Below are 144,179 nucleotides of genomic sequence, written 5' to 3' on the forward strand. Positions count from 1 at the left end.
AAATTGGATTGAGTGTAATGTGAAAGGGAAGAGGCATTCATTTAACAACCATTTATTGAGTATCTACTAAGTACAAAACATTACTAAATGTTCAAGATGCAAAGCTGAATGGTCATATTTCCTTACCTGGAAAAATTTATAGTCTGGGAATAAGGAATGTTATGTTTAGCCCTCTGAGCTCAACTTTGAAATAAAATGTTTTTAAATGGGATAATCTAGTTTTCATGTATCAAATGTAGTTCATTTCCATAATGTCCATCCACAATTTCAATAAGGCAAAGTACTTTCTCATGGTTCTATGGATTAACTGGGCTCAGCTGGGTGGTTCTTTCTTGGGCTCTTTCATGCATAGTTAGAGGCCACCTGGGAATGCAGTGATCTGAAGGGTCCATTGGGCTGGACATCTAAGATGACTCACTCAAATGTGACAGCTGGTAGGTCAGCTAGAGCTTGTGAACTAGAGTACCAGCACATGGCTTACCATGTGACTTTGGCTTGGGCTTCTCATATATAGCATAGCAGCTCTGAGGGGAAGCATGTCAAAAGTAAAAATAGTGCAGGCCCTAGCCGGGTAGCTCAGTTGGTTAGAGCATTGTCCCAATACACCAAGGTTGTGGGTTGATCCCCTGTCAGGGCACATAGAAGAATAATCCAATGAAGATTTTAGTCAAGATGGTGGTGTAGGTAAACATAGTACATGCTGCCTCCCACAACCACATCAAAATTACAAATAAAATACAGAACAACCATCATTCAGAACCACCTGAAATCTAGCTGAATGGAAGTCCTACAACTGGGAATTAAAGCAGCAGCACATTGAGACTATTGGGAGGGGTGAAGATATGGGGCAGAATCAAGGAACCAACTGGTTTCACACCAATATGAGGTGGTTTAAAAATCAGGAGGAATATCTTGGCTATGAAGGTTTTTTTAAGGAGTGAGGGGTCCCAGCCTCATATCAGCCCCTCCGGCCCAGCATTCCAGTGCAGGAAGAGAAGTCCCCATAATTTCAGGCTGTAAAAACCAGATTGTTTTGTGGCTTTGGGAAGGGTACAAGCAGTGGTTGACTCTGCACCTCCCAGGATGCTCCAGAGCCAGTGCATCCAGTGGTTAACTTAAACCACACTGGATTACAACCCTACCACCTTCACTAGTGACACAAGGGGCGGACTTGGTGAGCACCAAAGCCCCACTGAAGCAAGTCCTGCTCCGTAGAGCTGGCTCCTGCAAGGAGCTCTTCTCTTGTAGTCATAGCCAGTCTTCCCAACCAATTGGCCTGGGATCAATCTGTCCCAGGGACACCGACATCAACCAAAGCTCAACCACAATAGGACAGTGTACACATCTCACTCAGGGCACATCTGGAGTGGCCAGCTCAGGTGACTGGGGAGGCTGAGCCTTTGGGTCCTACGGGACATCGACTACACAAGGCCACATTCTACCAAGTCTGGGAAACATAGATCTACCTAATACATAGAAACAAACACAGGAAACAGCCAAAATGTGGAAACAAAGAAACATGTCACAAATGAAATAACAAATCTCCAGAAAAAGTACAAATTGAAATGGAAGCAAGAAAACTACCAGTTACAAAGTTCAAAACAATTGTTATAAGAGTGCTCAAGGAACTTACTCAAACTTCAAGGAACTTAGTAATAATATCAACAACATAAAAAAGGACCAGTCATAAATGAAGGCTACACTACTAAAATAAGGAATAATTTACAGGAAATCAGTACAGTAGAGAATACCGACAATCAAAATAAGAATTTGGAATATAAGGAAGCAAAAAAATACTCAGTCAGAACCACAAAAAGAAAAAAGAATCCAAAAATATGAAGATAATGTAAGGAGCCTCTGGGATAACTTCAAGCGTACCAATATTCACATCATGGGGGTGCCAGGAGAATAGAGGGAGCAAAAAATTGAAAACGTACTTGAAAAAAATGACAGAAAACTTCCCCTGCCTGATGAAAGAAATAGACAAGTCTACGAAGTATAGAAAGTCCAAAACAAGATGAACCCCCACACCAAAACACATCATAATTAAAATGCCAAAAGTTAAAGACAAAGAAGTAATCTTAAAAGCAGCAAGAGAAAAGCAGTTAGGTACCTTCAAAGGAGTTCCCATATGACTGACAGCTGGTTTTTCAACAGAAATTTTGCAGGCCAGAACGGAAAGGCAAGAAATATTCCAAGTGATGAAAATCAAGCAAGGACTTATAACCAAGATTCCTCTATCCAGCAAAGCTATCATTGAGAATTGAAGGTCAGAAAAAGAGCTTCCCAGACAAGAAAAAGTTAAATGAGTTCATCAATACCATCAAACCAGTATTACATGAAATGTTAAAGGGTCTTCTTTAGGAAGAAAAAGAAAAAGGAGATCAAGAATAGGAACAATAAAATGCCAATACATACATATCTATGAACAAGCAGAACAGAAACAGACTCATACATACAGAAGACATGGACATTTGCCAGATGAGAGGATAGAGGGGAATACTGGGGGAGGGAGGAAAGGATGGTGAAGAAATTTAGAAGCACAAATTAGTCATAGCAAATGGACAGGTGAAAGCTTGGGATGGGGTGGAAGATGGGTGGAGGTGGACAAAGGGAGGAAATGGGGGACATCGGTAATACTCTCAACAAAGAAGTATTTTTAAAAATAACCAGTGAGCCGAAACCGGTTTGGCTCAGTGGATAGAGCATTGGCCTGCGGACTGAAAGGTCCCGGGTTCGATTCCTGTCAAGGACATGTACCTTGGTTGTGGGCACATCCCCAGTAGGGGGTATGCAAGAGGCAGCTGATCGATGACTCTCTCATCGATGTTTCTAACTCTCTATCCCTCTCTCTTCCTCTCTGTAAAAAAGTAATAAAATATATATTTTTAAAAATAACCAGTGAATGCAAAAGTAGAACAACAAGTCAATGTTCCTCTCTCTGTGTCTCTCCCTTTCTCTCTGTCAAATACTTTTTTTCAAGGAAGCATAGTACAAAAGCAGTTTCCTAATATCAGAGTAGGTAATAAATCAAACACAGTTAAGGAACAGCAGTGTCACTTCCACTGTATTTTGTAGTCAAAGCAGTCACAGAGCTTATTCAAATTTAAGAAAATAGAGAGATAACTATCTTTTGATGAGTATCAAGATCACATTATAGAAGATAGTGTGGGATTAGAGTTATCTTTAGATATCTTTGGGAAATGCCATTTGCCACAAATAGAAAAGTCATTTGTTTTGAGCAACATTTCATCTCAAATTATTTTAACGTAGTATTAAAACTTTTAAATGCAGTAAATCATCACCTATCTTGCAACAAGGTCATTTTATCTACACTTTCCTAAGGAAAAGATGGAAATACCTTCGTTGAGGTAAGAACTCCCCTTAGATTGTTAGACAGGTACTAGTTCAGGTCTAACATGTACACCACACACCCCCATATCACACACAGCACAGACACAAGGCTTTAATATCCAGCACAAGGTAATACATTCAAACACAGTCCTCAGTGATGATAAATCTAAATGCTTATCCTAGAGTTCATTATCCTTTCAGCTCTCCATCAATTCAATAGAAATTAACTTATTGAAATCATCTATATGATATTGGTAAGTGTATAAAAGCTTGTAATCCAGAAATTATGTCTTCATAAAATTTACAACCTATACCCAAAGGGCAGAAAAATATTGACCCATCTTAAGGATTAGTCTCAGTGGTTGATGTGTCTCTTATTATTGGGTGTGTTGGGATTTTTTTTTTTTTTGGGGGGGGGTGCATTTTTCTCCCAAATGGCTACCAGAATAAGTTGCTCAAAATAAGAATTAACTGTAGGCTTTCAACTGCATTTAGAAACAGATTCATGCATCTCTTGTTTGCCCATCAATAGAGATCATTGTAAATATCTCAATGTTTTTCCTAGTACTCCACATAACAGAGAAATGAACATTAATAATTTTAACAACAGCCAACATAAATTAACTTTGGGAAAACTGACATCAGTTCTTTATGCTTGAAATCATTAGGTAGGTTTGGAAAGCACCAACATATTCTCCCGATGCTTAAAAAATTTTAGTTCTCTATATATTTTAGTCTTTTTATTTTATTTTTTATTTTTTTATTTTTTTAAAATATATTTTATTGATATTTTACAGAGAGGAGGAAGGGAGAGATATAGAGAACTAGAAACATTGATGAGAGAGAAACATCGACCAGCTGCCTCTTGCACACCCCCTACCGGGGATGTGCCCGCAACCAATGTACATGCCCTTGACCGGAATCGAACCAGGGACCTTTCAGTCCGCAGACCGACGCTCTACCACTGAGCCAAACCGGTTTCGGCTATTTTAGTCTTTTTAAAAGGATAATTTACTTTAAAAAATTCTAGGTGGTAAATGTGTAAGTTTTGGTATATCGGGAAGAGAAACACTTATAAGGTTGTAGATTTTCCTGCCTCACTTTTTGGTACCTTGGAGAGTAGGGCTTTCTTCACCTCACACTGTCCATGAGCAAAGATTCCGGCCCCTTTCCCAGCTCCCCCCTTCAGCATGAGCCTGGCTGCCATTTATCAGGTTGGACAATCCTGATCGCTCCCAAGCTTTCTGGTTGATGAGGTTAAACAGAAAGTCATAGGAGGCTACTTTGGATTGATAGTGAGCATGGGTTAAGTGTGTATGTTAATAAATTCTGGGAGTGGGCTCAGGTGGCTCAATGAAGAAGGTTTATTTCCTTTGGGCTACCTTTGACCTCAATTTAAGAAATTTGTTTAGTTGAAACTGGTTTGGCTCAGTGGATAGAGCGTCGGCCTGCGGACTGAAGGGTCCCGGGTTAGATTCCGGTCAAGGGCATGTATGTTGGCTGTGGGCACATCCCCAGTAGGTGTGCAGGAGGCAGCTGGTCGATGTTTCTCTCTCATTGATGTTTCTAACTCTTTCTCCCTCTCCCTTCCTCTCTGTGAAAAAAATCAATATATTTAAAAAAAAAATTTTGTTTATACTTGTAATAGTGTAATTTGAACATGACCTTAAATTGAACAAGCCAATTGACAATGCAATGATCACTCCTTATGAAAGCACACTTTTTTTACCCCCAGGAAAGAGATGCATTTAGATTTTTGGGAAGAATTTGATAAAGACCAAGATGGTAGACATATGGGAAGAAACTTCAGAAACAAAGGTAAAGGATTTATTTTTAATAGAATAAATGGACTAGTGCTCCAAACCCTATTTTATCAATCAAGTTGGCAGCAGCATCAACAAGCTCAATTGCTAGCAAATGATTATCTGATTGAAATGGGAAGAATATGTTCAATTAAGCAGAGTCTGGACTAAATTTTATAAGATTTAAAAATACTCCTAATGCATTTTTTACTATGTCATGCTGAGTCACACTATTTTTGTGAGAGAGAAAAAAAAAAAAAAAAAAAAAAAAAAAAAAAAAAAAAAAAAAAAACTCAAGGATTTGCTTCTTCTTTACAGACTACACATTCCTTATTCTCTGGAAAATCTTACTTTACTCTCAAGTTTACTAAACTGCAATGGTCCACTTAAAAAACTAAACTTTTAAAAATATATATATATATATTATTGATTTTTCAGAGAGGAAGGAAGAGGGATAGAGAGCCAGAAACATCGATGAGAGAGTAACATCAGTCAGCCGCCTCCTGCACACCTCCCACTGGGAATGTGCCCACAACCAAGGTACATGCTCTTGACCGGAATCGAACCTGGGACCCCTCAGTCCACAGGCCGACGCTCTATCCACTGGCCTTAGTTAACTTTGTTCATGCTGCTAAACATGCACTCTTTAAGGTCATATTGTGTTATATTGTCCATGCATTTTGTGTGCCAGTCTCAAATATCTCTAGGTATTTAATAATGTTTAGGGTAAACAATGAAATCACTAAGTGAAAATTGGATGCAACCTGCCCTAATTTCAGAGGAGAAAGGAGTGTTTTTTCCACTCCATCCAGAGAATGTGAAAATGAAAAAGAGAAGCATTGGCTCTATCTCCGTGGCAGGCAGGTGATGTTTCAGGTGGGTACAGATGGGTATCTAGGACTTTCAAGCTCCAAGCCTTCAACATCTCTTGGCAATACACTTGGATGACTCAGTGTGGTAATCTGGTTTATCTGGTTCCTACTCACCAAGAGCTCTTGCTTACCTGATCTATAATGTGTATAACAAGATGACTTTCCCAGAAACACTCCTGCCCTCTCCTTCTCTCATGAAATGTTTTGTAAGAAAGCCCTCCCATTGACACCTCATGATACATGGCACTGTATCTTGTGTAGATTAACATTGCATTTGTCTCAAGATCACCTATCTGGCAAATTCAACTATCCAAAACACAGCCAAGAATAAATAGAAAGATAAAAATTCACCTGAGCCACTGAAGGATTCTTATGGAAGAACATGTGCTCAAAATCTCGTGCATTTTACTCACAGGAGAATCTCTGGCCATCACTCAAGGCTTCTTTACTTATATTTTTTAATGCATTTCTTACATGCTAATCAACCAACTTCTTTTTCAATATCAGAAGAGAAGCAACAAATATACAGAGGGAATAAAGAAGGCTGGTAGAAGCAGGCACACAGGCAATAACAAAAACCTGACAATTGCTTTGGACGCAGAAGTGAGAACTTTAAAACATACATCAGAATAAATAACACAATATTCTAAACTGGAGCCGGGGAGCAAGCCACTGCTGCTCATTCAGTGAAACTGAGTCATCAGGAAAAAGACTAAATTATATTTTGAATACAGCAAACAAAAAGGTAGAATATACATTGCCCATTATATAAGTTTGTCAATAAAAATGGCTGAAATAAAGGATTTCATTCATTTTTTTAATTAAATAGACATGAAGTGTTTACAATAAGCCAAGCTCTACTCCCAACGTCTACCTTTCGTTTTTAACTTTAGATAACGTGAGGCCTGGAAGATAAGCTATCTACTCATTCTTAACGACATTCTCAAAGCTACTCCTAGACTAAGCCAGGTCATAAAGATAACTGACCCGGTGTCCCACCTTTTGCAGGTTTGCTGCTGCCCCAGTTGCTCTCATGAATTATTTATGATGTGACTGAAGGAGGTGATGAGACACTGCCCAATAAAACCTGTTGCTTCATTAATTATGATAGACTTTGTGAAAATTATAGACATTAGGACCTGAGTATGCACATCTCTCTGTTCTTAATATAAGAAGTAATACTATCTCTTGGTTAAGTTATGGGCTCTATGAATCATGGCACTGGTCACCTTTCCTCTCTTGCCTTGGTACCACAAAGGTCAAGGCTAAGATAGTCTGATCCACTTCTCATAAATGTAAGGGCATTAATAGATCATTAAAAACTAAGGCACACTGCCCTAGCCAGTTTAGCTCAGTGAATAGAGAGTCAGCCTTGGGACTGAAGGTCCTGGGTTTGATTTCAGTCAAGGGCACCTATCTTGGTTGCAGGCTCCATTCTTGGCCCAGGTCAGGACACATGTGGGAGGCAACCAGTCTCCCTCAAATTAATGTTTCTCTGTCTCTTCCCCTCCCTTCCACTCTCTCTAGAAATCAATGGGGGGAAAAATATTCTTGGATGAGGATTAACGGAAGGAAGGAAGGAGGGTAAGAAGGAAGGAAGGAAAAAAAGACATATAGATTAGATCTCTAGGTATAGGTATAAATATAGATATATGATTTTTAAAGTGATTATTAGACTCTGGTGTATTAATACTCTTGTTGAGGGGGTACATACAAGGTAGCAAGGTGGCGTGAAATGCTGTCTTGTATTATGAATGTAAATGTATGTTGATGCTTCTAAGCCCACAGGTGATATCGGAGTTACTTTAAGATTAAGCTAGACTATCAATTGCTGGAATATTTTCTCTATTATTTACAGGCATGTTTGTTACATGGTGGGTCATGTTATCACTGTAAATGGAATTAAAAATGATCTCATACCAAAAAAATAAAGTGGTTATTGGATTCTTGAAGACCGTAAGACACTCTATGAAATAATCCAAGGGTGGGAAATCACTGTAGTCTGAGGCTTCGTAGACTTTCTCCTGCCTCCTGAGGGATGGGCTCCCGCTTCCTGATCAAGTGGTCTCTGGAGCCTATACACGTGTCGGCAGCAGTGGTCACACAGCTTTCACCTTGTGCCATGTAATGGGAGTGAACCACCACTTGGTGAATGGCTTCAGCTGTGCAACTTATTGCTTAATCGTGCTGTCAGCTCAGACAAGACTAATCTCACTACCAGGTACAAAGAAAAATACCTTTGAAGCCTTACTCACTTTTAAATAAGCCCAAAAATGAGAACAGAAAATAAAACGTCAAATTTTGATGATTCTAAAATAAATCCATATTCCCTAAAACCCATGTAAGTCAGGTGTGAATAGGAGAATGGTCATCGAGTGAGAAAACACCCAATGCAGGTAAAGAGCTGAAGGGAGATTTGGTGGTAAACAAGTCAGTTTGCCCCATAAGACTTTTTGAAAAACTCAGGAAGGAGGAAATCTGGTGCAAAAAAAGACCTGGGTGATTCTGACAACTGAACACAGGGATATTATATGTGAAGCAATAAGACCCCACTTTTCCACTCAAAAACTGGACCAGAGAAATGACCTAAAGATCCTATTACTGGGAAGGCCAATAAAAAATGACAACTGAACACACCACTGCTCTACAGTGAGGATGCAATTAGCCACTAAGACCCACTATGTAAACATCACTTTCAATGAGCCTTTGAGTGCTGAGGCCTTCACATGAATGGAGAACCTGGAATCACCAGCAAGTCAAGGGGCACCCCTACATGACTGACACCAAACTTCCACCCCAAGCTTAAGAGACAGAGAGAGAGAGAGAGAGAGAGAGAGAAAATATGGGGCAATACAGGGGGGATAGCTTCAGATGTATATCCACAGTCAAGAAATTGGATTCTATTTTTATTAAAATATGAAACATGATGCATGAAATTTGTGCATGGGGGTCAGGGAGTGTCCCTCAGCCTGGCCTGCACCCTCTCTAACCTGGGACCCCTCAGGGGGATGTCCAAATGCCGGTTTAGGCCTGACCCCTGTGTGGGATTGGGCCTGAACTGGCAGTTGGACATCCTTCACAATCCAGGACCACTGGCTCCTAACCACTCACCAGTCTGCCTGATTGTCCCTAACCACGTTGCCTGCTGGCCTGATCGCCCCCAACTGCCCCCCCCCACCAGCCTGCTCGCCCCCAACTCCCCTCCCCTCCCTGCCAACCTGATCACCCCAACTGCCCTTCCCTCCTAGCCTAATCACCCCTAAACACCTCTGCCTCGGCCCTGCCACTATGGCTGGGTTAGAAGGACATCTGGAAGGTCTCCTGGTCTAATTAGCCTATTACCCTTTTTCTTTTAAAGGTGTTTTGGGTTTTCTTTGCACTATTCTGTAGCCTATTTACTTATTTTAAAATATATTTTATTGATTTTGTACAGAGAGGAAGGGAGAGAAATAGAGAGTTAGGAACATTGATGAGAGAGAGTCATCGACCAGCTGCCTCTTGCACACCCCCTACTGGGGATATGCCCACAACCAAGGTACATGCCCTTGACAGGAATCGAACCCGGGACCCTTCAGTCCCCAAGCCGATGTTCTATCCATTGAGCCAAACCGGTTTCGGCTAGCCTATTACCCTTTTATCAGTATAGATAAGAATAAATAAGGAGCTATGGGCACTTACACATAGGAGAATTAAAGACATCATTTGAAAAACTGGCAAACAAATCTAGGAAATGTTCAAGAAGGTACAACAGTAAAACTGTGATGGACAATGGAAGAGAAAAGTTTTGTTTTGGTTTGTTTAAAGCCTCCGTCCTGGATGTGAACATCAACTCTCAGGAAGTCCAGAGTAAAGGTGGAAATAGAATGGATATAGAATGCACCTGCAGAAGCTAGAGCAAGATCTAACCTGCAGTGATTCTGCACACCCAGTCAATAAAAACAAGTGTGATTAAGTATGATGAGGAATATACAATGAGTAAACTTTACTGGAAAATTGATCTCCTGACACCAGTCCCAGTGCCTTTTCTGTTAAAAGACTAGTAGCAAATAGCCCTAGAGGATTTCATGCATAGTGACTGTTCTTATAAAATCAGTCACAGTTTTATATAACTATGCAAAATCATGCTATTTGCTTTTTTCTGATGGCAGAGAAATTACCAAACTACAGATTGATATCTATTCACATTTATACACTTGCTACCATTTGTTGCTGTGAAAACCTTCGAACCCAAAAAGGTCAATGTCGTATGTTATGTGGGAGAGAAAAACAATAATTTTGAAAAACATATCCAAACATATCTACCAGGTATCAATAATTTATAGAATATCATGACAACTAATACAATGATAGTGCTTCAGAATGAGAAAAATAAGTTAGTGAAACAGAATAGAGGCCAACAGTTAATCCTAACCTATTATGGAGGAATTTGATATGCGATGGACTTGATCATTCAAATTACTGGGAAAAGAAGGCATTTAACAGTGTGTGCTTGAACTGTTTGCCCATTAATATGCAAAAAATTAACATCGTATCTTACCTCATTCTACATGATAATAAATTCCAATGGTTTAGAAACATAACTGTCAAAAGAAGACATTTAAATGTTAGAAAATAGAAAATTTTAAAAAAAATATATATTTTATTGATTTTGTACAGAGAGGAAGGGAGAGAGATAGTTAGAAACATCAATGAGAGAGAGTCATCGATCAGCTGCCTCTTGCACACCCCCTACTGGGGATGTGCCCGCAACCAAGGTACATGCCCTTGACCGGAATCGAAAATTATTAATAATAATTAGGTTGTGGTGATGACCTTTCAGTCCCCAAGCCGACGCTCTATCCATTGAGCCAAACCGGTTTTGGCAAGAAATTTTTTTATAGAGAACAAATTTATAATGAAACTTGAATTCCAACAATTAAATATTCTTATCTGTTTGCCAATAGAGATAAAAATTAAGCCATTGGTAAAATTCCTTTTTCAAAGGATACTTTTAGATGTTATGTAATATCAAAGCCATTATAATATAGTATATGGAAGGACAATGTCTGCGTGCTAGCAGATAAATTTACTCCATTGTTCATTGATGGCCAAGGTATGATACAGATTTGGCCACTATGCATACATATAAGGCAGAAGTATTTGATGGTATCTTTTTTGTTTTGCTTATCACTTAAAACACAGACTATGTAAGAATAGAATTCTGATTTTTTTATTTTTGTTTTTAAATATGTTTTTATTGATTTCAGAGAGAGGAAGGGAGGAGAGAGAGAGATAGAAGCATCAAAGATGAAAGGGAAGCATCAATAGGCCGCCTCTTGCATGCCCTCTACTAGGGATCGAGCCTGGAACCCAGGCATTGCCCTGACCGGGAATTGAATTGTGACCTTCTGTTTCATGGGTGAATGCTTACCCACTGAGCAACACTGGCCAAGCTTGTTTTGATTTTTTAAGCCATGTCATAGGGCAGGGGGTAGCAAACTACGGCCCACAGGCCAAATCTGTTCCTCTACCTGTTAGCTCACCAGTTAACAATGGCTTTATTTTTATTTTTAAATTTTTTTAAATGATTAAAAAAAATTTTAAAGAATGAACTTCCTGATATGTGAAAATTATGTGAAATTAAAACTTCAGTGTTCATACATAAAGTTTTTTAAAATACAGGCACATTCACGTATGTATTGTTTATTGCTACTTTGATGTTACAAAGGTTGGGTGGTTGTAAGAGAGAATGTATGGCTTTAAAGCCTAAAATATTAACTCTCTAGCCATTTACAGAAAACCTTGCTGATCCCATTCTAGACTATAAATGTGTATCTTAAAACACTGCAGCTGATATGCAGGAAGGAAGAGACAGACACTGTAAGTAATTTATAAGTTAGTGCTAATGTACATACACACTGCTTTATTCACAGAGAACAGTTATGTAGAAAATGTAACATTCAATCTCAATTCAGCACTGAATGAAATTGTGAAAATTATTAATAATAATTAGGTTGTGGTGATGACTGATTTTTTAGAAATAATGTGTAAGTAAATGGCTCTGCTGTTAACATCTTATGGTAAACTGGCTTTGGGAAGGAAAATTGCTTGCACCAATTTTTGAAAAAGGCTTTGGTACATTTATGCAATGGATTACTACACGGCCATAAAAAGGAAGGAAATCTTATTCTTTGGGACAGCATGGGTGAAGCTAGAGATTACTAAGTGAAATAAGCCAGTGAGAGAAAGACAAATACCATATGATCTCATTTATATGTGGAATCTAATGAACAAAATATACTGACAAACTAAATAGAAACAGAAGCATGGATGCATGGAATAGACTGACAGCCATCAGAAGGAAATGGGGAGGGGGGACTGGGTGAAAGAAGGTGAAGGAATTAGCCAAAGGACATATATACATAACCCTTACACACAGACAACAGTGTGGTGATGGCCAGAGGGAAGGAGGGGTGGGGGCTGGGTGGTGGTAGGCAAAGGAAGGTAAAATGGAGACATCTGTAATAGTGTCAACAGCAGCAACAAAATTAAAAAAAATTAGGTGCATTAATAAGTGGAACAACAAGTCAATGTTTCTCTTTCTCTTCTCTTCCTCTCCCCCTCCCCCAACACACCAATCAATCAATAGAAATACAAGGAGAAGCCAGGTAGGGCAGGGCTAGAGGGGCACCACCCACAGAACCACAGGTCCCTATCTTGCACCCCACCATATAATTTTTAAATGGATGGTAATGAGTATCAAGTTGCCATGGTATTTAGATTTATTTGGCTATAATATTTTTTAAAAATTGTTATAACATATAAAAATTACCTACATATCTCAAAAATTTTTGGAAATAAAATTAAACTGTTGGAGGAAAATGTATAATTTTGAAATTATTTTTCTAAGTCTGAGAGCAAAAAGTTTTCAGAACACCTGCCAAGAAGTAACAGCTTTTCAGTGTTTTAGTTTAATGAGTACTGTAGGTTCATACTGCCCTCCAGTGGTTCATATGGTTGGAACTTACGACTTACAAATTTGGGCATGTGACATCTTAGAAACACAGGAATTCTATTTCCTTTTCTTGCACTATGTTATAGAGATGACTACATCTCACACATTCTCACAAATAATTATGAAAGGATTTTGAAAATTAGAATTTTGCTATGGATAAAAAAATCAGCCTGTTCACCTTTAATAATTATAACTTGGCATTGACCAAGCACAAAAGATTTTTGCTTATCAGAGATATCCAGACAGTACTACAGAGTCCAGAAAAGTGACACACTTTTTTCAGTGGAGAAAAATGGCTTGCAGATTGCTCTCAGTGCAACGGTAGTGAAGGTTGACTTTATATTGTACATCTCCCAACAACGTTCTCTCTTTGCCCACCTTTGTGCTCAGGGACACCAGGCCCTGCTGCTGTAACTAGGATGTTCATAATCAGAAAGCATGATATAGCATAAAGAGCAGTAGATACAGAAATTTGGGGGGGGGGGGGTGAAAAACAACCCCACAAAACTATATCGGAATTTTGTCACTAGCTGTGATCTTGGGAGAATTAACTCCTCTTGGTCAGTTTCCACAGTAAATGGTCAAAATACTGACTTCACAGGTGCCGTGTAAAACTGTAAATACACATAGAAAAGGTGCTCAATAATAGCAACCAACTTTATAGATTTGAAAGGTAAGCCAATTTGCCTACTTGGAGGATACAGAAGATAGTCACAGGGAATCACTTGTTGGAGTATCTTGGTCATTTTTATTTACTTAATCATAGCTTACCATCACATACTATATCTTCTAAAATATTTTTTCCCATTCTTATGCTAAACCTCCACTAATTTTTCCTTAATTCTCAGAAAACTGAGATTAGAAGGGGAATTCCTAAATAAGATAAAGGTCATCTACAAACCGGTTTGGCTCAATGGATAGAGCGTCAGCCTGCGGACTGAAAGGCCCCAGGTTTGATTCCGGTCAAGGGCATGTACCTTGGTTGTAGGCACATCAACAGTAGGGGGGGTGCAAGGCAAGAGGCAGCTGATTGATGATTCTCTCTCATCAATGTTTCTAACTCTCTATCCTTCTCTCTTCCTCTCTGTAAAAAACCAATAAAATATATTATAAAAAATAAAAATTAAAAAAAAAGGAAACCCACCATAGCATATCCAATGGTAAAAGCCTGAATTCTTACCTCCTCCAAACCCATTCTCATCATAGTCAAGACGCCTATTCTTACCAACAAACTAGAGGTAATAGAAGGTACATTAAAGAGAAAAGAAAAGGCATAAGGACTGTGAAGATACAATTTTCTTTTCATAGAAGATATGACAATTTATGTAGAAAATCTCAAAGAATCTAAAACCAACTATTAGAACATTAGTGAAATAACAAGGTCAAAAGAATGATAAAATTTAAGTATTAGTGACCACTTAAAAATTGAAATTAAAAAGTAAATTTATAATAGCAGAAAAATATGAACTACTAAGGGGTAAATTTAATAAATTGTGCAAGATTTGTACACAGAAAAAACACAACAGTGATGAGAGAAATTAAAGATCTAAACAACTGTGTCCATAGTCAGAAGTCTTGATATTGTTAAACTATCAATATTCAACAAATTAATTATAGATTCAATAAAACCTCAATCAAAATCCCAGCAGGCTTTTTGGTAGAGATTGACAAGTTGATTGATCCTAAAATGTCTGTGGAAAAGCAAAGGAATTTAGGAGACCAAAACAATTTTGAACAAAATTTAGATAGTATAGACTGGCATAAGGACAGAAATACAAATTAATAAAACAGAACAGGGAGCTCAGAAGCAGATCCACACATAATCTGAACTGATATTCAATAAGGCAAATTGAAAATTCAGATGAAAAAATAGTCTTTTCAACAAATGGTGCTAGAAGAAGTGGGTATACATACATATTCATAAAACAAAACCAAACACAACCCCACACACAACTTGGATATATACTTTACACTTTATGTTAAAATCATAGACTTAAATGCAACTCTAAAAAGTATAATTCTTCTACTAGTAGAAAAAAAAATTAAAAAACCTTTGTAACCTAAAGTTATTCTACACACACACAGAAAATGAAAAAATGATGGATAAACTGGACTTTATAAAAAAAAAAATTAAATTCTGTATTTCATCCAGCTGGTGTGGTTCAGTGGCTATCAACCTATGAACCAAGAGATCACAGTTTTATTCCAGGTCAGAGCACATGGCTGGGTTGTGAGTTCGTTCCCCAGTAGGGGGCATGCAGGAGGCAGCTGATCAATGATTCTCTGTCATCATTGATGTTTCTATCTCCCTCTCCCTTCCTTTCTGAAATTAATGAAAAAAAATTTTTAATTACGTATTTCAAGACACTCACTGTTAAGAAAACGGAAAAGACAAGCCATACCTGAGAAGAAAATATTTTCAGTTTTTTAATATATTACTTTAATCAACATTTCTACTTTGTAAAATAGAAAAAAATTTGAACAGATACTTTACCAAAGAGAGAACAATGACAAATAAACACATTAAAAATGTTGAATATCATTAGTCAGTAGGAAAAGGCAAATTAAGTTACCACTACTAAACACACAGCAGAATGGCTAAAATGAAAAAAAAAACAAAAACAAAAACAAAAAAAACAACACACAAAACCTTTAATACATGTCCACATGGAATCAGAGTAATAAGAACTCCCACCTGTGGCTGGTGGAAATGTAAAATGATATATCTACTTTGAAAAATAGTTTAGTAGTCCTTATAAAGTAAAAAAACAAAAAACAAAAAAACTTTATCATACAACCCAGCCCAGCTACCAACTACAAGGTATTTATCAAAGAAAAATTAAATATGTCTATCCAGAGACCTATACACAAGTGTTTATTGGATCCTTATTCATAATAGGCAAAAGCCTAGAAACTGAGTTGGTGAATGGATAAACAAATTGTAGTACACCCTGAACAGAGTTCTACTCAGAAATAGATGCAAAAACATAAATTTTTAAAACATTATGCTAACTGAAAGATAAACTCAAAATACTAGATCCTGTATTATTCCATCCATATGACATTATGAAAAAAGTAAAACACTAGGGTAGAATCAGTGGTTGCCAGGGGCTAGGTTGGAACTATCTTGAATACGTTGGTAGTTGCACCCATAGTATAATATGTCTAAGTTTCTCATGCTCTATACCTATAAAAGAGCAATTTACCTTATGTAAATGATCTTTTTAAAAATTTATTTAAAAGTTTTAAATAGGAAAAAAGAAAAAAGCAGTTATCAGTGAGAGGGGATTTTTTTTTTTTTCTATTTCAATTTAAAAGCATTGAAATGCAACATACTTCTTTTGCATTGTAATGTCTTTACAAGTAGGGAAAGATAGTGTATCATGCTTTTTTAAAAATATATTTTTTATTGATTTTTTTACAGAGAGGAAGGGAGAGGGATAGAGAACTAGAAACATCGACCAGCTGCCTCTTGCACACCCGCTACTGGGGATGTGCCCACAACCAATGTACATGCCCTTGACCGGAATCGAACCTGGGACCTTTCAGTCCGCAGACCGATGCTCTATCCACTGAGCCAAACCGTTTTGGCTATCATGCTATTTTCTTTCCTGGCTGACATGGTGGAAACTTACATGCATATTACTAAGTGAACAAAGACTACAAACTGTACGATTCTAGCTATGTGCCTTTCTGGAAAAGGCAAAACTAAGGAGACAGTAAAAAGATTAGTTGTCAAGGGTTGGAGGGAGGGAAAGATGGATAGAACACAGAAGGTTTTAGGGCAGTGAAACTATTGTATATGATGCTACAATGGTGGATATATGTTCATCATACATTTGTCCAACCCCATAGAATGTACACCACCAAGAGTGAATTCTAAGGTGAACTATGGACTTTGGGTGATCATGATGTGTCTATACAGCTTCAATTGTAATAAATGCACCACTGTGGCGGGAGGGGGGGCGGGGGTTGAAAGTGGGGAAGGAAAATGAGGAATACATTGTGGTGTGAACCTAAATTTGATCTAAAAAAATACCAGTTTAAAAATAAATAAAAACGTATTTTCTTTCAAAGGATAAAGAAATAATATAGACAAATCAAAATGTTTTTCTTATTTCATGCATACATCTCTGAATACCTGTTCAAAGAATACTTCCTAAGTAGCCATAAATAACAGAAATCAATTTTTCATTTATATTTAAATACAAGTGTATTATATACCTATTAAAGTGTAATTAATCTATTATTCAAGTCAAAGAAATAAATAGTAAAATCCCTAAAACTTTATTAGTTGAGGCTTTTCTCTGCCTATTGTTATTTTTTTAAATACTTGTTTTTCAGATAGGATGAGGGTCAACCATTGATACCAGCTGGGCTCTCTTCTATTTTAATTCCTAGAAATGAGACCTAGGTGTTATATTTCTCAACACTTCAGGTGATTCTTATTAATCAAGTTTAAAACTGGAAGATAGTACAAAGATTAGAATAACAGAGATACTCTTTTATATGATAAAGCATATAAAAGTTTCCAATAAAACTAACAAACCAGATAACAGTGGCAAGAAGAAAAAAAAAGTCAGTAATGAGGCATCGCATTTCTGGGAAAAATACCAGGAAAATAATGAAAAAATACAATTGGTCTGGGGTACTGTTTCACATGCTGGGGATATAGCGAAGAAAATAGAGTCTCTGTCCTAATAGAACTTACATTCTAGTGAGGAGACACTCAATGACAAGTGATAAAATATATATAAAGACAAGTACTGTTAGGAGTAAGTGCTAGGAGAAAAAGCAAAATAAAGAATATAAAATGACGAACGTGAGCACTCCTAACCACTTTCAGTTTAGCGCTGAGGTCCAAATATATTTAAATATAATTTTACTGAAATAAACTTAAAATTAACAAGCCTCCACTTACCTTTGAACAGTCCTGGTGTCAGAAGTGGAAACCAAAGGAGACATCCCACCACGATCTCAGGAGCAATGAGCAACGAGCAACCAAGCAAGCGTACCTGTTCAGTCCCAGGAGCTTGCCGTTTCTAGAGGTGGTTGGTGGGTAAGTCCCTCTCCAATCCTGGACCCTAGCTCTGCGCTTTTGCATGATGAGCTTTCATACTTTATCTGAGCATTTCTTTTCCCCCACCATATCTGGAACCCGGCAGAAGCCAGACTGGGTCCGTGGTAGGGCCACGTCTGACGTAAGCTTATCTGGGGATTATGGGAGACCTCAGGTGAATAACATTTGCTTTAAGGCTGAACCTACAGGTTAACTCAGTCAAACAGATGATTTTTAATTACAGTTGCCATGGTAAAGTTAACCAAGAATTCATTGTTAAACAAGGAGGCCATTAGATTCAGGTGGCTCCAATGCCATGTCGCCCACTCTACATTTGAGTCTTGATAGTTTGAATTATAAATCTATGACATTTATGGCCCAAAGACCATTTTCTAGTCAAAAACAGTCATATAGTGCACATATAAGAATTATGACATTTATTTCTAGTGTATACTCTTTTTAAAAATACATATATTTTTATTAATTTCAGAAAGGAAGGGAAAGGGAGAGAAAAACATCAATAATAAGAGAATCATTGATTGGAATTGAACCTGATCTCCTCGTTCATAAAGTCGACGAACAACCACTGCACCATGCTAGCCCGGCCCTAGTGATAAATCTCAAGAAAGTAAACTGTGTAAATTAGTATAAAAATCTACACAACCCTTTCATTATTTAATTACAAAATGATTACAAACAGAAAGTTATCATAGGTAACCTACTACAACTGTAGAGGTTCTAATTTTAAACACTCACTCTGAAAATAATGAATCATTCACACCCATTTTTCACAGCTTTCCAGTCTGCAAATTATTTTCTAACATATCCTAAACAAAAATATGTTCTTGATAAGCAAACAGGACATTGCTTTTCTTAAGAATCATTTATTGTAAATTATTAAAGTGGAAGGTTAATTGGTACAGTACTATGCATAATCTCTTATCCTTGAAAAATTAAACAGATAAAAATGCAAAGCAAAATGAGCATGTAAAAGACAAAAATAAGCATATTTTATAGAGAATGTTCCCTATTATACCTATGTACTAATGTTCTTCTCCATTGTTTTAATGAATTTATGGCTTATTCCTCTTCTATGTAATTCTTACAAATGAACATATTTTCCATCAGTTAATAGATGTTACATAGTTTTGGATTTTTCATTCAACTCCACTAATTAGTTGACTGAAATATTCAACTAAATGAAGAATTAAGAATCCATTCCATTGTCTCAGAAAATGTAATACTGTTCTTTTATGAAATTTGCACAATAGGATATAATCCAAATGTTCCAACTACAAAGTGATGATTTTAAAATGTCAACCCTGATTTGTTTTCTGTTATTATTATGACCTCATTAAGCATTACATTTTTTAATTCACTGCTATCTTGTGGAATAATCAATTTTACAGTGAAAAGGCTTACAAAATGTGTACTGGAACCAAACTATTTTATCACTTTTATATTGATTATAAATGAGATAGTTAAAAATTATTCCCCATGTTATGTGATATAGTAGAGGAAAAAAAGATCAATATTCTTCAGAATAACTAAAAGAAGAATCACTGCTTAAAAAAACAACAAAAAATGGAAAGCAAGCTTTATTTTGTACCCTTAGTGTAAATTTTAGACCTAATCGAATAAACAGAAGATATTTTAAAAATACATCTATGAACAAATTTCCGAAGATTGCTCCCACAGCTAAATCAATAGGGACACATTTAAAAATATTATTGGAATATATCAATATATTTGTCAAAGTTAAGATTCAAATTTGTTACATCACAGCACACATCCAAAAATGTATGCTACACACGTCAAAAATTCCCACTGAATATAACAAAATAAAAATCTGTGAATAAATATAAGGCATTTTGAAATAATATCTGCAGAAAACCAAAAAGAGGCCAACAAAAATTCCTATGACCTAAATTTTACGTCATAGATTCATATGGTCTTCAAAATAGATTTAGTTGTAGTGCTACACATTAACTATATTCAACTGCTTATCAAAATATCCATTTTCTGGCAGCTAAATGTTACTACTTAAAAAAGAAAAAAGTTAAGTGCCTTTTTTCTTAAGAGAGGGGAAAAAATGCAGCAGAAAATTACAGGAGCCCACATATCCTTTTTCTTAAATTTAATTTGTCATATATAAGGTTTTTATATACAATCAGTGTGCATTGTAACAGTTATATTATAAAAGTCAATCAAGTTTATCTAAAATGTTACCTGGCTGCATAGCACATTTGACATTATTGCCCACATGAAAAGAGAAAACAAATGGATTTACAATAACTTTTGGCTATTTTGAATTCTGAGAGTGTTCATACACTTACCCTTTTAAAACCAAATGCATCTGAAAATGTTTCCAGAGCATGCAGTTTAGATTTTACGTATTATCTCACCATTTTGCTACTACATACACACTATTGACCAAAAAATAAAATAAAAAAGTAAAAGGAACGAAATAACATGTATTTAATAAAAGTCAATATAAAAAGAGGACTAATGGAATTAAGTAGCCCCTTTCCCCATTTTTTACATTCTAAACAATGATTCCATCAAGACAAATAATTAAAAAGTGTTGTGACACTGATTTTTTTTTTTTTTTTTTAAAACAATAAGAAGGCCTGAGTTGGTAGGGAAAGGAACAGTCAAAAAAAGCCTGAGAAAGGGAAGTAAGTAAGGAAAGCTCATTTAATCTATTTACAATAATTTACAGTCAATTTTTTGTGTGTATGTAAAAAGGCATAATAATAGATCACAAACAGGAAGTTCCTGGCTATTTTACAGATATAAGTACAGAATTTAAATATTCAAGCTTGTGATGAAAAGTGGCAAGGTGGTCGCAGTGTACAATGTAAACAAGTAGCTTTGGAAAGTGAACAAAATCCTTGAGTGTTTTTTCTTTATTAAGAAAAGAACTCTCTTTCATTCCTTCCTGAAACATGATCACAGGTCAGAGTAAAGTTCATATACAAACATAATTTAAATGGAGTTCAGTCTAAAATCATTGACTTAAAAACAGTTTATCCAGCCTATATGGAAGGGCAGTGTTGAGGTCCCTGTAAGAGTAAACATTTTCCATCTCTTTAAAAAAGAAAAAAAAAAAAGTACTACAATATTTGTAGCACAGTGCAGCATAATCCTTAAATATAAAAATATTTTCTCTTCTGTTGGGATAATAGACCTTGCATCCTGGAAAGAAGTAACAATACTGCTACTGATAGATCTGTTTATATCTTTCAAGTCATGTAAGGCAATTACTGTGTTGGTTTATGAAATATGGCTAAAAGAAAAGTCCAGAACAACAAAATATCAGTTTTTGTTATGTTTTCCGATTACTCCAGGTATGCTCAGGTGTACTTTTGTGTTCAATTGAATGTTCAAATGGAGATCTGGAGCCATAAGGAGACCTCTGATCTAGTGGTGATCTAGGCCCACTACTGGAAGCTCTGTGGTCCATTTGCCAATCTGAGTGATACCTATAATCCCTGGAAGATTTATGATGTGTATATTCAGAACTTGACCGATGATCTGAATGTAACCGATGATCTGAATGTAACCGATGATCTGAATGAGATCTATCTTTTAAACTTCCTTCCAAATTTGACCTGTGATCTCTACTTCTGTGATCATCCAGTTTTCTGTGTTTCTCTCTATCACTGTAATATCTAACAAAAGAGAAATTAGAAATATTATTTAAATTAATAATACAAATTAAATGTTTCCAAATGAATAACATCTTATTAAAAATAAAACAAAATAATTTAAAGTATACTTTTAATTGTATAAAAGTTCAGTGTTTCATTACTTAAAAATTACTGGAAATAACCGTGTACTTTTGAAAAACTATTTGATTCATAAAACTAAAGTGAACCATACAGACCACCTCAGAGAAATCTAATTTCACATCCCCATTTTATGATGTTTGGTACTTTTTATTTTATACATCATTTGTATTAACGCATCTTAATTATCTGGAAGCTAGATTAAGATAACCACAACTATACACTTGAAATCAGAACCTTTTTATATGAGCCTCTTAAGCCAGTGCTTCTCAACCAGAAGCTGGGCTCATGTCTGGCAAGAACAGCAGTGATGGCGGGAGCCTCTCCTGCCTCCATGTTAGCGCTAAGGACGTCTGACTGACAGCTTAGGCCTGCTCCCCACCAGGAGCAGGGCTAAGCCGTCAGTTGGACATCCCTCAGGGGATCCCAGACTGAGAGGGGCAGGCTGGGCTGAGGGACCTCCTCTCCCCCAGTGCATAAATTTCGTGCACTGGGCCTCTAGTCTATAATAATGGGTAGTATGCTAATTAGACCAAACGTCCATCTGGACAAGACCAGAGCAGGAGTGAAGCCTGGATCCTGGGTGACTGCCAGCAATGGCCGGAGTGAAGCAGCCCAGGTCCCAGGTGCCTGCAGGTGGCAGCTGGAGCGAAGCCCAGATCCTGGGTGCTGGAGGGAAGTTGGTGCTGGCAGCTGGGGAAAGGAAGGCCTACTCTTGCACTAATTTTTGTGCATAGACCTCTAGTGAACAAATAAAACATCCTGATTTCAGGACCATCTCAGGTGTTTTCAAATAAAAATTTCCCCATTTGTTTTAAAGTGTAATAAAGAACTCCCTCCATCAAATTTCAGCCATATTCCATCAAGCTTTTATTTTACCTTACTAGAGGCCCAGTGCACACATTTGTGCAAGGGTGGGGGTCACTAAACCTGCCGATAATCAGGGCTGAGCAGGGCTGTCTCACCCAGTCCTGATCAAGGCCAGGCCAGCGGGAGGCTTCGGGGAGGGTAAGAATGGGAGAAGGGACTACGGGAGGATGGCCAGCCAGTGGCAGGGAGGGACCAGAAGAGGTTGGCTGTGGGAGCACACTGACCACCATGGGAAGCTCCTGTGTTGTGCGTCTGCTCCCTGGTCGTCAGTGTGCATCATAGTGACTGGTTGACTGGTCATTCTGTTGTAACAGTTGATTAGGCTTTTATATACCTAGACTACAGGCCCAGTGCACAAATTCGTGCATAGGTGGGGTCTGGCTGGTCCTCCATAATTAAGGCCGATTGGGCCAGGCTGGCTGGGCCCAGGGGCTGTAGACATTTGGCTGACCAGCCCCACACCATGGTTGAACTCCCGATCAAAGGAATAATTTTCATATTAGCCTTTTATTATATAGAATTATATTTTGAGGAGTTTTTAAGCAAATATTCTCCAAAACCAACAATGAATCCTGTGACATAATTATAGAACTCCCTATGCTTTCTTACCCTCACCGTCCATTATCTTCCCTCTGAGGTCTGACAGTCTGATGCTTCTCTATCTCTGGATCTGTTTTTGTTCATCAGTTCCTCCCTATACTTTCATCTCTTATTAAACTTTAATCTTAAATTTATAATTAAAAAAAACTTTTTATAGAAAAACCCAGTTCTTAATATTAACAAAAAGAATTAGAGTTCATATTTTTCTTATTTATAAATAAGCACCTTTATTTCACATAAGGTTTGTTTGAAGTGATAATAAGGTCAAACATAGTAAATAAAATAAAAAACAGAAAGAAACAAATAAGCAAACTTTAAGAACTGACTGTCAGGTTTACCTGCTGTCTTGCTTGTAGTGATCCCAATCACGATGATCTTTTCCATTACTAAAAGAAGAATAGGGCCTTTTCCTAGAGTCACTCTTTTTGTAAGAATCTCCCTGATGTCGGTCTTTATGATGATCATGATACTGAGATAAGTGTCTATCAGAAGAATAACTGTCTCTGCTGCTATCATCATGATTTGTATTTTCTTTTAATCTTTCCACATCTGTTAAATTAAAAAACTCAACTTTTGTTAATGAATTTAACTTTGCTGCTACATTATAAGAATTTCTGTCTTAACTCCAGCTAAACAAAATCAGTTCCCAAATACAGGTAGTTAAAGCATTTAGAAATGGTTTATTAAAACAGTACTAAGAGTTACAAAAGGGGTCACTCTATTCCAAAATGTGAAAAATCACAACTGAAATATTTAAGGCCCATTTCCTTCTAAGACAGACTATACTTTTGTGATTCTTGTGCAGAAAAAATGTATTATTGCATTCTAAATTAATTTATTTATCATTTTAATAATTTATTGTATTTTAACAATTACCTACAATTTCTATAAACTGGTAAAGGGTGATTTATGGAAAGGTTAACAATAAGCAAAAACGGATTAAAATAATAAATTCAATATAATGATGTAGGTATGTATTATCTAAAACCCCAAAAAGGAAAAACAATTTTAAAATGTGCTTTTAAAAATAATTAGTAAGACTGACTTACCTGGATTTCTAATCACTTGAATATTCACGTTGCTGTTCTGGTCATTATTTTGCTAAAATAAATGCACACATGTAAGAATCTTTTAAGTGGTATAATAAACTATTACAAAAAAGGGTGAGGGGCCCTAAAAAGAAAACCTCAAGGCTGAAAGAAGCTTGTACATAATACACTAGAATGTATATATATGTAGCATTTGCAGATATCTTCTTTAAAAATCATAAACTATTTGTCACATGACATTACAAAATTTGACTTTGAAATAAATTAAGACTTAACAGAAAAGTAATATCGAAGAGTTCCCATAGGTCTTTCTTATAGCTGCTCCTAATGTTAGTATCTTATATAAGCATGGCATAATGATCAAAACTAAGTAGCTAAAATTGGTACAATACTATTAACTGAACTACATACTTCATTCAGATTTTACATTTTTCCACTAAGATCTTTTTCCACCCCAGGATCCAATCTGGAACTTCATATAACACTTAGGTTTTATGTCTAACTTAGTTTCCTTCAATGTGGGACAGTTCCATCGTTTTTTCTTGTCTTCCATGATCTTGACACTTTTGACGAGTACTATAGAGTTACTGTGTGGTATATCTCTTGCAATTTTTCTGGAATTTTCTTATGATTAGATTGAGGTTATGCAAATCACAGAAGTGATGTACCTTTCTCAGTGCATCATACTCAGGTGGTTCATGATGTCAATACGTCTTATTTCACTGGTGATTTTATTTATTTATTTATTTATTTATTTATTTATTTATTTATTTATTTAAATATATTTTATTGATTTTTCTTACAGAGAGGAAGGGAGAGAGATAGAGTTAGAAATGTCGATGAGAGAGAAACATTAACCAGCTGCCTCTTGCACACCCCCTACGAGGGATGTGCCCGCAACCAATGTACATGCCCCTGACTGGAATTGAACCTGGGACCTTTCAGTCCGCAGACCAACGCTCTACCGCTGAGCCAAACCGGCTTCAGCTCACTGGTGATTTTAATCACTTGTTTACAGTGGTGTCAGGCAAGTTTCTTTTCTAAATGTTATTGTATCTCTTTGTAATTAATAAACATCTTAGAGAAGATATTTTTAGACTATGCTAATATCTCATTTCTTGTTCACTAATTTTAGCTTCCTTCAGAAGCTCTTACCTGCAAATGTTCTTAATGTGGTACTCTAGTGGTAATTTTCTATTTCATTCGTTCCTCCTACATTTATTAACTGAATTCTTCTCTAAGGAAGAATGTCTGTTTTAGTAACATAAATAAGGAAAAAAAAAAAGATGTGTTACTTTACCTGAGATTCCTGCCGTTTTTTAATAGCATGCTTATATAACTTATGTAATTTTCTTGCATCAAACTCAGTAAACTTAGATACGAAAATCCACAGGTTTCTAGAAGAAAAAAAAGGCAAATTAGTCTGGTGAAAAATATTTAGATTTTTCATAATCCCCGAAACACACAAACACAAATACTTTGCCCTCTATGTAATAAAGCCTAAAGCGATTATTTCTAGTGTTTTTTTAACATTTCATATAGGGATAAAACTCTAAATAAACCTAAACATTAAGTTTGATTTCTCTTCCAAATCCCTTCATTTTATAATTTTTAGAATGAAAAGCACTAATCAATCCTAATTTGAAACCAGAGATGCAAATTTACAAATCAGGAAAGGACTCATAATGTTATTCAGATTAGTTATAAAAGGAATAAGCTATGTTCCTAGTCTGAACATTTATACCATCAGATAATATCACTTGTAAAAAAAGGGCCCTAACAGTTCTGCCTGGCAGTTATACTTTAGAAAACAACTGTCATTTTATAATTGTAATGCAATGGTCATGAGAATAACATGGAGTCTTTGGACCTCTATATGTCTATGGACAACATGGAGTCTTTAGGCCTCTCTTCCCATCCCAAGGCAAGAATTAGTAACTGATCATAGTATTTCATGATAAATTCAGATGCAGCCTATGGATACTTCTTAACACAGCTTCCTAAACAATCATTCATAATCAGTGACACTTAAGTCTATCTGCTATCACTGAAAAAGTAATAGTTTTACATATTCACAATTTTTTTCTTAAATATTTTTCAAAAGGTATTATAAAATATGACTTGATATTTGCTTATATAAACAGGGTAGAGAAATTACTAATTAGCCAATGATAGAGTTTAGCAGATTAGCCAACATCAACATCTTTAATGAGCCAATCAATCAATTTTAAGGAAAAACAAAAACAACAACAACACACACACACACACACACAATCCTCTGTATGAATAACAACTTCCCAAAAGAAAGCCATCTTCTAATGACACTGGTTGAAGGAAGATGGTCTTAGAAAGCAAAAATTCTTAGCTATAAAATAACTTTTCATTATATTTTATGAGAAAGTATATGAAAGCACTTAATTTGAGGATCTCTAAATGACTGACACATTTTTCAAATATTAAGCACTTATTGCTTATAACTACAAAGTAGACATTAAATTATAAAGCCTTGCATGGGATACTTTTGGTAACAGGTATATTAAACTGTTTTTATATTTTCAAAGCTCTATCCTATTATTTAATTTCACAAATAACCTTTAAATAGGCATAGTAAAAATAGCAGCCAATTTTAAAAATAAACAAGTAAATCAGGTAATGAGGCTAAATGACTCATATAACTAAGTAAGGCTAGAAGACTCCTAATTTGCTTTCCACTAAAATAAGTAATTCTCAGCCTTCTGATTTTGAGTATTGATATGTAAGAATAGCTGCTGGCTAGTAAACTACTAAGAAATTGCTATGTATTAGTAAATTTTGAAATATGTAAGTCTGTGAGTTATAAATTAACTGCAGAATTATCCCAGCACATGTGCATAAAGAGATGGGTATCTGGTGATTTTTTTAGACGAATTCTTATCAGTGTTAAGTTAGTTGTAGCTTTCTGTATTTTATTAAATAACCATTAAATTTTATTAAATTGCTATTAAATTTTATTGAATTACCATTGGTATTATCAATTAAGTTTGTGAAGGTTGTTTGCTTAACTGCAACATATAATGATACTTTTTTTCATCAATATTTTGGCCTATAATTTTGCAATTTAAAGAGCAATAACCTATGTCTTCATAGTTAATGGGCACATATATACATAATACTCTCAAAATCTGCTCCCTAAAGTGAGCAATACTTCATAGCCTGTAAAATCGGGGCACTGAAATAAATTGCACATCCATCTCTCCGGCAATCATTGTAATTTTTGTTTGCACTTTCCAAGATAAATGGAGGTGTTGTTATTTCTCACCCTAAATACTTCAGTATTCGTAATATTAACTAGTCAATATCTGTTATCTTCTTTTAAAAATAAAATGTACATAGAATAAGATGCACAATTTTTTAAGTTTACACTTGCTGAGTTTTACAAATTAATATACTTTATAACCCCAAAATATATTTAAAATGTTCTGTTTTGCCTTTTCACAGTGTCTAAGTTCTTTTACCAATGGAGAGTTTTAACAGACAATGGGGTATGTCAGAAATGGTCCAAAAATTGAGAAGCATTCCCTATACCAGCGGTCGCCAACTCCCTACCCCCGGTTCCTGTTTATAAACTAAATCCAAAATAGCATATATTTGTATTAGTCACTATATAATTTCAACAAGATACTTATTAATAATCTTTCTAGCAAGTAATATAGATTTTCTCCCTCTATGACCTCAAAAAAACTCTAATTATAAGGTTTCAAAATATAGTACATTGAAATATTTTCAGATGGAAAACAAGCTCCTTTACACTAAAAAGTAGGAAAATGTTTAATATAATCCTTTAAATTAACGAAATTTAGCTCTAAGAACAATTCACTCCATTTCTTTATTTTCCCAATTTTACCACAGCTAAGCGACAATCAAAAACGTGTTTGGGAGCCAACAACAGAGAAAATTTAACTCTGGATCTTCAATGTAAAAAGATAGATTCCCATGAAAGCCTAACATATATAATTGAGCTTGATTGTATTCTTTTTTTTTCTTTTTTAAATATACTTTATTGATTTTGTACAGAGAGGAAGGGAGAGAGAGAGTTAGAAACATCGATGAGAGAGAGAGTCATCAATCAGCTGCCTCTTGCACACCCCCCACTGGGGATATGCCCGCAACCAAGGTACATGCCCTTGACCGGAATCGAACCCAGGACCCTTCAGTCCCCAAGCCGACGCTCTATCCATTGAGCCAAACCAGCCTCGGCTTGATTGTATTCTTGATCTACGGCTCTGAGCTTGGGAATCGTAAGATGAGTTGAAAAGGATGAAATAATTGTTTATGGTATTTGAGGAAAGAGTTAATGCTACATTCAGTATATATATTCCAACCAAAAATAAAAGATTAAGCTAGAATATATGAATATATAAATATAGTACTTCAAAATTATTGTCTCCCATTCCTCATGACGTTTATTATTATTCAATAAGTGGAAAATATGTAATCCCTTACAATTTATAAAGACCTTCATGCCTGGCCAGTGTAGCTATGAGGTAACGTTTCAATTCCCAGCCAGGGTACATCCCCAGTTGGGGGGTCATTGATGTTTCTGTCTCTCTCTCCCTCTCTGAAGTAACTGGGGAGACAGAGCCACTGGGCCCTATAGGACACCTAGCACACAAGGACACTCTATCAACACAGGGAAGCAGCCAAAATGTGAAGACAAAGAAACAGATCACAAATGAAAGAAATGGAGGAAAGCAAACTACTGGATACAGAGTTCAAGACCATGGTTATAAGGTTTTTCAAGAATTTTCTATAAAAGGATGATAAATTTAGCAATATGAAAAATGACCAACCAGAAATTAAGCATACAAAGACTGAAATAAAAAATAATATACAGAGATCCAACAGCAGATTAGATGATCACAAGAATCAAGACAAAGATTTAAAATACAAAGAAACAAAAAACACTCCTCAGGAAAAGAAAAAAGAAAAAAAATCCAAAAAGTTGAAGATAGTGTAAGGAGCCTCTGGGACAACTTCAAGCAAACCTACATCAGTATTATGGGGATTCCAGAAGGAGAAAGAGAACAAGATACTGAAAACCTATTTGAAGAAATAATGACAGAAAACTTCCCCCACCTGGTGAAAGAAATAAACTTACAAGTCCAGGAAGCCCAGAAAACCCCAAACAAAAAAAATCCAAAGAGGATTTTTGGATTTTAATTATAATGTGTCACACCAAGACAATTAAAATGCCAAGAACAAAAGACAAAAAGAGAATATTAAAAGCAGCAAGAGAAAAACAGTTACCTACAAGGGAGCACCCATAAGACTGTCAGGTGATTTCTCAACAGAAACTACACAGGCCAGATGAGAGTGGCAAGAAATATTCAAAGTGATAAATAAGAAGAACCTACACAACCAAGATTACTCTACCCAGCAAAGCTATCATTCAGAATTGAAGGTCAGATAAAGAGCCTCACAGATGAGAAAAAAACTAAAGGAGTTCATCACTGCCAAACCAGTATTATACAAAATGCTAAAAGTTCTTTAAGAAGAGGAAGAAGAAAAAGGTAAAGATAAAAATTATGAGCAACAAATACATATCTATCAACAACTGAATCTAAAAACCAAGGGAATAAAAAATCTGATGAACAGTATTAACTGGTGAATATAATAGAATTAGGGGCATAGAAAGGGAGTGAACTGACAATTCTCAAGGGAAAAGGGGAGGGGAGTGGGGGTGCAGGAAGAGACTGAACAAAAATCGTACACCTATAGATGAGGACCGAGGGGGGGGAGAGAGAATAAGGGAGTATGGGGTAGGAACCTGGTAGAGGGGAGATATGAAGGGGATAAAAGAGGAAAAACTGTAATAATCTGAACAATAAAGATTTATAAATAAAATAAAATGCAATCTAAATTTTAATGAAACCGCTTTCATTGTTTTTTCTTTAAAGGCAGAAATACCAGCTATGAATATCATGATACATAATTAATTGATCACTCATGAATAAAAAAAGCTTTAAAGGGAAAATAGTAAAAATAACCATCCTCCAGTTACCTCTCTAAACATTAGTATTACTAAAATTCAAAAGTAGAAGAATAAATTGAAATATAATAGATTATTACATACCCACAAATTTAACACTTCCTAAAAGTATATTACTTACTTTCTCCACTGCTTGATTTGTTCAGGATTTGAATACTCTTTCAGACATTCTGTGATATGGTCACCAATTTTTATTAAACATTGTCTAGTATGCTCTAGTTGTTCTCTTTCTGAAAGGCCTTTCTCAGGCCTATCAAGTTGTTTCAAAGCTGCTTTGACAGGCCTCATTCTTTCTTTACACTTTTAAAGAGGGAAAATAAGAAACATAAAGATGTATTAAACATAAATTAAACAAACATCTTCTTTCAATGATATTTACATGAGTAAATATAGCACTGTTTGATGCTAACCTAACCATTAAATATCACCTCAGAGCTCTTAAATGCCAGGGATTTCCCCCCTTAGATTCTCTTTGGAAAGCAAGACTTTCATTAACAGTCTTTGTATGAGTAATAACTTTGAATTTTACTTATCTTTTTGTTAAAATGGTACTTTTTACACTGGAACTATCCATTTTAAGCAGCTTAAACACAGAATGATGACAAGCATGGTAGCATATAAAACCCATTTTAGACCAGTGTTACTCCAAGTGTAGTCTATGAACTGGCACTTGGTTCCAGGGGATAGGCAGAGAAATTTCAGAGACCTTTATGTCAATCTGACAGGGCAATTTTATTACTGAACCAAGTAACAAAATATTAGGGCTTGTATTTTGTATATTTTTTAAAATTATACTTCCTAAAATACTAAAAAGAAGCTACTCCTTCACTAAAGACAAAAAGCAGTGTCATATAGTTAACAGGTTCAGAAACTAAATGGAGAAAAGAAGTTCAATTTAAGTCATCCTTAAATGCTTCTCCGTCGAGTTTTTCGTAAAGATTTTCCAAGTTGATTCTAAATTTAAATTATCTTCCAAATATAGTTTCATAACCTGAACTACAGTAGCAACAAATTCAAAGACATTTCTAAATTAAAAGCAGCAAAGAATAAAACTGCAGTTTAAATGTTATATGGATTGTTACTAATAACCGGTCTACTACAGTGGTCACCAGCCTTTCAGACTTCAAAGACCACTAGTGCTCTGCAGACCATCAGTTGGTGACTGCTGGGATACTACTTACAATGCTGAATGTCTTCTGATCCAGCTCTTCAGATTCTTCAGATATAGGAACTGGTTCACCACTTGCAGTGATATGAACTAAAGGATCAGACACTGAAGATTTCTTGGATCTTTCCTTGCTATCAGATTTGGATTCGCTCAACTGAAGAAAAAGAAAAAGAAAAACCCAAAAGTAACAAAGGTAAAATGATTAACACTTCCAAAAAACAATTGTTTATTCACTTTTAATATCCCTATCTATTTTATCTTTCCCCAATTTTATTTGGAGAAAACAAAAATAAATAAATAAATAAATAAGGTTACTCTGTAATGTTACCCTATAGGTAAGAAATTTTAAAAAGGGTTTAAGCCTATCTTTCTCTTCTATGAGATACCTACATGATTGAACTCAGATATTGAAACTAACATGGGCTGATAGGCAATTTGTTCTCCTAAAATATAAATAAGCTGATTGTGTAACTTTCTAAATTTTACATTATGATTTGCATACCTTTTCTTCCTTTATGTCTTTTTCTTTCTGCATAGCTTCTATAGCTTATTTTACTTTCTTTTCTCTCTTTCCTTTAAAATTTTTTTTAAAATATATTTTATTGTTTTTTTACAGAGAGGAAGAGAGAGTTAGAAACATCAATGAGAAAGAATCATCAATCAGCTTCTTCTTGCACACTGCCCATCAGGGATGTGCCCGCAAACAAAGCACATATCCCTGACCAGAATAGAACCTGGGACCTTCCAGTCCGAGGCTGATGCTGTATCCACTGAGCCAAACCGGTTTCGGCATCAAATCTTGACCAAGATTAAATTTATTTTCTTTGCATGACTACTATTGCATGTATGCAGATTCTGAAAAATAATCCAGAATCCTATTAATAATGACACATGCAATATTTGCCTTCCTATAAAAACTAATGTAAGCCAGTTCCATTCAAAATTCATAATAAAATTAAAGGAGACAAAACCTCACTCAAATGGTAATGTTTGAAAAGAAAGGACCTTTGCTCTATCTCTCTAGTGACATATGATATTCTATTGGATGGGTGAAATACTGTTCTGTAAATGAGACTGCATAATAAGCTATTTTTTAAAAACATATTTTATTGATTTTTTACAGAGAGGAAGGGAGAGAGATAGAGAAACATCGACCAGCTGCCTCTTGCACACCCCCTACTGGGGATGTGCCCGCAACCAATGTACATGCCCTTGACCGGAATTGAACCCGGGACCTTTCAGTCCACAGACCAACGCTCTACCACTGAGCCAAACCGGTTTCGGCTAAGCTATTTTTTAAAGAAAATTTCAGTACTAAAAAATAAAATTTCAGGTCTTAGTCAAATTTCAAATGTAAAACATACCAAAACATGCAATGTTCCTTTCTATTTAACTGGCTGCTTTTCTAAAACACATTCTTACCTTATCATCTTCATCGGACTTTTCTGAGAGCAGAGGAGAAGAATCACTCTTTATTTCCTCTTTCACCTTTATAGACTTCATTGATTTATTCTTCTTAGCTCTAGCTTTTCTCCTCTTTGAACCTCCCTAAAAATAATTATTTTTATTCTAAACAATTTCACAGATCCCATTTATTAAAAAAGCTTCTTAAATATTGAATCAAAAAGTAAAGAAACAAATAGTTTGACTCAATTCTTAGCCTGTTGGAAAAATCTATACACCAAGCTTAGAAAGTCAACAAACATCATATCTATATTATGAAAACCCAGTGGTACTAATGCCGTTAACAGCCAAAGATTGGTATGGGTGGGTGGGACTGCACCTGTGGCAGGGTGCGTACAGGTGGGCAGGGCTGCGCGATTTTGCACTATGGGCTTCTAGCAACTTAATAAAAATGAAGCAGAGAGAAACAGAAGGAGGTTTTTTTTTCCCATCCTAAATTAATATCTTCAACTAAATTCAATGCTACCAGAGTAGCATTAAAAATTATTTTTAATGGCACATATGTAATTGTGACATTGTGGTCATAGGTAAATTTTTTAAGATTTCTAAAGTTCCAATCAACTTTTAGTGTCTTCTTCCTACTTTTTTGGAGCCCCTCATAAATAAGCTCAGTGATCTTTAACGCTACTCCTTAAGCTTTCCAATGTCTCCAAATAACACAGTAATGGAGGTTTGACCTTTCAAAAAGGACTCCATTCTAAACAAGTTGCCCCCATTCCCTCTCTAAATACTAAAATAAAAAGTAATCTCACTTCTGAAATACAATACTCATCAGAGTTAACATGAATGTTGAGATAATTTAAGGTAAAATATTACCATATTCAAGTGACACTACTAAATTATGGAAAAATTCACTTGTAAGTTCATTTTAACCTCAGATGTCTTTCTAGGGCAGAGGTTGTCAGCTGTTGTGCATTGCCATACTGGTGTGCTGCAAGAATTTTTAAAATATGCAATACTGGACTATGTAGTCATGGGCACTTACCTCTTTTTCCTTAGATTGTCAGATATAAAAAACAGCCAGCACAACTACAGCTGTCTGGTGTGAATGAATAAAATATATTCCTAATTTTTTGTCAGATCAGCACAAAATATAATTTTTAGTAGCTCTATATAATAAAAATCTAATAGACTGAGTGGCAGAACAACCAGAACAACTGAACATTCACTATGACGGGCACTGACCACCAGGGAGTGTGCATGGAACATGGCAGGTGTCAGCTGTGGGGGGATGGTGAAGCAGGCAAGTGGAGGATGCCAGAACAAGGCAGGGCACTGGTTGCTGTCATCAGGGTGAATCCCGTGATGGTTACTGAAAATTATTTGCTCCCGTGCGCCACAGTCCCACCCAGTGCTTGAACTTGCTGCCAGCACCAGCCCTGCTCACACCTGCTGCCAGGATCAAAGATGCCACTCACACCCACTGCTAGCGCCGTCAGCGGGTGTGAGCAGCAGCTTCAAGCCCCAATAGCCCCTCTCAGGGCTTCTCCACCTCCCCTTGCTCCTGAGGGGAAATCAGAGCAAGCAGCGGCCTCTCACAGCTGCTGCCAGTTCCAGCCCCACTTGCACCTGCTGCCAGCACCGGAGCTGCTGCTTGCACCTGCTGCCAGTGCCATGATCACCTCTGAGGGCGTCTCCACCTCCCCCCGGCTCCTGAGGGGCAATCAGGGCAGCAGCTACCACTCAGACCTGCTAATGGTGCCAGCCCTGCTCACACCTGCTGCTGGCACTGGACCCAAATGCTCCTTGCGTTCAGAGGTTGCAAGTGGGGCCAGCGCTGTCAGTGTGTGGGAGTGGTGGTGGCAGGTGCGGGGCTGCCATCAGACAGGAACTGAGGACAATGGTGGAAGGAGCCAGGTGGGGGCATGGAAGATGGGCTGAGACCCACCCCTACTACAGTCTCACAGCCCACAGTTCCTTTCAAAGTGCACGAATTCATGCACTGGGCCCCTACTTAGTTTTTGTCACGAAAAGAAAATGGTGAAAATTACTGGTCGAAGGCAATTAGTAAGCTAGATTTGTCTTAAAAGTAAACTTCTCTTTAGCATATGAATTTTAACTTACTGCACCAGAAAGTCTTTGAGCTTCTTTTTTTGCAAGATCTCTACTAAGTAATTTGATGAGGTAGTCTGCCCGAGTCTGCAACTGTTTTGCTTGTGGTTTTTTATCAGGGTCATCTGGAAGAATCTGAAAAACAATTTTTTCAGTTTGTCTTTTATAAAATGAAAAAAATTAAAGCTAAAAAGTGTTTATTTTTTAAATATATGCAATTCACTAACAAATTATAACTATTTCAATATTTAGGAATAAACTTAGAATAAAAAAATAAATGTTTTAATATCTATGACACAGTAAAGATCAGTTTATCAGGAAAGAATTTTAAATAAATACACAATGAAGGGGGGAAAAATCCCTCTTCAAAATGGAATGCACAGTGTGAGGTTAAAAATTTCTTCCAAATATACAATAGTGTATTTAGCATCCAGTGTTTATTAAACGCTAGAGGCCAGGTGCATGAAAATTCATGCACTGGGGGGAGGGGGGAACATTGTGTATCCCTCAGACTGACTTGCCCCCTCTCACAGTCTGGGAACCCTCAGGGCAAGGCATGGCCCCCATCCCCCTTCACTGCTGCTGCCTCTGGCCTCCCTCTGCGGGAGGCAACTGGGCCAATCAGGAGAAAGTGACACCCCCATGATGCCTCTGCTGCAACCACTGCCAGCAGCTGTGGCTGCCTGAGCCTTGGCCCTCGCAGCTACCACAGCTTGCCTGAGCCTCAGGTAGGCCCTGGTAGAGGAAGGCCCTGGTAGCAGTAGCCACCATCCACAGCTTGACGTAGCCTCAGGCAGCCACTGTGGCTTTGTCCAAAAGACATCTGCAATAATTAGTATATTACCCTTTTATTATTATAGACTATGGTATTCTTAGATTTCCTTCCTTTCTCATTATAGTATATGATCTATAAAGTTCACAAAACTTCCTAGAATAGATGAGAAAACAAGATGGAGGCATAAAGTAAAGATCTATACTGCTACCTCGCACAACTATTTTAAAATGGCAACTGGAAGACAGAGCGGACATCGTCCAGAACCACCAGAAAGCTGGCTGAGTGGAAATTCTACAGCTAGAAGAAAAGAGAAAAGGACACAAACTCAGAGGAACTGTGGAGGTGCGGAAACCTGTGTGCATGAAAAGGGATGGCGGCTGAATACGCTGCTGTCTTACTTGCAGCACGTGGAAAGCATGAGCAGCTAATGCACAGCTAGCTTTCTCATTCGGGAGGAAAACAAAACCTCCCAACTGCACTGAAATCCACCTCCGGGTGAGATTTTGGATACCAGACTCATTCGGGGAGAAATTGGACTGTCTGGTAGTGGGAGAAACTCAAGAGTAGCCTTCTCTCAGAGGTGCGCACAGCCATTGCCACGGGACACAGACTCAGGGCCCTCGTAGGGCAGGGCTGACAGGAAACCAAGGCTGTCTGCTCCACCTGAGACTCCACCCTATCAAAGCCGAGCACAAAAGCCCTCCCAGTGGAGACACTGCTAATCTTCACCTGAAGGTCAAATCGCCCTAGTGATACCAACAACAATCAAGGCTTAACTACAACAAGACTGCACACACAGACCACAAAGGGTTGCACCAAGAGTGTCCACCTCTGGTAACTAGGAAGGCTGAGCTACTGGGCCCTGCTAGGACACCTAGCACACAAAGCAACTCCATCAACTCAGGGAAGCAGATAACATGTGGAGACAAAGTGGCAGGCCACAAATGAAGGAAATGGAAGAAAGCAAGACTGGATATAGAGTTCAAAACCATGGTTATAAGATTTTTAAGAATTTCCTAGAAAAGGCCAATAAATTCAGTGAAACCCTTGAGGATATGAAAAAGGATAAACTAGAAATTAAGCATACAGTGACAAATTAAAAAGTATTATATTGAGACCTAAAAGCAGACTAGAGGATTCCAAGAATCAAGTCAAAGATTTGGAATATCAAGAAGCAAAAAACACTCCTCTGGAAAAGCAAAAAGAAAAAAAGAATCCAAAAAGGTTGAAGATAGTGTAAGGAGCCTCTGGGACAACTTCAAGCGTACCAACTTCAGAATTATGGGGGTCCCAGAATTAGAGAGAGAGCAAGATACTAAAAACCTGTTTGAAGAAATAATGACAGAAAACTTCCCCCACGTGGTGAAATAACTAGACTTACAAGTCCAGGAAGCACACAGAAACCCAAACAAAAGAAATCCAAAGAGGACCATATCAAGACACATCATAATCAAAATGCCAAGAACAAAAGACAGAGAGAATATTAAAAGGAAAACAGTTACCTAAAAGGGAGCACACATAAGACTATCAGGTGATTTCTCAACAGAAACTACACAGGTCAGATAGGAGTGGCAAGAAATATTCAAAGTGATAAATAAGAAGAACCTACACAACCAAGATTACTCTACCCAGCAAAGCTATCATTCAGAATTGAAGGTCAGGTAAAGAGCTTCACAGATGAGAAAAAACTAAAGGATTTCATCACTGCCAAACCAGTATTATATGAAATGCTGAAAGTTCTTCTTTAAGAAGAGGAAGAAGAAAAAGGTAAAGATAAAAATTATGAACAACAAATACATATCTATCAACAACTGAATCTAAAAACCAAGGGAATAAAAAATCTGATGAACAGTATTAACTGGTGAATATAATAGAATTAGGGGCATAGAAAGGGAGTGAACTGACAATTCTCAGGGAAAAAGGGGACTGTGGGTGCAGGAAGAGACTGAACAAAAATCATACACCTATGGATGAGGACAGTGTGTGTGTGTGTGTGTGTGTGTGTGTGTGTGTGTGTGAGAAGTAAGGGCAGAGGATGGGGTAGGAACCTGGTAGAGGGGAGCTATGGGGGGGGGGGGGGGAGGAAAAACTGTAATAATCTGAATAAAGATGTATTAAGTAAAATAAAATAAAATAAAACTTCCTAGAATACAAGGTAGCATCTATCTAGAAGATGATCCACAACAGGCACTGTGAGGAAACTTTTACAGTAGGACTCTAGTTTTGCTTCAAAGAAGCAAATGACCAATTTCTAGTATCTCAAGATTCCCATTTATCTGTGAAGAAGTAAAATATAAAAAGGGATCTTAAATGATAAGAATAAGGCAATGCTTTCAGTGGTTTCCATTCTAGGCAAAGAAATGATTTCATTAATGTAGTAATATCAAATCATCAGAAATGGTTTGACATTACAAAAATTATAAAAGATTTCAGAATCCAGAATCTTTTTTTCCCATGAATAATTTAGTTATTGATGAAATGAAAGATTTACTTTTAAGCTAAAAAAAAAATATCTTAACAAAAATATAACCTTAGAGGTAAAGCAAAATCTCAGAGGAAATTTAAATTCATGAAATCCCTTCATGAAAACCAGATTCTAAAGAAGCCAAGGTGACACAACTATCTAGAGCCTTTGTTTCCTGACACCAAGTTGAGTTTATTTCTAACATAATTTAAAACATTTTTTGTATTATTTGAGAGTGGAAGAGAGCAACAGGAACATCAATGATCAAGCCTACAACCCAGGCATGTGCCCTGACCAGGAATCGAACCATGACCTTAGAACTCGGAGATCAATGCTCAATCTGTAAGCCACACCAACCAGGTTCTAACATAATTTAAAAGCAAAATTAAATTCAACATCAGAATCAAGAAATTTTTAAGTACCTTGTGTGTTAGACTGAGGTCAGGATCCATTTTAATCATTTCCCAGCTTCCATATCCATATTCATATATGCCAATTAATAAATTGGAATCATCTTCTTTGCCCCAGTCTATATCAAAATGAGCAGCCTTTGTATGGCATGGGATAGTGTACCTACCATTAAAATTAATAACCATTGTCAAGTTTATAATTGCCTTATTAAAAATTAATTTTTAAAATGTTAACATATATGAATCATTCAAAATTTTATTTTATTTTCAAAACATTTCAGTCAAATTAGCTAATGATATAAAAAAACATTTTAACCTACAGTCATATCCAAATTATTGAGTAACAAGAAATTTTACATTTTACAATGGAAAAAGTAAACAACTCACTGCTTTCTTTCTTCTGGATCTGAAGGAATGGATTTATGTAATGGTATTAATTCTTCCTCATGGGAGATGACTAATTTGGCATTCACTTGTACTCCTGATATTCGGAATGTTGGACCCTTTACTTTTCCAAGTCTACCACCTTAATTTTTTTAAGAAAGAGTAAAAAAAAGTGTAAAATATATAACTACAAAATAAAAAAAGTAATGTATGCTATTATTTAGTTTAATAACTATTACTTACATTTACTTATTAGTATTATTTATGTTTGGGGAGAACTTGCTGGCAAACCTTAAATTTTACTACAAGATTTTTTAGTACATATTAGTGATTGTAATATTGGAGATGTGGATTCATAAAAAGCATTTCATGTACTTTAATTGTTTTTTATCTACTGCAGAAGGTAAATCAATCTGTTGATATGATCAATAATTTCTCAATAAGATTTCCGGTATGATTTTCTTTTTCAGTACATCTGATTACTAAATCTTTTCTAAATATTTTTATTTAGTGGATGAATTGTGAAATAAGGATAATAAAGTAACTATGACCAAAACTACCGTATTTTTCGGACCATAAGACGCACCAGTTTTTAGAGAAGGGAAATGAAGAAAAAAAGATTCTGAAACAAATAGTGTCCTAAAATATTTTATGTGCATTAAAACCCAACATCACAGTCATAAACACATGTAATCAACCCTGTAAAGTAAACAGCAGCATTTAGAACCATTTTAGAGCCGGGCAAGCACACAGAGACCACACAGAGCCGGGCAAGTAAAAAAACTTTTTTTAAAAAGTATATGTGTAGGCTATATTTGGACCATAAGACGCAGGGACTTCCCCCCCCCCCCTCCCTTCTGGGGGGAAAAAAGTGTGTCTTATGGTCCGAAAAATACGGTAATATTCTTTTAAGACTGATGAACAGGTAACTTAAGATATAATATCTAACTCAATAAAAGCATATTTTAAAAGTTCCATTTACCTCTCTTTAAATCATTTTCATTTTAATATTACCTGTCCGTTCTGTTCCTGAAGAATTATCCTTCAAAGCTTTAATGCAACCATTATGTACCAACTCTCCTAGTCGTCTGAGGTCTGTCTCTGACTTATCAACTAATTCAGCATCTCGAGCTATTGCATCCAATCTGTAATAAATAATACAATTATCAGGTAAATATGCAGACTAAATTTCACTTCATCTCAAATTCTACAAATCATGCTCTACAAATTTTAGTTCATATAATTGGCATAAGATAAATAAAAACCAGAAAGATTTGATGGGGAAACAATTCATCTATATATTCAACGATAATTAAATAAAGTAAACCAATTCATTACAGAACAAGTGATATGCTCCAAATTTGAAGATTATGTAATAACTAGAGGCCTGGTGCACAAAATTCATGCACGGGGGAAGGGGGGTTTGTCCCTCAGCCTGGCCTGTGCCTTTTTAAAAATATATATATTTCATTGATTTTTTTACAGAGAGGAAGGGAGAGGGATAGAAAACTAGAAACATCAACCAGCTGCCTCCTGCACGCTCCCTACTGAGGATGTGCCCGCAACCAAGGTACATACCCTTGACCGAAATTGAACCTGGGATCTTTCAGTCCACAGGCTGATGCTCTATCCACTGAACCAAACCAGTTTTGACAATGTGCTCTTTGTAGTCCGGGACTTCTTGCTCCTTACAGCCTGCCTGCAGCAGAGGCGGGAGAGGCTCCCACCACAGCTGCTGTGCTCACCACTCATGAGCCCGGCTTCTGGCTGAGCAGAGCTCCCACTGTGCAAGTGCATTGAACACTAGGGGGCAACTCCTGCATTTAGTGTCTGCCCCCTGGTTGTCAGTGCATGTCATATCAACCAGTTTGGTTGATTTGCATATTACGCTTTTATTATATAGGATTATATAGGATTCTATAAAACCTTTTTATAACTGACCAGATCTTAAATTCAAAAGAAATGCTTACTATGTAGACTAGATATTATAATATGATTATTAATGTTCATAGTTTTTTCATCATCATATAAAATATTCAAGTCTTTTACTGTACTATATGCAAGTCATCTCAAAATAAAAAGGAATTGTGTAGAGAAAAAATGTTAAACCAATTTTAGTCTTTGCCATTCTATATCCAGACACTATATATCTTTGTTCTTTGTTATGGATTTACCATAACAAAGAACAAAGAATATCCAAATCACAATGACTAAAATTAACAGATAACAACTATAATAAAAAAAACAAACTGTCTTGATAATTTTATTTTAGTACAGTTTGTGTAAGAGGAAGCTGTATTTAGAAAAACAGAAAATTTCCCTAGTAAGAGAAAATAAAATAGGTCTTTAAGTAAGGTGGCTAGGTAAGCAACTGTTTTCCTAAGAATGAATCTGCTAGTTATAAGTTTCTCACTGAAAAAATGATAAAGCCTTTGAAAGTACCTTGAAAATTATAAAAATAAAAAGTATTTTATAGAAAAATTTATTGGCAGATAAAATTTTAGAGACTAGAAAGAATTAAGGATGGCAATAAAACATTTTTCAAAATTACTTGAATTTTGCTTTCTACAGATTAACTTTGTAAATGTCCATTAAAAGCAAATTTAACGAAGTACCTAAACTAAATATTAGTATAAACAAAAAACCCTGACAAGAATATAAAACATACTATGATTCTATGAGAAAAACAGATGTATTTACCTTTCTAGAGGGCCACCAAATTTCTTGTAACTCTTGATAAACCTAGCAGAAAATAATTGTTTGATTTAAATGCAGGCTTCACTACTCATTAAACAATAGATAAATTTATAAATATATAGGAAAAAGGAAATACTTGTTAGAATACAAATTAATTCAAGGTAGTTACTGACAAAAATGAATAAACTATGCTAGAAACCAAAATGTTAAAACATTAAAACATACCAAGTAAGACAAGAAATTAACACCCAGGATGATGTTTAGAAACCAATATAAATAAAACAATAGAAGCTAAATTTTATTTTAGAAATTACTTTATTTTTTTTCACAAGACAAAATAAGGTTCAAGGCTACCACAGGAAGTGTCTCCAGAATTATCAATCATATTGCACCTCCTAACATTCCAAGTGTTGATAAAATTTACTGAAAATAGCTTTAATTCAGAATTAGGGTATTATACCAATAATGGAAAATTAAAAATTTACTTAAGAACAAAGCTACCCAAGTGGCTGATTGATGAGGAAAAATATCCAGGAAAAGTTGAAATGCCTCTTCAACTAAAGACAGAAAGTCCAGCAAATCAGGTGGTCATAAAATACCCTTAACAAAATCTAATAACATTTAATTTTCTGGTAGAAAGAATGAGGAAGAACTTTATCGGTCAGGTCTATGATGTAAAAGAAAAGAGTTACAATGGCTTGAAAGAAACAAACTCTCAAAATACAATAATGAACAACCTTTTTACAAATTTCATAAGCAAAATTATTACATAAACAAAGATAAAGTTATTCTATTCCCCTTAAACATATCTGTATATACACATAAATATATTTTGAAAGAAAACTGCAATTTATCTTACTACCCATTCTTACCTCAATTCCTACTTGGACATATCAGAAATACCCTTAACATGGTTAGTTTCAAAAAACGAATTACTTCAGAATTAAAAAACGAGAAAAATATGGAACTAAATTATCCCCACATAAAAATAGTAATGTTAGGAGTCAGAAGTGCAGTGAGAATTTTATTAAATAAGTCTAATATATTGGAATATACATTCATTATTCAAAAAGGCCACTGTTTTGAACCACATTAATAAAACCAATAGATTTTAACAATCTAAATAGAAGACTAACAATAAATAAATAATATGCAAAGATTAGATGTCAAACATTTTTTTTCTCATAGTTATAATGAACACACAAAAGCAGAACCCACCCAATTCCTAAACAATTTTCATATATTTGCTTCCTCTAAAACTTTCTCCTTCCTCTTTAACATGTTGGGATTTCTGTATTTTATTTTCACCCTCTGATAAAAATAAAATGAAGTAAAATGGTGTCACATCATCTTACCGCCGAATTTCTGCATCACTAAATCCTTTAATATTCTCTCGAGGGATAGTTCGTGGTCTTCCACGTTTCTTTGGCCTTTTCCTTTCTGAGATTGAATCACTATCAGATCCAGAATATCTCCTGCTTCTACTGCGCCTCCCTTCACTTCCATTAAAACTAATCTGGAATTTGAACAAAAATTTACCCAAACTTAGAGCAAAGAAAATTATATAAGACTGACAGAATTTAAAAACTTGAAATGCTTTTCTATGAATCAAAAAATATTCTATAAAAATAAATTTAAAAAGTAAAACAGAATATAGCATGTTAATGATAAGAGTTATTATGTAACACATTCTTATAAACCTAAAGAAAAACACCACTGTCCTTTTGTAAAAATGAGAAAAGTTATTACCAAGCAATTAATCAAATAACATAAGCATAAGATCATACAGACTCGTTGGTAACACTTTTTAAAAATGAGAATTAACAATGAAATGGAATTCTTTTATTAATCCATCAAATTGACCAATATTAGCAGTAATAGCTAATATTAGTAATGAGGAAAAAATGAACAGTAATATACTTCTACTGGGTATTTAAACTGGGTCAGAAGGCAATTTAGCGATATTAAATTAAAAGCCTTGAAAATTATCATTCTGCTGACACAGCAACATCATTTCAGAGATATTTCCTAAGATGAGAAATGTGAGGGAAGATTGGCCAATAAAGTCATTTACAGAATAGATTTCTTTTTTAAATAGCAAAAAATCTAAATGTTCAAAGAGACTGGACAAATAACCTATACAATGGGAAGTTTTAATAAAGCCATAAAAAATTGTGTTGTAGCCCTGGCTTGGTGGCTCAGTTGGCTGGAGCACCATCCCGTGCCCCAAAAGGTTATGGTTTCAGTTCCCAGTCAGGGCACATACAGGAGGCAACTGATTGATGTTTCTCTCTTACATCAACATTTCTCCCTCTCTCTCTCAAATCAATAAAAACATACCCTCAAGTGAGGATTAGAACAGATATTAAAAAAAAAAAATGCCAGTTGAACCCACATAAAAATAAATATCCATTAGTTGTTTAACAAATATACCAAAGCATATTTTCTGTAAGTCTTTAGCATTTTTCCAAAGTCTCAGTATATATTCTGAATACCTTTAATATGCTGAAAGCTTATTGTAAGTTAAGAATGGGCATTTAGTTTTTACTGTTCTATCCACCTTTTATAAGATCTAATATAATGCTATGCTTCCCATCGACTGTAAAAGGAAACCATTATAGGTTTTGAAAAAATAAACACAAACAAAAAACTACAAGCATGGTCACTTTCAGGCCAAACACATTTGGCTCCATGTCTGCCAAATAGGTTGGTAGGTTGCTCCTACCATAACAATAAAAATCATAATCTCTAAAATCTAATTTTAAAAATCGTCACTTTTTTTAAACACATAAAAATCACAAGGCAACCTAACAGTCTCAAATATAAGGAAATACAGTAGCGTATAAGAGATGGGGCTCAAATACTGGCTCACTTGGGAAGAACGTGAATGGTAGACATCAAGTACTATAAAATCAGGTATGATGAAGTTAAAAATTTGCTAAAGGCTGAATCCCTGGGAACCAAAGACAAAAGGAGAATCTGCACCCACTCTCAAGCACTTTTCTACAAATCTACACCAGGTGCTCAGGAGAGAAATCAGAGAAAAACTCGACTTTGTGGTGCAGCCATGAAGAAAGGGAGCAGTCACCTTTCAGAATATAGGCAGGAAATCTCGCCAAGACCCATCTCAGCTACTGAACTGAGTGCATAGGAGGAGACCTAATATAGTTGAGGAAAAGAAAACTAAAAACCCTACCTTAGGAGAAGAGTAACAGGCCAAGGACTAGGGTGAGGCAAGTTCCTCAGTTGCCTCAAAACTTGAGGCACCAAAAAACTCAGTAATAAAAGATAACTTTATTATAACACAATATCCTAAAAAAAAAAAGTTAATGCAAAAACTCTAGTATTAAGGTTTTTTTCCTTTTGCAGCAGGATCTAAAATGGTTTAGCATGGCACTGTTATCATTATCTAAAAATCTGACTATTTTGTTCATTTGGGCCACAAAATGATCAATTATTTTTTAAAACTTAAAACCATACAGTGAAAGCTTTCTGGCCATGACAGATATAAACTAGAAATTACTAATGAAGATACCTGGAAAATCTCCCAAATACTTGTAAATTAAACAACATATTTCTCAAAAAAGAAACCAATGGGTTAAAGAGAAAGCCACAAGAGAAAAAAAATATTTTGAGTAAATGAAAACACACCAGATATCAAAAATTGGAGATTCCGAAAAGCAGTACTAAGGGGAAACTTGTAGCATTAAAAGCTAATATTAGGAAAGGAAAGTCTTGATGCAATGGTCTAAGCTTATATCTTAGGTCAGAAAAAAAGAGCAAACTAAAGCAAAAAAAAAAAAAAAAAAAGGATAAATAATAAAGAGCAGAAATCAATCAAATTTAATACAGAAAAATCAATATACCAAAAGATAATCCCTTGAAAAGATAAATAAAATAAACATCTACCTAGAATGATCATGAGAATACTTAGCTGTATTAAGGAGAGAAATATTTTATAGACACTAGAAGGATAACAAAGGATATTATGAATAACTTTATGCCCATAAATTAAACAAATTGGATAAAATGGACCAATCACTTGAAAGAAACACTCTACCAAATTTACTTAAGGAAAAAAAAAAAAAAGATATTCTGAATAATTCATATTTAGAAAAGAAGCTGTAGTAATAGTTTAAAATTCTTCTAACAGAAAACTCCAGGCCTAGAAAGTTTCCCTAAAAAATACTACCATACGTTTAATTAAGAAATATTAACAACTTACACAACTCTGACCAAAAATAGGAGGGAACACTCTTCAACTCAATTTATGAAGCATTATCAAATCTGATAAAGACATTACATGAAAACTATAGACCAGTATCTTTCATTAAAAGAAAAAAGATCAATCCAGATGTGAATATTCTTTCATTATAAAAATATATTTAAAATTAAAAAGTCACCTGCTTAGCACAGTTTCTCATTCTTGGAAGCATATAAATTTCTTCAAGTTCTTTTTGTCTTTCTTCCTCTTCTAATCGTCTTCTTTGATCTTCTGGAATGATTTCTTCCCAATTCTTTGAATTTCGTTCAGGTTCCAACTCAATGTCATCCTCATCCATGTTTGAAAAGTTGGCAACCTAATGAATTCCAGAATATTAACTGAATAAGCATTAAAAAACAACTCACATTTAAATTTTATTTTTCTTTTTTGGTGGGGAGAAAGTGGCATAAAAGGATAATGAATATGACTATGGAGTAAACAAAGTATGAATGCTGAATGCTAAATTAAGTTTATTTATTTATTAGGTCAAAGTAGATCAAACCAAATGACTTCTAAGAATTCTTTGTCAGGAATGATTCTCTTTTATCCTGCTACTCATTAAAACTATTACAGCAGATCTAGAGAAGGTTAAGAGAATAATAAAGTAATTTATATTAGCAACATGCTAAATTTCTTCTGCAGGAATTACCACACCAGTCAACTAACTACAAACTACTATACAACAATCCAATATTCTTATTTTCATAAAAATAATACCCTAAGAGCTACTGACAAGCTACAGGAGCCCTGAGATACTAAATTTATTTAGGTTCCCCAACCCCTAATTTTCCATCTCTAAAACAAAAGTAATAGCAATAATACACTAACTTTTGTGAGGTTTAAATAAGATATATTATATTTAAATAACTGTGCTGTCTGGTATAAGAAAGTACTTATAAAGCTAATTACCAATATTAGTACATTAAAATTTATAGATAACTGGATGAAGACAAGAAAACTAAGCTTATCCTCTATAAGGAATGGGACTGAAAACAGTGTTTATTCTCTCATGCCTATTATTTAAAGCCAGCTTTGTGTGAGTTATCAAATCTCTGGTACAAAAATAAAAATCAGTCTCAAATAAATTTATACCCTAGTTAATTTATCGGTGACTTCTTCCAATTTTTCAATTAGTCAAAATAAAAAAGCAAATAGTATACCTTTATGTAAAGAAAAAGTTAATTAGACTGTAGCCAGAGTTAGTGAAAGTTTCAGAAACATTCACTTCTCATAATTACTGTACTGATCCTTAAAAACTTCAGTTCATAGACAGTAGCGAGAATACAAAGGAACCTGCTCTTTTATACTGACACACAAAATTCATGCACTGAGGGTAAGGTGGTGTCCCTCAGCCCAGCCTGCACCCTCTTGCAGTCCAGGAGCCCTTAGGGGATGTCTGACTGATGGCTTAGGACATCTTTAGTGCCTCCGCAGAGGTGGAAAAGGCTCCTGTCACTGCTTCAATTGCCAGCCATGAGCCCTGCTCAGGGCTTCTGGCTGAGTGGCAGTCTCCCTGTTGGAATGCACTGACCACTAGGGGGAAGCTCCTGTGTTGATTGTCTGCTGGTTGCTCCACTGTTTGGTCAATTTACATATTAGCCTTTTATTATAGATTAATTGGTGCACCACTTACTTATTACTCTACTAGAGGCGCAGTGCACGAATTCGTGCACCAATGGAGTCCCTTGGCCTGACCTGCAGGATCAGGCCGAAACTGGCTCTTTGACATTCCCCAAGGAGTCCCAGATTGCGAAGAGAGCACAAGATAGGCTGAGGGTCCCCACCGGTGCACGAGCAGGGCCGGGGAAGGACACAGGAGGTTGGCCAGGTGGAGCAGGACCGCAGGAGGGCTCCAGGACGTGTCCAGCCTGTCTAGCTCAGTCCAGATCGGCTGGATCCCAGCAGCAAAATAACTGACAGGTCAGAGCGTCTACCCCCTGTTGGTCAGTGCATGTCAAAGTGACTGGTTGACTGTCTGGCCCCCTGGTGGTCAGAGCACGTCATAGCAAGCAGTTAAGCAACCTTAGCATATCATTTGCATACTAGAGGCCCAGTGCAAGAAAATTCATGCACTGGAGGGGTGGGGTCCCTCAGGCCCGCCTGCCCCCCCTCACAATCCGGGAGCCCTCAGGGGCAGGAGGCGACCCGGCGATCAGGGGAAGGCCATACCCCCATCACACTTCTGCTGCCACTGCTGGCAGTGCAAGCCTTGGCTGGCCCTGGTTACCTGAGTCTAGGGTGCCCTGGGTGGCTGGGTGCCACCATATTTTAGGGTGTGGCAGTCAATTAGCATATTCCCTATTTATTAGCTAGGATTACTCTTATTGGTTGAATGGCCGATCGGATGACCAGACACTTAGCATATTAGGCTTTTATTATAAAGGATGAGATCAGTTATCTTACATTGCTTTAGGATTCCTGGCAGCCTTTTAGCCTTAATCAAACCAAGAATATTTATAAGTATTAATAGGAGTTTACAGCTTACTTAGACTGATTTCAAGTTTCTCAGTTGTGTTAATGCTTAAATTAAACTGATGTCTAAAACTGCTCCAATAAAAAATCAGATAAAAGACTTAGCCATGGAAATCTAAAAAAGGGACCACAGTCATTCTTTTATCAAAATATTTGAGGACATTCTATTGGCTGAGCACTGTTGTAGCTGCTAATTTAAGGAAATAGTATCCCTCCCCACTCTACTAAATTTAACTATTCATAAATTATTTGCTCCCTTTCAAATTAGCTACTAGTTTGTCAGAATAAGGAAAAAAATTTATGCACCTTGGCAAATTTTAAAACAAAATTATTAAGAAATTAAGCCTGCTTTTCTCAACTTATATAACTATAAAGAAATATTTTAAAGAAAAATTACCTTGAACTGGGAAAGCAATTCATCTCCTACAGTTAAAGGGCCTGGTTCATTTTCATGAGTTTCAGCCCTCTTCAAGATTTCATCGATATCCATTTCCTATAATTAGAAAAAATCTTTAAACATACTTTAACATATTTTAAAGTAAACGTACTCTGTAGTTAAATATAGTTTAAATAGATAACACATTTTGCTTTTTTTACCTGGGGCTCTTGTTCTTCTCCTTCAGGTTCCTTAAAAAGTTCCTCAGCACCAAATTTTAAAATGGCAGACAACTCTTCTTTATTGAAAGGAGTAGAACTAAAATCAGGAAAAGCAAATAAAAACACTTAACATTCACAATTAAAAATTTAACATTTTTAAGGAACCTTTATTAATTATTGTCATTATCACGTCATAACATAGATAGATGAAGCATTGTAGTATACTTATTTTACAATGAAAATAACTTGAGGCCTAAATGTTAAAGGGATTTTCCCCAAGATTACAAAACTGGAATGGTGAAATCAGGTATTGAATTTAAGTCTTTGACTAGAAATTAGTCCAATGCTTTAAAAAATATATATATTACACTAAAAATAGTACTTCAATGATCTGCTTACAGTATATAACATTAAAAAAATGAATGTAGTAAGATTCTAAAATCTAAAAACTAAAAAATCAGTTTTTATAGTAAAGTGACTACCTCGAGGGGGCAGAACCTGTATGTAGCACTGTCTTGCCAGTTGTGTCCATTCTTTGAATCACAAGATGATCTAGAACCATCTTCTTTTTGGCCCTTTCAAGAATATCTTCTTCCACTGATCCCTTTGTAACTAGACGATAAATATTCACCTGTGAAGATATGCATGATGAAACAAATTGAAATGAAAAGGATTTGTTTTGCTAATATGAAGTACCCAAATATTAGAATATAGACTGAAGCTCATCCCCTTGTGAAGTTTTCACTGATTAAAAGCAAACTGGAAAAAAATAATTAGGGGAATAAAGAATACCTGTTTCTTTTGCCCAATACGATGAGCTCTAGCCTGCGCCTGAAGATCATTTTGTGGATTCCAATCAGAATCAAATATAACCACAGTGTCAGCTGAGGCTAAATTAATTCCTAGACCTCCAGCTCTTGTGGAAAGCAAAAAGCAGAAATCCTGTAAGGAATTATAAATAGGCACTATTTTAAATTCTTCCAAATTATCATTCAAAATAATCAATATGAGTATTATTATTCACTTTTTGAACTTAAAAGTGTCTTACCAATAAAACTGAAAGGTAGTTTTTAAAAATAACAAAATACATGCACCTCTACAAAACCAAATAAGATTCCAAAATATAGCTAAACAGGGGGAAAATAAACATCAAAATAAAAATATGTTTCAATGAAAGTGGGCTAATTTACTTTAAAGCAAATTAACTGTCTTATGCTAAAATAGTATTAAGATTAACAATGTATAACCATGGTCGGCAAACTGCGGCTCGCAAGGCACATGCGGCTCTTTGGCCTCTTGAGTATGGCTCTTCCACAAAATACCACAGCCTAGGTGAGTCTATTTTGAAGAAGTGATGTTAGAAGAAATTTTAAAAAATTGGCTCTCAAAAGAAATTTCAATCGTTGTACTGTTGATATTTGGCTCTGTTGACTAATGAGTTTGCCGACCACTGTTCTATAACATACATTAATTTAAAAACCTGACTTGCAAATCAAATTAATTTCACCAATAAGATGTTTTTTAAAAACTACAAGTATGACAAAAATAATGAATAAAACAATTTATAATTTTAAAAGCATCCATACCTCTGATCCTTCAGCATTAAAATGATCTAGAGCTTGTTTCCTCAACTCCCCTTTTATTGATCCATCTAATCTCTAGAATAAAACACATTAAAATACCACAGAATTTAAAATAAATTATGAAATTATGTATAAAAATTCAGCATTGCTTTTGCTACAACTGTAAGGGTGTAAAACACTGACCAGGCATTATGTCTCTGGAGTCTGTGCTGTTAACCACTAGGACTGCTTCCCCGAATAGTAAATAGCATAGGTTGTCATTCTGCCTGAGACCCTATGTAAGCAATATATTTTAGAAATGCAAATTATTGAACTCCATCCCAGACTGATGAAGCTGAGGGAGTTCCAGAAAAAACCCTCTATTTAATGTTTGAGAATCACCAATTTGGGGCTCTAGTCAAATAGCCACATTTGAGTATTAATGAGTGGCTTAGACAAGTGATTCCGATTTTATTCTTGTCAGTTTCATCCTTAGTAACGTAAGAGTACTACTTACTTAATAGAATACAAAGGATTCAGTGAGAAAATGCAATAAAACACTTAGCACAGTGCCTGACATACTAAGTGCTTACTAAACATTAGCTTATCAATAGATGTCCAAAATAAATATGAAATTTTAAAGTGTTTCTTTTTTACTAAAAATTACAATTAGGAAAAACTTTTGCACTGGCTGGTTTTGCTCAATAGATAGAGCATCAACCTGCAGACTGAAGGCTTGGTTAAATTCTGGTCAAGAGCACATGTCAGAATTGCCCACTCAATTCCCAGTAGGGGGCGTGCAGGAGGCAGCCATCAATGATATTCTCTCTCATCATTGATGTTTCTATCTCTCCCTCTCTATTCCCCTCTGAAATCAATACCAAGTAAAAAATAAATAAAAACTTTAAAAAAATAGTGGAATATCATTTTTTGAGGCATGACCTAAACCAAAATGAAGTTAAAAATGATTCTAGGAAGTGATCTGGAAAGGAGAAGTAATTAGGGGCAGAGAACAGTTCCTTACAAATACTTTTGTACCGCTCTTCATCCCCTCCCCCCTTACAGTATTTCTATGTGTACATATACTTTTTTTTTTTTTTTTAAATCCCCACCTGATGATACGTTTTCATTGATTTTAGAAGAAACGAGGGTGGGGGGAGAAAAACATCAATCTGTTGCCTCCCGTATGTGTTCCAACTGGGGAATGAACCCAAAACCTAGGTATGTGCCCTGACTGGGAATCAAACCTGCAACCTTTTGGTATATAGTACACTCCAACCCACTGAGCCACCCAGCCAGAGCTATACTCTATTTTTATCTGACTATGTATACATAAAAATTTCCCTAAAAACAAACCAACATAGATGAAATGGGGTGGGGTTGTGGGTGGAATGGGGAGACAGAGGGAGATGATGTGGAGTGGAGTAGGGAGACAGATGTTGATAGTAAAAGGGTACAGTTTCTTTTTGAAGTGATGAAAACCTACAATTGACTGTGATGATGAATATATGAGATTATATTAAAAACCAATGAATTACTATGCACTTTAAATGGATGAGTTGTATGCAATAAAAATTACATCTCAATAGAGCTGTGTGTTATTTTAATCAATGGTGTTCTTTCTTACTTCTTCCTTTAAATGACTACATATTTCTCAACCATGTTCATATCTCCAAACACCTGTCCTTCATAGCACTTACCAAAGATGTAATGTTATATTTGTTTGTAATTAACTGCTTAATGTCTATCTCCCACACCAGGCTATAAACACCAACAGAACAGGGATTATGTGTGTTGAGGTTGATCATTATAATTCTACTTCCTGAACCAAATACACATAATTCACTAGCTGTACATACTGGATTAAGATTATAAAATATAAAATTCTGGAAGTAGCACCTGACTCTAACACTGAACACTCATCCATATTTGCTTTAGTTATGTTAAATTTCAAACTAAATATTGAATAAACAGAATATAAGCCAATTTTGGTCTCTATCTTCTCTAAGGTCATCAAGTTTTATTCAGCAAATTATGTATTAGAATAATTATGAGCACATAAATCTTCAGAATCTGCAACTGTCCTGAAAACATTGACAAGGAGTGTTCTCTTTTCCTTCCTCAGGATAAAGCCTAATACATAAGGCTGGCTCCTTTAGATTTGAGCACATAAGGGAAATATAGAACTAAAAGAAAAGAAAAATTGTTTTGCTATTAAATGTAAGGTCAAGAAGAAAAAGGAATTATCACAGATAGAATTTTTAAACATACATTTTCTTAAATGGTAAGTAGTTTATATAAAAATCTTCATTTACAGAAGAATTTCAAAGGTTTATAAGACTATAATTCCATGAAATTTAAATAAACAAAAATGACAAAATGAAATGCTTACTTGAAAGGGGAATTGACGATATTTCAAATACTCTGCAAGTATATCTAACATCCGCACCATTTGAGAAAAAATAAGAACTCTATTGCCTCTTTCTCTTAGGCGTATTAACAGCTTGTCAAGAAGAATCAATTTTCCGCTACTACGGATTAAGTGCTAAGGAAACAATAAATTACAACTGTTACAATTTTTAAAGTAACTAATCAAATGAAACAAATGCCCTACCACTTAAACACGAGTTCAATTTTAAATTGAGATTTTAAATTTTCATAAAGTTGGAAAACAATTTTTCAGTTTATGAAATCTCCTAGGATGGCCTTTATCATTTTGCTCCTATGCTTTAGACTAAACATTTTCTTGCCACTTGGTACCGAGGTTTTTGTTATATTTTCAAGAGAAAAAAAGAGACATAGTCTCACTCTATTTGCCATTTATTACAATATTCCCCCAAAAATCTAAGCTGAAAAACAATACCTTGGAACTAAGCATTCAAAGGTTTTGAAAGAGTAAGAAAATGTATTCTAATTTATTCATATAGAACTTCTTGATCCTAGCACTTCAAAGTAATACTGTAACTGAATATCAACTACTTTGTTCACACTTCTCATTTGTCTTTCTGAAGTGAGATGGGTAAGATCTAAAGTCAAGATATCCTTCTTAAGACTACCATTTCCCATCATTACATATTCAGCATAATCATTATTAGTGAATTTTTTTTCCACAATTAAGAGTACAATAAGATTTGCTGGATAAATTATATCAGCTCATAATTAGAAAGATCTATTTTTAGAAAAATTATCAAAATAATTGTATAAGTTATAATTTTAAATGTGTTGATAAAGACTAAAAGATAAAAAACACCATTATTTAGATATACATTAGCCAAAGAGAATTTCTAACCAATATATTAAAGCCATTTTCAGATATAACTAAAATAAACATTTCTAGAACTTTGCTTTACCAAAATTAGAGTACTTAAAAATTCTTACTTGTAAGGCCTCCTGTTTATTATAGAATTCATTATTGTCTGGTGGTTTAATGAGGTAGCAGTGATTACAACATTTCTTTAGCTCCATCATAATATTCAAAAAGCCTGAGGTACTGCCCTTGGAACCTTTGCTGAGGGCTTTGTAATTCCTAGTTAATATCCATCTGTCCCCAAAAAAGAGAGAAAAATGAATATGATGTTTAGAAGAGGACAATTACCAGGATGAATTCTAAAACCATAAAAAAAAAAAATCAAGCATCAAAGCAAAATTTTACCACTAGGAAGTTAACAGCTTCATACAATGGACCAAATCTTGTTCACAAGACTGATAGATATCATTCATAAGACTAAGGATAACTTGTTATCTGAACCATTAATAAAAAATGATAAAGGTTTAATGTAACATAGCTGAGTAGAGTGTATTTATCCTTTCCCAAAAAATTTACTTTAAAAATGCTCAATTGCATTGTCTATCTTAACCTTCTATAAGTTTCATTCCATAGGTAGCTCATGCACAGACCTAAAAGAAATCTCATGACAATACCTACTTTAGCCACAATGCTTTCTCTAAATTACAATTACATAATACATACACAAGTTATGAAAAAATTATGGGTGATTATTTTATTATTCCAAATTATACACAATTCTTCTCATCATGAACCACTTTGTTTTCTATCACCTTTTATTTTCTTCCTTTTTACAATGTTAGTCTTCAAAGGAACTTAAAACAATTATCTCTCTCAATTGCTTCACAATGATAAGGGGTGGAGGAGGTAGAGGAGACTAGATAAAAGACTGGAAGAGTTGAAGAAAACTAAGTAGATTGATGAGAATTTATTATACTAACCTCTTTTTGTATATGTTTGAAATTTTCCATAATAGAAACCTAAAATTCATGCAATAAACTTACTTCTTTAAATGTACAGCACTTACAGAGTTTACCATAAAATACATTTCTGAGAATTCAAATGCATGTAGCAGTACATTTTTGCAATTACAGTGGTGCCTCGCATAACGAACGCCTCGCACAGCGAACTTTGGACAGGTTTTTCATGAAACCATCGGCCAAAAAGCAGAAAATGGATGAAGATGTGCAAGATTCGGTAGACTCTACTTAGTCTGTCTTAAAATTAAAAAAATGTGTTGTTTTTTTTTAAAAAAATATGTTTTTAGATGTATCTAAATAAAAATATGTCATCTTAGCATATTTTTTTTTTATGTCATCTTAGCATATTTTATGCTACAGAACGAATTATTTTTTTTTAACATGTATTGTTATGGGAAAACGATTTTCACATAACGAACTTTTCGCATAACAAACTTGCTCCTGGAACGAATTAAGTTCGTTGTGTGAGGCACCACTGTAAATATTTAAATAGATGTTTTGTGGGATTAGATATTTTTAATTCATTACTATATAAAATCTGACATGCATGACTTATACAAAATTATTTATTAGTATTAAAAAAAGCAGACCTAAATATTTTTCTAAATTCCTCTTTATGGCCTCTACCTCTATCTGTTCATGTAATTATATAATTGCAAAAAGGCACAGGTCAGGCTGAGAGACCCCATCAGTGCATGAATCCGTGCACTGGGCCTCTAGTAATTATATAACAATGCCTCAATACCATGGAAATCCTGACACTGAAAAGGAACCCTCTATAAAATATGAAATACAGCCGAAACAGGTTTTGCTCAGTGGATAGAGCGTTGGCCTGCAGATTGAAGGGTCCCGGGTTCGATTCCGGGTCAAGGGCATGTACATTGGTTGTGGGCACACACCCAATGCATGTTGTGCAAGGAGGCAGCTGATGGATGTTTCTCTCTCATCGATATTTCTAACCCTATCTCTCTGTAAGAAATCAATAAAATATATATTAAAAAAATGAAATAGAAAACTAATGATGTTATACACACGTGTCAAACACAAGGCCCGCGGGCCAAATCCAGCCCGCCAGGCCTTGCAATGTGGCCCGCACCGCGCTGTCATCACTGCACTCCGCTGTCAGTTTATGACATTGTCAATTTATGACTGTTCAGTAAACCATTCGGCCCGCGATTTAGGCTGGATTTTAGATTTTGGCCCCTTCTCTGATTGAGTTCGACACCCCTATATTAGAAGGTTAATGACTTAGTCTTGTATTACTCATGATGGGTGATGCCACTGGCCATGCCATTAAATCTTTCTTTGCCCCAATATGCCACAGGATTTAAGAATTATTACTGTCTTAAAACCCTATTGGGGAGATGGGACACCTCAATATGACAAGTATAGGAGATCATGTGCTTAGTTTACAACTTACTTGTAATACTGTTTCTGTAAAGCACTCATTTCCATTCTTAAAATCTGCTCAACCTTAGCAGGAAGTGATTTTTCCACATCTTTCTTAACTCTGCGTAACAGAAATGGCTCAAGTTCCTTGTGGAGGCTTGCATAACCATATTCTCTGCCTTTGCCATGCTCTTCTTCAAAATCTTCCCAGGAAGAAAACCTTACAAAGTTAAGAAAATGGAAGAATCACTAAAAAAAAGTCATATTGCAGATGAGATTTTTTTCAGGATATTCATATGTAAACAAACAAAAAAATAGATTTTTTTAAAGGAAAAAATTTTCTAGTTTTAATAACTACCCTTCCCAACAAGTTCATTCATAAAGATAATATATGAGTTGTTTTATAAAAACTATGAAAATTCTTGAGTTAAATAAAGATGAAGTTTTTTCAAATGTGGAGTAACCATCACTAAAATATTTCTCAAATGATATAATCTTAAAGTTCTGAAACTACAGGTAGAGTGTGTATGTGATCCTGAGAAAGTTATTATACACATTTGGTCTAGTTTTCCTCATCTAAAAAATAGGATGAGCCAAACCAATTTGGCTCAGTGGATAAGAATGTTGGCCTGCGGACTGAAAGGTTCCGGGTTCGATTTCGGTCAAGGGCATGTACCTTGGTTGCGGGCACATCCCCAGTAGGGAGTGTGCAAGAGGCAGCTGATCAATGATTCTCTCTCACTGATGTTTCTAATTCTCTATCCCTCTCTCTTCCTCTCTGTAAAGAATCAATAAAATATATTTTTAAAAAATAGGATTACTAGCAAGGTAATCAGTTTTGAGTGTTTTAAGTAAGGTATATTCTGAACATGTGAAAAATCAACCTTTATTATAAACTAGAAGCCCAGTGCACGAATTTGTGCATGGGTGGAGTCTAGCAGGCCCACTCTAATGGGGGCTTATGGGGGCAGGCCAGTGGAGCAGGGAGAGACAGGAACACGAGAGGTTGGACAACCAGCCCTGCCCCCAATGGTGGGTGAGGGGGCACGATCAGGGATGGGGGGCGGCCGAGGGCAGTTGGGGATGCTGACCCATCAATTGCATCATAGCAACCGGTTGTTCAGGTCACTTGGCATATAGATGTACTCAAGTTTATTTACAAAATGAGAAAATTAAAATAGCACTTACAAATATAAAATAATCCATTTTCCTTTTTTTTCTCTTCTTAATAACCTGTGGGCCAATGTTTTAGGGCAACAAAATCTCTTACTGACCTTAATACTACACTATTACTTCCTGCTAAACTTAGCATAAAAACATTAATATTGTATATACCAATTTATCTTACTTTTCTGGCATAATGAAATGAAGCAAAGACCAGAGCTCTTTGAGGGAGTTTTGTAGAGGAGTTCCAGTGATAAGGAGACGGTGATTGGACTTGAAGTCTATTAAAGTTTTATACAGAAGAGAATCATCATTCTTTAATCGATGTGCTTCATCTACACCTATAAATGCCCAATTTAGACCACCAAGGAATGCCTTAAAATGAACAGAAAAATATAGTTAATATTTTCAGAGAAAAATTGAATTCAAACTTATGCTTCTCATTTGACCATAATTCAAATTATTAAAATGAGGCAAATTAAAACCAAACCTAACTCAAATTTCAAATGAAAATTTTATCATTTTAAGATTAATTGGAATACTTAAATTAAGTAATTAAACTTGAAAATAAAGTTCCTTCTACAAACAATTTAGCCATTAGAATACAGAGTATGTCAAGTGAACATTTTTATCAGTTTACAGACTGGGGGAAAAAACCCACAAAGAAAAACACTTGTATCATTGAAAATTTTTACAAGAGATTTTTAACTCAAGTCCAGGAAAAGCCTTTATAGTCAACTTGGAGAAAACATAATACAAATTTGAAACTGTATCTTACTCCAATTATAGAATTCATCATATGCTTCTAGAACTATACATTTCTCACATATAAACATGTGTCTGACTTAAATCAAAGACAGGCCTTATTCTATTACTTAATAGTTGTACGACCTAAGGTAAGATCATTATTCTTTTGTAACTTGATTTTTCTTTCCAATAAAATAGAGACAGCAGTATCTTGTAAAGTAAATGAGAATTGAGATATTAACCATAAAGAAACAATAGCTGTAAAGCATTTAGGACAGTGCTACACATTTAGGACAGTGCTATATGCAGTGATAGTTCAATCCTGCTAGCTACCTACCCTCCTCCTCTTATAAATCAACAGACACTGAACTATTTTCATGTAAGTTAAGAATTGGCAAACTTGTTTAAAGAGCCAGGTGAGAAATATTTTAGGCTTTCTAGACAAATGTATAGTATCTTTTGCATATTGTTTTGTTTTTACAACCTTATAAAATGTAAGCATTCTTCTTAGTTCAAAGGCTAAAGTGTGTTGAACCTTAATTTACTATCTCATTCTATCCACAACATATTATAAAGAAAAAATTGGTATTGATCAAACAAACATAGGAATACACACCTTATCCTTCAATAAAATTTCATAAGTTGTTAACAGTATATTAAATTTTAACCGTTTGGTCTGGGGATGCATCCATTCATGAGTTCTTATCTATCAAAAAATTTCAAAGATAATTTTAAGATACAAATTTTAAAAAGTATAACTTCACTTGAATTCCTAAAATAAAATCCATTCAAAACACACAAAAATTATGTACATGTTTATAAAATAAAATAGTTTGTTATACAATAAAATAGTTTAACCAGCTATGTTAACTATGTAAGTAAAATGTATCAAAATCTTCTATAAAATAAAGCACACACATCTTGTAATACTGTATACTTTTCACAGAAGAAAGTTAACATAACACTAATAATTAACTCATTTAATAACATTTATGGATGAAATATGATGTCTGCGGTTTGTTTCACAATAATTGGGAGGAAAATACCAGGTAGAGGTACAGATGAAACAAAACTGGCAATGAGTTAAAACTTTAAAGCTGAAGATAGGCATATGAAGGTTTATTATAATCCTCTGTTGGATTTTATGTATATTTGAAATTTTCCATTAGAAAGAAAAAAATAATCTATAAAGTAACACTAAACCAAAATTTGATTTTTAATACAGCCAATTAAGAATGTACTGAGCACTTACTTTTTGGCAAGTTCTATGCTAGAAACTAAAAACAAAATATTTATCTTCAAAGAAAAGTATTCCTATATTTCATAAATTTGTGAAGATACCACTTACCATGTTTCTACTGTTAATATCACCTAAATAAACCACAGCATTCATTTGAGAAGCCCATGTCTGAATTTCCCTTTGCCAGGAAGTAAGAGTGGAGAGTGGTACTACTAACAGAAAAGGTCCATATAATTGATGTTCATGAAACAAATAATTCAGAAATGAGATCGTCTGTATTGTTTTTCCAAGGCCCATTTCATCAGCAAGTATGCAACTATTTCCTCTACAAAAATAAAAACAAAAATCATGTATGCAATAAAGATTCAAATTTACAAAGAAACTTTTTTTTACATAAGCCATGCATAAGTTTATGTGACCAGTTAAATAAAATTAATCTAACAGTATTATATACAATATACCACTTTTATTAGCTATAAATAACAAATGTAAAGGTGTAAAAGAAGCAGAGGGAGTTTACCATTTTAGGACAGAAGAATCTTAGAAATTGCAAGTATTTTTTAATTAATCAACTACCGGTATGTAGTCAAGAACTCAATCCATCTTCCAATGGTAAAGTTTGAATATATTAAGTAAAAAGTAAGAAGAACATATAGCAAAAAAAAAACAACAAAAAAACAAAAAAACAAAAAAAACTATAGCTATGGTAAAGTATTAAAAAAAAAAAAAAAAAAAAAGGGCACCCTAGAGCCACCTTATATTGCTAATAATGGAACAGTGGACATGGGGGGGGGGGGGGGGGGGGGGGGCGCGGCATGGAAGGACTAACTGGATATCAGAAATCATTGGAAAGCCAAAACCGGTTTGGCTCAGTGGATAGAGTGTCGGCCTGCGGACTGAAGGGTCCCAGGTTCGATTCCGGTCAAGGGCATGTACCTTGGTTGCGGGCACATCCCCAGTGGGGGGTGTGCAAGAGGCAGCTGATCAATGATTTGCTCTCATCAATATTCCTAACTCTCTATCCCTCTCTCTTCCTTTCTGTAAAAAATCAATAAAATATATTAAAAAAAATAATAACTGGGAAGAAAAGAAATAGTCCAGGACTAGTGTGGGATAGGAATATATATGTTCTGAGTTTAGTAAGATGAATAAAAACTTATTTAAGTACTGTGACAGGTTAAACTAAAAACAGCATTGTTTTTCTTCTTAGTATATAATAAGTATTGTTTATGTACAAGAAATTCTAAGATCTGCATATAAATACTAAATGGTCTCATCCTTTACGTTGGGGAATCTTTTTCAAATCCTATAATTATAAAACTCTTACCCTCACAAATTAAATAGATGATTCAAAATACACTTACTTGCACCAAGAGTGAGCAAGCCAGTTTAAACCATTCAGTTGATAATCTCTTAATTCTAAACCATCATGTCCCCCAATATAGGACGGCTGCTTCTTTAGGGCTACAAATCTTGGCCTTTGTTTTAATACCTTTAGTAGAAATAAATGTTAATATGAAAAATTATTACATATAAAAAATTATATTAAAGGATGAAAAGTCTCAGCTTTTCCAATAAATTTTGAGATATCTCAAATCAAATTCAGAAATTCCATGATTTAAAATATACCTGATTCTATTAAAGGAGACTATGTTCTATTACTATAACAAGAATATGCAGTGAAACATTTTGCCCTCCCTTTGAATGAAAAATTAAAGAGATAATTAATGAAGTTCCTAATGAAATATTTGGGTCTTGTGTATTTCAAGCGATGCTATCCATTCACTTTAAGCATTCATAAGCCCTGACCTAGAAATAAACCCTAAAACTGGCTTACCCTCCTATTTGATTTCTGATTTCTAAGTTACCATTATGAATTTAATTCAGTCTTATAATTCCAGTGTTACTCAGACTCCAAAACTATCACTAATAATAACTTAAAGTACACAGATCTTATATTAGGCATGGTAGGCCTGGATACCCTCTTATAGGTACATGACTCTTTTCCTTTCCTACCTTAAAGAAAATATTCGCTACCTTTTAAACAAATCATATAGACTAAGTTTCCAAGGGATGTTCTCTATTCTTTCTCCCAAACTTATTCACCACAACTACCACAATTTATCATCTTTCTGACATAGTTTACTCATCAAAGCTAAAAGACAGTGCAACGTCTAAGATCACACAGTAATCAGAGGAATATCATTTCCTATAAGATCTACCAATCAAGAAGCTCTCATTCTTAATTTATCCAAAATCAGGATCCAACACACTAACCTGGACTTGTAATACTTATGATGCACAAATACATTTTCAATAATTAAAAATGTCAAATAATACTCACTTTGCAATCTTTAAAAGGAGTGGTTTTTGACTGATTTCTGCTAAAATATTCATCTATACATGCTTGAAACTTTTTGGAAATGAGAGCACCATCCTCCCAGCTGCACTCTGAGTATGGAAGGCCCTGCCATTTGCAATAATAATCAGGATAACCAGCTGCTGACTTTTGATTGGAATGAGCTGTGAGATAAATCAGATATTTTTTACATTAAATCTTATCCAATGAATAATTCTTATTAAAAACTACACAAGTAAAAATTAATCATGTTTTACAACACTATTATTTTGTAAAGGCAAGCTACTATGTTTAATGTGTAAGCAGTAAATTTAAGATTTTTTTCAAATGTTTAATTAGAATCATTTATTACTAACCAATTATTCGCTCCACAATTTGATACTGTTTATGCAGATCATCTGTAAGTTCTTGCTGGCAATTATAATATTCCACATCTTCTGGAGAAGCATTTTTCAACCTGAAAGATTAAAGCAAGGAACAGGCTTCAAAATCTTGCCTAAATAACCTATCACCCAAAAAACTATCAGTAACACAAAATCTACCTTTTTGCCACTTACCTTTTGAGCCAGTTTAATAAAGAAATTAAAACAGAAATAAAGTAAAGCATAATTAATTTTTAATTTAAAAAATTTATAGTACATGAGACATACTAATGACTATTGTCAAGAATTTAGGTTATTCCTAAGAACTTTTAGAAGACCCAATATAAATTTCTCCATAAATAAGTTATTTTAGGTTATCCTTGATTCTTCACAATGTACTCTTGCTAATAAAAATCTGAGTAATAATCTTAGATTTATAAAAATATTAAGAATACATATCATATTTACCATCTTTTTGTTTCCTGATCTTTTTTCTTATAATTATCCAATTTTTTCATTCCTCTAACATTCTGCTGTTTAAGGGTTTCTTCTGTCTCCCAAGTATTATGAATATGGGACCATCCTTTCCATTTAATTAAATATTGGATTTCTCCTGATTCCTTGTTTTTTTCAAATCCTGCATTTGGGTCACCATCTGCTTCAACTGCATAGATGGTTGTTGTAGCACCAGTAGCTGAAAAAAAACAAAGCACAAAACATTCCCTGTAACTCTGTTATAGGAATGTTTCAATTGAACTAAAAAATTAAAGAATATGAATAGAAAATATACCTATGCTCTTAAATAAGTCAAATATCAGGGCACAAGAACTTATGTGAAGTTATGTTATACGTATGTAGTAAAAACTCAGAATTTTAGAACAGAAAAATCATCTAATTTAATCACCTCTGCATTAAAATTAGAAAAAACAAGGCCAAAGGGTAGTGGCAATAGAAACTAAAATAACTTAAAATCATTTTAAAAACTTCATGCCTGAAATACTATGTCAAAGAAATATCTGCACCCCATGTTCACTGCAGCATCATTTATAATAGCCAAGACAAGGAAACAATTTAAGTGTCCATCAACAGATGAATGGTTAAATAAGATTCACACACACACACACACACACACACACACACACACACACACACTTATGAATATTATCATCCATTACAAAGGAAGGAAATCGGCCATTGTGATATGGACTTTGAGGGCATCATGCTGAGTAAAATAGGTCAGATGGAGAAAGGCAAATACTGTATGCTCTCATATAAGAAAGCTTTAAAAAAAAATTTAAAAATTAAAAAAAAAAAACTAGGAGAAAAATAGATTAGATTTATAGTTACCAGAGGTGGAATATGATGAAAGTGGCCAAAAGGTTCAAAATTCCAGTTATAAGATAAATAGTACTAGGATGTAATGTATAACATAATGACTATAGTCAACAATGCTATATGGTATATTTGAAAGTTACTAAGAGAGAGAGAGAGAGAGAGAGAGAGAGAGAGTGTGTGTGTGTATGTGTGTGTGTGTGTGTAATATTCAGAGAGGAAGGGAGAGGGAGAGAGATGGGAACGTCAATAATGAGAGAGAATCATTAATCGGCTGCCTCCTGCACATCCCCTACTGGGGATCAAGCCCACAAGCCTAGCATGTGCCCTTGACTGGAATCAAACCCAGGACCTTTTAGTCCGCAGGCTAATGCTCTATCCACTGAGCAAAACCAGCTATGGCAGATTTTTTTTTTTTTTTTTAATTTACTGGGATGATATTGGTCAACACGAACATATACGTTTCCAGTGTGGGTTTTTATGTTATAAGATTTGTATATTGCACTGTGTGCCCACGGCCCAGTCAAATCTTCTTTGTCACCATATATTAGGACCCCCTCTGGCAATCACTGCTCTGCTGTTTGTATTCATGAGTTTCAGATTTATATCTCACGAGTGAATTCATATGGTTCTTAGATTTTTCTGACTGACTTATTTCTCTTAGCATAGTCTCAAGGTCCATCCATGTTGTTGCAAATGGCACTATTTCATGCTTTTTTTATGGCTGAGTAGTATTCCATTATGTCTATGTACTACATTTTACTAAGAGAGTAGATTCTAACTTATTAAGAGAGTAGATTCTAAAAATTCTCACAGTAAGAGAAATTCCACCCCCCCCTTTTTTTTTATTGTATCTATGAGCTAATGGATATTATCTAAACTTATTATGGTAATCATTTTGCAATACACGTAAATCATTATGCTGTCCAACTAAAACTTATACAATGCTATATTCAATTATATTTCAATAATAAAGAAAGGAGAAAAATGCATGTCAAGGTAAGAAAAATTAACCTACATATTTGAGGTAAAACAAAAATACATTTTTAAAGAAACAAACTTTCAAAAAACAAAACAAGAAAAAAAAAATAAAAAAAGTCTTTGTGAAATTGAAAGCACCTAAATAACTACTATTTAGGGATGGCAACAAAAAAACTCAAATACAAAGGTTAAAAATTTCATATTTATCTGAAATACATTAACTGAGATCAAATACCTATTTGTTGAGAAGAAAATACTCAAGGCAATGAAAAGTATATTTTACAGCAAATAAGTAAAACAAAGAAAATCTACAATCTTGGCTTTCAAAATTAAAAAAAATCTCCAAGAAATACTTTATTTAATGTAGTAATGTTATTGAAACCACCAAACAGTAAGTGTTCTTAAAAATAAATAAATACCTCCTTTTCTCCCAATCCGACAATCCATAAATCGTTCTATTGTTTCAAATTCCTCTTCCTCGGGTTGAGGAACATCCTCTCCACAGACTTCAAGGAGGTCATCAGAATCTGTTTTCATTTCTTCATCTTCCTTATAACTCACATTGACAGTTGCTTGTCGACGAGAACTTCTCTTATCATTATCATAATCTTCATCATCCTCCTCCTCAGATGAATCAATTTGTCTCTTTTTTTGTCCAAGAATCTTCTTTCCATTTTTTGACTTAGATCTAGGAAAGATGAAGGGGAGAGAGTTGTTTTACAGAAACAATGTCATAAAACCAGAACTGAGAAACAATATACAAAAAGAATAAACACCTTCTATAACCAACAATTTTCAGCATCAAATCAAGAATATACTTACCGATTTTGAGGTTTTCTACTTTTAACTTTGTTTTTTGGTTCATAATCAGATTCTGTTTCATCACAACTGCTTTTATCTCCTTCTTCTTCAGATTCTGAATCTGAACCAGATTGAGATGGAGATCCTGATGCAGACATCTGCCAATCTTCACTGTACATAAAATATATAAAATACATTTATATTTACATCCTATTGCAAATTTTATCTTTGATAAAATATGAAAATAAAATAATAAATTGTATTATAGTAAATATTAAAAAATATTGTTGCTTTCATGCATACTAAAAACACTTAAATGTCTGCAGAAAAAGAACAACATTCTAGAAAATATTTGTTATAGATTTCTCCCATAACTCTAAAGTTTTGTTAATCATTTACTTTATACCTCAATGAAAGGTGGTATATAAATGTTACTTTGATTATCACTATGGATGAAAATAGCATGCTAATTTTAAGAAACACAGGGTTCAACTTTTAAAATACTGATTACCTGCTCAAAAACAAAAATTCAAATCTCTTACAATTATCTGGAGAGAGTGAACTTAAAAATATACCCTTCAAAACTGATTTTTAAAAATAGTATATGTTCATTAAAAAACTTGAAAGAGTATAGAAAAAATATATTTTTGAAAAATCAGCCCATCTTAACCTTCAATTATTACCTTTATCACTATTTTTTAGTCTAATTCCAATCAACATGAAAAGAAAAAATAGTGGATGCACATTTTAACATTCTGCCATAATATAAATTCCAAATGAAAGATACACATTGAGTTCTATATAAGAACTGTCTCACAGTCACTGCTTTTACTCAGTTGCTCTGAATATCTTGTACTAATGACTATGTTAATGGTTACATAAGCAAGTATATATGATAAGATGTGGTTTATAATAAAAACATAATAGAGAAACAAATTCTTTTTTATCTTGAAATCTTTTCAGTTTATACATTAGCAGTAAGAAGTGGCAGAATATATGAAAAGTCTTCATTTTATATTTTTATAATATAAATTATGATTTTTATATCCAAGCAAATCCATTAATCAACCAACATTACTTTATATATATATTATTGATTTTTACAAAGAGGCAGGGAGATAAGAGTTAGAAATACTGCCGAAACCGGTTTGGCTCAGTGGTAGAGCGTCGGTCTGCGGACTGAAAGGTCCCAGGTTCGATTCCGGTCAAGGGCATGTACGTTGGTTGCGGGCACATCCCCGGTGGGGGATGTGCAAGAGGCAGCTGGTCGATGTTTCTCTCTCATCGACGTTTCTAGCTCTCTATCTCTCTCCCTTCCTCTCTGTAAAAAATCAATAAAATATATTTAAAAAAAAAAAAAAGAGTTAGAAATACTGATGAGAGAAAAACATTGATCAGCTGCCTTCTGCACGCCCTCTACTGGGGATCGAGCCTTCAAGCAAGGTACATGCTCTTGACCAGAATAGAACCTGGGACCCTTCAATCCACAGGCTGATGCTCTATCCACTGAATCAAACCAGTTAGGGCCCAACATTACTCTTATTTTTTGCTTGCACCTATGCTGAGTTTAGAAATTACTAACTCTGGAGAAGTATTACACATCTGATGAGATACAGTAGTTGAAAATGAACTTAGTAAAGTAGAAGACAGATTTATGAAAATTAGTAGCACAGAAATAAAATGATATAAAACATGATATAGTAAGATTCATGGAAGATAGAATAGGTGATCCAATAAATATATACAACGGGTATGATCCAAGACAAATTTACATCTATTATATTGTAATAATAGTAGTACTAGAAAGAGAAAATATCCAGATACAATGACTGAATTTTCATAAACTAATAAAAGATATGCATCTTCACATTAAGGATGCATAAGATTAGATGCAAAAACAGAGTAATAGATTAAAAGCTAGACATACCAAAGTGAAAATGCAAAATATCAAAGAAAATTGAAAAAGAGATCATAGAAAAATGCTTTAAAAAAAATGAGAGGAAAAAAACTCAGACCATCTAAGTAACTGAATTGAGAATCTGAAGTACTTCTAATACTTGAAGACATTATAGTGAGTTCCTAAATGAGTTCTATCAAGTAAATTTCATGTGAAGATGAATAGTAAGGATAACTATTAACATAAATTAACAGAATCATCCCAAATCCATCATCAGTTGATCCCTTATACTCTTATACCAAAGTTAAGATTCTCTGACATTATCAATAAAGCAGATATAAGGGAGAGAAGTTATAGGAGATAAACAAGTGGCATAAAAACCTTAAGTCATCACAGAAAGACAAATGTTAAGAATTAATGGTTTAGCCCAGCCGGCATGCCTAAGCAGTTGAGCATTCACCAATGAACCAGGTCATGGTTTGCTTCCCAGTCAGGGCACATGCCCGGGTTGGGGTCTCAATCCCTAGTGGGGGGCGTGCAGGAAGCAGCTGATCAATGACTCATATCACTGATGTTTCTATCTCTCCCTCTCCATTCCTTTATTAAATCAATAAAAATATATTTAAAAAATAATTAATGGTTTAAATTAACCTAATCAAATGTCATGAATCAAGAGTTTACATAAGTCCATTTTTTTGCCAACAATTTCTAATAAAGGAAAAAATATGAAAGCATTAGGATTTTCTTGATATGAGAGTAAGTAGTCAAGTGAACGAAATGACATACTCTTTATGCTTTTTCCTTTTGATTTCACTTGATGTGTCATCAGAATCTTCACTGCTAGAGGAATCCTGTAGGAAAAAAATAATCAAAGTTAATGTTATTAATGATTGCAATTTAACCATCATATCAAATTTTTACGTGTCATAGCATTTAAAGTTCACTCTGCTAATAACAGTAAGTATAAAACCTCTTTCCCCCTGTTATGTTTATACCATTAGCACATAAAGTGATCAAAAATGTTTTTATTCAAATTTATAATATAGCCAGTGAAATTAGGTAAACAATACAATGTCAGCATTTTGTACAAAACTTTAAAGTCTGTCATCTATTACATATAAGGGAGCTCCCTCAACAGAAACTTTGCAGACATAAAATATTTAAAATGATAAAAAGCAAGAAACTACAATCAAGATAACTCAACTAGGCAAAGCTATCATTTAAGATGAAAGGAGAGAGGAAGTTGAAGGAGTTTATCACCACCAAACCAGCATTATAAGAAATGTTAATGGGACTTCTTTAAGAAGGAGAGGGAAAAAAGGGTAAAAACTACAAATAAAATGGCAGTCACCACATACCTATAAATAATTACTTTAAATGGAATGAATTAAATGCTCCAATCAAAAGACAGGTCAGCTAAGTGGAGAAGAAAATAAGACAACAATTTGGCAACATGCACAAGAGAACCGATTCAGATAGAAGGACACACACACACACAAACTGAAATGTAAAGCAATGGAAAAAGCTATTTTTTGCAAAAGAAAATGAAAAGAAGCTGGAGCATCTATATTTGTATAAGATAAAATAATATTTTAAAAATAAAGGCTAAGAGAAACCAAGATGGCAGCTTAAGGTATACACTTGTACGTGCTGCCTCTCACAACCACATCAAAACTATAACTAAAAGACTATAAACAGCTCTAATTCAGACCATGGAAAAGCTGGCTGAGCTTTACAACTAGAAGGAAAGAAAAAAGCACATTGAGACTGGGTAGGAGGTGCAGAATAGTAGAGGTAAACAAGTGCATGAAAGGGGCTGAGAACTGGGTACGCAGTCTTTCTCAATCAGAAGGGAGATGGAAGCTCCTGAATGCTCTGAACTCCAATTTCCAGCAAGACTCTGGAAACCCAGACTGCTATGGAGAGAAACTGGACTGTCGGGCATCTGGTCGGAAAATGAGGGTGGCTTTCTCGGAGCAAAGGTGCTAACAGTGATCATTGTTACTGTGTTGGGGTGCAGGACAGGGGGACTCAGAGACTGGAGATGTGGAGATGGCTGACTGGCAGCCATTGCAGTTTGCTCTGCCCTGATGACTCCCTGAGATCCAGCCCCACCCAGCTTACAACCCAACCCAAGCTGTGCACAGTGGCTTTTGCATATGAATGGCCTAACCTAACAAACTGCAGCTAGGTCAGAGAGCTCCAAAATTTCCAAACCCCAAACAAAGAGGGAAAATCTGCAGATTTCACTGTAGCTCCTGATGGATGGCCTCAGGAAGTGGTTGACTTTGCACTTCCTTGTAGATCCAGGAACCAGTGTACCTAGTGGTCAGTGTGAGACAATACCAGATTGCAATGCTTCACATCCATAAGTGACACACTCAAGAGGCAGACTCAGTGAGCACCAAAGCCCAACTGAAGAAAGTACTGCCCAATATGGTGTCTCCAGCACAGCAGTTCTTCCATTATAGACAGCAGGTTCTTACAGCCAACTGGCCTGGAGGTTAATTCCTCCCAGTGATACAAACCAAGGCTTAACTACAACAAGACTGTGTGCACAGCCCACAAAGGGGTGCACCAAGAATGTCCACCTCAGGTGATTAGGAATGCTGAGCCACTGGGCCCTATAGAATACCTACCACACAAGGACACTCTATCAACACAGGGAAGCAGCCAAAATGTGGAGACAAAGACAAATGTCACAAATGAATGAAATAGAGAAAAGCAAACTACTGAATATAACGTTCAAAACCACAGTTCTAAGGTTACTCAAGGATCTTCTAGAAACCTCTGAGGAACTTAGTGAGACCTTCAAGGACCTTAATGAGAATGCCAAAAAAAATGGAAAAGGACCAGTCAGAAATTAAGCATACACTGTCTGAAGTAAAGAATAAAATACAGAAATTCAACAATAGAACAGAGAATCAAGTCAAAGATTTGGAATACCAAGAAGCAAAAAACACTCCTCCAGAAAGCAAAAAGAATCCTAAAGTATGAAGGTAGTGTAAGAAACCTCTCGAACAATTTCGAACATACCAACATTCAAATTATGGGGGTACCAGAAGAAGAGAGAGAGCTAGATATTGAAAATCTATTAGAAGACATAATGACAGAAAACTTCCCCTACCTGGGGAAAGAAACAGACTTACAAGTCCAAGAAGCACAGAAAATCCCAAACAAAAGGAATCCAAAGAGGGCCATACCAAGACACATCATAATTAAAATGCCAAGGGCAAAAGACAAAGAGAGAATCTTAAAAGCAGTTAATTACCTACAAGAGAGTACCCATACAACTGTCGATTGATTTCTCAACAGAAACTATGCAGGCCAGATGGGAATGGCAAGAAATATTCAAAGTGATAAATAGCAAGAACCTACAATCAATATTACTCTACCCAGCAAAGTCATTTAGAATTGAAGGTCAGATAAAGAGCTTCACAGACAAGAAAAAGCTAATGGAGTTAAGCACCACCAAACCTGGATTATATGAAATGCTGAAGGGTATTCTTTAAGAGGAGGAGGAGGAAGAAAAAGGTAAAGACAAAAATTATGAAACAAAGTGACAGCAAATATCTATCTATCAAAAAGTGAATCTAAAAATCAAGTCAGTAAAAAATTTGATGAACAAAATAAACTAATGAATATAATAGAATATGGGGCATAGAAAGGGAGTGAACTGACCATTCTTCGGGGGAAGGGGGGTACGAGGGGTGGGGGGAGAGATTGGATAAAATCTACACCTATGGATGAGGACAGAAGAGCATGGGATGGGGAGGGGGGACCAAGTGGAGGGGAGCTATGGGGGGAAAAAAGAGGAACATCTATAATAATCTGAACAATAAAGACTTATTTAAAAATAATAAAGGCTATAATGCCCTGCTGGTGCAGTGGATCACTGATTCATGAACAGGTTCAATTCCTGGTCAAGGCACATGTCCTGGTTGCAGGCTTGATCCCCAGTAGGGGGTGTGCAGGAGACAGTAAATCAAACATCACCATTGATGTTTCTGTCTCTCTCTCTCTCTCCCTCTCCCTCTCCCTTCCTCTCTAAAATCAATAAAAACAAAAAAGGAACATAGCATATAAAATACCCAAGATAAGTATCAATCAATAGACAATTGGGAGAGACACCAAGATGGCGGCATAGGGTAGACACCCGAATGCAGCCTACCACAACAAATTTGAAGTTAGAACTGAAAAACAGGGGAGGCATTGCCCTGAAGTGCCGGACGGCTAGCTGAGAGGAGGCTCTGTCATCTGGGAAGGAGAGAGAAGGCACGCTGAATCTCAGGAACTGTGAAGGTACAGAGAACTGTGTGCGCGAAAAGGCGCTGGCTTACTCCCAGCGCAGGAAGAGGAAGGGCCGGACAGAGATTGCTGCTGGCTTACTACCGACGCGCAGAGAGGGCAAGCCGGGCTGAGTTCGCTGCTGGCTTACTCCCGGTGCGCGGAGAGGGCAGACAGCTAACGCGCAACTGGCTTTCTTGTTCGAGAGGAAAACAGAATCAGCCTATTGCTCTGATATACGGGCCCAGACATAGAGAGGCCAGACTGTCAGGCAGCAGGCAGAGATCTCTCAAAGGTGTGTGAAGCCAGAGGCCATTACTGCGGGACTTGGGGAGGAGCCCAAGGGAAAACAGTTTGTCTGCACCAACCTGAGACTCCGCCCAATCTCTGGCTGAGCACAGAAGCTCTCCCAAAGGTTGGCTTTCTCTAAGGAGGGATTGGCAGGAAACCAAAGCTTGTCTGTGCCTTTACCAAAGAGGTGCGCGTGCCTGCAACCAATCTTCCGAAACTCTCCGAGAACAGGTCTTTTCTAAGGCGAGACTGACAGGGAACCAAAGCTTGTCTGCGCCACCCCGAGACCCCACCCTATCCAAGCAGAGTACAGAAGCCCGCCTAGCTGAGACTCTGCTGATCCTCACAGCCAATTGGCTTGGAGATCAAAGCTTCTCAGTGATACCAACAATAAGCAAGGCTTAACAACAAGACTGCACACACAGCCCACAAAGGGCTACACCAAGACTGTCCACCGCAGGTAACTGGGAAGGCTGTGCTACTGGGCTCTACCAAAATACCTAGAACACAAAGCTATTCCAAATAGGGAAACAAATCAGGGAAACAACTAAAATGCAGACAAGAGGAAGGCGACAAAGGAAGGAGATGGAGGAAAAGAAAAGATTGGACATTGAGTTCAAAACTACAGTTATAAGGTTATTCAACAATATCCTAAAAAAGACCGATAAAATAAATGAGACCTATGAGGATATGAAAAGGGAGCAACTAGAAATAATAAGGGATCAACAAGAAATGAAGAAAACATTGTCTGAAATAAAAAATATTATACAAAGTCCTAAAAACAGACTGGAAGATCACAAGAATCAAGACAAAGATTTAGAACACGAAGAGCCAGAGGACACTCCTCTGCAGAAGGGAGAAGATAAGAGAATCCAGAAAGTTGAAGATAGTGTAAGAAACCTCTGGGACAATTTCAAGCGAAACAACATCAGAATTATGGGGATTCCAGAAGAAGAGAGAGAGCAAGATACAGAAAGAATACTGAAAGAAATAGTGACAGAAAACTTCCCCCACCTGGGGAAAGAAATAGACTTACAAGTCCAGGAAGCCCGCAGAACCCCAAACAAAAGGAATCCACGGAGGACCACCCCAAGACACATCATAATTAAAATTCCAAGAGCAAAAGACAAAGAGAGAATATTAAAAGCAGCAAGAGAAAAGCAGGTAGTTACCTATAAAGGAACACCCATACGATGGTCAGCTGATTTCTCAACAGAAACCATGCAGGCCAGACGGGAATGGCAAGAAATATTCAAGGTGATGAATAACAAGAACCTACAGCCAAAAATAATCTACCCAGCAAAGCTATCACTCAGAATCAAAGGACAGTTAAAGAGCTTCACAAATAAAAAAAAGCTTTTAAAAGAGTTCATCACTGCCGAACCAGAATTATATGAATTGCTGAAGGGGGTTATTTAGGAAGGGGAAGAAGATAAAGATAAAAATTATGATCAACAAATGCGTAACTATCAACAAGTGAATCTAAAAACCAAGGGAATTTAAAAAATCCGATGAACAATATTAACTGGTGAATATAATAGAATCAGAGGTATGGAAGGGGAGTGGACTGACGATTCTCGGGGAAAAGGGGAGTGAGGGTGCGGGAAGAGACTGAACAAAAACTGTGCACCTATGGATGAGGACAATGGGGGATGGGGAAAGGACAGAGGGTGGGGTGGGAACCTGGTGGAGGGGAGCAATTGAGGGGGGGAGAGGATCACATTTGTAATAATCTGAACAATAAAGATTAAAAAAAAAAAAAAAAAACAGAAACAAACTCACAGATAAGCAGAGACTGATGGTTGCCAGAGAGAATTGGGATTGGGAGACTGAATGAAAGAGGTAAAATTATTAAGAAGGAGAAATTGGGCCCAGCATTAATTCTCTCTTGTCACTGATGTTTCTATCTCTCTCTACTTCTCTCTTCCTCTCTGAAATCAATAAAATTATTTTTTTAAAGAAGTAGAAATTGATAGTTATGAAACAGTCATAGGGTTGTAAAAGATAGCATAAAAATATGATAATAACTATGTGTGGTGCTAGGAAGGTAATAGAAATATCAGTGGGAATACTTTGTAAATTATACAGTTATTTACCCACCAAACTATACAGCTGAAACTAATATAAAAATAATAAAAATATTTTAAAAAGTAAAAAAAAATAAAAAATAAAAAAAAAAATAGACAATTGGGTTAATGATGTGGTACATATATAAAATGGAATAGTACTCAAACATAAAAAAGAATGTAATCTTACCATTTGTAACAATATGGATATACCTAGAGGGTATTATGCTAAGTGAAATAAGTCACATGAAGACAAATACCACATAATTCCACTAAAATATGAAATTAAAAAAAATAAGTGAATAAAAACAGGAACAAAGTTATACATACAGAGAATAAACTTATGGTTGCCACATGGGAGGAAGGTTAGAGGGCTAAGAAGAAAAAGATGAAGGGATTAAGAAGTACAAATTGGCAGTTATAAGAGTTACAGAGGTATAAATTATAGCACAGGGAATATAGTCAATAATACTGTAATAACTATATATGGTGCCAGTAGATATTAGACTTATGGGGGACGGGGACAACTTCATAAGCTATATAAATGTCTAACCACTATGATGTACACCTGACACAATTTAATATTGAATGTCAACTGTAATTGAAAAAATGAATCTATCTACTCTGGAGACCATTATTATTGCCTACTATGGCCTCAAAAAATAATCTTAATTTTTGGTATGTCAAATTTTAATCTTTTTCTCCCCTATTAGGCTCACATGTACATAGGAACTACAACGTTTACAGCTGCAGCCTATTCTTTTAAAAATATGTTGAGAATTCTATTAATATTCTGTACAAATATGATTTAAACAGTATATTATTTCTTCATTCATATATCTATTTCCTAGTATTCACATTTAGTTTATTTCTTGTTTTGCTTTGATGAACAAATGCACACCAATTTCCATTTCTTGTTTTGGATTAATCCTTAAAAGTACAATCCTATCCTACATAATAAGAGAGGAATATGCTAATTATCCATTACACCATGAGGCCTAATGACCAGATCAGGTATCTGCAGAAGGGTAGGGCAGTGAACTCCAAGCGGATGGAGGAGAGCTACAGGAGGGGGCAGGGCAGCAAGCTATGAGGCGGGAGCAGAGGGAGTTACAGGAGGGAGGAGCAGCGGGCAGAGAGATACAGGAGGGTGGCAGAAAGCTACTGGTGTACCGATTCTAAAATCTCTATATTTCAGGACTCTTGATACACATATTTAAATGTAGTGATCTCCTCTCCTTTAAGAACACTATTTCTAATAATTTCTTAATTACCTTCCTACTTAAAAGATTAGGCATCATGTCTACTTTTAAAATATTAGCTTTCATAATGAAAACTCACCTCTTCTGATCCACTATTAGATGAAACCTGTTGTTGCTGCTGTTGCTGTTGCTGTTGCTGCTGCTTCTTGAGCATTGCGGATCTCTGAACAGCCAGAATACTAGGACTGGATTTCCAAAACTATAAAAGAAATATGAACCAGTAAAAATTATGTTTTGAAAAATACTGAAGTTATTTTACTGAAAAGCAGTACCAACATTTTCACTGCCTCCAAATAATAAAGATTACCTTCCTTATTCACATGTAATATATTAGTGCAATCCAATAAAAATAAAATGTTAACCTTTCATTGCATATAAATATTTATGCAAGTTTCATAAATAGACAATGTTCTTTGGTGTTACAAGCTAACTTTCAGAAACAAGCAATATGAGACACCAATGTTACTCAAAGCATGGGTGCTTATTTTTTCTAACTGGTGTAAAGTGAACATGAAGAGCTTAAGTCAAAATGCAGATCAACTACAATACATTTCTAAGAACTTTTTTTCCCACGCCTGATAATATTTTCTCCATGAAGAAAGCTATGTGTTTATCTATATTCTGGTCTAAGCATCTTAGGATTGGATCTCTAAGTGATACTATATATACTATTATAAAGTATAGACAAGTTTTATTAAGTAGCTTTTACAAACAGAATGTCCCTTAGTCTATTCTATCAGGTATCTTCAAGAAAGCAGAGTTCTCTTGCTACTAGCAATAAAGTATTTCCATGTGGATCTTAAAAGTAGAGATCAGACACTGTAGAAGTAACAAAAAGATCTCACAAAGTCTTTAATTTTTATCTGTTAGATACTAAACATTTATGAAACCCAATGTCTGCCTCACAAAGAATAAGAACAGGCTTGGTGCGTTTATTTTGTATCTGCTGTTTTATAGTTATGGATTCTCTTCCAAGCCAATTATTCCACAGATATTTAACCATAATTGAAAATCACTTGAAAGTAAATTTTAATGTTTAAAATTAATCTTTATAAAAGCTAGATTAAGAATGCTATACATTGTCTGGCTAGAATGGCTTAGTGGTTGTCAACCCATTAAGCAAGATGTCCCCAGTTCAATTCCTGGTCTGCTCATGTTTTCCAGTCAGGGTATATGCCCAACTTATGGCTCAATCCCCAGTGGGGAGGAAGGCATGCAGGAGGCAGCCAATCGATGTTTCTCTCTCAGATATTTCTATTTCTCTAACCTTCTTCCTTCTCTTCTTTCTAAAATCAATAAAAACACATTTTAAAAAATGTTATAAATCTTCCTTCATTGGATACTTTATTTATTACCTCAGCTCCATCAACTTTTGGTGGTTTTGCTTGAACTTTGTTCTCTCCAGAAGTGTCTGACTCAGACTCTGACTGACTGCCCGATTCAGATCCAGAGTCAGAGTCACTGCTACCTGACTGGCTACTGCTTCCATCACTACTGCTTCCAGAACTGGAACCAGATCCAGAGCCTGAAGCTGACCCAGAATCATCATCCGACTGGCTGCAATATGAAAATGAACAGATTTCAAACAAAATTCATTAGGAATTTAATCTTTCTTAAAAAGTCACCAGAAAGCCCCAAATCATTAAACCTTGTTTAGTTCATATTTCAAACTTCCTATGGCCAAACAAATAGAGAAAGGAAATAAGGTTAATTTATAGTAATAACTGACATGGTTAATAGATTATGTACAATTTGGGCCAAAACCTAAGTAATCAGATCACAATCTTCCTCCAACGTAATGGACATATTCTACCATGTTCAGAATCCTGGGCTACAAACTTGGAAAGTTTAAACACAATATCCTGAAGAGGCTATTTGGCTGTAGTAAATATAAAGTAGGAATTGTGAAGAAAAGGTTAAAAAAATGTGTTGAAAATTCTCATGGCAACAGGTGGAAATTTATTTGTAGTTTCTACTTGTTTTCAAGTTTAAATCTGTTTTATCATTTTAGGAAAATGTGATATATTATAATTAGGCTAATATAAAATACATGGTACTAAAAAATAAAATCAGTAATTGTTTCTCTGAGAAAATCGACTCTGTCATGATTCCACAGTAATAACCTAAAATAATAGCAAATTCTCACAATCTTTCCTTAACCTCTATGCACACAAATGTGAAAGCAATTAATAGTTTATTAAGAAACCATCAATTTCCTTCCCCATTACTAATTTTCAGTTCAGGGAAGCCTAGATATGATCTGAATTAAACAATTGATTGTATAAATTATAATTATTCCCAAGGCCATTTGTTCATGTGGCATTCACATTTGAATTGTTGAAAATTACAGAATAAAATTTTTGATACACAGACAGCCTTTGATGTAATTTCATCTGGCTTTATAAGCAACAATAGGTAATGTACATCTTCTCTATATAGAAAAACTCATGCTTCAAATCTTCTGTTGTAATTTTCAGAAAAACCACCAGATGGAAGTATTACTCTATGAAAATAGATTTCAATATTAAAAGTAATTACTTCCTAAAAGTAATTCTTCTTTCCAAGGACAAGGAGTTAATAGTTTCTACATGGAAACAGTGACATAAAAGTTTGCAAGAATATTTTTTACTTCAAACGTGAGATATAAATTAAAATGTTTAAAATGCAAATATATACAGATTTTTTTTCAATGGAAATGTAGAAACAGTAAATAAAAATTTGGTTCCTAAGAGCTGATATGAAAATCATTTTTGTGACAATTTCTAACCTCTGATCACATGGTTCTGAGGTCCAAGAACAGCACACGGCATTGTAATTATGCAAAACAAAACTATCCCTTAAAAAAGGGGGAGGGGGAGCATATGTAATACTTGCAACAATAAAGATTTATTAAACAAAATAAAAATCCCTATTTTACTTGAGTCCCTTGAGAGAAGAAGTTTCAGCAAGAACATTAGAGAATATATTTTTCCTTACATACAATTTTATTCTACTGTGACCTGAGAGGTAAGATACATTTACTTATTCAATAAACTTAACCAAGAACTACCATGTTAGGCACTGGAAAGATGGAGATGAGACAGTCCTTTAGAGAACTTCAAGCCTGGTATGGAGAGATGGTCATGTCAGTCAACAAATACCATTCTGTGCTATATTTAAGATAATGAATCCAAGTATAAAGGGAGTACTGATGATACAACCAAGTTTGGTACAGTAATATCAGAACATTTAGAAAGCACAGTTGAACTAATTCTTTAGGAAAGAATAAATAGGCAAAAGGGATATCACTTTAATTGTTTATAAGCTTCTTGAAGATATTATTTATTTTTTCCAGAGTACCTACCACAGTACCTTTTACAGGTGGCTACTCAAATACTTGGAAAGTAAACAAATTATTTAATCTGGGGGTGAGGGGCCCATCATGGGCCTATATTCTTAATCATGTCTTGATAGCCCTTCAAAATGAGTAAGGAGTCAACATTACTTGTTATTACGTAGGCAAGACATGGTTCTGGCTAGAGATAAAAGCAAAGAGCCTGAATCTAGGCTACTCTAGTGGCATAGGTTTATTATTAGAATGTCTTTACCTTAGATATTAGAAGTATAAAGAATTTATTTACTTTGTTTAGTTATTCTTAGTAGGGTTAAGATCAAGATTTCTTTACAATTCTTTTTGTTCTTTAGGAAAATTCCCTCCCATAATCATATTATTGTCATAAAGTCAACTGAAAAAGTCTAATTCTGTAAGACCACTTGACTTAATTAGGGTCATTTGCTTTTTATTCATTTCATTTTAATTTTGCTTTATTATTTACTTGGATTGAACCTGAGAGATGCAAAAGTTATAGTCAAAGCCCAGCTTCCATCTTATCTCCCCTATACTAGGCCCTCTCTCCCCATTTAGTAATTATTTTTAAAACGTTATTTCCCCCTTTTTTCTTTAATATAAGCAAATTATGAATAAGAATGTTTATATCCCCCTTTCATAAACATATTTATACTAATATAAATATATAGGAGTGTGTGTGTATGGGGAGGGGGGAGAATAATAGGAAAATGCAGCAAAAAGTTAAAAATTAGTGAACCTGTGCAAAAGGTATATAAAAAACATTCTTACAAAGAACTTTTATGCATGAACACAGACAATATTGTGGAGAAGGTCTGGCATGGAGGAGGTCAATGGGGTAAAAAATGAGACATCTTTAATACTTTTGACAATAGAGATTAAATTTTAAAAATTAATTCAAAATAAAAATGCCAATAAAACAAAAAAATTCCAATACCACAAGCTTTTGTCATTAATATTTAAAACTATGAAATCTCTTTTGCTGATAACATACAAAATGAGAAAATTTAAAAGCCACAGAAATCTAATGATTATGAAGTTGGTAAACATTTGGTAGTATGAAAAATAAAGAATCTATTATACAGTTAGTCTATAAAGTGGCCAAAACACAGGTGAAGTATAAAAACTACACAAGCTTTTCCCTAAAGCAACCTGGAAAAGTAGAAATATTAAAATTATTTCCTCCTCCCTCCCCCCCCCCCCAACAACTTAAAATTAGATAGATGACTTGGAGGAAGAAAAAATACAAAAGGAGAAAATTAGAGGTAGAGAAACCAGGAGGAAAGAACAAGAAATGTTATATGAAAAACGTAAGCCTTAGCTTTTTAAGTAAAAAGCAAAGAGGAAGTAGTAATAATAATTAATTTACAAATATGTATATTTTCCAGTTTGTCAGGTAAAGTGCTAGAAAGTAGGGATAGTTATTAAGTAAAGCACCCCCTACTGGTTTATGTTGAGTAGATACTAAGTACCAGCCATCCTGAGTTGTCTTATATAACTGGGGCAGAGGTCTAGGAAAAGCTAAATTTTAGAAGTGAAGGGTGAATAGAGTAGGAGTTCCAGGGAAGGAGGGATTAACAAGCTTTCCAGGTATGGAGAATTGTTTTATACTAAGGCTATGAGGTGAGAAGGCATGGCAAACTCAGGAGCTGGAAGAAGTAAGTCATCTATTTAATTTTAAGTTGGGGGGGGGGGGGGAATAATTTTAAGAAGCTACTTTTAAAGTAGAAATTTGGAAACATTGGGTCTACTTCCCACATGGTCACAAAGTAGCACTAGTTCCTTTCAATGATGCATGATATCCAATTCATGATGCTCCCCCACCCCCTTATCCCCAATATCTTATACCTGGACAGTTTACTCATGTATATTAACTGCTTGGCCCTTATGGCCCTTTCTCTCATTTATATACCAATTAAGAAAAAATTTTAAATAGCTCTTCACAGCCTTTAAGAAATTTGCATACTGTACCGAAACTGGTTTGGCTCAATGGACAGTGTCGGCCTGTGGACTGAAAGGTCCCAGGTTCGATTCTGGTCAAGGGCATGTACCTTGGTTGCAGGCACATCCCCAATAGGAGGTGTGCAAGAGGCAGCTGGTCGATGTTTCTAACTCTCTATCCCTCTCTCTTCCTCTCTGTAAAAACTCAATAAAATATATTTTAAAAAAATTTTCAGACTGTATTCCATTTTATCTACACATCAATAAAAAATATATTTATAGGCATATACAGGGAATTTTTCTAGATCCTTTGCAGAGGAGGTAACCCTATCAGGGTCTCAACTTTAAGGAGACTTAATTCCATAGTCAACTTAATTCCAATCCCATCCCCAACCTCCTGTTCTGAGGGCCTTACATCCTTCCAACACCCCATCCTCTCATATTTGTTCATAATTTACTGCTCCTTCCTCCTCTAACTATGATTTCCTTTTTATTCCTGGCAAGTGGAAAGTTTTCTCTGAAGTTCAGCCACGCACCTATTTTGTTCCCCAATGTTCTATTTCATTTAGCATTTTTCATGTGTTTTGTGGGTAGCAGTGAGTCCATATTATAAAGTAGTTCAGCCCACAATATGGCAGAATAGCAACCTCCCTTTTCTGTACCCAAATATCCACTCAAATCAATCCTTTGAACTAAGGAAAACACAGAGACTTGTACTGGATACATGAGAACAATGTATTCTCAAGTTAAACAAAGATTCTTTTATATTACAAGTATTCTTTGCTTTTTTTTATCACAGAAATTTGAAACTATTCTGCAATGGAACATAAAAAAATAATAAAATAACAAAAGATCTTCTAAGAAAATGGTAGCAATGAGCAGTTGCTTTTCTTACCACAGATCACTAATAGAAAAAACTGTCTCTGATAAATCTAGGAATAGATTTTAAAAAGTCAAGAAAGTAAAATTGTACTGGGTGCAAAAGTATTAAAGAGGAATGAAAAGAACATCTCAAAACAGTAGCACTAAAGAAAAATGACTGCGTGTTTAAACATATGTAAATTAGACTGCCTGTATCAAAGAGAGAAAGGACCATAATGGCGGAACAGTTAACATAGGTATTCATTAAGTCAGGGTCTATATTTTATATCTTTTATATATTTTATTTTATATTATATATTTTATTCATTTTATATCATGAAGTATATATGTTTGCACATGTATACATGAAAAAGTTTGATGAAATAATACTCTACACAACACGGCATTTTCTATTCTAGTTTATATTATTTCTTTCACTTAAAAATCTTATGATCCTGTAATGTGTTGCAACTCACTATTTAAAATATATTAGCCTAGAACAAGTCATTTAGAAAATGAGGTTTAGCTAGACAGATGATGACCAAGATCAGACTACCTTTAAATTCTATAAAATTATACTGTTAAAATTTGTTATTCATTTTATCTTTTACTACAAACCATAAAATAACTATTAAACATTTGAGCCCTGCTGCTATAGGTTAATGGCTGAGCATAGTAGACCCATGAACCAGGAGGTCATGTTATGATTCCTGGTCAGGACACATGCCCCAGTTTGCAGGCTCAATCCCAAGTAGGAGGCACAAAGGAGGCAGCCAATCAATGATTCTCTTTTATCATTGATGTTTCTAGCCCTCTCACCCTCTTTTTTCTTCTATGAAATCAATGAAAGAATATATTAAATATATATGAGAAAAATCTGGAAAGCAACTATCCACCTATATGGTTCTGAAAACTGTTAGTGCCGTTTTTTTATTTTTATTTTTTAAGGAATCGAACAACAAATAACAGTTCCTTTTAGTTTTCTAAATTACCAATCCAAGGCAAAAATCCTGTTATAAAGTAAACTTTCTTAAAGCACCGTACAATTCTATCATCTTAAAGTCTCTAACTGAATAAATGAGAATAAAGCTGCTAGAAATAGATGCTAGGAAGGATAACATTTAGCATGACTGGGTTTAGAAATATTGAATCTAAGTTAAAGACAGTAAATACAAAAGTTTCTGTAATACATGCATTTAGGAATCAGATGAGAAATAAGGCCTATGTGTGTATGTTTATACTTGGAAGTCACTAAATAATAGTTTCATAAAATACATTAAATTTGTTATTAATGACACCGTACATCTCAAATTATATAATTTATAATCACAAGTAGGTAAAGCTTGATAACAATTTTTTTCCTCATTGATATTCCCTAACATGTGGAAGTCTAATATGTAGAAATTACAAGTTTCAAAATAATCTTTAAAATAATTGAGTAGGAAAGTTAGTAGTAGATAGAATTTAGAAATTAAACTAAATTGGCCGTGAGATGAAATACGGCAATACTAGATATGTAAATAAGGTTTCATTTTAAGTTAGTACAAATAAATAAATGTCTACATTTAAAACTTCATTTAAAAAGATAATCCACTTATATGAACCAGTTGGTTGGAGTATTGTCCCATAAACCAAAAGGTATTCGGTTTAATTCCCAATCAGGACATATACTTACATTTCAGATTTGGTCCCTGGTTATACTAGTATCAGAGGCAACCAATCGGTGTTTCTTTTTCACAACGATGTTTCTCTCTCTCTCCCTCCCTCTCTCTCTCTCTCTCTCTCTCTCTCAAATCAATAAGCATATCCTTGGGTAAGGGTTGGAAATATATATATATATATATTTATATGTTTTTAAATTAATGTCATCATACACACACACACACACACACACACACACATACACACACACACACACACACAACTACAGAATTTTCAGCACCATATGCCTTGCTTTCTAACAAAATTATTTGTAATTTGGTGTTTCATCACAGTCTGCATATACCCATTGGAAAGTTTATAGATTAAAAACAACCTCCATCTACTGTGAGGCATATCGCAAAAAAAAAGTTAATCAATGTAGTATAGTATGACTGGGATAAGCGGCTGCACATGTGGCAAATGCTTTGATATAAAATACATGCTAAAATTGAAATAGAGATCATGTTTTTGTACTTGTTTACAGCTAATTGTAATTCTTATAAAATTTCCTTTCAGCTCAAACTTCCTTTTATTAATGAATTCAGAATTTAGTTACAGAAGTAGAAATATTGCAGTTCCATCAAATGGCAATAATCATATTATAATATACCTCAAGCACAAAAAACAGGAAGTTTTCCTTGAGGGCATTTAGACTGTAACTCCACTCTTCTCTTATGGCCCCATTTCTTTCCATAAAAACTCTTCAGCATAGTAATTATTGCCTTCTAACATCATTTTTCCTGGATATAAAAAGTACTTTTTGTTTTATGAATTAGTCTGTCAAAATATCTCACCTTATAAAAACCACATTGCCAGGACTTTCCAAATTCATCAAATTTTAGATTACCAGGGTTTTAAATGATCTCACAATTTTTTTTTAACTTCATTCTGTATTTGGCTTGATGCAGAAATTAACCACCTGTCTTATAATCAAACTTCTTTGTCTCCTACATTTTAACTGCTGAGGACTCTTTTACTTCTATATTTACCATATGCACATGATATAGTACAAATATTTAAGGCTTACGTTTCTTGCTTAATTATAAACTTTAGAAAAGAATCTCCAATTTTAGCATTTCTATGACTTAGTAGTTGCTCAATCACCTAACTCAGCAATTTTCAACCAGTGTGCCTCAATAATTTTTAAAGCACACAAATACCTGACTACTTAGGGGAAATGACCTCTTTTCCCTTAGATTGTCACATTACAAAATGACAACAGTCAACAATAGCTGTTGCATGTGAATGAGTCAAAATTATACCTGTTTTTGGACACATCAGCAAAGAAATTTTTTTGTATGCTGCAGAATTTTAGTGATTAGTTTGTATGTGCCATGAGATGAAAAAGATTGAAAATCACTGATCAAAATTAAACAACACAGGACTTTATTTAAAAAAGCAGCAACAGGAGAAATGTACAATAGCTACTAGAAATGGTTCATTAAGAGCTCCCTACTATTTTTGTGCCTTATGCCTCAACTCTGAGAGTTACTACAGATATTGGATCCTAGAAACCAGTACAGTTTATCCAGAACTTTGAGTGTCTACTTTATTTTAATCTCAATAATAACTATAGCTCACCTAATCTATACATATAATATTAAAGAAATTTTCAAATGTGGTTTAAATTTACTTAAAGTTGACTTAACTGAGCAGTCACTTAGCATCACAATGACAAATAATATATTCTTAAATATAAATAGTAATGTTTTTATTCATATAAGAGAACTTGATCCTGGAACAATAGATTCCTAAAGTTTCTCCCTAAAACTAGAGGTTCTGACCAGTCCATAGATTGTAATAATCTTTCTTCAAGTTAATTTATAATTTTAAGACAAGGCAAGATACTGAACGACTCCAGATGAATAGCTTCATATATACATATAAATTTAGTATGTATACAAATTTTCTTGAAACTATGTTAAAATGAAAATTCTGATTCAGTAGGTCTAGAACACATACAAGAAATTTTAGGGTGAGGGAATCTTTCTATACAGCACTTGGGTGAGGATTCATGATTCCATGTACTTGTCAAAACCCATAAAACTGTATTTCAGAGAGTAAATGTAATATATACAAGTTTAAAAAAAAAAAATCAATCCATGTGACTAAGGATCCCAGGAATGCAAATAACAAATGAATCTAAATCTAACTTCATTACAAATTTATGATTTAACCATAATGAAGAAGGGAAGAGGGAGAGCTAACTTAAGTAACTTGGGAAAACAGTTTTTTAATTAAAAACTGTAAGGCTAGGTATACATAAATATTGTATTCTAAGTAATAAATTTGTTTCTTCTGGAGTATTGCTTAAAAATTCCAAAACTGCACTCAGCCAGCGTTGTTCAGTGTTTGAGCATTGACCTATGAACCAGGAGGTCAGGATTCAATTCCCAGTCAAGGCATATGCCTGGGTTGCAGGCTTGATCCCCAGTGTGGAACATACAAGAGGCAGCCGATCAATGATTCTCTCTCATCACTGACGTTTCTATCTCTCCCTTCCACTCCCCTCCTCTGTGAAATCAATAAAAATATAATCAAAGTTCTTGGAGAAATGGTTGGTTCTAGGGCAAAAGGATGGAAGTGAATAAAAAGACATAGAAGCCAACTTGAAAGAGAACTCCCAATGAGCAAACCTAGAACATTGTGAGCCACAAAATAAATAATTTATTGGCTTACAACCCAAAGTATAAAATGCATGCACATAAGTCCATGCTTATATATAAATGAATAATTGAATAAATTGGGGAGAAATGACTTTTTTATAGAATTCCACTTAATATATATATACTAGAGGCCCGATGCATGAAATTTGTTCAAGGGGCTCAGCCCTCGCAGCTATGAGAGCTGCTCTAGGCCCTTGCAGCCACTGCGGCTACCTGGCTTTGTCCAGAAGGTTGTCTAGAAGGACATCTGGAAGGTCATTTGGCTGGTCATTTGGCATATTACACTTTTATTATTATAGATATCTGCTCCCAGCAGAGGATGTAACTTATTTCCCATTCCCCACTCCCACCCACCTGAGTAGGCTCTAGTGACGTGCTTCAAAAGAATACAGAATGGAAAGGGAAAAATGGCAATTTTACAGAGGAAAAATGTGGCAAATACTTAAGTGATGGCCAAGTGATGGTTATTATCATCAGTAATGCCATATGGATATTATGCTCCCCATACAATGTGAATAGAAAAGCAATTTCCCCTGTAATAATCTTTCTAAAAACTGATAACCCTAGCTTAGCCTAATAAAAGCACCAGACAAATATCCAAATTTGGGGACACACTACAGGATACCTGGCCAGTAGTTTACAAGAGTTAAGGAAATCAAGGAAGACTTAGAAACTTTCACATACCAGAGGATACTGGGGAGAGTTAACAACTATCTAAATACAACATGATGCTCTGGATTGAATCCTGAAACAGGAAGAGCATGTTAACAGAAAAAACAATGAAATCCAAGTAAAGTCTGGAATTTAGTTTTTTCAAAAAGATTTTTAAATATTAAATTGGGAATCATCACTACTGTGCATATCACAGAAGTTTTGTGAAGATGAACTGTGATAAATTTATGTAGTGCACTACGCACTACGTGTGTTATGCCTGGCTTCGTCAGCATAAGAGTTCAATAATCACTGGTTGCCATTATTATTGTTTCTTTGAAAAATGAAATATACCCAGCCTTTTACTGGCATGGCCTAGGACACCATTTTTGTGGGGTTTCCAGAAAATAAAAAACAAGTCTAATAACAACAGCATTAATAACAAAAATAAATAAATAAAAAATGGCAAGGTTCTTAATGACTCCAGGCAAATAGCTTCATATTATGCATTCATAATAACCTGGCCACTCAGTAAAAATATATATATATATATATATATATATATATATATATATATATATATATATATATATATATGTATGTATGTATACACACACACACACACACACACACTAGAGGCCCGGTGCATGAATTCGTGCATGGGTGGGGTCCAGCCAGCCTGACCAGGGAAGGGAACATGGGTGGTTGGCCAGCCTGCCTGCTAGTCAAACTCCTGGTAGAGGGGACAATTTGCCTATTAGCCTTTTATTATATAGGATATGCACTGAGTGGCCAGGTTATTATGCTTTCAGAGATCATAATAATCTGGTCACTCAGTATATATGTATAATAGAAGCCCTGTGCACAGATACATACACTGGTGGGGTCCCTCGGCCTGGCCTGCAGGGATCGGGCTGAAATTGGCTCTCTGACATCCCCCAAGGGGTCCTGGATTGCAAGAGGATGGTTCTCAGGTGATACACCCCAGAATCAGGCTCTCTCCTCTCTGGTTCCAAGTGCATCACCCGAGAACCACAGCTGCCAAGTAACTATAGTTCAGCAGCTTCTGTGTTGAGCATCTTCCCCCTAGTGGTCATTACTCGTCATAGCTACCAGTCGGACGGTTGCTTAGGCTTTTATATATATAAATTTAATATGAAAACAAATCACTTGGAAATCTACTTAAAATGAAGATTCTGATCCATTAAGTCTGAGGTGGGGCTCAAGGTTGTATATTCTGAACAAGCTCCTAGGTGACTACAACTAGAGCTGCAACTTTTCTATTTCTATATGTTTATGAATTTTTCATCAAAAATATAAAACAAAAGTTTCCTCCATTTATTTATCATCTCTTCACTACAAAGTTCCCATGTAACCCACCAGTCATCAAGATCCTAAATAAGCAACTTTAACAATATTAAAGACACTGTTTGCCCTACATTATCTCATGCCTATGTAGATAAAAGTAATGTCTTTGAGAGACAAGTCATACATAATTCTCTTATCCTTGCAAGTCACCAATAAATCTGAATAATTTACAGTAATCTAGACTAATTACAATCCTAGGAAATTCTGGATATAATCAATCCTACTTGGAGAGAGAGTAACTTGTAACTTAAGCTCCTTACTTAACAATTTGAATTTTTAAAGCCTAAGAAATGATCTTAGATTCAATACATATAAATTTGAGGGAGGGGGGATTAATAGGAAAATATGCAGAAAGCACATACTGAACTGAGAAATTGACAAAATATGAGATGCAAAAGTCATGCTTTCCTGCAATTAACAACATCACAGGAAATTTTAAAGGACAGTTTTCTTGCCAAAACCGGTTTGGCTCAGTGGATAGAGTGTCGGTCTGCGGACTCAGGGGTCCCAGGTTTGATTCCGGTCAAGGGCATGTACATTGGTTGCGGGCACATCCCCGGTAGGGGGTCTGCAGGAGGCAGCTGGTCAGTGTTTCTCTCTCATCAATGTTTCTTGCTCTCTATCCCTCTCCCTTCCTCTCTGTAAAAAATCAATAAAATATATTAAAAAATAAAAAAAAATAAAGAACAGTTTTCTTAACTCACTGATTTCTAGCTATTCTGGCTTTAGAATTTCATATTTTCATTTCTTCCTTAAAATGCTCCTTAGTACAAATTTTTGAAATTTAAAAATTTTTTTTAAACTCTGAGATAACTGCAAAGCTCAAGAAACACCATTTTAATTGGCATGGCCTTTAAAAATTGTTCGAATTCATTTAGTGAAAGAAACAGGTTCTGATAGCTAAAAAATCTTTATTTTTAGAAAATATATTTCTTTATTAATTTCAGAGAGAGGAAAGGAAAGGGAGAGAGAGATATTAGTATCAATGATGAGAGAGAACCACTGATCAGCCACCTCCTATACACCTCCTACTGGAGATCAAGCCCGCACAACCCAGGCTTGCGCCCTACCAGGAATTGAACCCCGACCTTCTGGTTCATAGGTCGACACTCAACTATTGAACCATATCAGACGGGCAAGAAATCTTCGTGAGTATATACATAAGTGCAATGATGCCAAAAACGGTATAGCACAACAGTATTCAACATAAAACTGTATATCGCAGAGTAAATGTAATATATCGAAGTTTGAAACAGTTAGATGGTGAAAAATGTGACCTGTGTTCAATTTAATCTGACTTGGTGTTCCTTAAATTTAACAGGTCATTTAGACTGTAGGGCTTCTCATAACCATTAAAAAGTATTTTAAAGACTGAATTTCTGTAAAGGAGATTTTCAGTTAGAACATTTCCATTCATCCTATTTCCTACTCACTACCTACCCAAAACACTTTAAAAGTTGAGATCTAAAGATTCTTGAAGCATAAAACAATTAAAATATTTTCTATAAGCCAAGGAAATATAAGTGCAACAGAGTTCCTCTAAGAAATATAAAATTTACACACATGTATTTAACACATATATAAATATATTAAACAAACATGGTCAATACTATGAAAACTAGTAATGAAAAAAGTAAAGAATTTTAAGAATCAGGCCAACAAAGCTCAAATGCCAGCTATAGATTAATTCTAAATGATTAAAAACATTATTACACATCACCAACAAGTTCTGTCACTCTATAAGAACTTTCAAGAGCATAAAGTAATTACGGTGATTCAAATAAATTCTCAAATTTACATGGAAAATTTACATTAAAAATGTAATCTACAAAAAAACAAAGAAAATTAATCTATAGGCAAGTAGAGTTCTTCTGAGGATTAAGCATGTATAGCAATCATTCCAAATTTAGTAAATGTGACTATGTAATTCTGGTCTTAACCTATAAATCTATTTCTGACAAATCATCATTTAAGATAACTGGGGGAAAAAATCTTACTAGGATTAGAAAACTTGGTTGCATGTAACAACATAAATTCACACAGCTAGAAAATAATGTTTTGAAATCTTCCAATAGTATCTTTAGAAAGCTTAACATCAATGAGATTGTAGACTTTGTGCTGAGTTGAAACTGATGTACAGGTGCATCCTGACCCACATTTCTTAGTAAATAAGTTTCAAAATTGACAGTTATAGCATAGCCAGAGACATTTTCCTATGTATACTTTTCCTTTCAGTAAATAGTTATAAAAAGCTTTATACATGGAAAGAATAAAAGTAAAAATAAAATATTTTTAGTAGAAAGCTTATTATATACCAGGCCAAAATGTCAAATGACCTTTCTTAATTCTATTTCATTTCAGGAACTTCCACAAAGGAAAAAAATAATCTGAAGCAAAAATGCATTTAAAAACTCTAGCCAATAAAAAGCAAATTTACAATGTATATAAATTTTTTAAGCAGAGTGCATTTCTCCTCTCATTACTCTATATTAATATTCATGAAACTTTTGGGGTTTTTTTTGCAAGACAATCCCTATATCTATGAAGTTCAACTCACTTTTTTAACTAGACACAATTTCCCCTCTCTGGACTGGCCTGTTATGAAAGCTTGGAAAGGGGGAATGGGGGAGAACCTTAGAGTTAGTAACTATGACAGCAAGAGCAGAGAAAAAGGATAGCACAGCAGCATAAGGAAGAAAATGGAAGTAAAATAGAAGCAGGTTCTCCTGATAAACACCAAGGCAGTTAGTTGTAAGGATAACATTTCTGAGGATATAAAGCCTGTATGGGTGAAATAATGACTCAGAATAATTAGAGAATATGTAATTATTTAAAATGAGTATGCATTATAAAAGATTACTTTAAATAAATTGATTTTTCAGGGTTTAATTTCTTTCACCTATACTATCGAATTTCACTTTCTACTGTAGTTACCCCTTTTCTTCAGATATGGCAGCAAAATACATAAAAGATTACTGAAACAGGTCAGAATATAACAAAGCATAATCTCTTGCTCTCAAGAGTCTTATTTCTTATTTGGTTCCTATGTCCCCTATAGATATTTCTGCCTCTTAACCATCTCATTCATTCCTCACTAATGAATAAGAGAAAATGGACAATGTGATTCTCCTATTCACTTACACAGTCAGTATACCTGTAGAGAGTGAATCAAAGCTGAGATTCATCTTATAATTTAGCCTCTCAACAGTGATGATTCTAATCAAACTGTTGTCTAAAACATTATTTACTAATAATGAAGTAGTAAGATGGAATTTCAAAATCATATACTTAAATTCTTATTTTACAGTTAAGAAATCATTCAGAGAACTACCGTATTTTTCGGACCATAAGACGCACCGGACCATAAGACGCACCAGTTTTTAGAGAAGGGAAATGAAGAAAAAAAGATTCTGAAACAAATAGTGTCCTAAAATATTTTATGTGCATTAAAACCCAACATCACAGTCATAAACACATGTAATCAACCCTGTAAAGTAAACAGCAGCATTTAGAACCATTTTAGAGCCGGGCAAGCACACAGAGACCACACAGAGCCGGGCAAGTAAAAAAACTTTTTTTAAAAAGTATATGTGTAGGCTATATTTGGACCATAAGACGCAGGGACTTTTTCCCCCCACTTCTGGGGGGAAAAAAGTGCGTCTTATGGTCCGAAAAATATGGTAATTAGTGCAAAGATGGTGTCAACTCTGGTTTTATTAACTCCTAGACCAGTACTTGTTCAACTAAACAATGCTGCTCTCCATAACTGCCCCTTTTTCACTATGATCTCTTCTTATCCAGTCTGCCTATGAAAGCTGATAAACTAAATAGCCAGCAAGACCAGAAAATCTCAAGGCTCAAGTCAAAGGCATAAACTGTTTCATTGTCTAGCCAACATTTTTACTGAAATTCTAACTGCCAAACCTTTCTTGTTTCTTGTCCATCACTATAGTTAATGTTTCAGTTATGTAGTATCCTATGTGTTACATAAAATATGATGTAAATTATAATAAGCACATAAGGAGCGCACAGTATATCAGGAACCACGTTAAGCCCTTTACATGTAGCATTTCAATCCTTCAACTTTAAAAAACATAAATAGTACTTTAATACCCATTTTATAAATGCAAAAATCAATTCCTCAGAAGTGAAAAGATCTGCCCTCATTCACACAGCTAATGCGTAGAACTGGGATAAGATATCAGGCAATCTGACTACAACGTCCATATTCCCGATTTTCACATATAATAGCTACATGGATTGTATTATTGTTGTGCAGAGGTCTACAGGTAAGTTAAAGACTCTGTATTAGAAAAGGTTTCTTACAAATTAAATAGCTTTATATGGCTTATTCCCATAAACGGTATCTTCTTTGCAAATACATGGCTCAAATAAGAACCTTTAACTCGTTCATATACTTGTATAATTACAACTCAAATGTGAAAGAAAATGGGGGGAGAGGGAGCACTGCAGCAATACTTTAACAAATGTCAGATCGGTAATGTCCAGAATTTTTTGCAGCGATAGAAATGTTTTTTGGCTGTATTGTCCATCATAGTAGCCACTAGCCATGAGTGACTAGTATTGGAAATGTGTTTAGTGTGACTAACTGAATTTTGACTATTTTGTAAGTTTAATTAACTTAGATCCACACATGGCTAGTGGATACTATATATTAGCACAAGTAGAGAAGACAAAATGTCAGGAAAATATAGCACAGAAAAAAAAAATAAATGCTTTTATTTGGAGAGTGCATTAACAGTCAAATCAATTTAAATGTCTCTTTTTACTTGCTCTTGCTTTAATTATTAACCCAAACAACAGAAACCTCCAAAGATTTAAGACAAACTTTCTATGAACTCTTCTTTGTGTACCTCAATGGGAAAAAAAAATTTAAAATTTATTACCAAACAAGTTTCATATAGTAGACACTTTTTAGTCTTTGGATAGCTAAGGGGAAGAATCTGAATCTGAAAACTCTGCCACCTATTAGGTAACTAATAATAATCACAAAAACTTTCAATTCTCTCCATAAATACTTCATAATAAGTGCTTACCTTGATTCTCCACTACTGTTTCTAACACTTTCTTCATCACTATGTCCATTCATTGTAAATATCAACAAGTTTTAAAATGGAATATAAATCTTTCCAGTTTAAAAGATGAATATAAATACTCTTCCTTGAATATCAAAAACTGACAGATGAATTTTCTTCAACAGTCACAGGTTTCCTAGGACCCTTTCTGATCCACCTAAAAAAAAAATTAAGAAAATTTCACTAGAAGAAAAAAAATTCAAAAGTTTATTTAGAACTTACACAAATTTAAACCACTTAGATTAGAGGTGGTAAGGGATAAAGATCTTTTATTCAAAATACCTAGGCTTCTATCAACTACATTCATGACTATTAACTAGAATTTAGCACACCATTCCTTACTTTTGACAGAAGAAATTAAAATATTTGTGGAGTGATAAGACTTTTCCAATTCTTTGGGTGTATGTATATGTTATATACTACCACTGGGAAGTGGTAGTATATATATGTTATATACTACCACTTCCCAGTGGTAGTATATAACATATACATACACCCAAAGAATAGAAAATGGAACCTTATTAAATACTTGGCCAAACAAATTAAGGAGGGAAAGGTTACCTTTAATTGAGCACTAACACCTATTGCCTAGAGAACTTCATATACTCAAGTGAGGGAAAGTTTTGCAAATGCTCACATGAAAGCAGAATAAAAGGATATTAAAGGGTGTCATATAATCTTAACAAACATGTATAGGTCAAACAAGTTATGTCCGTCATTTCATAAGCAAACCGATAGTGGACTAAAAAAAAAATAGATAATATTTATCCAGGTTGGACTTGCAGAGATTCCATTAAAAAAAAAAAGGTAATAAAATATATACTATTTATTTTGTAATAAGGGATTTAGGGCAAAAATCATGAACCAAGACACTGCATTTCCACCTTTCAAGACACCAGCACAACACTGGAGATTCACCTACAAGCCATCCACGAATAAACAAAGGAGATCTCTGGCAGGGGAGGGAGAGGAAGAAGCGGGGGAAGGAGACGTCAGATCCTTCCCCAGCCAGAAAGTACCGAGACAGCCAACTGAGCAGGGCTGTCCTCCGACCTCAGCAACGAGAATTCACTCCTGTGATTTCCACTCCACAAAAAAAAAGGGGGTGGGGGTGGGGGGTAAGAGACAGGCCGTTGCCAATTCAATCATAGCAAACTCTGCATTAGATCTGGATTTTAATTCGCCAGAGACTACAGTCCAGTAGACTCTGCAAGAACTTGGTTATCCAAAAAGTAACTATATCCTGAAACACTTATTACTGATGTTTGAAACACTTATTACTGATGTTAAACATTCATTCCAGCCGGCCAAAGAGCTTTACTATTAAAGTGGTCTTACTTAAAATTAAAAATCTAGATACTCTAGCAAACTGCCTCTCCCGAGAAGTGTCTCTTCGTGGAGAAAGTTCACTCCTCTTTCCGTTCTTTCCTTTTCACCTTCCTTTCGCCCCTCAAAATGGCTTTCTTTGTACACTGTAACTTCCTTTCCCCATCCTCTCCCTTCTCCAAGTGCTCTCGCTGAGACCCTTCGCACAAGTTCCGAAGCTCCAAGCGCACGCAGCTCTCTCCGAGCCTTTGAAGCATCTCAACGACGACTCTTCCCCGAAGTCATTAAACCTCTCCAAATCCTCTACACGCCCTGCCTTTTCACAGTTGTTTCTGCTTCTGCTAAGTTTTCGAAGCAGTGCTCGACAGGACGTTCGAAGAAACCCTTCCTCCTCCTCCCTCTCCCTCCATCGCAGTTTCAAGGCTATCGGCCTCCCAGCGGAACGCACCCACCCCACTCCTCCCCGCCTCCGCCCCCGGGGCCTCCCGGGGCCTCCATCACCGTCCCGGAGCCTCTCTTCCCGCCTCAAACTTCCCGCAGACCCGCCCCGCGCCCTCCCAGGCTCGCCCCGGCCGCCGCCCCCCCCCCCTCCCCCGCTTCCCCACGTGCAGGGAGCCCGGGTCGCGGTGGGATCGCTGCACCGGCCCAAGGCTCGCGGCTGCCGGAGCCTCGCAGCCCTCCCCTCGCGGCCCCGCCAAGCCCAGGCCAACCCCGAGCCGGGAAGGCCCGCGATCGGCCGCCCAGCTGCCAGTCCGCCCGCCGGGCGCGAGGATGCGCTCCGCCGCGCGCCGGCCTGCGCTCGCCGCTCACACGCCCCCCGCGCGCCCCGCTCGGCCCCCGCCGCCGGCCCTCGGGGAGCTGCTCGGCCTTCGCCCGGCGTCCGGCCGCTGGGCCGCCGCCGCCGCCCGGGCACCGCGCAGCCTCCGCCCTCCGCCCGGCGGGCTGCCGTCCTCCCCGCCACATCCTGACCCGCCCGCCGCTCCCTTTCTTACCGGCTGGCGTGCAGGCTTCGCGGGGCGGAGGGAGACGACTCGGATCGGCTGTCTCTCCCCCGCGCGCCCGGGCCCGCAGTCTCTCCAAGCCGAGGGAGTCCTCAAGGCTCCGGGCGTCTCGGGGGTAAGCGGGAGTCCGGGGGGGAAGGAGGGGAAAGGGGAAGGACGCGGCGGGGAAGGGGAAGCCCCGACCCGCGGCGGCACCAATGCGCGATCCCCCCTCCGGAGCGGATCCAACAATCAATTCATTATTGAAGCACCAACGGCGAGGGCAGCAAGAGCAGCGACAAGTCAATCAGCCGTCGTCGTCGTCACCGCCGCCGCCGCCGCCGCGGCCACGCGCGCGCTCCCGTTCCCGCCGCTTATCGGCTCTCGGAAGCCGCCATGACGCCGAGAGAGAGCGAGAGCGCAACCGTCTCGGTCGTAAGCCGTCTCCGCTGCCCCTGCCACCGAGGTCGCCGGCGCCTCCGCCTCCCCGCGCGACGTCAGCTCCGCGCGGCTCGCTCCCCTTCCTCGATCCGCGGCGCGAGGCGAGCTGGCGGGCGGACGGGCGCGAGCACGTCGAGCCCTGCGACTGGCGCGCGGGCGGTGGGAGGAGCCACGCCGCGGAGTCCCGGAGGGCGTAGGGAGCTAAGCGATTGGTCCCAGAGTCCGGGCGACGGGCGGGGGCGCGCACGCGCGCGGGCGGGGGCGCGCACGCCGGCTGCGCGGAGGCGGCCGGACTCTGACCGGGGGCGAATGGGCCGCTGATCTTTGCCTGGGCACCCTCCCCTTAGCGGCCTGGCGTTGAGTTCCGGGAAGTGGGAGCCGCAGGCTCGCTCCGGGCGGGTATGAACTGAATTCGGGACCGTGGCGCCCAGGATGTCAAGGCTGAAAGACTTGAGAAGGAAAGAGGAAGCAGGGGGTGGGGTGTAGCGGGGTATCGAAGACTCTATTGCGGGGGGATTCGGGGCAGCCGCGAAAGGTTCACACGGGATTAGTGAAGGGTCCGGGGTCGAGCGTGGGGTCCGGTCGCCCAGGCCTCGGCCGGGGCTGAATGCCTTGTCGGGAGGCGCGGGGCCGGGGCCGCTGCGTCACACCGGGCAGCCTGGGAACCCAACTGTTGGGCAACTGGGGTCCCCTCCCGCCGCCCCGCGCGCCTAGGCGACCCGCCGCCGGGCTCCCCCGGGCCCGGGGCCGCGCGTGGGCGGGGCCGCGCCGGCGGTGACGGAGGGAACAGCGAGCCCGAGTTGTTGACATCCGGTGCGGCTTCTCGATTTCATCTTTTTTTTTGGGGGGGGGAGGGGGGGCAGCCCAAGCCCTGCTCAGGAAACAAACAACACAAAAAAAGACAACTTTTACAACCTTTCTAGGTTCCTTCCCTGGAAGGCGGGGCGGAGCGGTGCGGTTCAGAATCGCAACAACAACAAAAAAAGCCATTTGTAGGACGTCGGTAACTGTCTCAGTTTAAGGAGCTGCAATGTAGTTGACAGGTTCTCTCTCTGTGACTGTAGCTGCGGGCCTCGGATACAGTCCTAGGGGCGAGTCCTGGGAAACTTTTCAAAGCACGGAGGTGTCCCGACTCACTCTTTGAAAGCATTTTTTTTTTTTAATTAAAAAAAAAAATAGTTTACACTATTTTTCTGCTCCATGTCAATCTTGAGTCACTCGAAGTTAATAATTTTTGAAACTTTCTGATCCCATGCTTGGGTTATTTGATGTGACGTAAAGGCCCACCTTGCATGAGTTTGAATGGGATGAGTGCATTTCCAAGGTAATTCTTTACACGTGTGGGAAATAATCAGCTTTTATAAACAGTTTGGTTCCAAGCCTTCAAAAGGATCTCAAAACCTAACTCCAAGTATGTGTTCCTTGTATGGGTACCTTCATCTTCACCCTTGGGGCGTAGGGAAAGGCAAAAAGGTACACATGGTCCACTCGGAAAAAAATGTATGTCTGATGAATAAATAGTGAAACAATGAAACACTACTGTACTTTGTAAAATCATCCGTGTTGAGTCTCTTTTATTCCTTTCCCCCTCGTTATCAAGTAGCTAGAACGCTGGGTTGTGAGGAGTAACTCCATCTCTGAAGTAGCTGACTGCTAATTTTTAATATGCTTTTTAAATGTGATAAAGGTGACTTAATGACAGGAACTTTCTGTGCTTCCTACTGATTGCTTTCTTGGATTACTAGAGTGATAAGAAAAAGGGGGAAAAAGGCCCCCAAAAGCAGTAACCATGGCTAATAATGAATTTTGTCATCAGAAGTATTAATCAGATAAAGTCTTTAGACATTACTACTAGTATATTACACTTTTATCATTACTGTATAGGCATAGTCTGTATTTTCCAAAAACACATTAAATCTTTTTAAACTACTGATTTGCCATTGTATATAATATGCTGCATATATTCATATGTGATGCTTGGAGACGGAAGTTTATTTTTTTTCTTTTTACTTTTTTCTTTTTACTGAATTTATTGGGGTGACACTGATACAGAATTTTCGATGACTATTGACAATGTGGAGAAATGAAAAACTAACAATTTTTTTGTTAACCATTTGTTATCTGCACAGTTAAATTCTCAACCTATTGGTACTGAAAACAAAAAACTGTTCATAATCTCAATGTATCACTTTTAAAAATCCTTGAAAATTAGCCGGGACCGGTTTGGTTCAATGGATAGAGCATCGGCTTGGGGACTGAAAGGTCCTGGGTTCGATTCCTTGGTTGCGGGCATATCCCCAGTAGGTGGTGTGCAAGAGGCAGCTGATCGATGACTCTCTCTCATCGATGTTTCTAACTCCCTATCTCTCTCCCTTCCTCTCTGTACAAAATCAATAAAATGTTAAAAAATAATAATAAAAATAAAAATCCTTGAAAATTAATATCAATCAGGAAGTCTTTATTACTATCTGATTTTTCATTTGATATTTTTCATTTATATTCTTTAAAAAGAAGATTACTTTTACAGAATGGAGGACAGCATTTTGTGGATCTTTAATTCTGGTATGCTTTACTAGAACTACCCTGTTTCCCCGAAAATAAGACAGTGTCTTATATTAATTTTTGCTCCCAAAGATGCGCTAGGTCTTATTTTCAGGGGAGGTCTTATTTTTCCATGAAGAAGAATACGGTACGCATTCATTGTTAAATGAAAATAAAGGAAGTTTGCCGAAACCGGTTTGGCTCAATGGATAAAGCATCGGCTTGGGAACTGAAAGGTCCCGGGTTCGATTCCGGTCAAGGGCATGTACCTTGGTTGCGGGCATATCCCCAGTAGGGGGTGTGCAAGAGGCAGCTGATCGATGACTTTCTCTCGTGGATGTTTCTAACTATCTCTCTCCCTTCCTCTCTGTACAAAATCAATAAAATATATTTTTTAAAAAAAAGAAAGGAAGTTTATTACCTGTATACGGTACGGTAGTTGTCAAACCAGACAAACTGAATCCTACAGTATCAAGAATTTACTCATTTATTCAATGACAATCGTCATCATCTTCTGGAACATCATCATAACAATTTAATTCCTGAATTTCCTGTGAATTTCTTGTGACTCCATTTCTTTCAGAATCAGTGGACCAAATCTCTCATGTTTAGCCTAAGGGGGCCTTATTTTCGGGGGAGATGCCTTATATTTCACTCAGAAGGAAACCTGTAAGTAGGTTTTATTTTCGGAGGATGTCTTATTTTCGGGGAAACACGGTAGTTACCGAAGAGTAGGTACCTTTAGATAGAGGTAGATTGAGAACCGCTTACCCATACAGTAATTGTGAGACAATGATAAACTGTTTTTCTGTTAATGTTAGGATGCCAAGGTAGAATTTTAATTCCATAACTATGTTCTTGTGGCCTAGACAATTTTGCATATGAGAAACTCCTAAAACAATCAGTATTAAAATACTCTAGAATCTCAATCTATGACATAATCCCCCAGGTCCTTGACAAACAGGAAGAGCTTTCCAAATATGATACATAAATTTACAAAGTCCTCTAAAAATAGAACCCATAAAATTCCAAATCACCTTATAGTGAAAATTTATTTTACTTTTTTTTTTTTTAATCAAAGTTTATAGCAGCTCTGGTTCTCAGTGTTGGGCAGGGGGCAGGAGTCAGTCATCTAAGAAATGTTTTCCTAACCACACATACCTGACACTCCCACTCCTCCCCTCATATATGGAATTTCTAAGTTCTGGGTAGTGTTTGGAAAATTTTCCAGCAACAGTTTATCTACTTTTTTTATGGTCACTGTATTGTGGATTTTTATTAATGAATCACCATTAAATTTGGGAAGTTATTACATATGATACTAAGAGGCAACTATTTATAAAATCTAATAGGCATTTAAATTAATACAAAGATTCTACTTTCTCTACTTACAAAATAACAAATTGGAGCATCCATGCTGTATTACTCCTTCAAATCCTTTATTGTAGTTTTATTCTGTGTTGTCTTCAGCTTTTATTCTTAATCCCCGCTACTTTATTTAGGCCTTATTTTCTCTACATCTTTCCCTCCAGCTCACCCAGTAGACTTCCTTCAAATTTGAAATTTTCTGAAACCACTCCCCTGTTTTGAATTCGTGTATTTAAATATACCAAGTAGTCCTGACTGGTGTGGATCAGTTGGTTGGACATCATACTGTGCACCAAAAGGTTTCTGGTTCCATTCCCAGTCAGAGCACATGCCCAGGTTTCAGGCTTAATCCCCCATAGAGGGTATACAGGAGGCAGCCGGTTGGTGTTTCTGTCCCTTTCTCTCTCAAAATAAATAGTGGTTCTTAATGGAATAGGGGGGAGATTTTGCCCCACAGGGAACACTTGACAAAATCTGGATCAATTTTGGTTGTCACAATGAAGAGGGGGTGAGTGCTGCTTATATACATGAGGTTGAGGCCAGGGTTACTGCTAAAGATCCTACAATCCACTGGACAGTCCCCCGCAACAAAGAATTCTCTGTTCCAAAATGACAACTGTGCCATTGTTTAGAGATCCTACTATCCAGGTAGGCAAGCTAGGTAGTATTTTTTAATGAAATCTTAATGGGTGGGGGTTTCTGTTTGGCAGGAGTGATAATGAGTGAGGATCTATCCTACCTGTAAACTACTTAACCTAAACTCAGCTTTGCTTAAAACAAGCAACCAAGAAGCCAATACATTTACAGAACTAAGAAATGTGACTATCACAATAGACTATGTTATTTTCCTTGTTTGTTTTTAATTGTAGTGCAGCTAAAACATTGCTGGTAAAGGTGTAGATTGATTATAGGAGCTTTGGAAAATTGATAGGCAGTATCATCCATTATAGCTGAATTTATGCCTACCTGATAATCCAGCAGTTTCTCTCCTGAGTGTTTAAGATAAATGAATACAAGTGCCTACCGAGTCTTGTATGTGAATTTTCATGGCAGTTTGATTCATTATGGCTTTAAACTGGCAAAATTGAAGTATATTCACACAATAGAATACTACCCAACAATAAAAGAATAGAATAAACTGCTACACACAATGACATGGGTGGCTCTCATAGGCATTCTGTTGAGTGAAATAGGCACAAAATTCATATTGTATAATCCCATTTATATGAGATTCAAGAATAAAACTAATACATGATGATAGAAGTATAATAGTTAACCTTTTTGTGCATGAGTATTGACTTAGAAGGTGTAAGAAAGCCTTAATGAAATGTTGTAAATATTCTATATCTTGATCTGGGTGCCTCCTATATTAGTATATGCATAAGAAAAATTAATCTAGCTGAAAATTTAAGTTCTGTGAACTTTAAATATGCCTTCTCCCCTCTCCTTTTTTTAAATTAAAAAATAGGGGTAGCAACCAGGATACCTAATTTTGAACTACTTGTAATCATATCTCAAGTGCTATGTGGTATATTTTCAATAAATATGAACAACTCTAATGCATTGTTTAAAGTAGAATGAACAACTGGATCCTATCTGTCTGGAGAATTTAAATTGGTATGAGCAAGTTTATCAAATAGTTGAACTCTTCTGAGGTACACATTTGGCCAGAGCTACTTTGTCTAGGGCGGTGGTCGGCAAACTCATTAGTCAACAGAGCCAAATATCAACAGTACAACGATTGACATTTCTTTTGAGAGCCAAATTTTTTAAATTTAAACTTCTAATGTCACTTCTTCAAAATAGACTCACCCAGGCCATAGTATTTTGTGGAAGAGCCACATTCAAGGGGCCAAACAGTTTGCCGACCGTGGGTGTAGGAGAAGCATGTGGAGAACCAAAGTTATTTTGCAGAACAAGAATCATTTCATATTACTTTGTCACTCAATATTATAACTCTCTGAGGTTGGTACTGTTATCCCTAATTTACAGGTAAGGAAACTCAGAAGCTTGACAAATGTAAGTGTGAAGTTTTCATTCCAGAGTCTGTGTTGACATGTCACACAGAAATAATAGCTGCCTTGGTTTCTGATAAATTTCCAGGTCCTGATCTCTGACCCTAATGATGGTTGCGTTTGCTCTCTATTTTTGTTTATCATAATTTATTATTATAATAAAACTAGAAGCCTGATGCACAAAATTTGTGCAAGTGTAGGCCTCCCTTCCCCCAGCTACCGACACTGGCTTCCCTCTGGCACCCGGGACTCGAGCTTTCCTCTGGCTGCAGGCACCTGGGACCTAGGCTTCCCTTGCAGAGGGAGACCCCCATCCACCCTCATCCACCCACTGCAGCATGCTGGTCGGTTATCTGGGCCTCCCTCTTTGGGGCGATCGTGGAGCCTCCTTCCCCACAGCCCCTCCCGACAGATTGCCCCACCAGCGGTGGCCTGGGTCTCCCTCGGTGGAGTGATCATGGGGTGATGGCCTGGCCCCCAACAAACTGCATCACACCTGCCTTAGCTGGCCTGGCGCCAGTGGGTGTCATAGCTGTGGTTCAGTTGATTTGTATATTACGCCTTTATTATATAGGATTACATGTCTTCATGTAATCTGATTTAAGTGGATTGCAGCCTATTGTGACTGAAAGAATCCAGCTCCAGTTTTAACTGTGAATGGGATTGCAAATAAACCTCAGAGGAACTGGCTGAATCAAGGTGGAGTAGCAGGTAATAAAGAACTACTACTCCAAGATGAGAACTTATTACCTTGTCTTTTGCAATAGTGATGTTTTTCCTCAGGATTTCTCCAGTAGTGTCTTAGAAATCAGAATTTAGTCACTGAAGGTGGGACATTAGAGAAGTTGTTAACTAAATATTAAAAATGTCAAGTGCATTGGTTTACTATATGTGGAGTTTTGAAAAGAACATTGGGAAAGAGGACTTCGTAATAAGGTGAAAGTAGATTGGAACAAATTTGGCAATTTGTGCCAAATTTATCATATTTAACTTGATTGGAATACAATTTGCCTTTGGTCCAAGAATATATAAAAAGTCAAGAAATTACTCAAGATTCATTGAATTACAACAATTAAATTTTTTTACCACCTTGTTTCTAATGACTTTTTACATTGAATACCAGAAGGTGAGATTATAGGCATAGGACTCTCAAGGAGGAGTAAGTGATATAAAGGAACTGTCAGTCAGTAGCCAGGAGGATTGGAATGCACTGTGTCTGGGAATATTACTAATTGGCAAACTGCAAGCTGCCATGCCCACTTCCTTTATTGTTTGCTTTGAGGCTAAAGCAGAGAAGAATGAGGATGGGTAGAGTCACAGCTGTTGCTAAGAAACAAAGTCCAGAGGAATTGACAATTTAAGGAGAAATCTGACCCACTAGGTTTAGCATTAGCTAAACACACACACACACACACACACACACACACACACCTCCCTAAAAGAAAATTCACAGGCAATCCATGTAGAGCAGTTGCTTACCATAAAACTCCAAATCTCAACTTCTCAAGCATTTCTCGTTCTTGAGTACAGAAAAATCTGCACCAGCCAGAAGAGGGTATTCTTGTCCCAAATGAAGAACTTTAGTGTCCCCTTGTCAGGACGCACTGGAGGACTAAAAGATAATCCAAATTGGGTGCAGCCAGATAACTGATTAGGATGTGGGTCAAATAACTCATGCCTTATAAGGTTTCCAGGGCTTATTATTTACTATCCCACTCCTGCTGTATACATGTGTACTTCAGTTGAGCCAGTTAAGTTTATATTTAGTCCAGATTGCAGTATTAATCGAAGTATTTTTTAGGTGTTCTTTATATGCCTATCAGACTAGGTACATGAAAAACAGTGTTAAGATGGGTAAGGATTATTCTCATTTGGAGTTGATACTTTAGTTTGGTGGAGGGACCAGAAGAGCAATAAATAAAAAGTTACAAATTAGGATGTGTTCTTTAAAGGAAAGCTAAGGTAATGTCAGAGAGCAGAAAGAAAGCGCAAGAAAAGGAAAGGACAAAAGGGTAGTCACAGAAAGCTTGGAGCTTTAACTAGGAAAATAAAGCAAAGCCTATTGTAGGGGAGAACAGAAAGAAAAACAAGTGCAAAGACCATAAGGTAAGAAAAAGTTTGTTACATGTGATTAGCTGTAGGCAAGTATAGCTGAAGTATAGTGAGAAGTTGAGCTGATGCTAGATTAAAAAGGCAGTTAAGCCGAGACCAGTTTGGCTCAATGGATAGAGCGTCGGCTTGGGGACTGAAGGGTCCCAGGTTCAATTCCGGTCAAGGGCATGTACCTTGGTTGCGGGCATATCCCCAGTAGGGGGTATGCAGGAGGCAGCTGGTAAATGACTCTCTCTCATCGATGTTTCTAACTCTCTCTCTCCCTTCCTCTCTGTACAAAATCAATAAAATATATTAAAAAGGCAGTTAAAACTCCTTTGAATCCAGAGTTGTGTGTGCTATGGAAAGCATTTTTGGTTTAACCCTAAACATGAAAGGATACCATTGGAAGTTTTGACACCAAAGATTATCATAATCTGATGTACAAGATTGTTCTGGCTGCTATGTAGAAAATGGATAGTGTTAGCAAGGGTGAAAGTAACTCCATTCTAGCTCTCCATTTAGGTATTCTAGTATATAATGGCTATTGGGATTGGAAGAGTAGCTTTGAAGATGTGGAGAAGTTGGAATAAAAATAAATTTGGGATATAACGATAACACTTACATTGAGGTTATCATTTATCACACAGTATCTAAATATGTTAATAAATAACAAGCATATTTGGAGATGTGGAGATAAAATTCAAAGAGCTAGAAATGTTGGAAATGAAGAGAGGAATATAAATTTTTAATAAACATTCAATATAACATAAAAATTGTAATATGTGTAAAGTGTGTGTATGTGTAAGCTTTGCTGTGAAAAGATTAGAGGTATGTAAGAAATGTTTTAATAAAAATTTCATAACTTAATTTTTACAATATCCTGTTATACATAACTATTAATGAACTACAATGTTTGCTAATGACTGATTACTATAATTGTGTTGCATTAATTTCCCGTGTGCCTTACATGCAGGATTTAATGTTTCTCTCCACTAATACTAGCAGCAAATATTTTAGCAGCTGATTGCCATGTTATTAAGTCTTGGACTGACTTGTTTGGTGTGCACAACAGGAAATATTTCGCTTTCAGATAACAAGAAAAATAGGTTTATTTGTTTTACACTTATTAATTTATGTAGTTATTCAGTGTCTGGTAAGTTAATGCTCAAGAAAAAATATTAATTTTTATTAAAATGTTCTATTTTATGTTAGCGATTACTCATTTATTTCAGCCCTTTGTATTTAGCATATCTCTATCGAAATAAACCTATGTTTCTATGAAAATTGAAGCTTTTGTTTTTTTGCAGCCCACATAAATTTAAACTTTGTTTATTTAGCTGTTTTAGCCTTTGGAGTCAGTGTTTAAGTTGCTTGAGTCTTTGCCTAAAGAACAAAATAATTTTGTTCTAGCACAAGCATTCAAACTCCCGGCCCACAATATTTTTGTGGCCCAGCCGCAGGTTTGGAATTTTTCTTGTAATTAAAAATTGGAGTGCTCAGTAGGCTGACCAGAGGCCTCTGAGAGGCTGAAAACTTATTGCCAAACTAAAGTGATAGGAGGTGGTGGACTGAGTAGGATGTTCAAAATTGATATTTCACAGGTAGTCCCATTTCAGTCTTACATTGTCTGTTAGTCCAGGGTGTGAAATGAGGTTGAATCTTTGGATGTGATTAAGTTAATAAAGTTTTTCCCAATTCCATATGTAAGGAGCTTGGAAGTCATCACTCAGTAGTGAGACTAAAAATTCTTGGATCTATAAGAGAGGGGATGACACAGGACAAACCTCTACCTTAAAGGTTGGAGAGAAGAGCCTTAGCTGGTGTTCTGTGGTTAGAAATCAGCCTGCAAACCCAAGGGTTGTGGGTTCCATTCCTGGTCAAGGGCACATACTGGGGTGCAGACTTGATCCCTGGCTAGGTCAGGGGATATGCGGGAGGCAACCAATTTGTGTATCTCTCTCACATTGATGTTTATCTCTCTTTCCCCTTCTCTCTCCCTTCTATTCTCTCTCTAATAAATAAAAAAATTTTAAAAAAGATTGTAGAGAAAAGCATATACAGGGAATCATATTTACCTGAATGGAAACCAGCATAAACCACTGTGGGATCCAGTCCAGAATAGAACATCTGAATTGGAAATGAATTGTTGGAGGCTCAGTGCAGACAACTCTAAGAATTAAAAATTTCAGGAGATCAACCCAATCAAAGGGGGAGGGGCACAATATTGTTAGGTTTACCTCCAGGAGCTCAGCTGGTTCCCACAGTAAATATCTGACCAAAGAATCCCTTCTGCTTCTAGCAGGAGGAATGGAAATGCAACTATTTGAAATATTTCAGAGCATTCTGCTCTTAAAAAGACCTGCAGTCAGGGCGTTTTAGTTAACCAAAGCCTAACCTGATGGGATATTATCAGATCCTAACTGACCTAAGATAAAGGAAATAACTCACTCCATCCTGCTTTGGCAAACTGTCCCAACTAATGGGGCAGAGAAAACTGAGGTACATGTAACACCCAGAAGCACAGGTTCACTAAATGACTGAAACCTCATCATAGGACTAGAATGCTTCCCTCTTTCCACACCTGACTGCCACTTCACTAAAGGCCTATATACAGCAGTCATTTTACATAGTACAACATACCAAGCGATCAAGAAAAACATGGCTAAGCATATCATAAAGAAGAAAAGAAAAAAAAGAAAGAAAAGCCTGCAGTTTGAAGAGACCACAAGCATCAGAACTAGACATGGCAGGAATGTTGGAATTATCAGGTCAGGAATTTAAAACAACTATGATTAATATACCAACAGCTCTAATGGATAAAGTAGATACCATATAAGAATGGATGGGTAACATAAGCAAAGATGGAAATCCTAAGAGCAACAACAAAAATGCTAGAGATACAAAAACAAAAAAAGCTGCTAACAAAAGAACAGAGACTACTATTAGATGGGTCATCTATACTAATAAAACAGAAATATGCAAATAAAAATCATACTGCTCCGTGTTTAACACCCTTTCATGGAAAATTTAACCTCTTTTTCATGGTCTTTCGGGAGCCTGCATAATCCCACTTTAGCTCTCCAAAGTCTTACCCTCACCTTCCCCCACTCATTGTGTTTCACAATTGGCCTCCTTTCTGTCCTCAAGCTACCCAAATTCTTTTCTACTTGCTTTTGCTCTGGTAGTTTCTGGGCCTGGAATGCTTCTCTCAGCTCTTCTCATACAGCATATTCGTCATCCTTCAAGTTTCAGACCACATGTCACTTCCTCAGAGAGGCCTTTTAAGCAACCTTGTATAAGGAGGCCTTCCTCAGTTACTTTTTCTAGTTTCCTTTTTATTCTCTTCACAATTGTGATCATGATTTGCAGTTACCTCATTTCACTTATGTTACTTGTTTGTTGTCTTACATGAAATCTATAACAATAAAAGCATAATATGCAAATCAATCAAATGTCCGAAAGACCTTTTGGACGAAGCCAGGCTGCGAAAGGCCTACTCTTGCACGAATTTCTTGCTCTGGGCCTCTAGTAGAAAATAAGCTCCCTCATAAACCTTTTTTTCTCCTCTGGATGTTGGATGTGTCTTTGTGAAACTAGGAACTGTTGCAGCTCACCTGTCCCCACAGGAGAAGCAGTCTAAGGTAGGGGCCTTTACGCAGGGGAGAAGAGAACTTAGGGAATGACAGAGAAATGAATCCAAGGCCAATGATTGAAGCTGACCATGTTCATCATCAGCTCTGGCTTCCAATTGTGGAAATGGTTGCATTTCTTACTGGTAGTAATCCCAGCTGAGATTAAAATGACTAGAAGTTGAGGTATCTTGACAAAACTCTACTCTTTCTTAACAAAAATCAGATATTTTCTGAGCTATTACTATATATTATTTAGAAAAATAAAACTTGCTTGTATAACAACTTTATTTTATTTTTTAAAATATATTTGTATTTCAGAGAGGAAGAAAGGGGGAGAGACATAGAAACATCAATGATGAGAGAGAATCATTGGTCAGCTGCTTCCATACCCCCTATTAAGGGTTGATCCCGCAACCTGGGCATATGCCACAAAGCGTAATTTTACTGTGACCTCCTGGTTCACAAGTTGATGCCCACCCACTGAGCCACACCAGCCGGGCAACAAACAGCTTAAAATAGCTGAAAAGTGTTTGCCTCTAGGAAATAAGGACCAGAGATGGAGAGAAGAGAGATGAGGCACAGGCTATTCTTTTTAATTGTTATCGTTTCAAAACTATTTGATTTCTTAACCATGTGTTTTAATTATTTAAACTTTTCAAAATAACATGAAATTAATTTTAAATTCATTCCTTTTTAAATCAATTACTATTTTAATACAAACAATTAAAAAATTGAAATATTTGATGTTCTCTATGTAGAAAATGGTAGTCAAGGAGTGGGATACATGGACTAGACATAGAAACAAAGGCAGGGTCTTACAGAATAAGAAGTTTGGAGGATTTCATGGTGTGTTTTTTTTAAATGCCTAATGGCTAATATTTTTTTTAATGTATCTAGTATACTACAGAAGTTTTGAACAAAAAAATACTGAATGCTTATTTTTAAAGAATATTGCTTCTTAAAATGAAATGAACTTTTTATACATATGGTTTTCATAGTCTGACTGGTAAGAATAAGTTTTTCCTAGATTGATATTGAAAGTATAGTAATATTATGACCCTACTATATAGAGGTCTGGTGCATGAAATTTGTGTACAGAGGGGGAGGGGGTCCCCTCAGCCTAGCCTGCATCCTCTCCAATCTGGGACCCTTCAGGGGATATGCGACTGCTGGTTTAGGATTGGGCCTAAACCAGCAGTCAGACATCCCTCTCACAATCTGGGACCACTGGCTCTTAACTGCTCACCTGCCTGCCTGCCTCATCATCCCTGCCAGCCTGATCACCCCTAACCACCTCTGCCTGCCAGCCTGATTGCCCCTAACTGCCCCTTCTCCACTGGCCTAGTCACCCCACTGCTGTTCATTCGTTTGGTCATCCCTCAATAACCCCCCTGCCAGCCTTGTCGGCCCATGCAACCTGTGTTTGGTCAACCGTCTGGTTGTTTCAATCGTGTTGGCCCCTGGCTTTTTTATTTTTTATTTTTATTTTATTTTATTGATTTTTTACAGAGAGGAAGGGAAAGAGATAGAGAACTAGAAACGTCGATGAGAGAGAAACATCAACCAGCTGCCTCTTGCACACCTGCTACCGGGGATGTGCCCGCAACCAACGTACATGCCCTTCATGGGAATCGAACCCGGGACCTTTCAGTCCGCAAACTGACGCTCTATCCACTGAGCCAAACCGGTTTCGGCCCCTGGCTTTTTATATATTAGAATATTTCACTTGTAGGATACTTCCCTCTTTCAATGTGAAGGAAATTTATTACCCCTGCTCAGGCAGTGTGGTTCAATGGTTGAGCATCGATCCATGAACCAGGAGGTCACTGGGTTTCTGGCTCGATCCCCAGTAGGGAATGTGCAAGAGACAGCTGATTGATAAGTCTCATCTTTGATGTTTCTGTCTCTTTTCCCTCTCCCTTCCTCTCTGAAGAAAAAAAAAAAAAAAATTAAAAAATTTTAAACAACTTACTATTCCCTAACAGATTTTCATGGTGTCTTCATGTCTACTATGTATAAAATTCCAGATATATTTTTGATACTCTCCTTATTACAGATTTACTTTGCAGGCTTTCTCATCCAGATTTCAAATGTCATCAGATATATATTTTATAGAGTATTTTCCACAACCACTTACTTTTTATTCAGGTTAAATAATTGGAGACATGTTCAGTAATTTTTTCATTACAAAAAAATGCCGAGGTGAGGGGAAAGCGATAGCTGAAATCCAGCCTGTGTCCACGCACTGTGTAGTCTGAAATTTGCTGCCAGGAAGAAAGAGCACAGTTTGTAACTCATACAAAGTTTGTATATGCAGTATTAGAGTATATTAATGGTAACTAAGGTTCTACAAGGAAATAAAAACAGTCATAGGAGAGATTCATAGAATATATAATTAATTTCAACTAAGATTTTTGGAGCACCCACTGAGGGCTAGGCACTGAGATCACAGAAATGAGGACATCAGTGGGCCCCTGTGATTAGGGTGACCATCTCTGTTTGCATAGGACTACCCCAGTTTGTATCTGTTTTCCTATTGTCCCATCTGGTTAGTGTTCCCTTTCACTCCAATGTGTACCAGCTTGGGTAGTAAATTACGTTGTCACCCCAAAAAGAGAAAAATATTCTAGATCAAGGTACAAAATCATGGGTAAGTGAAAAAGCATGATCCCCTCTGGTTTGGCCTGGCAGGAGGGTTGTTGAGGAGGAAAAGGCATGAAATGGGAATATGACTGATATAATAGGGTGTCTGAGCTGGTAAAAGGCCTTATACACCACTTTTAAGGAGTTTTTATATGTAATTAAGGTATTGGAGATACACATGGCGGTTAGCAGAGAGATCAAGATGGTGGATAGGTAAATGCCAGCACTTGCCGCCTCCCATAACCACATCAAAATTACAATTAAAGTTCAGAACAACCATTATTCAGAACTTTGTGAAATTTTGCCGAATGTTATTACTACAACTAGAAAAGTAAAGAAGAAATCACATGGAGACTACCAGGAGGGGTAAAAGCACTGAATAGGCTGGTCCAACACTCATGTATGGCATGGTTTTTAGTTGTGAGGGGTATCTAGGCTGTGGAGACCTCCTGAGAGGAGCAAGGGGTCCCAGCCCCACACCAGACTCCTCTGCCCAGACTTCCAGAGTTGAAAAGAGAAACTCTTGTAACTTTGAGTGGTAAAAAAAACAGCAGAGAGTGTGGCTGAGTGACACAGAAACTGCTGGAGTCCCCGTAGCTCTTCTTAAAAAGCTGGCACGTGGTCTTACTCAGACTTGTTCCCTCTGAGCTCCAGCATTGGGGCAGCCACTTGGGGGGTATCCAGGGTCATACCAGGAAAACTGGGTTGTCTGACACTGAAGCAAGAACTCAGTTGTAGCTTACTCTCAGACAAAAGTGCTCACAGAGGTCATTGTTCCTATGCTGAGACCTCCCCTTACTCCTGTCACAGAGGTGTCTGGCAGGCACCATATCTATTTCCTTCAGCCTGGTGCACACTGTTCCCTCCACCCTGGTGACTTCCTGAGATTCCATCTCACCCAATTTGCAGCCCCATCCAATTTGTTTACAGCAGCTTTTCCATATGAATGGCCTGTCCTGGCTCAGACTTCAGACTTTACTAAATAATCTCTCAAACAAGCAGCAGCTAGTGTTAGCATGCCCTATTCCTCTCAATAGGCCCCCGGATCTGACACTAGCAGCATCCTGCCTTGTTTCACAGCTTGGCCTCTTCTGGATACTGCCAAGCCCAACACAAATAGCAGCCATCTGCAGATTGCTCTGTATTTTCTGATGGGTGTCCCAGGCAGGGCACAGGCAGTGGTTGGCTTTGCACCTCCAGGAGAGGAGGGCATGTCCTAGAGCCAGGGCACTCTATGGACTGCTTCAGATAATGCCAAATTATAACACTTCATATCCACAAGTGACACTCTCCTACCTGATGAAAGAAATAGACTTACAAGAGAAAATCTTAAAAGCAATAAGAGGAGAGCAATTTGTTATGCCCATACAACCATCAGCTGATTTTTCAACAGATACTTTGTAGGCCAAAGAGAGTGGCAAGAAATATTCAAAGTGATTAATAGCAAAGACTTAACAACCAAGATTACTCTACCCAGCAAAGGTAGCATTTAGAATTGAAGATTAGATAAAGAGCTTCACAGACCAGAAAAAGCTAAAGGAGTTTAACACCACCAAATCAGTATTACTAGTACATGAAATATTGAAGGGTATTCTTTAAGTAGAAGCAATAAAAAAAAATGAACAATAAAATGGCAATAAATACATAGCTATCAACAATTGAATATAAAAATGAAAATAAGTGAACAAGGAATCTAATGAACAAAACTGATGAATAGCCCTAGCAAGTTTGGCTCAGTGGACAGAGCATTGGCCCATAGACTGAAGGGTCCTGGGTTCAATTCTTGTCAAGGGCACATAACCTGGTTGCAGGCTTGTTCTCTGGCCCTGGTCAAGGCATGTGTAGGAGGCAACTAATCAATGTATCTCTCTCACATCAATGTTTCTCTCTCTCTGTCCCTACCTCTCTAAAAAAAAAGGGGGGGGGGGCGGGAATATTGGATGAGAAGTAAGAAATCACACACACACACAAACACTGATGAATAAAATAGAACCAGAGGCATAGAAACATGGACTAGACTGACATCTCAGAGGGAAGGGGGGGTGTGTGGCAGGAAGAGATTAACCAAAGTACATATGCATATATGCATTACCTATGGACACCAATATGGTGATGAAGGTCGGGGCCAGAGCTGGAACCTGCTGGAGGGGGTTAATGGGGGGACATCTGTAATACTCTCAACAATAAAGATTTTTTAAAATGCTAGCATGAGATTTAAATACACACACACACACACACATGTGAGACTGATGGTGGTTTGGTGTCAGGCAAACAATCTGATCTAAATCTGTTAAAAAGAGCAAAAGTACATTTTCCCACTTCTCTCACCCCCCTATATACATAATGGGCTAGGAAGGAGAGCATCATGTCCTTTGTGAACACACTTATAACTGAGCTCCACTTAATCTTAAATCCACAGTAACCCTTGGAATGAATAACCTACTCTATTCCATGTGTAAAACACACTGTTGTCATTGGCATGCTGAGTCACTAAATGCTTACAGGTGGTAAGCTACTCTAGGACAACCTACATTTCTGCTCCTATAATTTGAAATGTATATTTTAAAAATTGCATGTTCTTAAATCTTTTAACTTGTCCTTGCCATTATGTAATTGAAAAAAAACACAAAACTGATGAACTAAGAAAACAAACAGTTGTTTCTATGAAAATGTGAAAAGCTGAAAAACTGAAAGGCAACTGACTAAAAGTATTCAGATAATGAGGTGTGGGTGAGACAACTATTTAAAAAAAAAAAAAAAAGGGGGTGGGGGGGGGGAAATGAAAATAGCATAAACACCCAGAAGGTTCTGTGCTTAATTTACTATATACTAGGTGGCTTGAGCCAAATTAATATGCTGTGTTAAAGAGACAGACCAAGTCTGGCATCTGCAATTAGGACTACTATTTGGTTAGGCTTGCAGTAGTCTATGGTCATTCTGGTTTTTCAGAAGGAAGACAGGTAAATTAAATGGTGATATGATAGGGACCATGTATTATGGTCCTACAAAAATTGAACCAATAAAATATATAATTAATTAATTAATTAATTAATTTAGTTTAAAAATGGCTGCCAAGTAAGTGGATGCTACATGGACATGCTCCCAGGAACAAACTGGAATTACAATTAAATACAGAAAATCATCCAGAACCTTGATACCCGAGGACTGGAAGTGGAGACCACATAGAGACTGGTAGAAGGGGCGGAGGTGGGAAAGGGCCAGGCACCCACAGACAGCAACTGAAGTCCCAGAGAGATATCTCAGGTGTAGGGGGTTGCCACTGAGAACACTGGGATATAATCCCTAAACTGAACTCCCCAGCAGAGAACACCAAAACTGAGGAGGGTACCCACATGACATCTGGCTGTGAAAAGCAGTGGGGTGCTATCTGCCAGGGAGTAACAGCTGAAAACTCAGGCACCCCCTTAAAGGGACAACACACAAAATTTCCTGTGGAGCCACTCACCTTGTGCTCTAGCAGATGGAGGATGAAGTGGACTGGAGCTGTGAGAGCAAAAGCCAAGACTGGATACTCGGGATAGAACTCAGATGGTAGACACCTCAAGTGTCCTGGACTGAGTAATTCCCTCACACAAGTGGAGGACATCTTTCCCACATACCCGGTTTCCCTAAAAATAAGACAGTGTCTTATATTAAGTTTTGCTCCCAAAGATGCACTAGGTCTTATTTTCAGGGGATGTCTTATTTTTCCATGAAGAAGAATATGGTACGCATTCATTGTTAAATGAAAATAAAGGAAATCTATTACCTGTATACGGTATGGTAGTACAGTAGTTGTCAACACAAACCAGACAAACTGTGAATCCTACAGTACCAAGAATTTACTCATTTATTCAATGACAATCATGTCATCATCTTCTGGAACATCATAACAATCCAATTCCTGAATTTCCTGGTGAATTTCTTGTGACTCCATTTCTTTCAGAATCAGTGGACCAAATCTCTCATGTTTAGCCTAGGGGGGCCTTATTTTCGGGGGGATGCCTTATATTTCACTCAGAAGGAAACCTGTAAGTAGGTCTTATTTTCGGAGGATGTCTTATTTTCGGGGAAACACGGTAGACATTTACTTTGCCTGGGGGTAGAGGGGAAAAGACAGTTGACATACCCTATTGGGCAATACCTTGTCCTGAGGCCATTTAAGAGATTAAAAATAACAATTAGCCTCCAGGCAGAAGCTACTGCTCCACCCTGATAATAAAAAAACACTCTCCACACTTGAGGACGATTGCCTAGAGGACAATTCAAGTCAGAATCCCATATAGGCAGAGGTGGTCTCGGGAATCTTTGAGTCTGTGTCTAATCGAATTAGTTAGAAACAGCCTTTAACACTGTCCTGCACTAGAGATTGAGAAGTGTAGTGGATCTACCTAATACATAGTCACAAATCCAAAAAGAAAGCCAAGATGAGGAAATAACCCTCAAATGAAAGAACTAGAAAATTCCCCAGAAGAAAAGATAAATGAAGCAGAGATAAGAATTTAATTTTGTATTTATTTAAATTTGTATTTATTCTTGAAAGTAGTATAGATGATCCCCATTTCCCTCCCATGGACCCCCCTCTACTCTGTACCTCCCGCCCCAGGCCTACTGCACTATTATCTGTGTCTGTGGGTTAGGCATATATGTTTTTTGGTTAATCTCTTCCCTCTCTCTCCTCTCCCCATCCCTCTGATGTTCCTTTGGCTAATTCAGTTATAGAAACTAATAAGTCTCAAAATCTGTACAGTTGGCAAGCTAGAGACCCAGGAGAGCCAATGGTCTAGTTCCATCCTAGTCCAAAGACCTGAGAACCCAAAAAGCTCATAGTTTAATTTTCAGTCAAACCTTGAGTCTGAAGCCAGGAGAAAACTGATGTCTCACCTGGAAGATAGGCAGAGAGAGAGCAAATTCTCCCTTACTTTTTGTTCTGTCCATACCTTCAACAGAAGCCCAGCTACATTGAGGAGGACAACCTGCTCAGTCTACCATTCAAATGCTAGCCTTCTATGGAAACACCCTCTCCGTCACACCCAGAATGTTTAACCAAATATCTGGGCATCTGTGAACCAGTTGAGTTGGCACATAAAATTAACCATCACAGACTGCTATCCAGGCATTCTTATGATTCTGAAGAGTGGCAATTATCTTCACCATTGCCACCCAAAATATGATATATTGTTTTTGGTTTATTTTGTCTGAAGGGGGCTGGGTATCAGTTACCAAGACTTCTATTTGGACTTCCCCACCACAGTAGCTCCTATTTCATGGGCTAAAACCCAATGTGGGGATTACTCCAACTGCCAAATATGTCAATCTTAACTGTAACGGTCAGGTATATTCCTATTCTTAACTGGGGAAGCCAAGATGATACTCTTGAGTCTCCACATATCAATGTCAACTCAGAGCCTGTGCCTAATTTTCCCTGAAGTGTCTGGATATTCTCCTGTTCTCAGTGCACAGTTAACTCAGAAATTGGCCTAGGTTTCTTATATACTTGTCATAGTGTTGTGGGCTCCTTTCCTCCCGGACCTGGCTACCTCTACAGTCAACAGGTTCTGAGCCTGAAAAGAAAAATTGGCTCAGATAGCTGTTTCTTGTTGAACATTTGTCGGCCGCATTTATTGCTGTGTGGTAAGTGCTGTGATCTGAATTGTATCCACCCAAATACATATGTTGAAGTCCTAATCCCTAGCATCTCAGAATGTGACATTTGGAGATAGGATCTTTACAGGATAAGTAAGTTAAAATGAGGTCATTAGGGTGAGCTCTAATGGTATTTGACTGGTATCCTTATTAGTAAAAGGCGAAAGATTTATGCGGTCTGAAGAGAAACCAGAGCATGGTGTCCTTATTAGAATAAATTTGGAAACAGGTACAAAAGGAAGACCATGTAAAGACTCAGGGAGAAAATAGCCATTGGCAAGCCAAAAAAGGAGAGATGCTTCAAAAGAAAACAGTGCTGACACCTCGATCCTGGGCTTCTAGCATTACAGAACTCAGGAAATAAATTTCTTGCTATCTAAATCACCCAGCCTGTGGTATATTGTTATGGCAGCCTTAGAAAATTATAACATAGTAAGTGACCCAAGTAAGTATCTACAGAGTTTATTGAAAAGAATTTCAAAGAGCTTTGATCTAGTGACTATCTGCACCCCACTCTTTTTACCCAACTGCCATTTTGGTGTTTGGTCTAATTAACATATTAGCTCTTTATTATATAGGATGAGTTATTTCTCAGTTTTAAAAGAAATTGAGGAAATGAACATAGAAGTAAGGAAATTCATGTTGCAATTTTGAAATTCTGATTTATGATGCTCAGAATAAAACAATGAAAAAAAAAGTAATGGAAATTTAAATCAAATATCTAATAACACCATTAGTTGTCAGGAGACAGATATTTGAGATACATTCTTGAACTTTGAGATTTTGGCAATATATATATATATATATATATATATATATATATATATATATATATATTTCAGAAATTCCCTTGCTACTTTTTCAAAAGAAAAAGAGTGGTTGGATACCTCTGCTCCTTCAAGGCATTTTTAAAAAATGTTATACTTTGTAAGTATAACACATTTAATGACATGAATTCATGATTCCTTATATGTTGCATATTATTTCCTTGGGTGTAAACTTCTTACTGCAGTGATAGCCATGGTTTTTCTTGTAAAAATGTACAATGTTTGATCAAACTCACATAAATATAGTATTTTAATATATTTACCTCCTTTCTAAGTAAATGAATATTTATTGGGAGGAGGAGTAAGAATGTTATGTTAGTTTAGAATAAAAATGCTTTGTATTGGGTTTATTTCTTATCTTCACCATATAATTAACAGGAGAGGGCAGTCATAGACTACTTTTAAGAATTCTGTAGCTTACATATATTTCAGTGGCAAAGTCTTATCATTCTGCTTTAAAAGCACTTCCTTCAGTAATGTGCTACATGCTATTTAAAATCATTGCTGATGAATCATTTATACCTCTGATGTATCCATTAGAGTATGAAGGGTCCTTAGTAAATGTCTAACCTCTCATTTTATAGGTAAGAAAATAAAAACCTAAGGAACTTATATGATGTACCCAAGATTACCTAGCCACTTGATGGCAGAATTTGTTTAAATTTGTCCTTACTGTGCACCCTCCCTCCCCCACCCCCCACCCCGCTACACACACCACTACCAAATGAACCATGTCTTTAATATGTGTCCATGAAATGGAAACTAGTTATGAACCTTGTAGTAGATTCAGAAGAATCTGAAGAAATTTAGTCTTGAATAAGGTCAGGTTTATTCCCTCAGAATTTCTTAATAATAATTACTTATTAAAAAAATTAACTTCCATTATCTGAATTTTTTACAAAGAGGATGACCCAGAAACACATATTTAAAAAACATAACAATTTTAGGTTTGTTTTGTACTCTATGGTATTAAGTTTGGGTGATTTATAAAAAATCATTACAGTACATTATCACAACATCTATATGTCTATTAAAATTATCCTTAGCAAGAACTTTTAGAGGTGTTGAAATTTGCTGGCAAAACTTGTATTTGTTATTGTTTAGATAGTTTTAAATAATAACGTAGCACCCATGATAACACTGCAATATGAGGACATTATAAAGATCAAAAGCATAGGAGAGACATTTTTACTGACTGTTTCTCTCAGATTCCCTCAACCTTGGATTTCCCATCCAGGCCTATGTTGTTTGTGACTCTGGGATCTGAATTGGAAAATTGTTCTTACTAGTAGATTCAGTAATAGCAGCAGGTATAGAAGTTTACCAACTTATTTGTTTTATCACCAGAATACTTATATCATCACTAATCAATTTTTATGCACTTACTGACAAACCAGAGAATCACCAAGTACCCCCCCACACACACACACACACACAACACACACACGCATGTGAACCTGTGATGGATGTTATGACACATAGATTTCAACTCTTTAAGAACTGAAATACTCATGTTACTCATGTTATATCTGCCTACAGTGTTGGTTACTAAATGCTCATAACTACATTCTTTTCTGGAAATTGATTTGGACCTAAAGAAGCTACTGCATCACCCTCTCTATCAATGTGAGGATACAAAGACTTGGCCCCCTTGCTGTAATTCAGAACTTCTCTGGAAAGCTTCAGGGTTATAATAGGTCCACGAAGGCCTCTGTTACAACTTCATCTCCCTCTATCTAATGCTACGTCTCACAAATATTGTTCCCAAGAGTAAGTACTACCCCCAGCATGCCTCTTACATATAGATCTCAGAGTCTGTTTCCCAGATTCCAACCTGCAACAGAAACCATATATGTGTACGTGAAAATAAGGGAAGAGAAAGAAAGAAATTTGAATGAGCTGATTAATTTTGGCTATCACATGTGCCATAATGATGGGGGAAAGAACAAGAAAACAAGGCCTGGATATCAAATTCATTTTCTTAAGTACCATTGGTCCTATTTTATTTATAGTCCTTTTACTGCATTACCTTCTCCCATTTACCCCTTAATTTTAGATTACCTCATCTTTCCATCCTTCACTCTCTTTTCTTTGTATGATGCATTTGCATTAAAATTAGGCCTTTGAAATTAATTACCACTTACACACAAATGGATTCCTAAATCTTTAACTCTACCCTAACCTCCTTTCTGAGATCTAGATGAGTATTTCTACAGGCCTTTTTAATTTCTCAGTTTGAATTTTTTACAGACACTTCAAAGTCATTGTGCTCAAACTTACTTATAAAGGTACTGAGTCTATGGGGTAACAAGTATTCCCCCACAAGGAGTCTCTATCTCTTTTAATACAATTACTATCTTCCCAGTTCCCTAAGGTAAATTACCTTAATCATTGTTATTCTTCCTCCATATCATACTAAAAATTAGTCATCAAGTCTTGAAAAGTCTTATCAGAAATATGTCTAAAATAAATTTTTTTCTCTGCTTTATTCAGGCCCTCACTTTAAAAAAAAAAAAATTATAACCTACCTACATATCTAATTTTATTTAACTATCCTCCTATTTTCTCTTTCAACCCTGTACTTTTTTTTTTTTTTTTTTTTTAATATTTTTATTGATTTTCCACATAGAGGAAGGGATAGGGATAGAGAGCTAGAAACGTCGATGATAGAGAAACATTGGCCAGCTGCCTCCTGCACACCCCCTACTGGGGATGTGCCGGCAACCAATGTACATGCCCTTGACTGGAATCGAACTCGAGACCCTTCAGTCCGAAGACTGACACCCTAAACCTGTTTTGGCTCAACCCTGTACTTCTTAATCAGACTAACTCACCATGTGCTACTTACCTGTATGCCTGTAAAAGAAATTACCCAATGGTATTTACAGAAACAGTTTTAGGCCGACTTGTTATATATATCCTGAGTCCTATTCCATTTATTCTGCTTCCTAAACTTAGCAATTATGTCTTAAGTTCTGTCTCTGAAATCTTGAATCTTGGAATTCTGACTTGGCTTTCTTTTTTCTGGGCCTCTGCAGGTAATGTAGTCACCATCATCAGTCACATGCCCAATAGTCTACAGCCCAGGCAGTTTAACACTCAATCACTATGTGGGAATAATGGACATTTTGCTGCTAACTGTTGATTCTGGAAGTATACTTTTCTTAAAGATACATGCAAAAATACACTTAAAACTTGATTTTTAGAGAGAGGAAATGGGGGGAGAGAAACATCGATTTGTTGTTTCACTTATGCATTTATTGTTGATTCCTCATGACCATGGATCAAAACCACAACCTTGGGGTATCAGGACAATGCTCAGCTACCTGACCAGGGCTCAAAATACACTTTAAATCAGTAATTTTTTTCCAACAAAGATTTATTAAGTATCTACACTAATAAAAAAGAAACATGCAAATTAGCCATCACTCTGCTATACTAAGCCACTCCCACCAGCCAATCAGGAGCAAGTATGCAAATTAACACAAGATGGTGGCCAGCCATGGAGTGGGAGCAAGCAGGAGGCTTGGGTTGCTCTGGCAATGGAGGAAGCCAAGCTTCCTGGCTGGCCCTGGCCTCTGCTCAAGGCTACAAAGTTTCAATTATAGAAGATAAAAAAAAAATCCTAGATACTTGCTTCCAGCTGGCTCTGGCCTCCTCTCAAGGAGGTGCTGAAAAAAAAAGAAAGAAAAAAAAGGAGGGGCTGAGACCCGGGGTGAGAAGGGGTTGATCAGGTCAGGATAGGACAGGAGGAGTCATTGGGGATAAAAAGGGGGGGATCAATTGGGGTGAGCATGCCATCAGTGGGGGTCAGCTGGAGATTATAAGGACAGTTATGGGGGCAGTTTGGAGTGAGCAGGCCAGTGGGGAGGGACGGTGGGGGCGAGCAGGCTAGCAGGAGGGGTAGTTAGGGGTGATCAGGCTGGCAGAAGGGCATTTGGGGCAAGCAGGCTGGCAGGCAGAGTGGTTAGGGGCAATGAGGCAGGCAGGCAGATGAGTGACTGGAGACAGCAGTCCTAGATTGTGAAAGGGATGTCCAACTTCTGGTTTAGGCCCGATCCCTGTAGATTGGCAGTAGGACATCCTTCGAGGGGTCCCAGATTGGAGAGGGTGCAGGCCGGGCTGAGGAACACACCCCTTCCCATGCACGAATTTCGTGCACCAAACCTCTAGTACATTATATGTTAGATGCTGTTCTGGCTACTAAAGATATAACAGTCAACATAAGTTCTTACACTCCAGAGAGGTAAGTGCATCTGTTGAAGCCCAGATATGAGGGAGGGGAATGTTGACCACAATACTTGTAGATGAACACCTGGCTGAACTAGAGTGTTGAAAAGAAACTGCTTCTCCTGCAAGTGCCAGCATTTCCTCCCAGAGCTGTCTGTACGAGGGATCTGCAAGCCCTCACTGTGTCATCTCCCCAAACACATCCTGGGCTCAATAAGAAAAACTGCCTTTCTTGTTTAACTATCTGTAAATTCATGTGGAAGCCCACGATTCATAATTGGCATGTTTAATAGGGTGACATTTTACAATATTATACTGATACAACTTAGTGTTTCTTCGCAGTCTTTTTTTTTTTTTCTTTCTCCAGAGTTTGAGGCTTATTACACAAAAGGAGCCAAAGGCTATTGCACAAAGGAAGCTACACCAGAAAAGGGCATTGATGAGCTTTAGATTCAAAAGCTGACTTTCCTGACCTCTCTAAGACGGTAATTGTCTTGCAAAACCTAGGGAGTGAAAAGGTATTCTCAAACTCCTTTAACTTGCATTTAACATATCAAAAGCTAAGCTAAATAGTCAGGCTTTCAAAGCACCAGTAACCACAATAGAAAATATGTGTTATGACATTCAGTATATAGGTTATAGCTGAAACAAGTTTCACAAAAATCCTTACTCCTACTACTTGCAATGAATTTTTATATGCACTGTCCACTACAATTCTACTTATTTTTAACATACTAATTACAACACTGAATTGTGATCTAAGTTAAGGAAAACTAGCCTAGGGTTTCTCAAAAGAGAGGCTTCAATGAAAAAGAAGAGAAGTTTAGCCATTTTCTGGAGAGGATGGACTGGGGTTGAAGGCAGTGCTTAGTGTTTGAAGGATCGGAGTGTTAAAATTCTTGGTGTTGAGTATAACTGATCAGGGCGGAAATGTATTTTTTGTAGAGTGAAGTTAATGTAAGTTACAAAACAAGATATATCAAGCCACTGAATTCAGGTCACCAAGACACTGTGAAAAATAGATAAGGATGAGGCAAGGGCAGAATGTTTACATTCTTATGATGGTAAGCATAGGGTGAACTAAAACCACAATTGGAGATTAATCAAAAGAAGGACAGGCTATATATTGTAGAGTAAGCACGTCAAACTCAAAGGCTAACATGGCTAAATAAACAAGGTTTAAGTTTATGTGGGCTGCAAAAAAACAAAAGCTTCAATTTTCATAGGAATGTAAAGGTTTATTTCGATCGAGATATGCTGAATACAAAGGGCTGAAATAAATAAGTAATCGCTAACATAAAATAATAGAACATTTTAATAAAAATTAATATTTTTTATTATTGAACATTAACTTACCAGACACTGAATAACTACAAAATTAATAAGCATAATGCAAATAAACCTATTTTTCTTCTTTTCTGGAAGTGAAATATTTCCTGTTGCGCACACCAAACAAGTCAGTATAAAACTAATAACGTGGCAGTCAGCTGATAAAATATTTGCTGCTAGTATTAGTGGAGAGAAATGGTGAGCCTATGCCTAAGGCACATAATGGAAATGAATGCAACACAATCAGCCATTAGCAAACGTTGTACGTAGTTTGTTACTAATAATTATGTATAACAGTATTGTAAAAATTAAGTTATGAAATTTTTATTAAAATGTTTCTTAGCCCTAGCCACTTTGGCTCAGTGGATAGAGCATTAGCTTGCAGACTGAAGGGTTTCAGTTTCAATTCCTGTTAAGGTCACATGCTTAGGTTGTGGGCTCAATCCCCAGTGGGGGGCATGCAGGAGGCAGGTGATGAATGATTCTCATCATTGATGTTTCTGTCTCTCCCTCTCCCTCTAAAATCAATAATATATATATATATATATATATATATATATATATATATATATATATATATATATATATTTTTTTTTTTTTTTAAACATGTTTCTTACATGCAATTATATTGGCTGGTCTGTGGGCCATGAGTTTGACATGATTGCTGTAAAGGCCCCACTCTTGATTGCCTAGGCAATGGATAATGATAATTTAAAGAAAAGAAAATGAAGTAATTCTTAGTGGTAGAGTATCAGGGGTCTAGTTAGCATTACTTTGAGGAAAACTAGGTGCAATTGTAGGGGTGAGGGAGAAGGAAGTTGTGTAAGAAAGATAAGAACATAAAAATGATATGCCTAATACTTGGGGGCCTCAGGCCTGCTATAATTAACTGACAAGGTTGTGTTCACTGCAGACATTGCCTCATGCTTTGAGCAACAAATGGATTAGGCTGAGGTTTTCCTAGGCTGGATTAAATGTAGATTATTTTCTTTCTTGCTGCCCAAAAGGAAAAGGGCTCACCAGAAAGACTGGATATGTTATAGAAAGTGAAAAGACCTCATTGTCATTATGAAGCCCAGTGCATGAAAATTCATACACTGAAGCGGGGGAGGGGGTGTGTGTGTCCCTCAGCCTGGCCTTCCCCATTAGGGGTTGGTAAAATTTAGCCCCAGTCAAGCCCTAAACTAGACAAAAACACCTTGACCCATGATTCAGAGGAGCTTAATTATATCCTCATGCTCATATTGCTTTAGAAATTTCATATGTTCCCTTTTCCAAAACTGTGCCCTCTGCTATAGACAACCCAGAGATCAGGGGAAGTCTATGCCCCCATCACACCTCTGCTGCCGCCACTGCCAACAGCACAGGCCTTAGCTGATCCTAGTTACCTGAGCCGTGGGTGGCCCTTGGCAGCTGGGGAGCTGCCATCTGAGGCTTGCCTGCACCTCAGGCATCAGCTGGGCAGCTGCCATCCAAGGTTTGCCTGCGCCTCGGGCTGGCCCTAGGTGGCTAGGCAGCCAACATCCGAGGCTATGCCTTGGGCCGGCCCTGGGCTGCTGGGGGGCTGAGGGTGGGTCCAGCTGCATTGAGCACCTGCCACCCCTCTGGCAGGGCTGAAAGGACTGGGGGTCTCTGGTGGGGCTGAGGGGACTGGGCCCTGCCATCTTGTGGCTATGGGCACTGCCATATTTGTGATGGTGTGACATCAATTTGCATATTCCCTCTTTTAGACAGGATGTGACCCTATCCATTTGAGCTTACTTAGATGCCACCTTTTAGCAGGCCTCTCCTGACTACTCTGGTTATAATTGTACCCCAACTAGTCCTTATTCTTCTACTCTGCTTTATTTTTCTACATAGCATTTATCACAAATGAATAATTGTGTCTGAGTGTGTATGAATGGAATACAAACCCCCATGTTCCAAAACTAAGCTTTAATAATTATCAAAATTTTACCAATCTTGCCGAAACTGGTTTGGCTCAGTGGATAGAGCGTCGGCCTGTGGACTGAAAGGTCCATAGTGCAATTCCAATCAAGGGCATGTACCTTGGTTGCAGGCACATCCCCAGTAGGGGGTGTGCAAGAGGCAGCTGATCGATGACTCTCTCTCATTGATGTTTCTAACTCTATCCCTCTCTCTTCCTCTCTGTAAAAAATCAATAAAATATCTATTTTTTTAAAAGAAAGAAAAAGAAATTTTACTAATCTTATTTAACTTATACTGCCACTACTTTTATTTTTGGTACATTTTAAAGCAAATTTCAGACATTATGGCATTTCCTAACAGATTCTATATTTTACTTGCTTTGTTTAATGTCTTACCTTATTGGAATGGAAGCTAGATGAGGGCAACAATTTCTGTCTGCTGTATTCAGGAAACATCTCCAGCACCTTAAAAAGATTCCATGCACATTCATATATATATATATATATTTGAATGAATGAATATAGAATCTAAAAAGTGACATAGTCCCTTGCTAATTAAGCAGAGATATGGAAATGATTTTATTTGGATAACCTGCAGTTTCCCACTGTGGGATTATATGTGAGTTTCTGGCCATGACTATGCTTGAAGTGTCCAACCTCTCCTAACAGAACAATTTGCACGTCTTTCTTGAAGAGTGTGAAAGCAGAATTTAGGTTTTTGTAGCAGCAACTGGCCCACACTTATGGCTTAGATCAGGAGGACCTCAGGAGAGCACTGACTGGGAAGCTGGCCCAAACTGTGAGTCCATGATTTGGCCACAGTTAGCAATAACAGACAATTAGGCAGAAACAGCAAGTAGAGATTATGCCTTTTAGTGACTGTTGGTGAGCCAGACATAGCCCCAGTCAAGCCCTAAACTAGATAGAAACACCTTGACCCATGATTCAGAGGAGCTTAATTATATCCTGATGCTCATGTTGCTTTAGAAATTTCATATGTTCCCTTTTCCAAAACAGTGCCCAAAACAGCTATAGCTCCACCCAGTCATCTTCTTTGGATTAGGAAATCCTGGAGAACTTTATTTACCTCAAACCTTTACCCACTTTGAAAAACCATTCCTGTGGATTTCATGAAATACTTGCATCTCTTCAAAGATCACATCACAACCTTGGTAAATGCACTTACCAAAATGGCAGAATTTAATCTCTTCATTCCAATTACACTAGTCATTGTCATATGATTTAGTAATAAATAAATAAATAAATAAATAAATAAATAAATAAATAAATAATTGCCTAACACTGATAACCTACCATTTGAGCCCTTTCTCTACATGCTTTCAGCAGTCACTGCTCAAAGTACTCCATCTCCATATCCAGTTGGCCATCACTGACCATCTTAGACTGTTACTACAACAATCATGTTCTTGAACCGTGATCGGCAAACTGCAGCTCATGAGCCACATGTGGCTCTTTGGCTCCTTGAGTGTGGCTCTTCCACAAAATACCACAGCCTGGGGGAGTCTACTTTGAAGAAGTGGCATTTAAGTTTAAAAAATTTGGCTCTCAAAAGAAATTTTAGTCATTGTACTGTTGATATTTGGCTCTGTTGACTAATGAGTTTGCTGACCACTGTTCTGGAAGATTCTTTTCACACTACATACTTTACAGTGCCTAGGCATAATCTACTACAATTTAAAGTTTTAAAGAGTGTATTTTCCTACCCATTCAGCTAATCACATCATTCATTGCCATCACAGCTTCCATCCCTAGTTCCCCGTTTCCTGCCCTTCCAAGAACAGGTCTCAGTTTGTTTACATGGATGAGCTGCTCAAGAAAACCTGCAGGATCTCCTCTGCACTTGGACATTTCAAATTTTAGCTTTGCCTGCCCATTCCCCTTCAGATCAGGCATCAGCTGTTTTTAGGGCTTTGCCTCTTCCATGGTTAGGTTTGGACTGATCCCACCAGCTTTACTCCAGGAGTGATTACATGGTTCAGCCAGAAAGTCACATTAGCCTAGCCACAGAGCTTGGGTCATGGGTAACTACATGGCAGAAGATGATTTCTGAACTATATGCTGGAATTTTGGGGAACAAAAGAGCTTTTCTTACAACACATTTAAACGTAATAATAAAAATCTTGAGCTGCTGGTGGCAATTTTGCTGTCTGTGGAGAAGAACCTGTCTGAGATTGAAACTAATGCAGAGGAAAATAGAATTGAGACATGGCCTGACAAGATTAGTTGAGCAATTGCTATGTGTTAATTAACCATACAATCATTTCATCCTACAATAACACCTTAGGGGCAAGGTTGGCATTTATCATCACCAATCTAGAAATGAAATGAGGTGAGACTAAATGTTTCATCCAAAGTTTCACAGCTAATGTTGACGCTGAGGTTTGAACCTAGGCAGTCTAGAACCTGTGTTCATTACCACTTTGTTACACTGCCTAAATATATGCTTTTGTTAATAAATACATAGAGAGAGAGAGAGAGAGAGAGAGAGAGCGCTTATTATTTGTCTTTGAGTCCTTGGATTTAATCATGCCTGAAATCTTGAACTTCTTGATATTTTTTATTATTTCTTTATTTTTTTTATTTTTTAGTTAAGCAAGGAAATGTCTCTCCCTTCCCTGTCTTTGTCAGAAGCCCATTTGACTCCTAAAACTGGAAAAACTAAGTAATATGCTCTCCAATATGCAAGGAGCACTATAAAGTATATAGAAACCTACACCAAACATCAAGAGAGATGACTGCCTGGGAAACATTGGGTGGCTTTTCCTACCTTTTAGGCCTTTACATTTGCACCTGTCGGAGAACAACTCAGAAGGTTCTTTAAGATAAGTCATTGAGCCAAAACTGGTTTGGCTCAGTTGGTAGAGCATCGGTCTGCGGACTGAAGGGTCCCGGGTTCGATTCCGGTCAGGGGCATGTATGTTGGTTGAGGGCACATCCCCAGTAGGGGGTGTGCAAGAGGCAGCTGGTCAATGTTTCTCTCTCATCGACGTTTCTAGCTCTCTATCTCTCTCCCTTCCTCTCTGTAAAAATCAATAAAATATATTAAAAAAAAAAGATAAGTCATTGAATTAACCAATCTTTTCATATTTCCCCTTATTTCCTCCTGCTCTTTTATGCTATAATTTGTCTCTTCATACTGAGTCCAGCTAACATGTACCCTGCTGTATGTACATCTAGGGCCTGAGCTTTTTTTGATGGGGAATCAGAGGACACTGGGAAAGCAGTGCCCTGGCAGCTGGTGTGCTGCAACCCCACCTCCCAGATCGAGGTGTCCCCTGAATGCATGGCAGCTTTTCCTTAGGTTATTCCAGAGAAACTCAGTCTGAGCCCCATTTGGCAGGGAAATCTGAGTCAGATATACTGACCAGCTACACTCTCTGCTTTAAGCCATCCCAATATATCCATACACCATGAACATCAGGTACATGATTTGATCCTGCTCACTTGTTCCCTTTCCGTGCCTGCTTTGATCCTGTATTTACTGATTTCTGATTCTTTTGTGTGTTTTTTTTTTTTAATATATTTTATTGATTTTGTACAGAGAGGAAGGGAGAGAGATAGAGAGTTAGAAACATCGATGAGAGAGAGTCATCGATCAGCTGCCTCTTGCACACCCCCTACTGGGGATATGCCCGCAACCAAGGTACATGCCCTTGACAGGAATCGGCCTGATTTCTGATTCTTAGAGGCATCTCTTATTTATCCTCCTATTTCTATGGGCAAGGATTTCTTAATCAGTATTACAAAATGAACTGACCATAAAGGAAAATATTGACAAATATTTACTATGGATAATATTAAAATTAAGGATTTCTGTTCATTAAAAGATACCATTAAGAGAGTGAAAAGGAAAGTGATAAATAGGAAAAGACATTTTTAATGCTTATTTAAAAAAAAAAAAAAAAAAAAAGGAAACCCTACAAAGAAAGGTAACAATAGAAAAATAGGTACTAAGAGCCGAAACCAGTTTGGCTCAGGGGATAGAGCGTCAGCCTGTGGACTGAAAGGTCCCGGGTTTGATTCCTGTCAAGGGCATGTACCTGGGCTGTGGGCATATCCCTAGTAGGGGGTGTGCAAGAGGCAGCTGATCAATGATTCTCTCTCATCGATGTTTCTAACTCTCTATCCCTCTCCTTTCCTCTCTATAAAAAATCAATAAAATATATTTTTTTAAAAAAAGAGAAAAATAGGTAAGAAACTTGAATAGGTATGTTCAAAATACGATGCTCAATTGATCAACAAATATAAGGTACTCATCATTGGTGAATAGAATAATGCAAACACTGTGTTAGCATTACCCAGTAATCAAAATGGTTAAATGAAAGTATCAGTACTAAAAATTGATGTGGATTTGGATACTAAACATTGATGTTTATCTAGAACTCTCATACATATTTAATAGGAGTATAATTGGTAAAACAACTTCAGAAAAATGATACTATCTCTAAAATAGAACATATACACCCTCTGTGAACAGCAATTTTAGTCTTAGGTATACACCCAAGAGAAATGCACATACACATCAAAACTATACTGAAGATTCATAACAGCGTTATTTTTTCCCCCCACATAAGCAGCTCAATCTTGGAAGAAGAAGAAGAAGGAGAAGGAGAAAAAAGGTTATGTTGGAAAATGTGTTTGTTAACTACAAAGCAGGAAGGTTACAAAAGTTTCAATGATTAGAGAACCATTTTGACGCTCCATGGCTTTTCAACGGATTACTGACTCCGCAGTGAGGCATAAATCTTAAAAATACACACAACTTGAAATTTGGTGCTATTGTTATGAACTATTTAAATGACAAAGCTTTACTCTGACATTTGAATAAAACATCTAGTATGCAATTTACTTAAGATATGCTTTGTGCATATTAACTGCTATCATACATATAAACTTCTACTATAGCAATGTAAGATAAGGGCATTTTTATACAATAGAAATGAACCAAGGAGTCCTGTAAAGTTAAATATGAACTACATAGGGAGAAAAAGAATAGAACATTTTAGCATAATGCCCCAAGGTAATCTGGAAAGACTTATCCTAAAACAATATTTCATTAAGCAGATCACATATGCTGCTGATGTTAATAAACCCTGAACTAAGATTACTAAATAGAGACTAAATGTTTGTGTTATAAAAAATAAATTACATATTTACAACTGTTGATGTATAAAAAGCCAGTATTGGGAGGGGGGTGATGCTCTGGAAGATTCATAACTTACCAAAGATTGAAATTGATTCTAGAGTTTTTAATCAATGGCAGGTATGGGAGACTTTGCTTGGGAATAAGAGTAATCATACTGGGGGAAAATAAATTCAGGAGAAAGAAAGTAAAAACAAATCTCCTAAGGTAAAAATCATAGAACATCACAATAACTATTTAATAGGAACAGATATTCTAAATATTGAATTCCTAGATTTTGCTTGTCTGGAAGGAGAGTTTACACAAATGTTTGGAATATAACTTCATCCAGAACAACATTAGCACCTGAACATTTCTTTTTCTAATCTCATCCAATTTGCTTTGCGTTTCCATTGCCACTTGGGAGTACCTAGCACCAATAAACAAGCACCATTCCTGAACAATCAAGAGATCAGACTTCCCGAAACCGGTTTGGCTCAGTGGTAGAGCGTAGGTCTGCGGACTGAAGGTCCCGGGTTTGATTCCGGTCAAGGGCATGTACGTTGGCTGCGGGCACATCCCCGGGATGTGCAGGAGGTGGCTGGTCGATGTTTCTCTTTTATTGACGTTTCTGGCTCTCTATCTCTCTCCCTTCCTCTCTGTAAAAAAAATCAATAAAATATATTTTTTTTAAAAAAAGAGATCAGTCTTGGGGAAGATAAACCCAAACCCAGGCTAGGTAGGAATGGTGGAAGAATGTGGGAAATGAAGCTAGTTTATAATCCCACTTAGAAGAGAGTTCACGAAGAATTAGCAACAAAGGTGAGGTTCAATAAATGAAGAACTTAGGTTGGACTAGAGAATTTCTTGTTTCATTACTAACTACAGAGTTCTGTGATTCTAAGTCAGAGGAAGGACATAACTCTTCCTTTGTAGTGAAAACAGTGATTCTTTGTATTAGTTTAGTTGGAATGCTAGCTATTCTAACAGATTAACACCAAATTTTAGTGGCTTAACATATTGAGTTTATTCCTGACTCAACAGTCTCATATCAGTGGCCTTGCTTTGGAGGCCCAAATATTTTTTCAGGGACTCAGACTCTTTAAATTCTCCAAGACCTCTCCAGGCAAATAGCAGATTGAAACCCTTGTGTGGGAAGTTTTCATGGGTCAGGCTGCAAGTGGCTCATGTCATTTATGCCCATATCCTTTTGGCTAGAGCTGTTTTATTACACATTTCATTGCAACAGAGACTGGGAAATATTGTCTATATCTGTGTGTTTAGGAAGAGATATGGGTTTGTGGGCATCTAGATAGCGTCTGCCAACTTTTTGTAATAGTCAACGATTTTAAGGAATATTGAAGTATAGCCTCAGTCAAGAAAGAAAATTTTATACACACTTAAAATGCTCCAGTGAATTTCTCTTGGTCTCTACTGTTGACTTCTCTCTCTCTCTCTCTCTCTCTCTCTCTCTCTCTCTCTCTCTCAGGATTAACAATCTTATTTTATTATCATTGGATTTATTTGTTCTACAACTTCAGGATTCAAGGAAGGACAACTTCTTTGGTAAACATTCTCTAGCATAAACCCAATTTATTTTGCTAATCCTTACCCAAGGACATTTTTCCATTGCTTTTTAATTTTAAAAAAAATTTTTTTTTTATTTTACAGAGAGGAGGAAGGGAGAGAGATAGAGAGCCAGAAACGTCTATGAGAGAGAAACATCAACCAGCTGCCTCTTGCACACCCCCCACCGGGGATGTGCCAGCAACCAATGTACACGCCCTTCACTGGAATCGAACCTGGGATCTTTCAGTCCACAGGCCGACGCTCTACCACTGAGCCAAACCGGTTTCGGCTCCATTGCTTAAAAAAAAAAAAAATGTTTTTATTGATTTCAGAGAGGAAGGGAGAGGGAGAGAGATATAAAAACAGCAATGATGAGAATTATTGATCGACTGCCTCCTGCAAGCCCCCTTCTGGGGAATGAGCCTGCAACTTGGGCATGTGCCCTTGACCAGAATGCTTCAGTCCGTCCGCAGGCCAACACTCTGTCCACAAAACCAAACCAGCTAGAGCTCTAACTAGGGCTCCATTGTTTTTAGAGAGACATTGGAGGACCAAAGGAATGTAATGTCTGGGACTGAGCAAAGCCTTGAATAAAAGATAAACCGTTTATCAGAATTAACCTGTTCACCACCACTTAGTGACCGTGTTTCCCCGAAAATAAGACATCCTCCGAAAATAAGACCTACTTACAAGTTTCCTTCTGAGTGAAATATAAGGCATCCCCCCGAAAATAAGGCCCCTCCTAGGCTAAACATGAGAGATTTGGTTAACTGATTCTGAAAGAAATGGAGTCACAAGAAATTCACCAGGAAATTCAGGAATTGGATTATTATGATGATGTTCCAGAAGATGATGACATGATTGTCATTGAATAAATGAGTAAATTCTTGATACTGTAGGATTCACAGTTTGTCTGGTTTGTGTTGACAACTACCGTACTACCGTACCGTATACAGGTAATAAATTTCCTTTAACAATAAATGTGTACCGTATTCTTCTTCATGGAAAAATAAGACATCCCCTGAAAATAAGACCTAGCACATCTTTGGAAGCAAAAATTAAAAGACACTGTCTTATTTTCAGGGAAACAGGGTATTGCAGCACAGCTCTGGGACAATTAACATAGAGGGTTGCCCTTCAAAGATGTTAGGGAGTCAGTTCTATGTGCATATATGCATAACCTATGGACACAGACATAGTGTAGTGAAGGTCTGAAGGGAGGATTTGGGGTAAAGAGGGTAGGTGAGGGAGACAACTATAATGCTTTCAACAATAAAGATAAAAATTTTAAAGAGACATCAAAGAAAAATGTTAGGGTGTCAGCAATGGTTTCAACAGTCCCTTAGACTTCTGGGTTTATATTTTGGATGAATATTTGTGATTTGGCCCCAGTGAGTGACCTGAGGGAAATAAGAAGCAACATAACACAGGAACTGGGTCTAAATTCAGTCCTTGGTACAAGGATCCTCATGCAGATAGTGCCATATTGGGTGCCCTGGATTTCTTTCAATCCTAGAAGGTATGAAAGTTAATTGCTTGTTGGTAGGGAATAACATTAATGAAGTTGGAGGATGCCCCAGATAAAGCTATTTCCTAGACACCTTGGAAATTAATATTTTCAGACATAGCATTAACTTCCCAGACAAAAAAAAAATGATATGTAAACATTGGAAGAAAGAATGCAGAATGTTTATACCTAAACATGGACTCTGCTGAGAGTTGTGGCTTGTTTATGTCAGCATATCTTCAGTTGGTACCATAATTCCATCCCCAGGGTGACCCACAAACAAAAGTGGAAACTAGAAGATGTATTCCCTGTTCCCTTATTGCATGTACATATTTGGGAGTAGCTGGATTTTCCCAGAGTATTTGAAAATCCAGATCATGGTGGATTCCCAAGCATTAGAAATCACATCTGTTAGGGTGTAGGACTATGAGCCCAGACTGGACGTGCCTACGAACTACTCTAATCAACGTAGAAACCATGGAGAACAAATCACTGAAAGTCTTTATTTGTGGGTCATAGCACACAGAGCCTGCCATAAAAAAAAGCATTATGTTAGCTAATGTAGTAGATAAAGCTAGCTTTTAGAACATACATTCCTCACCCCTTCCTGACACATGGAAGACCACTCCTTGACTCTTGCTGTTGAGCAGAGCTGTGTCACTAGATTTGAGGAATGAATGTGAGCAGAGGTTATAACTTTCACTTTCAGGCTGAGGTAGTGAAAAGCCAATTCACAAGTCTTCATCTTCTCTACTGGTCCATGGAGGAGCCTTCAAGTTGAAATGAAAGAGCCGACACATCAAAGCAATTTGGATCACTGGGACATCGATGGGAAAGCTGTCCTCCAATAACTCCTGAACCTGCAGTGAATTTGGCATAAAAGAAGAAATTAACTTTTATCTCAGATATTTTTCCTTTTTATAGCAGCATAACCTAGGCTCTGCTGACTAATACAGCTATTATTATTGTTCATATTAATTCTAAAGATGTTTTTACTTAAAAAGTGCTGAGTTTAATTTTATTGGAATGCTGTTTTACAATAAGGAATTTATAATTTTGTTTTTCTTTTTTTATGCCCACATTCAATCCATTACTAATTCTTTCAGAATCCAGCTTCTAAAGATATCCCAATTCCAAAAACATTTCACTGTTTTTAAAGCATCTTAATCTTTTAGCTGGATTACTACAATAGCCTCTTAAGTCATGTTCAGCATTCTCCCCACTGCTCAGCCCATCCACTCTTAGGTATATGCTCAACACAGCAGCTCAGGTCCCTTTCATTGTTTCTTTATTTTTTAAGAAATATGTTTTTATTGAGTATGGAAAGCAGAATGGAGAGCAAGAGAGAGAAATAAAAGCATCAATTATGAGAGAGAGAGAGAGAGAGAGAGAGAGAGAGAGAGAGAGAGAGAGAGAGAGAGAGAGAGAAGGAGAGGGAGAGGGAAGGAGGAGGGAGGAAAGAGAGAGCGGGGAGAGAGGAGAGAGGAGAGGAAAAGAGGGAGGGAAGGAGGGAGAGAGAGACAGAGAGAGAGAGAGAGAGAGAGAAGAGAGAGAGAGAGAGAGAGAGAGAGAGAGAGAGAGAGAGAGAGAGAGAGAGAGAGAGAGAGAGATGGGACAAGTACAGGTCACCAGAGTGGAAAGCCCGAGTGCCTAGCAACAGGCAAAACGGGAAAACAAAGATCTCAGCCCCCAAGGTAACCTTTAAAACAAAAATGATGAGAAAGAACCATCCATTAGTTGCCTCCTCCACACCCCACTGCAGGGGGTGGAGATTGCAAGTCAGACATGTTCCCTGACTGGGAATCAAACCAAGACCTCTTGGTTCCTGGGTGGACACTCAACCACTGAGCTACACCGGCTGGGCTAGGAACCCTTTTAAAGGGCCAGTTAGATCACGCCACTTCTCTCTTCCAAACTCTCAAAAGCTTCCCATTTCACTTAACATAAAAGTCATAGTTTTTAGCTCCGGCTGGTGTGGCTGGTTGGTTGGCTTCCTGTGCACTGAAAGGCCACCTGTTTTGATTCTGGTCAGGACGCATGCCCAGATTACAGGCTTGATCCCCAGTTGGGGTGCATGTGGGGGGTAGTTGATTGATTTTTCTCACATTGATGTTTCTCTCTCTCAAATCAATACAAACATTTTAAAGTCATAGTTTTTATGACTGTCTACAAGCTTTTTTAGTGAGACCTTTTTATGCTATCCTGTTTAAAATATAGAACTACCCCTGTGTTCCCTCTTCCCCCACACTTTCTATCTCCCTTCTGTGCTTTATTTTTAGTTGAAAAGCTTAGTCATTATTATTAATTTGATTATTGTCTATCTCCCTCTGTTAGAATATAAACTCCACAGGGGTTATCTTGTTTACTGCTTTATCTCCAGCATCTGAACAATGCCAGATATATTCAGAACTCTATAAATATTTTTAAATGAAAGAATTCTATACAGTTAGGGAAAAACAGATTATTCCCATATTCATTATAAGTAAAGAGGGATATGTAGGTATTTGAAAAGTCTATGTGCTTGGTTATTTTTTTAAAAAGAACAATTTAAAAACATGTGGCATTAAGAGTGCTGATTAAGTTTTATAATTAATTATCATTGCAGAACCTCATAATGTGTTTGATATCCTTTTGGGATCTCCAAGTAGAGAGAGGAGTTTCATTATAATTTCAAGGCATAATTTGTCACATAAAACTGCTCTAATGAGAAGAGTTATAGAATTTTATTTAAGGTTTTAATCAGTCATTCTGCTGAAATGTGGAATATATCACTGTTCTTGGCAATAAAAATGAGGAGAGATAAGGAAGATACTTTCTAATGGGACATGGGTGAGTTATTACAGGTGTTTACTTGAACAATTTTTTTCTGTTTATTTTTAATTAAATATAAGCAGAATTCAAAATTACCCTTAGGCATAAAAATTTTCCCTTAGTCACTTATTATTGTGATTAAAAAGTTGTCCTCTTTTGCCTAATATAAGAAAGTCAATCTATGACAAAAATAAAACTTTATAAATATTAAATGTAAAAGTTATGTGATAGCATTAATGTAAAAATTCTTCATTTTGGATACTGAATTTAATATTGCTCCTTCTTATCTCCTGGTTTCTGAAGTGTAGTAGGAGATTAAAAAGATGAATTGGTAATGATTTTCTTAGGAACACAGTTTTCCTAGTAAAATTAAAGTCTGTTGAAAGTCACCTGGAGATTAGCACATTCATTATGCATTTTATTAAAAATTACAATTAATAGTATAGTTTGGAGTAGAAAAAAGGAAAAGAACTCTGAGGACTGCATCCTTGATAAAACCTAGTGAACTCCAATAATAGTGTGAATTAGTGCTAGAAATCATGGTATAAGTTTCAGTTTACATTAAATAACTTTATTTTCAGTAATTCCTACAGAATATCACTAAAATTTGCAGTCAGTATAAAAATTGTTTTCTACAAAATATTATTGAGATATTTTATTACATGACAAAATTATTAAATTTAAAAAGTTAAATGAAAAAAAAGACCTTCCAAAAATTCTATTTAGTTATTATGGCTGTTTCAAAAGTTATGATTTATTGGTGTTCTGAAGGCTATCTTATCATCTCATCACTTACCTATTTGTTACACTTACACCACCTATGCACCATTTCCTAGGTTCTACAAAATATCCTTTAATAACATGGTGCCATTCTCCCTCAACCCTGGAAACAAAACAATACCATCATATGAATCAACTACATCAATGCATTCATTTACACATTTCATTATAATATTTAAAAAACTCAATAGTAGCAATTTTACTTCATATGACTGGGACCCAAATATGATTCGGGACACTAAAAATTCAATTTAGATTAAGAAATTATTTTTTAAATGGTACAAACATATGCTAAACATTTTACCTTGACTTAAAATATATACATACTCATACATTTATGAATTTTCCTTGATTACAATTCAGCTGATGTCTTCTTTCTGGCATGAAAAATATTCAAAGTAGCATGATGGAGTACACAAATTGCATCATTTCTGATTTATAGTTTCTGTTTCTTTAAAGTAAAATTGGCCTGAATGACACTTATAAAGCAATTTGAGTGCAAACTCAACTATTATTTTATTTTAAAATTTTTAAAATATATTTGTATTGATTTCAGAGAATGGGAGGGAGAAGTAGAGAAAGAGAGAAACATCAATGATGAAAGAAAATCATCAATTGGATGCCTCCTGCATGCCCTCACTGGGGACCAGGCATGTGCCCTGGACCCCTGACCTCCTGGTTCATGGGTCAATACTCAACCACTGAGCCATGCCACCTGGGCTATTCAACTTTTAAAACTTTTGCCCAAGTTTTTTACAGATGCCTTGAACACTAATTTGACAGAAACATTTTCAAAATGACTCATTTTTATTGAGCCTTTACAAGGTATTAAATTTAGTTTTCATAGATGTAACTTTTTCTTTTTTATTCATACTTTTGGCTTTTAATTTGATGTGTTTTGGCATTTATTTATGATATAATACAATGGAAAATATTGTATTCAATTTAAGAGTACTTTATTAAAATAGTATTCATTTATAATTTAACAAAAATTAATATTTTATTAATTTAAATAATTATACTGATAAGCACAACTGACTGAAATAGGTTGGGGAATTCAGTTAAAAGCTTACAACCATCTGGGAAAGTAGAATATTAGGAGGCACTAGAAAGAGACCAGAGAGAGTGAGGAATTAAGTAAAAATCCATTAAGAGAGCCACCACTGTGACTGAATTAATGAAAAGTACTTAATGGAATACTATTGAAATTTTATATATCACCCTCTTGTCCATAAGTAATACTTCTGAATATCTGAAACTCAGGCAACTAATTTTTCCAGAGTTACATTAGTACATCCCATTAATATTAAGTGAAATTATTCTAGTTCTTGGTAGATGAAGGTCAAAACCATGATTCCCAATTTTGTATTTTGCTTAGATAACTTTGCTTTCTGCATCTATACTGTTCCCTAATCTCCATCTGTCACTCCTAGTCATTTTGACAATCTAGTCTGGACTTTTGATGGTTTATAGATGGTCAGAAGGGGTGAGGAAGAACTACCTCAAGTAAAAGTATATGGCAAGCAAAAAAAAAAAAAAAAGTATTTCCTGAAGACAAAGAATAAGCAAGCTCAAATAATCTCTTTGATTTCTTTCCCCATGAGATCTTTTTCTTAAAGGCAGGGTTAAGAAATGCAAGAGAAAAAAGAGCAGAAGAAACCACATTGCCATTTGGAAGGAACCCTGGAGCCAACTGTCACTTATCCGTAAAGAAAGTAAGTTTTTAGAGAAAAAAAAAAAAGAGTGAAGAAAAGCCAGGTGTACTACCACATGTATTCATGGACTTTTTTTTTATACTACAAGATTGCTTTATTTATTTATTTGTTTGTTTGTTTATTTATTTATTTATTTATTGCCTTACCCAAGAATGTGTTTATTGATGAGAGGAGGGGCTGTGGGGGAGAGAGAGAGAAAGAAGTGAGAGAGAAACATTGATCAGCTGCCTCTCATACATGTCCCCACTGGGATCCAACGTGCAACCTATGTATGTGCCTGACCAGGAATCAAACCTGTAGCCTTTTTGGTGTATGGGATGACACTCTAACCACCCGAGCCATCTGGCCAAGGCTCACATATTTTTTCACCAATCCCTAAGACTTCCTCCCCTTTGGCAGTCATCAGCTTGTTCTCCATATCTATGGGACTGTTTCTGTTGTGTTTTGCTTAGCTTACTCGTTTGTTTTATTTTTCAGATTTCACACACAAGTGAAATCTTTCTCTGTCAACTTCACTGCTCTCCACAAGCATGTGGGCCTGCTACTTCCTCTTGCTGTCTGCAATAGGCAAGGCAGTCTTCTTCTGCTCCTCTCCTTATTTTAAAGTATGTTCAGATACATAGTGAACACCAAGTTTCACCATACTGTAATACAATTCTTACGTACAGGTGACTAATTCAGGGGTAAAACCTAACATTCATGTAGCTCTTATGTGCCAGACATAATTATATGCTTTCCACATGCATCAGATCACTTAATCTTCACAAACTTATGGGAAGGTACAATTATTTTTCCTATTTTAAAGAAAAGGCGAAAGGTTAAGAAACTTCCCAAAGTAGAGATAGTATTAGAACTCAGAGGATGTAGCTTCAAAGTCCATCTCTTAACGACTATGGTACACAGCGAGTCCTTGACGACTGCAGTACACAATGTCTGTTATATCCTGTGTGCACTGTATACGTTTTAATAATACAAACTTCTTCCTAATATCAGGCCACTCCCTTGTTCCCACAGAGAAGTCAAAGCTCTACTATAGGATCCAGTGTCTCAAGAACCCTGATGCCTCCCTCCTGCTTGCCTGTACCTTGCACATTTTATTTAAATCTGGGCATTCTTACGTACAGGTGACTAATTCAGGGGTTTCACTGCAGCCTGGAGCTTCTCCTCTCACTGTATCCTGGGCCATCTCCCACGAAATCTGAGGCAAAGGTTTTAGCATTTCCAAAATTCTGTTAATCCAATCCCAAAACTCTCATGGATGCACTTAGCCCAAGTTCCAGATGCTCAACAGAAGCATGAGATATCCCAGCTGCTACTCCCACCCCCCCAAATTGAGACCAATATATGTCATGATCTAGATTAGTACTGTCCAATAGAAAAATAATGCTAGTTTTATATGTTATTGTGAATTTTCTCATAGTTTTATTAGAAAATTATAAAGAAGTAGATGAGTTCATTTTAGTAATATATTTATTTTAACCAATATATTAAAAATAAGACATTTTCAACATGTAATTAATATAAAAACTGAGCTGTTACATTAGTTTTTGTACTAGCCTTTTGAAACTGAATAGATATTTTACAGCTAAGGGCACTCTCAATTTAGACTAGCCAAATTTCAAGTGGTCAAAAGCCATATGCAGTGACTACAATATTGGGGAGAGCAAGTCTAGATCTACCAGCCATAAGGCAAAAGAGCAGAGGTAATTTTTCTTGTAGGGTAGACAGAAGAATAAAAGGAAATAAAATAACAAATAAAGGCTATTTGATTTCAACCCCACCAAGACACAAATAAATTCCTATTGATTTTTCACTGTATGGTTTGCACCTTCATGACGCAGGCTTTCCTGAGAGCCTTCTTTTTTTCTGAATTATTTCCATTGTCCCCTAATGTTCCTACTATTTTGGCCCCACAATCCTTAACTGAGGGTGGTCTGTGTTCGGTAACATAGACCCTACTCTGTGAGCTGCTTTAATCCCAGCAGAGCCCAGCTTTGCTTGTACTGTGGCTCTAAGTTCTTCCTCCCACTGTACACACAGGGGCTCATTAAGAAGGCTGTTGTCTTTGCCCTGTCTCAGTCCCCAAATCTTACATTTTATCAGTGTGGAAATCACATAGCCTTGGCTGAACTGTTCCTTCTTAGAGTGATGTCAACATATTTCTCCACCACCTATTTTCCTGCTCTAGCAGGAACTTGCTATTGATATTTTTCCCAGAGTTACATTTTACGCCTGCCGCCCTGGCTGAAGAATAGGATGAAGAGGAAACAGATCCTGGAGTGGAGATAATAGAGCAGTCCTACAAAGTGATTGGCACTGCAGAGTCGGAGGTTTAAATCTGTGCATTCTTACGTAGAGGTGACTAATTCAGGGGTTTCACTGCAGCCCGGAGCTTCTCCTATTGCTGTGTCCTGGGCCATCTTCCACGAAATCTGAGGTAAATGTTTTAGCATTTCCAAAGTTCTGTTAATCCAATCTCAAAACTCTCATTGGATATACTTAGCCCATGTTCCAGATGCTCAACAGAAGCATGAGATATCCCAGCTGCTACTTCCACCCCCAAAAGCTCTGCCTTCAAGTCAGTCCAATACCTTGGAGCCCAATCCTTGTTATCACCAAGTCCTGGGTCCATGTATCTGTTCCTGCTCATGTTCAAAAGCCTTTCTTTTCTTGTAAAGGATTTTCTCATAAATAGTGAAACAGCCCATCAAGTTTGAGGTTCTTGAGTGATCTAACCTCTCAGACCTTAGCTATGTACTCAAGTGGATCAGTTTAATGACACCAGACTTTGGTGATCTGAGTCCCAAATTCTGAGTGATAGGGTAGTAGGCTGGCTACAGCCTCCTATCACAATGCAGTCTACTCAAGAGTCAGTCAGGGCCTGTGAGCACCCGAGGAATTCTCTTGCCTAAGTTAGAGGCAGACCAAGAGACCATTCTCCAAGACCGATAGCCTAAACTTGAACCTCAAAATCATACTACTTGAATTGCATGAAGGGCAAAGACAAACACATGAATACATGGAAAAATGAACCACAGAGGCCTAAACCTGAGGGGGAAAAACCCAATCCCCTAAGCTTTCCGAGAGCCACAGTTGTGTTGCTGCAGCTGGTTTGGGGAGTAAGAGCTGTATCCAAAGGACTCTTCCCACCGCTTCAGCCACCTTGGAGATCTGCACTCCAAAAGTGCAGATTCAAAAAACACTAGGCCACTGCTGGAGCTTTAAAACTGATCACCACTCCAAAAATGTTCCCCATCAAAGAAAAAGAGTGAGAAACAGGGGAACATCTAGAACAACTTCTGAATGAATATCTTGTGAGATGGCGGTACCAATAGCCAAGACAGACTGTATAAAAGAGGCGGCCATCCTATGGGAGAATGGGATTGGAGTTCAGTTTTGGTTTGTTGGTTTGAGTTGTCTCAATACCCAGGGGTAAATATCTAGTGGGCAGTTGAATATATTGGACTGAGGCTCAAATCACAGAGTTTTGGGATAGGAATAAAGATTTGTGAGGCAGAAGGAAAAAAGTAGTAGTTGAAAGTTCAAGGTGAAATTTTGCAGCCCTATTACTCTATTATTACTGCTTTTCATGTTGTTGATGACACAGTTAATTTTTGCCTACCAGTTTAAAGCATGGTGTTAAATACGGACAAGGAGAACATCACTCATCCTTTCTATCTTCTATGCTATAATTGTTCTACCTGAAGATTTTCTTTTGGCCTTCGCTGGTTTGGCTAAATGGATAGAGCGCTGGCCTGCAGACTGAAAGGTCCTGGGTTCGATTCTGTTCAAGGGCACATGCCTGGGTTGTGGGCTCAATCCCCAGTAGGGGACACACAGGAGGCAACAGACCAATGATTCTTTCTCATCGTTGATGTCTCTCTCTCTCTCTCTCTCTCTCTCTCTCTCTCTCTCTCTCTCTCTCTCTCTCTCTCTCTCCCTCTCCTTTTCATTCTCCCTCACCCTCTCTGAAATCAATAAATATATGCATATATGTAAGAAATTTTTTTTTGAAGGGTGTTAAATGGTGCAGAAAAGGAAAGAGGGTGGAGTATTGTTATAATGATTCTGATGCACAGCTCCTCACCAGCTCCTTTCATTCCCAGACAGATTCTATACTTTGATTTTTAGTGGTTTTATTTAAGAAATGGAGGTCCAATTTACAAAATTAGTGTACTGGAGTGGCGAGGGTCAGCCAGGCATGTGCCCTCTTGCAGTCTGGGACTCCTCAGGGGATGTCCGACTGCCAGCTTAGGCACGTTCCCTGTAGGCAGCAGGCGGACATCCCTCTCACAGTCTGGAACCCCTTGCTCCTTACCACCCACCTGCTCGCTACTCCTTAATGGTTGGCACTCAGCTCCTTAGGGCTGCCATGGAGGCGGGAGAGGGTCCAACCACCGTCATTGCACTTGCCAGCCACGAGCCTGGCTTCTAACCTGTGCACTGACCACCAGGGGGCAGTTCCTGTGTTGAGTGTCTGCCCCCTGGTGGTCAGTACACAACATAGTGACTGGTTGTTCTGGTTGTTCCACCGTAATGGTCACTTAGGCTTTTATTATATAGATATTTCTCAAAATGGTATCAAGAACATATTCATTACAATATTTGAAATGCCAATTTAAAAAGTGAAAATTTTATATTACAATATTATACATATAATATGTTTCAAATGATTATTTAAGAATCTCTGGCTTGATAACTATGATTCCACTGAATAACCATTGATGTAACCACCTTGGAAGCAATTCTCAAATTTTAGTGTATATATTAGTCACCTGAGTGTTCAAGAAGACATATCACATCATGTCTAGGAAAAGGCCAAGAGATTTACAATTTGTTGTTATTGTTGTTCTCAGCCAATAGGCTGAAAAGGAATCCAAGAGATTTTCATTTTTAATAAACTTTCCATAACTATAACCACATTCTGAGGCATTAGGTTAGTTATAGAACAGGGTTTCTTAACTGAATACCCCCAAGGAACCCATAGATAAAATCTAGAGAGTTCATGAACTTGGCTGGGGGAATAATAGATCTTCATTTTTCAATAATACCTTAGCATTTAAAAAATTATAAATATAATCAACAAGGCACAGGAATAAGAGCAGTTCCTCTAACTTTATTACCAATAGAACAGAGATATTTTCATATCACATTAGAGTTGTCACAAATATCTTGAAATGTTGTTTACAGACATTACTGCTTTGAAATTATGGTAGTTATTAGACTGCCATTAGGTCTCATTTAAGTTAATAAAAGAGCACATATATTACTCTAAATTCAAATTTAAAACACTGAGGTATTAGAGAGGTGTATTACTTAATTCTATGAAGAAAATAAAGCATGAATACTTACACATTTAAAAAAGATTTTTGTCCCAGTCCCCACTTCTCATTCCTGACTAACTTTTCAATCTTCAGGACTTCTCACGAACTTCACATCTTTAGTTTGTTTACTGCTCCTCACCGGTTGAATGGCTGTTTTCTGTCAAGGATGACAGCTTTTAATCAGAGGTCTCAAGCTCATTATGAACATCAATTAATGCCTGACACCTCTTAATGAGGTAGGTAAAAACTATTATCATTTTATAGATGGGAAAATCAGGCCTAGACAAGTTTGGTAACTTACTTTTAGGCCACCCAAGAAACTGGCTCATTTCCAGAATTTAATACTTATTCTCTTCAGTGCAAATGCATTTAAAAAAATTTATTACGTACCAATCTGTTGCAAACAATCCATTTTGCATAATATTTCATTAATATAGATGTGGAAACAATCTTTAAGGGAGAAACATTTGAATTACTATAGTAATTCTCTTTGCACCTGAATCTATGATTCCCAGGAAGACATTTGCAAACCAGGAGACTCTGAACACTGGTTCCCTGGCCTCGTGTAAGGAGGGTTTAGGTGATAGAGAGGGCCAAGTGGAAAGCACTGGAATTGACCTGTTCAACCAAAATATTAAGTCAAAAGCAATACTGTCTCCCTCCCCGAGGAGGTCTGTGAAGATGAAAACCTTTCACCATGAAAGTTTGAGAGATACAAAAGTGTCAGCTTGGCCTGGTAATGTAGTCTCCTTCTTGGTGCCAACAGCACCGTCTCTAACAACTGGTATGCAGCTATTGTCTCTATATCAACCAAGAAGCAATTTGCTTTCGCATTTCCAAATAAGGTCATATTCTGAGGTACTGGGGGTTAAGACTTGGACATACCTTTTGAGGGGGGACACAATTGAACTCATGACAACAGTTTTATGGGTCAGTGATTTGGGGGTAATATACTAAGTTTGGAGAGAGCTGCTATGGCATGAATACTAGGCTGAGGACATTACTTTTTTTGTGTGTGTGATGAAGAGGCACTGAAAATGTTCAAGAAGTGGGACCAAACTCAAACATCTCCCTCACTTCTCTCTCATAGCCCACTGAAATGTCAGGAAAACTTTATTTACCTTTTGGTGTTATTTGTTTGTGTGTTTGGTAATGAAACTATAATATCACTTTAAAATAGATAGGATGTGAGGAATACATGGAAGGCAGGAAACAGGTGTCAGATGGACAGAAGAAGAAAGGAGGAGCAGCAGCCTAGGTGGCAGAGGGAAGCTCTGTGTTCCTAGGAGAGTTCTGGAGAAGCTCTGGGCTGAATCTGTGCAAAACAAAACAAATGGGACATGAATCAATCTGCAATGATTTATGTATAAAAGGTGCCAAAATGTCTATGAACTGGAAAGTCTATTCAAAATGTACACTGTTGATACTGTCCAGTGACTGTAATGGTGGTGATTCAGCACATAAAACCTGTAATGAGTTTGATTTTCACAGACTACATGTTGGGTAATTGTCCTTGATATATGATGAC

General features: G+C 36.8%; 1 protein-coding gene across 1 annotated transcript; it reads right to left on the reverse strand.

Annotated features, from left to right (window-relative positions):
* Positions 1-18,949: 18,949 nt before the first annotated feature.
* Positions 18,950-95,685, reverse strand: CHD1 (chromodomain helicase DNA binding protein 1). The gene is made up of 36 exons (XM_084880453.1): positions 95,121-95,685; positions 92,764-92,959; positions 76,528-76,729; positions 75,252-75,371; positions 68,053-68,117; positions 65,391-65,540; positions 64,988-65,256; positions 62,724-62,949; positions 62,250-62,350; positions 61,879-62,057; positions 60,899-61,026; positions 59,643-59,859; positions 58,911-59,000; positions 57,732-57,922; positions 56,415-56,603; positions 54,107-54,269; positions 53,121-53,273; positions 50,753-50,824; positions 49,959-50,108; positions 49,649-49,797; positions 49,167-49,263; positions 48,967-49,062; positions 46,237-46,413; positions 43,189-43,349; positions 41,837-41,878; positions 40,151-40,281; positions 39,140-39,278; positions 38,765-38,915; positions 35,116-35,238; positions 33,010-33,135; positions 31,601-31,741; positions 30,541-30,719; positions 25,692-25,788; positions 24,392-24,443; positions 23,681-23,891; positions 18,950-21,755 (listed from the first exon to the last, which is right to left on the reverse strand). The coding sequence occupies exons 2-36, from the start codon at positions 92,814-92,816 to the stop codon at positions 21,410-21,412; spliced, it is 5,136 nt and encodes a 1,711-aa protein (XP_084736579.1). The 5' UTR covers positions 92,817-92,959; positions 95,121-95,685; the 3' UTR covers positions 18,950-21,409.
* Between the last annotated feature and the right edge of the window lie 48,494 nt (positions 95,686-144,179).

Source organism: Pipistrellus hanaki (assembly GCF_964339955.1).
Source record: "Pipistrellus hanaki genome assembly, chromosome: 4".
Lineage (NCBI taxonomy): Eukaryota > Metazoa > Chordata > Mammalia > Chiroptera > Vespertilionidae > Pipistrellus > Pipistrellus hanaki.

What these genes read in the sequence shown, in the direction of transcription:
- CHD1 (XM_084880453.1), bottom strand. Translation starts at nt 92,816, where the DNA reads ATGAATGGACATAGTGATGAAGAAAGTGTTAGAAACAGTAGTGGAGAA. An exon ending in AACAGTAGTGGAGAATCAAG is followed by an intron (nt 76,730 to 92,763) that starts GTAAGCACTTAT and finishes TTCATATTGCAG; the next exon opens with CCAGTCGGATGATGATTCTG. An exon ending in TTAATGCTGAAGGATCAGAG is followed by an intron (nt 50,109 to 50,752) that starts GTATGGATGCTT and finishes AATTCCTTACAG; the next exon opens with GATTTCTGCTTTTTGCTTTC.